Source organism: Oryza sativa, chromosome 7, assembly GCF_034140825.1.
Source record: "Oryza sativa Japonica Group chromosome 7, ASM3414082v1".
In the NCBI taxonomy this organism is placed as follows: Eukaryota; Viridiplantae; Streptophyta; class Magnoliopsida; order Poales; family Poaceae; genus Oryza; species Oryza sativa.
The window spans coordinates 23,788,289-23,927,813 of record NC_089041.1 but is presented as its reverse complement, the minus strand read 5'-3'; the positions used below and the strand labels follow the sequence as shown (position 1 = coordinate 23,927,813).

Below are 139,525 nucleotides of genomic sequence, written 5' to 3'. Positions count from 1 at the left end.
TGTGGAAAGTTACTTTAAAAAATCATACTAACCCATTTTAAAATTTTTTAGCTAATACTTAACTAATCGTGCACTAATCCATCGCTCCATTTTCCGTGCTGGAGAGAACCCTTACCTAAGAACACCGCCTAAGTCCATGAACAATATTCTAGCTATTCAACCACGTACCTTTTTAAAATTTCCCAAAATGCCCTTACATATGTTAATATGTATTATGAATAATTGATTGACCGGCTAAAAGTTCCAAAAGATTATGGACATTTTTGTGTAGTCTCTTTGCATGACATATAAGTGGTTGATTTACATTAAAAACAAGGAAAAAAATCCAAATAACCCCATAAACTTTGGATAGAAATCCGTCTAGCACCCTGAACTTTGAAACCGGATATTCAACCCCTAAACTTTGCAATGCCGTTTATACCCCTAAGGTAGTTTTGAAAATTTGTATGTAAGTTAGATGGGTTTGACCACATGACCCACACGTTAGACATATATATTAAAATTTCGACTTAAATCTATCTTTTACTCTATTAGCTTTCACTTACAAATAAGTACCAATATAATAATAGTATAATCTCACTATATAAGGATAAATTGATAAGTTATAACTGATTACAAATAAGTACCAACATAATAATAGTATAATCTCACTATATAAGGATAAATTGATAACTTATAACTGATGATTTGCAAATATGTTTTATTAGTTATTCAAAGTTGTTCGTTTAAGCTTCCAAAAAATATGCAAAACCACCATATAAAGCCACTTTAGGAATATGCAAAACCACCATCTAGGGGTGAAAACGGGTCGTGTTCGGTCAGACCTTACCCTTCCCATATCCTAACCCATATTTTATAATCGGAATCGGGTCGGACACAGATAGTGCTGAATACGGATACAAACTCAGATAATGTCGGGCAAAAATACGGAACGAATACGTACCAAAATGGATACGTACACTATCTCGGTTACAAATATTTATTCGGATATCAAGTCGAAGCAATAATCTTATATATCACATAGACAATAACTATTCAACAATTCCATATATCCATAATACGATTATATTAGGCTATTAGGACCTTTGAAAATAAATAGGGTACAATACATCATAGTAGAATCAATATATTGTACCAAAAAGTGCCTCACAAAAACATAATAGGGGTAAGAGATCCGTATAACTATCCGGGTAATACCCGGATTTTTTACCGGATAATCTAAATCCGTTGAATACTACGTTCCCGAACATGATCTTGTATCCGTCAAAAAATACCTATTCGGACCCGATATCCGTGAAAAGTCCCGGGTACCCGAATTTGTCCTGAAATAATGTGATCACGGACGGGCGGGCGGGAAATACCCGCCCCGTTTTCACCCCTACCACCATCTAAAACCACTTTAAGAGGGTAATATGGACAGTACAGTGAAGTTTTGGGGGTTGAATATCCGGTTTTAAAGTGTAGAGTGTAGACAAACTTCTATCCAAAGTTTAGCGGGGTATTTGTACTTTCCTAAAAACAACAACAAAGAATATTCTATATAGCATATGACATACACACACATATATAATATTTTATAAAAATAAGGTAGTGATCGAAAAACCTTCCAACTTACTCCCTCAGTCCCAAAAAAAGACAAACCTTGGGTTTCCGTGTCCAACGTTTGACCGTCCGTCTTATTTAAAAAAATTATGAAAAAAATAAAAAAAGACAAGTCACACAAAGTATTAATCATGTTTTATCATCTAACAATAATAAAAATACTAATTATAAAAAAATTTCATATAAGACGGAGAGTCAAAAGTTGGACACGGAAACCTAGGGTTTGTCTTTTTTTTGGACGGAGGGAGTAGGGACGTATACTCAAACTTCTATGTTGTATAAGGAGGCTACACAAAAATATTTCTAATTTTCTAAATATTCTAGTAGGATAAATAAATTGTCAACCTTATATGTTTATAAGGGCATTTCTAAAAAAACATGTTCCAATAATATATTGTAGAAACATTGATAAACTAAGACTAGGTTGACTGTAAATGACGTGTCAGATTTTAGAGCTACTAGTAGTTGGCTATATTATTAAACTTGCTCTTAGCTATTTCATTTCTCATAAGAGTTAAATTTAGAAGAGGACTATAAGTGGGTCCCATCAAATAATAAAAACAATATATTAGATATTCCCTCCGTTTCATAATGTAAGTCATTTTAGCATTTCCCACATTTGTATTGATGCTAATGAATATAGACATATATATATCTATCTAGATTCATTAGCATCAATATGAATATTGGAAATGCTACAATGACTTACATTGTGAAACGGAGGAAGTATCTCATATGCATAGAGAGAGAGCGTAAGGAGAGAAGTGAGAGATTATTATTTTATCCCTTATGGCTACCGATATGCATATGGAGAGAGAACTTACTATTTATCATCCTCTCAAATATATTTTTCATTTCCGTTTGTCAGCTGGGCCCACGTGTTAGCCCCCTTCTCATTCGTTGAGTTTGTGGACCCGTGTGGACCCAGAAAGGAGGCTAACATATAGCTATGGACTACCAATAAACTATATGCGGTTTATGCTATCTACTATTATTACATTGTGGATGTCCTAAGAGGTGATTTGTGTATTAACAGTGTAGTAGGCTATTAGATTTGTTGTAAATGATATATTAAATTTTACATAATAATTAATTATACTATTAAATATCTACTCTATAGTTCAACAAATACTTTCACTCATTCTTCCGTTCTTTCATTCATCGCTCAAGGTTCAGATCATCCGCCTAAAATCCGAACGGTCCAGATCGATCCTGCCTCCACCCCCCTCAATCAGCGCACCGCTCCCGCACCTCCGCCCTCCGCCAGAACACCGCTCCCGCACCTCCGCCATCACCGCTCCGCTCCGTATCAGCCGCCGCGCCGTCCTCTGCATCGCCTGTCCTCCGCCACCCCGCCGCACGAGGTGCTCCCGTCGCCAGGTAGCCGCCGCGCCGTCATCTGCATCGCCTGTCTCCACCGATCCCCTCCGCACGAGGTGCTCCCGTCGCCAGGTCGCCGCCGACGCCTTCCGCGGTGATCCGATCTGCCATCGAATCCCCGCCGCCGGCTCGTCCTCCAAGATCCCCATCGGCCTGTCCTCCGCCTCCTCGCCGCACGAATTCCTCACGTCGCCAGGTCGCCGCCACCGATCTGCTCCACCGATCCCCGCCGCACGAGGTGCTCCCGTCGCCAGGTCGCCGCCGACGCCTTCCGCGGTGATCCGATCCCCGTCGCCTGTCCGCGGTGATCAGAAATTTCATCGCAGCGCCTCCGCCAGGGCAGAGCAGTTGAGAAGGTATGGGCGTCTGATCCAAAATCCCAGACATATACCATGTGATGTTGCAACCCACTGAAATCCCAGATAGACCTTGAACACTCAAGATTGACATCACCACCTCTTGAATGTTACACCATTTACTTTTATGCAATATTATACAAGCAGTTGCAAACGACGGCCATTCCGTTAATCTTGTGATCATAATTGTTATGACACCCACACAGTCTTTTGTTTCTATATAAGAAGATCAATGACATATTCATCTGTCATGGCAGGTAGAATCTCCAATTCAAGGGGCTCTGCGCCTTGTTCCTCAACAAGAGAAGGTGAATTTTCCAACTGCAACTGCAAATCTTTCATCAGGCTGTCAAGTAAACATTTGTACTGGATTGAAGCTGCACCTACATTATCCTGTTGCCTGGCATATTCGTGTGTTTACATGGGGTTGAGGTAGCCAGTGTTGATATAGATATATGCAAACTAGACTCGAGGATGCTGAACATGTTTTTTTTTTTACAGTTAGTTCAGAAATATTTAGGTTTCAGCATTGAACGAGGTTGGGTTTTTCTTCCCATTGAACAAAAGGCATCTGATTACAATTTTTCTAAAAAAAATTATTTAGGAAGTTCTTTGCTTTTTTTTTCCTCAACAAGAAAAGATGGTTAGCATTGAGTCATAAACTTAGAGGTACAAGTTGCTCAACTGCTAAGGTCTGTTTTATACAGGTATAATGGCAGGAGAAATGTCACCAAAAGAAAATTCTTTCTGTTGATTCACATTATTTTCCAGTTAAATGCGTTCATCATTTACCCATTTATTTGGATCACGTGCATTGTCATTTGCTGTAATTTACTCATGTCCCCTAGGTAACTATATTAAACCTACCATCTTTCCGAATTGAACCTGTTTCATGTGTAGTTTTCAGTGGTCACCTGTTGGTTGCTTCCATTATATCACACAGATTTCCAATCTGACTGGTAATATTGTGAGATCATTTTTTTTTGTGTGTCATGTTCTTTTTATCAGATGTGTCATTGCTGTACAGAATTAATATATAATTCTCATGTGAACCCGTTGGTTGTTGTTCTTTTATTAGTTGTGAATTTACTAAAGAAAACATCCAAACTGAATGACGTTGGTTACTGCCAAACTGAGATCAAGAAATACATCTACTCCAGTAGATGATAAGTCCACCTATTGGTTCAATTTAAAAAATCTGAATTTGGCAAATTTAAGAAATTGGTTCAATGTACGAGCAGCATCATATTTCAATTACTGACATACTCGACTGCAAAACTATTTCAGGGCTAAACTGAATTGGAGAAAGATGTTCCGAAGTACTGTGATAAGAATTCAAATAGTGTGAAGTGCAGGAAACCAAGGAGGTATCGCTTACTACTAATTCGCTCTTCAACATAACCTGGTGCTTATATATTGGCATGGTTTTGTACAATATATAGTAATCAAGATTCAATAATCCGAGTATAGAAGAAACCTTGCTGCACAACCATATTGTGGTGTATTATAACATTTAAATTATAATATTGTTTGGCGACATGATAGTTAATTGTACCCATCATTCACGTGGTCGAATCTGCTCTTGAGTTATTCTTTTAGTCCTGAGTTTAAACATGGTGAGGGGAATGTAAATGCAGTGGAGGAAATCGTGTATTTAACATTGCCAAATTCAGGTGCCATTGGCGATTAACATCCTATGTTTTATTTGGTGCGACATTAATTTTGTCTAGCCACTTACGATGTGAAAAAAGAGTTAACAATGTAATTCAGCTGTCAAGGTTATTTCGGTCGTCCTAACGTGTCTTGTGATCCTAATTGTTAGAGGATAGGTCCTTTTTTTATTACTTGGTTTTAAATGACTCCGTACCGTTAGGCAGTTTGGATTCATCATTTTGCATATCAGCCATAATAAGCTTTAGGCTCCTATTTCAGAACATTTCACCTTGATTGGATAGATGTTTTGAGTTTTATATGAAATGCCACTGTTCTTCGAGAATTTGCCTCAAATTAACTGCTAAGTTTGGGTTGTACATGTACCGCTCCAAATATAACTATTTTCCTATTAGTAATTATAAAATTATTCTCTTGATTCTCTGATGCCTCGAAATATTAATTAGTATTTTGCACCCCGCAATTTCCAACAGGGATCCAGTCCCTGTTCGCTGCCGCCCCTCATCTCCGCATCCACGCCGCCAGATCGCCGTCGCTCGGATTCTGGTACATAACGTCGCCAATCTGCTCTCCGCTGCACAACTCCATTGCATCTCTCGCCAGTCTGCTCCGCCAACACGCTGTTCCACCTCCTCCGCCTCAAGCGCCACCACGACCAACACAAATCCCCTACGCCAGTTAATTTTTAAAAAACATTGAGGTACATATCAAATTAATTTTTATTATGTAGTCATGTGCTCATACTACATACTCATCAAAAATACATAAAATGTAAATTAGGTGCGCATGGACGCAAATCGGGAGGACGGTGGAGCTCGCAAATCCCTCGGAGATATAACAAACCACCGTCAAGGTGTACATATAATGGATAGTTCGTTGTGTACAACGCAGGTCTTGTCCTTTTCAGTATGACTATAGTGTTAATAAAAAAATGCAGGTCATGTGGATCAATTTGGGCTATCCAATGAGTCTCAGCGTAAAAAGGAAAGAAACTTCAAACAACGTATATATCGTGCAAATCTGGAGGCTAAGAAGAAATGTAGTACAAGTCCTATGCAAACAACGCATGTGTCAGAGTATGAAGAATGTGATAGTGCCGAGGTCAATGTTGCTGAAATTGCCACCTCAACAAAGAGGGAAAAAAATAACAGCTATCTACGTGAGTGGCGTGCAAGAAATAGAGCAAAGTCGAGTGTTGTTAATAGCACTGTAACATCCGTCAATCCAACTCAAGCAACAACTACATCTGAAATAAACCAGAGTGAAGGGGGTGTGGTAGGGACAAGTGAACTTTCTGCAAAGAAAAAGAGAGAGGATACAAACAAGTATCTTCGTGAATGGCGTGCAAGAAAGAAGGCCAAATCAACAGATGGATGCAATACTGTATCTTCTGGCACGCCAATGCAGTCAACTATTATGACCCCCGAAGAACACAATGAAGATGGTGCTGTTCAGCGATCTTCAATCTACCCTATAGTTAAACAAATACTTTCACTCATTCTTTCATTCATCACTCAACGTCCAGATTATCCCCAAGAGATCTAACGTCCGGGATAGCATCCGCCTTCCCTCACCCCTACGCCCCCGAAATCGTCGCACTTTCCTTCCAATCGCGAAATCCATCTCCTCCGCCAGTTCTCTCGCCCATCGCGCCTATGCACGTCGCCGCCCCCGTCGTCTCCCGGCGCTCGCGCCCCCACCCGCCGTCCAGACCGCATCGCCCACTCCGCCGTCGCACGCCGCACACCACACCCGCCCTCCCACCCCGCCAGTTGTCCCCTCCACTCACCACTCCGCCGTTCATCGCCCTTCTCGCTGGTCTCCTCCGCACCGCCCCCGATCTTCACCAGGAACTCCGCCTCGTCGGTCTCCTCCGTGCCGCCCCCAATCTCCGGCTCGTCGACTGTCTCCGTGCAACCACCAATCTCTGCTTTCAGAACAGTGTCGCCCCATCCTCGATCTGATTCGCCGAAATTAAGGTACAGAAATCATCCTCCCTCCTTTTTTTTAATCCACAATCCAGTACTATATATATTTCCTCTCCCCCCATCAGTCGCCGCTGATTTGATCATACGATTCTTAATATAATCCAGAATCAATCAAAAGAAAAAAAAACCGAAAGCATCGTTTTGGTATCTAAAGAATTCATGTTTTTAGATAATGATAACTAAAGTATCTATGTCTATGAACAACGCATAACTGTCTGCACATGTCTAAACATCTCCAAAGAACAATAGTATCTGGTTATTTAAGATTTTACACATTTCAGAAGTCAAACCTTAAAATTCGATTTTCACTGGCAATGACAGAATATTTAAGATGATGCACCATCTATGTCAATTATCAGTATAGTAGAGATTCATTCCTTGATTAATGAAATCACCATCACCATGCATATGTTAGGACAATCCAATTGTTTCTGGATTCTTGACAGATTTGGTCAAGATGAACTTATGACTTCAGTAAGCTTTTGACTAATTCTGTACCAAGATGGTTCATTTTTAAGCAAAGTGCAATAAGCTTCATGAAACATTGCACCACCGTAATCTTCCTCATGATTTTCTTATTTTGCTGTATAGGATTAGGGATTATTGATACAACATCCGGCAACCTCCACCTCGGGGGGCCACACCGGCGCCGCCGAAGCCCACCCTCGACATCTCCGTGCCGCCACCGACCGTCGAGGACAACACCAGTGACACCACGCCGATCTCCTCCGTGGCCACTACCCACCGGCGCTGCCACACGCACCGCCACCACCACATTGCTGCGGCGTCTCCCAACCCATGTTCGTCTCATCTCCACCGTCTATCCCCAAACTGTATGAAAGCATTGGTAAAAAGAAAAGAATATAAGATAAAATTTTACAATTTTAAAGCATGAATACAAATGGAAGGGTGGTTTTTCTTTAGTTTGAATCCTTCTTACAACTGGAAGTGTAGGACTACTTAGGGAAAACATTTTTTTCTCTATAAATGCGGTGCTGCTTCATTTACTTTGGTATTATCGGATGATTCATTTCAGGAGACTGCATAATGTTTGCATAACATTCATTATTCCAATGCAAAACAATTATGTTAATATTAAAACTCATGGTAGGTTCCTGGTCCAGGTTAGAATACCAATTTGCAAACCGGAAAAAAAACATGAACATGTTTATAAGCCATAGCCCTTATCCGTACATAGAAACTTTTCTTGAGGTCTTCTGTGTCACATATATCATTACATGCAAACAACAAAAGGTAACCTCCAGTCTTCCAGTATTATTTTGCTCCATAGCGAATTAGCCATCTACTCATATTTGCCTTGTACTTATGGATAACCGTGAGATGTTCAGGTGGATCAAACCAGAACCGTGGTTTCAAGGTCAGTTTCTAAACCTCAAGTAGCAGAAAAGTTGGTTTCTTATATTACAATGTAAATTATTTTATTTATTGTAGGATCAGTTTCCATATGCTATAACCATGGGAGCTCTCTCAGTTCGCCTAAGTTGTTTGTCTAGAAGTATGTCACTGCTTTGGTTCATCAATTCTTTTGTCAGTTCATTGGCAGTAGTACTTTGGATGACAATGAGATTGGCTTGGAAAAATTCTGCCTTTGAGTAGGCAGCCCAGAACAGATTTCCCCTGCAATGTATTAGGGATCACAAATAATCACGCACGCGGGATCACCGCTCGGTTTCCTTTCCCCTCCGTCAAATCGCCAACCACTGCAGCCTCTCTCCCGCACCTCCTCCAGATCGCAAATAATGCTTTATTTTGTTCCCGCAACAAATAATAAAATAACTTACTTTTTTAACATAATAGCGTATTATATACTGAAGTGATTATATAAACTTAATTCTTGTAAAGATTTATTGTGCCCATGCAATATCATATTATTTTATTTTACGTTAAATAAGTATATTTAATGTACGACATGAATTGAATTAAAGTTCAAATACACATATCATATAAAAAAATTTCCGCTAACATGAAATTTTAATAATTATTAAAGACAAATAGAATTGCACCGTAACGTTTAGCACGGACATATTACTAGTAATCTATTAAAATACAAATCTAACCTGCCAACTATTATAGCTCGCCGGCATAATAGTAGGTTTGCTGAATTCCACGTCTGCGCCTATCCATCTTTTTCTTCGGATTGAGACCACGTATTCAGCATCAGCAATGCTAGGAAAATTCAACGCTGGGCTTTTCTTGAGAGGGACAGCATCCGTTGCAAATTTTTGTTGTAAACTACACCCTCTCAAATATGTGCAAAATTCTGAAAGCAACTTCTAACCATCTAACCATTGTGAAATGAAAAAAAAACAAAACCAAAATATTTTAACCACGCAATGTAATTTTACTTCCAGTACATATTTTTAACATATCAAACATTCTTATTATTGTTTAGGACAACAGTACCTTTGGGATAAGGAGAGAGAAACTCCAATACCATAATGTGTGATAAATCTCTGTTTTATGGGTTCGATATACAAGTGGTACATCTCTATCGTTTGAAAGGGACATATACAAGAAGATTTTTGTATTTTCCTAGTCTTTTGCCTAATGAGTTCTTAGCAGGCCACCCTTTTGGGCCCAATATTGTAAGAGGTCCATTACAAAGAATTAGGGCAATCTTACATGGCTAACTTCTATGGTCTTCGCCACTTCTGATGGTATCATCGGAGACGGCGTTTCTCGTCACTTCCACGTAGGATCACGGGCGGGCTTGTTCACTTTGCTACTATTTACAATCTTATTTTTTTTCTTGGTAAAGTTACCTAAAATAATAGCTACATTTAATTTGTTGCTAAATTTTAATAAGTACATATGAAATCTTGCTAAAATTTGACAACCTTACCAAAATTTGGCAATGCCAAAACTTGATAAGGTTGAAAATGGTAGCAAAATGAACAAGCCCCATATTCATGTTTTTCTAAATAATCATTTGGGCGGACATCTCCTTCTTTTTTCAATGTTTCAGTCAACTTTTTTTACACTTGCATTCCTTTGTTTTTTTTTCGAATTAGTTCCCTCCCATCAGAAACAACTTTTTTGAAGGAAAATAAACCTTTTTAATACCGATGAACTATACAGATATTCAGAATTTTCGACCTAAGAAAAAGTGCTGACCAGGCCACCTGACAGTAACTACAAACTACTCTTCAATTCTTCAGCATTGCCAGCAACAGCAATATGTACAGACTACATAGTACCCTGCTCACATACTACTACCACACTACTACTCGTAGCCAAGGTTCACAGTTCATCAAACCTTTGGTATGGGTTACCGTCACCCGCAGTTTGACGGTTACCATGGTAACCACGTGGTTATCGTGAAAACCACATGGTCACGTGATAACCCAGTAACCGTACGGTTTTGTAAACATAGCAGGGTTTACAGTATGATCTGCAATTTCTTTTCCACGTGTGTAGTAAAAATGTCTCGTCATTTTTTTACCTCTCGCTCAGTCCCTCGCTGCGTGCTTCGTTCTACAGGCCACTGAGCTGAGCTGCTCTGCACTTGCCCTGCACTTGCTCTGCTTCCCCCTCGACGTCGACGACGACGACGACGACCTGCTCCCTCTCCCGAACACGGCCAGCCTCGCGAAGATGCGCAGGATCCTACTCGCGCACCGCCGCTGCGATCCCCACCGCATGGAGCCAATGCAGCTGCTGGAGGACACCGGCGCTCGCCGCCTGACCGCCGCCGCCGCCGCCGGCGTGGCCGCCGTGTCCATCCTGAAGCTCGCCTCCTTCCGGGACGAGCTCTTCTTCACGGTGTTGTGCCGCTGCAGCGTCTGCTTCAGGGAGAGGATCTCCTGCTCCAGCGCCTGGATCCTAAAGCTCGCCGTCTCGTAGCCCGACGCCGCGTCGTCGTCGTCGTCGCCGGCGCGGGCGCGGACCAGCTTCCTGCCGTCCCGCGTGGCGTGGGCGGTGTCCGTGTACGGGCTGCTGGTGCTGAGCGGCTGGCTGGTGGGGACGGCGGTGGTGCACCCGGGGCTCGGGGTGTACGCGGTGGCGGCGGCGGCGCCGCCGGAGACGGGGACGAGGAGCTCCCCCGAGTGCATGCACCGGAACGAGTCGGAGCACTCGGTGAAGGCGCGGTGCGTGTGCAGCTGCTGCACGAACAGCGCCTGCACGATCAGCCGGAGCGGCATCCGGTCGTTCTGCACCGCCTGGATGCACGCCTCGTGCGACAGCTTCCGGCATTCGAGGTGGCCGCACAGCGACGCCTTCTCGTCGCCGGACAAGCCGGGATGCTCCTGCAATGGCAGAATCAAACAGCTTCACAACGTTAGCGCGACAGCTTAACGGACTAAATAATCTCGTGCACGCACGAGTGCTCTGCTCGATCGTCTTTACCACGATGTATGTGTCGATTGCTTCGTAGAGATGGTCGTGGGATTTCCGGTCGCCGGCCGGAACGACGCCGATGAGCTCGGCCAGCCGGTCCGGCCGGAGCTTCGGGTCACCGACGATCTGGGCGATGTACCGATCCCAGAGCTCCGCGACGGCCTCCGCGCCTCTTCTTTGCATTGAGACATGGCTCGCGACGATGCTCTCCATCGCCCTCACCTCCGGGCTGCCGGCGATGGATTGGCCGCCGGCGTCTTGCTCTGGCTCCGGCAGCGGGAGGTCGTCCACGCGGGCGAATTGCAGGTTGGACGCGACCAGTTCGCGCAGCCTCGTCTGGCTCTCGTCGCTGAGCTCGAGGGTGATCGACCGCGCCAGCAGCGCGAAGTAGAACGACACCGGGATGGCGCCGCCGGTCGCCGCCGACGACTCGAGTGGGAGGAGGTCGATCACGCCCTGCAGGATCGCGGTGGCCCTCCTGTTGGCGTCGGTCTCGCCGTCGCCGGTGTCCGTGCTCGCCATGAACTTGTGCGTCTTCTTGGAGAGCACCCACTTGTTGGCGTAGAAGAGCACGACGGGGCTGACGTACTTCTCCTTCATGCCCTGACGCCGCAGCGCCAGCACGATCCGCCTGAAGAACTCGAAGGGGAGGGCGACGAGGTCCTTGATCCAGAGGTCGCGCGCGGCGAGCTCCTTGACGAGCTCGGCGTCCCACCGGCGCCCGGCGAGGCCGCGCGCCGCGGCGGCGGCGAGGAGGCCCGGCTGGTCGCGCTCGCGCCGCTGCTCGTCGCCGTCGGGGTCGAGGATCTCCATGCACGCCATGAACGCCAGCGACTCGACGCAGCGGCTGACGACGAGGAGCTCCTCGGCGACGGGGAGCAGCGGCTGGCATCGCTGCAGGACGATGAGGGCGTCGTCCCAGCTCTGCAGCACCACCTGGTTGATGTACAGGTCGCAGCGCGCGCCGAGGCCGGACACGTCGAGGAACTCCGCCGCGCACCGCACCGCCGCCACGTTGAACGGGTCGAGCGCCACCGCGTCGCCGTAGCAGTACAGCCCGATCACCTCGAACGCCTCGCTGCCGCCGGGGAAGCTCGCCGGCAGCTCGACGACCTCGCCGTCGCCGTCGCCGCACCGGAGAATCGCCTGCCTCAAGTACCCGCACCTGGACACCAGAGGATCCTGCAACGACAAGATCACACACACTCATCACCATCTTCTTCCTCCTCATCCCAACCAAGAATCCCTAATTAATCTTCACACAATCTCTCCTAACCTTGTGCAGGTTGAAGCTCCTGTCGCCGACGTGGACGCTCACCGTCGCCGGCGAACCGGTCTCCTTGGCCCTGCAATCCAATCCAATCCAGATCAACAACCAACCCAACCATCAGAACCCCCAAGGGCTCCAAAATTCCAAGCTCTAACACTCTGTACCATGAAACGACCCTCCTCTGCAGGAGCAACGCCGTGCTCGGGCTCGAGTAAGGGCTAAACACGGCGGCCTTCGCCGCCGCCGGCGACATCTCCACCTCCACCTCCACCTCCATCTCCGGCTCCATCCCTCGCAGATTACCAGTACTAGTAGCAGTAGAGACTAGAGACTAGAGAGATAGGAGGAGTATAAAACCGGAGTGGTGGAGTGAGGGAGGAAGGAACATCGGGAGGAGTGGAAAAGGGGTACAATGGCTGAGGGCGCACGAATGGGGGACGTTGGAGTTGAACCCCAGTTTTAAGGCTGGGAAATCGGATCGCCCTCCACCCCCTCGTGCAAGTTTCCTTATTCCCTGGGCGCGCGTGCGTTCTCCTCTGCACTGCACTGCTCTCTCCTCGCCACCACAGGGCACAGGGAGGCAGCCTTGTAAAGATCCGAGGGAGCCAGCACTAGTTTAAGCAAATTAAGCTCGAGCTAACCTGCCTCTAATGGCCGGAATGGCTTATGGCCTCTTCAGGCACCATCTGGCCTTTGGTATATGCACGTGTTCTGGAAAAAAATACAGTATTTTCATATGAATCAGTTCGATTATCGGAGAAATCGAGAAAAATTTCATGTGTCACAAATGGAGGCCACACTTTCCATTTGGTGTGAATGTCTAATGTGTGAAAAGATGTGTGTATATATTCTCGGTTTTGTAAGTAATTAGTGTGGTGTTTCCAGTGTACAGTTGACGTCTGATTGGGGTGTCCAAATTTCTCACCAAATGGCAGAAAACTGGATCCTTTTGCGCCTGGGGTCATACCAAGCTTTCAGAGCTCTGAACAGGCAGAACAGCCGGTCATTGTTGTGTGCTACTCCTAGGCGTAAAACGTCCAAGGTTAGCAATCTAGCATCGCCAAAGCGAAGGACTGAAAGAGTTGCTTGGAGGTAACAATCTCCATATAATAACTGCCACGAGACTAAGCATCTCCTATGATTAGACTATCTGTCCTCTGCTAATCTCTCTAGATGGGCTTCTTTTTCAGAGAAACTTATAATGACCAAATCGTACACTATCCGGTAGCATAAGTTGGGCAGATAGATGCTCTTCCACACAACTTTTAGATTAAAAGAAAACAAGCGTGCACATTGACGAACGGACGGAGCTCTGAATATCATAGTAGGAAGTATAGTATTATCAAACTATTAATCAAGGTCACTGTCAGTTCATTTCAACGGGCGTTTCATCATTCACCAGGCATGCACGCCAGAGACTCCCATTCGGACTCGGAACTGTGAAATGGTTTCTTTAAGCTTCGGTAGCAAGCAATGGCAGTGTGGTCGCCAGAAAACCTTGTTTCTCCTGAGTCCTGACAATTGCGTTGCCATGACAAATTGACACCTTTGTATTCTCCTGACGTTCAGAAGTAGCTATCAGATTAAAAAAAAAGGAACCTAAAAAATAAGAGAATATAGCATTCGTGTGATTGCTTAGCTGATTAGTGCTGTAATTTATGTGCGATCACACTACCGGCATGGTCAGCGCATTTCTGAATCTAAGTTCTGCAATGGCAAGATTGCCATTGATAAAGGAGAATGTCGGTAATAATCAAATCGTTGACGTGCATCGGACGCTGCAGAAGGTGGGGAATTTAAGGGCGTCAAATGCCAGTAATATTTTGCTCTGGAATTTGGGGGGTATCGGGAAGCCAATCCCCCACAATTCTTATTCTCATTGATGCGTTGAAAACTTGAAATCTCCCGAATTCTTTTCGTGGCTCGTGACTGCATCGAGATCGGTGGTGAGAAATTTTTACTGGCGACTCGATCGTGCTTGGGTTTCAGCTCAACGGAGAAGGAGACGCCGGGTCTGCAAGGCTTCTCACGCCCGTGACTCACATTTTGATTTTTGATCGCATTAAAGCACCCAAGGGCGTCGTTGAAACGGAGAGAAACAATGCAAGAGAGGAATGGACGAACTCTCTCCAATTGGCAAACGTTACGTATCGAACTGTCAATCTCAGAGGGTCAGAGGTTAAAGTTAAAAAAAAGAAAGGGTTACTCTAGATTGATCTGGCGAAAGGTTTCGCCCACTGTTTTCGTCGTTTCATTGTATATGTTTATAGTGATAGAATTCTATGTTTATACCATTCCCAGGCTCTCATCGGATGGCCCAATAAGCCAAAGAATAAGCTAAATTTTGAATTTTCAAACTTAATTTTAAGATTGATTTTAAGATATTTTCAACGTATTTTTTTTCAGCATTGGCTTTTAAATTACAAAGAACACATATATAAAAGTTTTACCTACAAATTTATTTTTATTCCCTAATAAACCGTTTTGGCTTATTAGAAAAAAAGCCAACCGATGGGGCCGCCAGGTGCTTGGATGAAAATAAAGTTTCACAGTAGGACATGTATGCTTATAATTGAACTACTTTTTCATTTTTCTCTCTCTGTTGTTCCATAAATTCATAGTAAAATTCGTAAAAAAAATCAAAATTTATAATGGCAAAAGAGCAAAACGCTTGGACAAACAACAATCGATATTTATTACTTGTTCAGTTAACATTTCACCTCACTTGAGAGTTCATAGCATTAAATAGCATGCCAAGTACTATAAAATTTGCACTACAATTAGTACAAAGAGATGCAAGAACAAGTAATGGTACGAAATACAACCACAAAGACTCCAACAAAACTATTTTTTCGCTGGGCTGACAAAGAATGCCGACCGAACTTGTATTAAGGAGGGAGGGGGTAAAAATTTATAGACTTTGTAAATGCTCAGCCAAAACACAGAGGATGAAGCATATCGGGCGTGAGACTGAGATGCGAAGCGAGCCCTGTCATAAAACCAAGGCAAAGTGCCTGATGACCTGGGCTCGTCGGCACAATGCTACACTTCAGGTTACCAATCTGTTGTGCTATGCTAGGCACCTAGTCCAGCCATCTTCCATGTCCTCCGCTCATCAATTGTGCAATCTGCGACCTACAGTAACTAGTGGGTGAAGGCTTCAAAGACTCTTGTGCTCCTTTCTTTCCAGATCATCCAGCAGAAGAGGCATATGACCGTGTCGAACACCTGGAGACTCCAACAAAAATTTATAGTATTGAGACATGTTTCCAATGTGTCTAGACATTAGGTGATTAATTGGGATTGGGTAATAAAATTGATTAGATAGGTTCAACTATGCACTAGGCGAACAACTTCTTTAATGGTGTCTTAGATTACATGGATTAGATACAACCTATTTTGTGTTGTATGTATTGGGACGGCTCTTATAGCCCTTCAGAAAAAGGAATGTTTTATTTTATTCTTCAGTAATACAATATATAGTCAATTACCTTATGTATTTCTCGCACTGATTGAATGAGCTCTCTCATAACTAGAAATCTTCGCAAAACATGCACTTCTCATGTAATTTATCTTTTTTCACAATTATATGGAAGACGCACATGCACACATACAACACAAAATGCAACTTATTTTATAAGGAAAAAGTCCAACTTACCCAGTCAACTATTGTGATAGTTTGGATTACCCGCGAACTGCGAAGCCATACATTTCACACCCTTCAACTTTTGACACTAGACAAATTGGTCGGTCGACCCGAGATAAAACACGCGACAATCCAATAAGAAAAAAAAATCAAGGAACCCACATGTCATCTATCTCCTTTGTGTGTGTGGAAGCAGTTGCCTCTGCAACGTAGGTAGGTGCCGCCTGGTGCAGATCCCATGCTCTTCTCGAAGCACACACTAACCCGTGCAAAAGCTTACCACCGACATTGTAGAATGTAAAGCTGCGTCCGAATGTGAAGCCACCTCCACCACTGCAAAAGCTTGTGGAGGTGACGATATAGGAACTCAAGCTAGCTCGGGGAGGCAGATCTTGCCTTCGCTAAGCACGTGCTAGAGGTCGAGAAGTGGGTGGTGGTCTGGTTGAGGCGGATATCGTCAGGGCGGAGCTTGGTATGTGGTGAGCAGGAGACAACGATGGTGAGCTCTCCTGTTGAGGTCGATGCCGTCATTGGGCGAGCTATTGAAAATTGGTGACAAGGTTGGAGAAGGAGGAAGACGAAGAGAGAAGGTCAGTGGCGTGGCGCTGAAGGTATCGATATTGACACAAGTTGCAATGGTGGTGGTCACCTAGGGGATCTGGCCACAACAGAGGGAGAGGAGGCATATCTCGTCACCGTAGGCCTCTACGTTCTAGGTCACCGGTGTCATGGTGAGGCTTCCTTCGAGTTTCAAGTACACTGTCAATGCAACAAGCCCCTACCTCCAAGTCTACTTCCATAGGCTTTTTGTGAGAGAGAAAGAGAAGGTTAGAGAGAGAGAAAGGGAAAGAGAAGAAATAGACATTGACTGACATGTGGGCCACTAGATCTTTTTTAATCTAGTTGCTGACTGGAATACCACATCAGGCAAATTATTGTCATATGTGTGTCATGTAGGGATCAAAATGCTCTGGGTTGTGTTAGGGGGTAATTTGACCAGATTAAAGAGTTTAGGGTTCATAATTTATGGTTCTTTGGTTTGATTGGTGGGGAAGGGGAAGGCGGGATAATTCAAACTGTTGCAATAGTTTATGGGGTTTGAACTTTTTTTTCCTTTTTGTAAAACCTTTGAGGACATCTACCCAAGTCAATTATCAATCCAGTCAAGGATTTTATGTCATTAGTTTCCTTGCCATTAAAATGCACTTGTATGAGTACACCTAGCGTCAATAATACTGTCTTGGTTAGTCCAACTACCCAAGTAAGGTAAAGGACTTTAGTTCCCTTAAGATTATGCCCCTCCTTAGTCTATATCAACCAAATTTCCTTATAGATACAACTCATAAAAAAAGTTGTGTATAATCTTGAAATGTTCCATGTATCCATGACAACCCAAGGCACCCTACCCTAAGATGTAGGAGGCCTATTTGGGAAGCCCAGAACCCCCGTGTTCATCCCTGTGGTTGGACTGGGAGTCTGGGAGCTTGAACCCTTGTGGATGGATCGGATTAGGATTTTAGGCCTCCCAATCGAGCCCGTAAAAATCATTTATATCTGCCTTTAGAATGCCTACAATTGACCAAAGATACTGGAAAACACATACTCCTAGGTGCGAACAAGCTGACATCCAGAAAATTGAGGATAAACAAAGATACAGCAGGATAAGTCCTTCAGAATCCATAGGTGCGAACAGGCTGAGTTCGAATGATTCTTCAGCAGATGCGATGCCCCACACACAACACCCCATCACCTAACGAACTTGACCAAGAGCACCAAAATTTGTGGAATGTGCATGGATACGGCAATGGCATTGCCACTGTATCCGATGTCCAACGGCAACATGATAACCGCAAGCTCTACCACTACTCCACACAAGCAGAACTGCAGAAGACATGTATGCGCTTTTTGGTGGAAAATGCTTTCCTTCAACTGAATTGAGCTATCCGTTTGCCAGCCGTCTCCTCTCTGTACAGGTTGTCGGACAGCCTGTTTGCAACGGACGCTACGTACCCCGTCGTGTTTCCTGAGGCTTGAAGCAAAAAAAGAGCAGCGCAAAAGAGGAAAAGGGCCCGAGATATCTCAGATATTGATTGGGTCTCACGTCTACATCCATCTGATTTTAGTATTGAACTATAAACTCCAGCATCCAGCTCATGGAAATCTCACACCTTTAATTTACAACCATCCTTTGAAAGGATTGTGACACATTTGACACGCAAAGCCAAAGCCAAATACAGCTCCTCATCTTCCATTTCTTTGAAGCTCATGAATCAAATCAGTACAAACCAAAGAACAAACAGTACAATAAATACTACAGTACTAGCCACTAATTAACCACATCCAAAGCTACAGGCTACAGCTCGAGCGCCGGTGAGACATGAACCTATAAACATTTGCTACTCGCTGGAGCTTAATTCGTTTAGAACGTTTATTTGTTTCCAATCGAATTCACATACAATAATTTCTAGTACTACCCAGCTGGTTAACAGGCTAGCCGAGCGTGCCGGTGCTATCGTCGTCGTCGATGCCGGCGAAGAAGGGGTCGCGGAGGAGCTCGGCGGCGGAGGGCCGGTTCCGGGGCTGGCCGATGCAGCGCTCGATGAAGGCGCGGAGCTCGGGGTCCCTGATGCGCTTGAGCGCGGCGGGGGGGACGCCCCGGGTGACGCTGTGGTAGATCTGCACGACGCTGTCGCACTCGGCGTAGGGCATCTCCCGCGTCACCATCTCCAGCACGCACATCCCGTACGAGTAGATGTCCACCGACTCCGTGTACGTCTCCGTGTACAGCTCCGGCGCCATGAACTCCGGCGTGCCCAGGATCGTGTGCGCCACGTGGGTCTTGTCCACGATCGCCGCCAGCCCGAGGTCCCCGATCTTGACCTGCATCCATCCATCGACCGATCCAGGCCGATCGAGCCGTCGTCGTCGTCAGCCACACGACCAATCCAAACTCGATTCGCGAGACAGCGACAAGCGAAAGCAAGCATGGCGTGCGAAAATTGCGCGACGCCCACGCGATTTGATCGATTTGAAGGGGTGGGAAAACTAGTGTGAAATTAAAGAGCGCATCAGCGTGCATCTCACTTGTGTTCCCTTCCTTTATTCGAAAGGTGCAGCTCATGCACACACCGAGAGCTACTACTACTACAGGTCATCACGGAAAAGAGGCGGAAAGGGCAAAGCCACCCGCTAATCCCCCGAATGCCGTGATGCCCCGGTCGGTGTACATTTCAACAGCCAATAAATTATACTCCCTCCAACCACCGTCTACCAATTCAAAATTTGAATACCATTTCAGTTTTCAAACATTTCATTTTGAAAAAGAAAAATGGCAGTTCAAAGGCCTAATTAAGCTATTGCTTTGCTCCTAATATAGTCTAGCAGATCGAACGTTATCATGATTTTGATTGTAATTAATTCTAGCCCTAAATTTTTGGGATAGGTGAGCTTGTCAAATCTGCTAATCTGGGAAGAAACTGGATGCAGTAATGAGGGGTGGGGGGGAACCTGGCCGGTGTTGCCGTTGATGAAGACGTTGCTGCAGTTGAGGTCGCGGTGGATGATGCAGGGGTCGTGGGTGTGGAGGTGGTCGAGTCCGAGGAGGATCTGGCGCGCCCACTTCTTGAGCGCCTTGACGGAGACGTGGCGGTGGCGGTCGCGGTACTCGCGGAGGCTGCCGGAGGTGCAGACCTCGGTGATGAAGTTGAGCACGCCGGCGTCGCGGTCGAGCCAGACCTTGTGGAAGCCGATGATGTGCTCGTGGTGGAGGGAGCGGAGGAGGCGCACCTCGGCGTGGAGGCGCTCCACCATGGCCGGGTCGCGGTCGGCGAGCGCGCGCAGCCGCACGCGGTTCCACGCCACCTCGATCCCTTCCTCCTGGTCGAACCCGCGGTACACCTTCTTCACGGAGCCGAGGCCGAGCACGTCGGCGTACCGCCCGAACCGCCCCGTCGGGTCCACCTCCTCGAACGCCTCCTCCTCCTCCCCCGCCGACGCCGACACCGCCATGCCCCCCTGCTCCTCCTCCCCCCGGCGGACGCCGCTGGTCGCCCTCGTCGTCGTCGTCGTCGCGCGCCGCGGCGGAGTCGGGTTGGGGGGCATGCGTTGCGTCGCGTCGCGGCGCGGCGGGGACGCGGCGGCGCGACCCGAGGCGGGGAAAGTGGGGCGAGGTTAGCAGCAGCGGCGAAATCGGGGGCGGCGGCTATTTATACGCGGAGACAGGCGTAGTAGGCTGACGTGGCCGTGTGAACGCGTGGTGCGTCGCGGTTGGGCCACCCGCAGGTAAGCGCCTGCACCAGGCAGAGCCGGTATAGGAGTACAAGCCTGTGACGTATTTGTACTCGTACTACGTCCGTATAGCGCTACGGTCTACGGCGGACTGGAGGGTTGACCAAGCTTGGTGGGCCCGCCTCGCCGGTAGGAGCATGCGACACGTGGCACGGATGGGCCATGGCCCATGGGAGTATGGGACTCGATCTGGAGTTAGTTAAGCCGACGGCCAGTGCTCTCTAGGAAGGCGAAGGTGAGGTAGGCCGGGTATGGTGCAGGTCAGAGGAGACTCAGAGGCGATTGTACAGATACCAAATGCTCATCCATTCTCCAGGGATTTTCGAATACTTTACGCCATACTGATATTAGATGAAAATTCAAGTAATGGAGTAAAGGCCATGTTCTTTTCTCCAACAAAAATTGGATTAAATTTTGGATACTCGTGCCACGCTTTTTAAACTGCTAAACGGTACGTTTCGTACGAAAACTTTCTATATGAAAATTGTTCTAAAATATCATATTAGTCTATTTTTTAAGTTTAGAATAATTAAAACTCAATTAATTACACATTATTATAACCTCGTTTTGTATAAAACACTTAATCTTCATCTTCATCTTCAGGATATTCAAACACTACCAAAGTACTACACCCTCATATGTCCCGATATATAACAATCTAGGATAGATTCTAGGACTATAAATCTGAACATATGAATTAGACTCGTCTTAAAACTACGAATCTGAACATAGTCACATAGGATATATCCAAATTCGTAGTCCTAATATGTGCTTGCTACATATGGGGATGGAGGGAGTAGCCTACTAGCTAGCTAAGCAGTGACATATGCACAACGTGCAGTCCGCGTTTATCAGACGGTAATCCTACAATCTTATCCGTTGGTAGCGCTGTTTGACTTACGCAGGTCGCGATCTGATCGCTGTTTCGGCGTGATTCGTCTCGGAGAATGCAGCCATTTGGATGCATCAACGTAGCAGGCGGCGCGTGCCGATTCTCCGCTCTGTTCCTTCATTTGTGCCAAGTGTTCTGCTCATGCGGTCATTCCCAGAATAGAAATGCTAGGGAACACATTAACTTTATCTCTAGTTTTCGAGCTAATCTGACCAAGCTCGCAGCTTGTTAGAAATGTAGGAATTCAATTTTAGGCAGCAAGCCTATGAGAGCGTTCGCGAAAAAAAAAATCCGTCCGACCAAACAGGCCTCAAAGAGTCAAAGGTTGCAACTCAATCCCATCCTTGGCCATTTAAGACGATTGAGATCAAAATATACAAATGTCAAGAATGGGATTGAACCGTCTCCCCATTCGCAAACTTTCATGAATGGGGTTAACCAAGCAAACTGTCAAGAAGTTTTCAGAGGTTCAGCTGAAAGAACAGTGGATTTCACATGACATTATATTTCATAAATGCAATTTAATGACGATGGTCCTCGCCAGATAATCAATTTTGGGGAGAATTGAAACCCAATATTCAGCGATATTTTACATGGTTTCATATGCCTGCATTTGCAGACTTAATAGTTCAGCGGTTTTCCAATCACTATCCTTCTTTCAGCATCATGTGCTTCTCTAATATATACTTGCCTTCTTTGTACTTCTGGTCCTCACTATAAGCTTTCTCCTGCATATTGTTCAATGAGCACAGTTACATGATGATGACTGATCCAGAAAAAATAACCAACATTCATGAGAGAAATGGCATGAACATTAAAGAGCATATTCGTTCGTTCACGCTTATGGACTCATACTTGCTGACATTTGGATCAAATGCCCAAGTGTGTATGACCCAGGATTGGTCTTATAGTCCATCTGGCAGTAGCAAGTGTTTAGAGGTATAATTAGTCATGCATGAAGGAACATCCAGCCAATGCTCCTGGAGGAAATCATCACTACAAATGCAACCAAACAATAAAAATCTCATATTAAGTTAACAATTTGCAAGATTCCTGTGGAAAGGGCAGCCTGACCATGGAACTAAGGGAGAAATGGAGGAACAAATTGATCATATGCTCCTTAGCTGAAAAGACCCACTATGGACTAGATGTTCCCAACCACATAACATAGGCAACATATTGTTTTTTCCCCAAAAAAAAATTCACCAGGAAAAAATAACTATAAACTACACAGTGGTAGAAAATGAGGTGTACTTAATTTATAAAGCTCAGAACTATAGGGTAGTGATCGACTAGTCTCGGTATATATTATTAAGATCTGGACAGTCCCAGGTTTAAGCTACGACTTGAACACTAAGCATTACTACCTACTTTGAGTGTTGCAGAAGAATGCATTCAAACGATAAAGTGCCGCATGGAAGCTCATGAAACATGATCTAACAGAAAAGCCTACGAGCATAGATGAGTTTGTAGAGGGAGTGATAGCTTGTTAGACTTCTACCGGTAATGCACCATGGAGCATGGATTCATCATGCATCTTCTCAACTGACAACATCAAATTTCGAAAATGAGGAAACAAAAAAACCAGATCATGTTTGTCTTGTGTCAGAAAGCATAGCCACATCCTGCTGCCCATTTTGCCTCACAATTAAGGCATATAGTATTAATAGAGTTTTACACATCAAAGAAATGATAACACGAAAGAGATCCAGGAAATAGAAAGTCTGACAACCAGTCGATGCCCATGAATCATAAGGTAATGCATTGGCTCTTAGCAAAAATGCAATCTATAGCCAACATAATTCTTAGTTATGTGCTCCCCAGAAATGCAGAGGTTATGCCTTGGAGATTCCCATACATTATGTAGCAAACTCTACCCTCCTATTGTTTCAAAAGACATGAATGCTATATGATCATGCTCAATAAGAAAAGTTAGTCAAATCTCTCACAGTCTTCTGTTAGGACATTAACTTATCCAGATATAGATAAAGTATCGAATATTTAACAGGTTGACCATCATGAAGGCATAGACCGTCCTACATTTGTAGTGTTCAAATGAATTCTCACTAAACAACATGGAAACTGGCAACTTACGTATCTCCAACCAAGGAGTCGTTGGCAGCAGCTACAATAGATATCATTCACTGTGTGCAATCCAGTCATGAGAAGGCGATCCTCCCTGGGACCAAGGCTCACGTTCACCCTGGATGTCATGTTCACTCCGGATCAACATGTAAACAAGAATTGGTTGAGAGTGGTTGTTCAAATTATCAATTTGAATGACCAATTATGCCTTAACTAATACTGTGATGTAAATTGATGCAACATTAACAACATTGCCCTAATTATCATGTTTGTTTGTTGGATCGGACAAAAATAAACGCCAGACAAGGATACTTCATTTAAACAAACGAAGTACATGGTATATTGCTTGCCTATTTCAGAAAACAACATATGGTTTACATGTTCAACTGATTTCACAAAACATAACCTTCGCATGCCTTTAACATCCAGTAGTAGGTCAGTTACAAAGATATGAAAAATAGACTAAGAAAAACTATATAATAGCATGTTATACTCTGATACCCTATTTTGTGAGCAGCAATACTGGACTGGATTGGGTATTGTGGCATACATAGTCCAAATAGAAGCAGGAACCAAAATCCTATTAGGATTAGTACATGAACCCTTGTCCTACTAGGTTTAAGATAAGAGCCACCTTTGCAACATATCAGATTGACATAGCTACAATGAATTAAGTTCTCAACTCACACCTTGCTCTGTTCATCTTCATTCTTTACCAAGCATGATGTTGTTTTCCATCATGTAATATCTAACAAGAGATTGTGGCTAATTAATCTCCAAACTATAGCTCTGTAGCTTAACACTAGCCATCAACATTTCGGCATTTCCTATCAGTTCCATCTGTGTCTAGATTGACAGACCAAAAAAATTAAGAACAAGACAATTTATCATGTGGAACATAATTTGCATAGCTCTTATTAGCCTCTTATGCCCTAGCCACGCAGTACTGATCAAATCCAACACAACCACATCATGAATCTACTTCCGAACGCTTGCAATCTAGCTTAATTGCACCAATATAAGATACCGCCGTTTTCCCTCCCATCCCAAAACAACAATACGCGAGAAATCCATCATTAAACAGCACTGTTACAAGACAATTCCACAATTCCCCGTCCATGGACACGCTAATCCTTTCCAGGACAGCGACATTGCCACGATCGCGTCACTGTCATGCATAGAAACGCAATAATCAAAAGAGAGGGGGAAATGGAAATAGTGGATGGATAGCCCAGCTTACACGCTGTCGAAGAGATAGGCCCGGCCATGGCGGCCGCGGAACTCCTTGGACACGATGGCGTCCGGCGACGCCGAGTCCACCCCGCAGAACTTGCACTTGAACACCTTCGGCCCCGGGAGCGACTCCACGAACAGCAAACCCATCAATCCCCCCCAAGCCCGATCGAACCACCACCGGAGGCAGGCACGGAAATCTTCCCACCCGATCGAATCAGCAAGCAAGCGCTCAAGCAAGCAAAAAGCCGTCAAATCCCGGGAACCCCAAATGAGGGGCGGGAGAGGCGGCGATTGGGCCCGATCCCCATGCGCCGGCCGGGGAGGGATCGACCGCGTCGGCGGCGGAATTCGGGGGCGGATGATTCGATGGATTTAGGTGGGGGGAGATGGTGGATTGGGAAAGCGGAGGCGACGAGGAGGACGAAGGGAATGGCCCTCTTCTTCTCTGTCGCGATTGCTTCTGTTTTCGGGCTGTTTTTTTCGTCTTTCGCTCGCCTCTTTCCGAATTTATAGGGGGTGACCGTAGATAGCTTGCCTTCGTACGCGACGGCACTTTTCTTTTTTCTTTATTTTGTCATTTCGTCGTCGCCGGTTGTTTTGGGGTTGGTTGGTGGAGGTCTGGAGGATCAGTGGGCAAAGCCACATGCGGAAATCAAACCAAAGATTGGGAATTGAATCGATCGATACCATCGCCGTTCGGCGATAGTCAAATTTGAAAATATACTGTTTATTTAATTTTTTTCTCAAAAATATTCGTGATACAATTTTTCTTAAAAATATAACATCGATATCCCATAACCGTTCTGTGAAGGCGTGACGTCGTGGACGATATCGCGCGGTGAAAATGTCTCGCGGAATGTGAGACTGAACGCTCTCACGAAATCAAACAGATACACTGACCAATATCTCCAGTAATTAATCACTCAATTAACAATTAACTAATAATAATTAATGATAAATTATCTTGATCAGTGATTTAATTAATTCGTTAATTAATGGCTAATTAAATCATCATGGCACCAGTATCGCTCCTTGCTTCAGCGATACCGAACGGTCTCTTCGCACTTTCATGGCGCGATACCGCCTGCGACGTTATTCCACGTTATTTTCGCGTAACGCGTATGCGAGACCGACGGTATATTTCTGTAGAAAATTTTGTATCCCGAATATTCCTGAGAAAAAAAATGAATGAACAATTTAATTCCATTCGGCAAGACGCTGCGGATTTTCCTGGTATATTGCCGGTTTAGAGCAGGTTTTCTGATATTTTTTCCTAAGTCAAAAAAAAAATCCAACCTAGTTAGTATGGGATGTCCAGATCTAGGTTGAGGTTTTTTTACTGGACAGAGTAGGTAATCATGTACTCCCTCTGTTTCTATATTAATTGACATTTAGAAAAAGATTGATGTTAAACTTTTATAACTTTAACCATCAATAACTTTAAAAATATTTAGTTTAAAGAAATTAGAAAAACATATATAGATATGTCTTTCAAAACACTATAATAAAAGTAAACATGCATTTATTTATTGTATATATTATAATAGAAAAATAAGATCAAAGGTATATCTTGTAAAGCGTGTCATTGTCCAAAGCGTCAATTAAAATGAAACCGGAGAGAGTACTATCTACAGCCCATAAAAAACAAACATAAAATTGGATGTGACATATATCTAGTCCAAATTCGTTGTATTAGGATATGATACATTCAATCCTAAGTATTTTTAATGGAGAGAGTAACATTAATTTACAATAGATTGTACTTGTTTACACTACTCCCAATACACTTGGAGTATGTCAATCCACTGCTCCCTCCGTCCTAAAAAAAGGCAAACCCTAGGTTTCTGTGTCCAACTTTAACTGTCCATCTTATATGAAATTTTTTTATAATTCGTATTTTCATTGTTGTTAGATGATAACACATGATTAATATTTTATGCGTGACTTGTCTTTTTTATTTTTTTTATAATTTTTTCAAATAAGATGAACGGTTAAATGTTGGGCATGGAAACCAGGGTTTGTCTTTTTTTTTTACGGAGGGAGTACTCTCTTTCTCTCTCATTTATTGAAGTATGTGTGAAAATTACCTGGCTTCTCCTCTTTCTCTCTTTTCTTTTCTCCTCCACATCATCATACGAATACGAGTTTAATAATAATAAGGGGCCGGCTTTGCTCTTAGCATAACTCAGGTACACCAAAACACTGATGGGTCCACCTCTAGAGATTTCTTTTCTTTTCTTTTTCACATTCGCGTCCTGATCACACCGTGCAATGCACATTTTTTTCCTGTTCACAGCACAGGAGATAAGGAACATATAAACCATATAAGTGGTGTCTATAAAGATAGAAATAACATGTTCCCAAATTCTACTCCATCCGTCCTAAAATATAAGAAATTTTGAGTTTCATGAGTTACATCCTCTTATCCAGATTCGTATTAGATGTATCATATCCATCCAAAATCTCTTTATATTTATATTTAGGACAGAGAGAGTAATACATAGTCCATTAATTGCTATTTTCTTTCTATAAACCAAAACACCCCTGCATATGTTTCAGATCCATATGGGCAAAAAGTAATATATGGAAGATAATGGAAGAAAAATAGTCTCCATTTGTATTCGGCCAAAAAGATCTAGACGGATATTGCAAATTAATTTGCTTCCATTTAAAAAGAGGATATTGTTTTTATGCAGTATGCGCCAAATCAAATTACAAATAGTTAAATCTAGGTAAAAATAATTAACACGGTATAAAGGGGAGGGTCCCCTTTCCCTCATGGAGAGATCGTCGTCGATGAATACCGCCTGATCTCGCCACGTTGCTTCCACAGTTGAACCTGCGCTCTGTTAGAGCAAGTTTAATAGTATAGCCAACTACTACGAAAACGCTTATAATCGGCCGTCCGATGTGAGGCGCATCGTCAGACGCACGCGCGAGCCGTTCGATCCGTTAGGACAGAACGCACGGCTGAGATTTGCTCCGTGCGTTTAGCCCGTTGCAACATCCAAAGGGAAACAGCTGGGTTTCCCTTTTTTCCACCGTAACCGCTCCAACACAATCGGATAGAGCGCGCGGAGAGGTGGCGGTGGAGTTAGGTCTAGCGGGTAGGTGATGGCGGCGGCTGAGGCGGTTCCGACCGGCAGCGGCGATGTTCGAGGCGGCGCTGGAGAAGCTAGAAGCTGTCGCAGCGGCTTCTCCAATCGTCGCATTCCCCTCTACGGCTCTACCCCCACCACACACTCACCCCGCGGCTGTGTGTTGCTGCGGTTCCGACCAGCGGCGGCGGCGGCTGTCTCCATTCCCAGCGTTGAGGTGAGGGCTTCGTTTACCCCCGTTCCCCATTCCACCCCCACCCCTTACCACCCCTCTCACACCTTGCTACCCCATGCTTTCTCCCTCAAATCCGAAATGATTTTTGACTTTTTTTTTTGTGTTTTGCATTGGTCTACTAGATGTGAATGTGTTCTAGTAATGACATTAATTTTTTTTCAGAATGTTTTTAGGTATAATCTATGAGGATGCATTTATGAGATTCCCCCTAGATGTGAATGGATTTTTTTTTTATTATTGTCTGTGTTGCATGTGGTCTCCTAGATGTGATTGTGCTCTATTAGTTACATTAATTTGTCACAGAAGGATAATCTATGATGATCTATTATGAGATATAATTGATAATCTATAATATGAGTTTGCACTGTGATTGTTTCATATGGTGGTTTTTTTGTTTTACCATTTTTGCACTGTGATAATCTATTATGCATTTTTTTTATTTTTTCATTTTTATTTGTGTTTATGTTGTTTTTTTGTGTTCCCATCCATGCATATACAATGTTGCAGTACACATTAATATTATGTTTCATAGTATTCCCTGGTTTGTTTTACATAGTAGTACACACATTTTTTTTTGTTGCAGAGCACATGTTGTATTTTTGTCTCAGACTTTGTTTCTGTGTGTTTTTTTTCAAGGATGCCTGATTGGTGTAGTGGTTCCAACTTCAAGCATAGATGGGGTGGTGTGAGGTTTAAGCGCACTATGCTTCAGTTGGAACCCGATCAAAAGCAATTCATCATAGATAATGACTTTGAATCTTTTCTATCGCTAAGCAATTTCAAGGTCCATAGTCGACTTGCAGAATGGATTATGCAAAAGATGAACCCAGAGATTTGTGAGTTTAGGTTCCGTGGCAAGGTTATCATGTTTGATAAGTTGTTAGTACAGAAGATTACTGGGCTAAATGATGGCGATCTACCTGTTAAGCTTAGTGGTGCCAACAGTGAAGTTGTGAAAGAGATCAGGACCCTGTACCATCCATATTTTGTCAGCAATAGACTTGGTACAGGCATGTGCGAGAAATTGTTGCTTTCTCTGCATGATGAAGAGAAGTTCTTGAGGACTTTCATTTTGTACCTGCTTGCCACCATCTTGTGTCCTGCCACTGGCAATTATGTGAATCTCGACTATGTGCATTCTTTGGTTGATGTCCAGATGTGGAGTCAGTATGATTGGTGCACATATGTGGCGAGCTGTTTGATGCGGGAAATCAAGAAATATCATGGATTCTCTACTAAGCAACGAGATTCCATTTTTCAGATTGGAGAGTGCCTCCCCTTGCTTGTTGTAAGTTTTTTATTGTTTCACCTTGCTATATATATTTTTTTATTGTTTCACTGTCATGTGCTTGATCCAATATTTCAGCAAAATACATCCATTTGTCTCATTTAACGTATATGTTTTGTTTCACACAACTGTTGTCATATGTTTCAGTAAATAATCAGTCTAGCATGCTAATTACCTATGTATATGTTTCAGCAAAATATATCAATTGTTTCATATTACACATATGATATGTTTCATGCACCGCTGCCATATGTTCTAGTTCATATTTTTTGGCCAATATGCTCCTGCTAACTACCTATATCAAATGCCTTTTTTTTAGATTGCTTACATGGATCATTTGCAAATGCCAACAACTGGACTGCATCTCCGCATCATTGACTACAGCACACCAAGATTTTGTCATGTCACTGATGAGGACTTTGAGTATATTGTTGTTGTAGACCGTTGTAGGATGAACCTTGGCTATGTCACATATGGGTCTCGCCCGGTATGTTTCACAACTATGAATGTTTTAGTATATATACATTTTGTGTTTCACCACTTACTAAGACTATGTTTCATCTTTTTATTTCTTCAGTTCCGTCCACAGAATGAGATCCCATATCTAGCCCAAGTTCATGTTGTTGCTGGTGGGTCTGAGGCTGAGAATGCTAGGGTTGCAAGGGCTGAAGATGTTCCAATTGGTGCTGGTCAAGATGGTGTAGGCATTGGGGCTGGTGTTGTTGTTGACAGAAAACACGAGGCCTGGGAGATCTGTTTAACTCTAGTGCAGGTCCAAAGCTCGCCTTCGAATGTATGAGCGTGCCAGTTGATTTGATCATGTAATGAACAAGAAATAGAAGCAAAGAAATCACAGTTAAATCTATAAATGATAGCCGATCGGCTAGGTGCCAATGACATATCATTTATCTTTGAGCCGATGTTATATATGCATCGATCGGCAGTCATTAATAAATAAGGAAGGACTGAATCTACTCGATCGGCTGCAGATATTACCAATATATAATCTTTATATCGATATATACTTAAATCAAGTGATTGAGATAGATCGGTCGCCATGCCGAGACAGTATAAATCACTTAGATCGAAATATATATTAATAATGAGACTATATACGTTCATAGCATAGCCGATCAGATAGATCTAGCATGTATCGGCTAATACTCCGATACCACTCTATATTAAGATATTAAAGCGAGTAGAATATACTAAACAAAAGCCTAATATACTTAAATGCAGCAAGATCTTAACGTAAAGGGCAGATTTAACATGTCAATCAAGCATATAGGATAAAAAGTAGTTAAATCAGGTAAGATCGGCTGAAACTCCGATACTACCCTAATCAGCAACCAAGAAGCGGGCTAGAGATTGAGATTCTAATCACGACTCATAAGATCAAACTTAACTGATGCAGCTATAAATATGAAAAGAAGGACAATATCTAGACAATCAAGCCGTTGGATATGTCATAGAGTGGTAGATATCCTATATTATCTAAGTCAACATCGGTATTTAACCTAATCGGCTGCCTTCTATTGACGGATGTTAGCCGATTGTAGGTTGGATATCGATATTGCCAAGGATTATGTAGGATATATGATAACTCGACGAATTACATAAACAAGATTAGAGTGTCATAAAAATGGAAGCACTAATCCCGAGAACGCAAGCCGCCATAACAAGTTTTACCTCTTGTTGAAGATCGAAACCGATGCAGCTCAATCCGAAAGCAAGAACTCGTCGAAATAAAACTAAAGCAAAAAAGGGTGGCGATGCGCCGAGATTGTATTGAACATGTGTGTTAAAAGTTACATAGGGCTCGGGCCTATTTATACCCGAAAATTACAAGATATGTCCATAACGGACACGACTACTATCTCTAACAAACTCTAAGATACCATAAGTCTTTGCGGCAGACTTTTGCCCAAGCATATCTCTAAGGAAATTACCTAAAACATCCTAATTAATATATACAATTGCCTTCTCAGGACTCTATCCATGTGCGGCAATCACCTTGAAACACCTCAACTCAACCCGATGTCATACACCAAGTTGCATTGTCGGAATCGGCTGCATCGGCTTACCTAGCCCGACTCAGACCCAGCCGATCCTAATCGTAGCCGATCTGGACTCCAGCCGATTCCTGCCCTGTTTCTGAACTCGATCTCCGCCTCCGACTTTGCTTCGATCTAATTTTCTTTCCCGATGCTGATATTACCAAATTTGGTTGTTAACAGTTGCCCAAGATGGTGTTGCTCAAGATTCTGCTTCATTGAATGAAGGGATCAGGCTATTGTTTTAGAGTCATATATGTATCTATACAAAGCTTCATGGAAGCCTTTCTTTGAAGTATACACGGGCAGGAGCTGCTGATCTGCTTCTGTTGTCACGTGCCATAAGCAACATCTATGAATTGTACCGGGGAACACCTTTTTAATCGCTGCTCTCATTGCTTTATCTCGGTCTGTCATCACTGAACCTGGCTTCTGTCCATTCATTGCTCGCATCCATGTTTTATAGACCCATATGAATGTTTCAGTTGTTTCATCACAAATCAAAGCACATCCAAGCAATATTGTTTGCAGGTGGTTATTAGTTCCAACAATGGGTGCAAATGGCATGTTGTAACGGTTAGTCATTAAGGTTGTGTCAAAGAAGACACAGTCTTTATAGCTTTGATACAGTTTCCGTGTTCTGCCATCCACCCAAAACAGCGCCTTCAACACGTTGTCCTCATCATATCTTGCAGCATAGAAGAAGGAGGGGTTATCTGCTTGAGTTTTTTTTTTTTGGAAATAATCAATAGTCATTGCAACATCTTTGAGTGAAACTTGTTGTCTCAATTTTGTCCTCAAATTTGAGACATCTTTAGCAGTGAAAGTTAGATTCCTCACACCACCGTGCAAATCTCCTAACAACGCCAAAATCTGCGATGTTGCAATGTTTCGATCATGCAAAGTCTTTAGAAAATTCATAGTCTTCATTTGAGATATGCCTGTGAGATCTGTAATATCTCCTTCTTCCAAGGCGCTTCACCATCGGATGCGTGTGTTCTGGTTGGAAAGCAATGACTCTCCACTTGTTGTCTCCATTTTCAGATACTTTACATTTCTTCGATGCTTTTTCCCCCCGATGATGCCTGGCTGTTTCTAGATGATGCAATTCTTGTTCCAAATCCTAGCTTATAAGCATAAGCGTTGTAAACATTTCTTGCCTCTTCCACTGTATCAAACTCCATTCCAATGTATGGAACAATTGGTGGGGAATAAACAACATCCTTTTCTTCTTCATCATTTTCAGATGCATCTTCATCCAATTGTTCATCAATTTCAACAGTCACAGCAGCCACATCTGTGTTGTCAACACTTTCCACATCTACAACCTAGTACACAAAAAAGTTTCACTAAGTTACATACTGTGTTTTCAAAACAAAATATTTCCCCCCTACATTTGCAATGTTTCAAATCCAAGGACAACTCACCAAGTCAGTTTCATGCCCAGTGGATTCGGATAATAGCACATCAAGGAAGCCACCAGATGAGCTTGGTGCTTGGACATCGATCTGTAACATTTTGTTTTGTTTCATTAGTTTGTACAGTTATGTTTCAGCAAGTTAAGGATTATTGTTCAAGTCAAATTCCAGTCCAAATTTATACAAAAGTTAAAATTAAAAATAAGACATGAATATAAATGTTGCATGAGGGAAGACATTGTTTCACAGATCTATGCTTCAATTTTTTATTGAAACTTTGTCAAAAAAAAAAGTAAAACAAGCAAAACCCTAGAAATTTTTTACTCACCAAATTCATTGCATTATGAATTGGGGTTGTTCCTCCATTTGCACTAGATGAGCTCGGCGGAAAATCCCTCTCAACTTGGTGTATCAGATGAGCCATGGCGGCGGTGGCGGCATGTGGTGTGGCGGCATGTCGGCGTTGTTGTAGGCTTCGTCGGCGTCGCGAGGAGGATAGGGGCGTGGGGGATAGGGTCGCCGGCGCCGGAGAGAATCGCCGGTGGCAGCACAGCGCCAGTCGCGCCACCGAAATCTCCCCTCGAGCTAGCGGTCAACGGGCAGACACATTGAATGAAACAGTTAATGTGTCCAGGTGTTGCAACGGCGGGGGCGTCGGGCGCGAGTTGTTTCTCCAATCGGACGGCTGGCGCGCGCGTGCTGCATCGGACGGTCGCGCGAGGCGTCCGATTTTTCGTCTCGCGCCGTACGTCCGACGCGTAGCGCTCTCACAACTACTAGCTCCAAATCATCTATAGCCAATGTAATAGCCAATTCATACAATAGTTGCTTACTACATTATTAATGCATGGTCCCACCTGTCATACACACATTGTGTCTTGGAGTTCATGCTGCAGCTGGCTACAGATATGTAGCCCGTTGCTCTTCTCTCTTTTTTTTATCTCTTTAAAATGTGTTTATAGCTGACTTATAGTCTGCTATTGTACCCAGTCTTAGCGTCCCCGACTTCACCGTGTCGCTGCCACCACCAGACCGCGCCCAATTACCGTCCCCCACCTCACCACGTCTAAATCTGCTTGCACCATCGTTAGACTTGTGCCTCATCGTCGTCCCCGCCACCACATGCAGGCAATGGTATGTGCTGCCATCGCTGCTTTAATAGGGTTAGGGTTGCATAATATAAAGCACAACTACTTTTTTTGATGTTTCATAATATAAGACATATATGCATGCATACAATTAATTAGAACCTCTTCTCTATTAAATTATTACTTTTTTAAATCCTCCACCCTCAAGATCTCTAATTCTATTGGATGCATGCATTATATTTATTATGATGATTCAAACTAGTAGATGATAATAATTGTTTCTTAGTCTTTGGGTTAAGGTTGGTTGTGCCTTATATTTTGGAACATAGGGAGTATAAGGAAGTGAGGTAGAGTGTTTTGGTACTTCGAATATGCGGAAGTTAAAAAACGCTTCAACATGCGTACCACACGTACTACGTGTTATAATTCATTTTTGAAAGTGTTCCAATGACACGATTAAAATTACAAATTATAATGGTATTTTGAAAATAAATAATCAATTTATAATGGCACGATCAAATTAGTCCTTAACTAAAAAGAACACATTAGACACACCCGGAAGAACAACAGCCAAACACACAGACCCATCAAGTCATCAGCCCCTTGGCCATTGGTTGCTACGGAAGACGATATGTATGGCCAAGCAACAAGGGGAGTAACAATTTCCAAACGACAATTTGGACAAATCGTGAGCGCTAGCGTCGGCCTTTTTTTTTTTTTCAATCTCATCTCGTTGACCGTGGATTATCAACTTAATTATAAACATAACTTAAATGTGTAGATGTTTTGGTAAATCAACTTTATAAAATAGCTTAAAATAAGCAGTTTGAATAATACAATTTTTTTTAGAAAAATGCAATTTTTGAACTATGGAGCAATTAATACAGTGAATAATCTAATGCCTATTTGATTTAGATTATTGAACATTTATTGTTACGGATTATCTACTGGTTATATGGGTAGATTAAATATTTTAAGAAATGAACCAAGTTGTATAGGAAATGTAATATAATGGAATTTTTTAGAAGCTGTATTTTCTAAATAAAACCATTGAGCAAATAATTCGGTGAATAACATTAAAAAAAGCATGGACTTGTAGGTTTGAGCAACCAAAAAGAATTCCGCTTTCGCAAGCTTGGATGATCGAGGTGGATTTTCTCAACCCGATACTCATAAACTAGGACTTTTTGGAGCAAAATGTCTCGTGACAAGAGAGTTTCACCATTCATGGAGGAGGCAACAAAGCCAACAAGTACTTGAACACATGGGGGCTCGGTTTAAATAGCCTCCGCACCAGTACACACTGCACAATTCGTTGGACTGTATCTAATGACCAAGCAACAACTTGCAGGCGGATCTACATCGTTTCTGGGTGTAATAACTCGTCAAATTTTCTGTGGCATGGTTAATTAGTGCACAAAAGATTCGGTACAAGACTTGATTTTATTCCTCCCGTGTTTTCAAATAGTATTTCATCCATCCTAAAACATAAACATTTTCTTTTAAAAAAAAGCATGCTATAAACTATTAGAGGACGATACTTAGTAGTCTCAAATGCATGCGGTAAATATGCGATCCAAGATGTTTCCACCCAATCGATAACCATACTATTTAGTATAGTACTAAAATCGTTCCAGTTTTATTGTACTCGTAACAATTATCTTTTTAAAGTTAGATACATGTATTAGTTACGGTTGATTAAAAAGAAAAAGTATGTGAAAAAAAATAAATGGAGATTAAAATAAGAATAGTTATAATAGGTTGAGATGAGAGAGTGGATGGATAAATATCTTTACTTGTGAAACAAAACATAAGCGGTATAGGTAGCTTTATTTTAAACTAGCCACATAAGCCACGTGTTGCGTGGCTCTTAAGACCCGTTTAAAAGATGTGTATATATAGGTCAGGCCAACGGTGCCCTGCCGTTGAGATCTTCTTGATGGGAAAAATTTTGAAAGTTTGCTCAAGAAAAAACAAACGTCATATATTATGACAATAGAGTATTATTGTATGATAAAGGAATACTAACTTGTTTCTCCATCTATTCTAAAATATATAAGGCATTTTTATTTTGAGAAAAATCAAAACATAAAAACTTGTCTAATGAATGGATTAAAAGTACAGGATTGGATATGTGATTAATGTTATGACTTTTTATTTGATTTTTATATCATTATATAATAAAGTAGTATTGTTAGATTTTTATTTAGCTATTTTTATATGGCATCGATTCTGTAGGTATTGATAATAAACAAAAGAAAACAGTAGTAGTTAAAGTATAATATTGAAAAGATTGTTTGAGAAGATAATTATATCTATATGTATCTCAATACATTTTAAAATAAAGGGAGTAATTTTTACATATGCATACCTGGTAAAAAAATTAGTACAAATACATATTAGTAATACAGATGTTCCAAAATAAGTTCATTGTTCACTCATCCTACACATACCAATACAAACATCAAAAGACTAAAATATCATTACTTTATCTCATCTTAATATAACTATTTATCACTTTATCTACTTCCAATGCAATTATTCTTTACTATTATAAACTTTGATATAATTATTACTAAAAATCAATTTATTTTGAGATAAATGGGATGAGCTAAAAATAATCTTAATATACGACAGAGGAAGTACTTAATAAAAATGCTTAAAAGAAGACTTGCTACACTGTTACATATGCATATTAACACACATAATGTAAGTAGCCTATTTGTCTGCTTAACCAACCGATCACTGATCACATACGGAAATAAATGGAGGAGGTACTACAGTATTTCTCGCCTCCGAAACAACATGTTAGTAGAAAATAGGAACCCGTCAGCTCTGTACCATCTTCCAACGGCTCGTCTGCTTGTAGACCAGCCTGCAGATCAATTCCTACGGAACAATTGAATGGGCTGGGCACGGTCGGGAGGGATGTGGGCCATGTGCTGTTAGGCAACAACGGGTATGGCCCAATGCAAGTACACGAGTGAACCTTGAGGTTGTATGGTCCAATACGATAAGTGGCTGATGGCCCAAGACTTTTGTAGATTCCTCGAAGTTTTTCTTCGATTTTTCCCTGCCAGATCATTCTCTCTCTCTCTCTCTCTCTCTCTCTCTCTCTCAGGCGTGTTCTTAGCTCATTCACTGTGCAAGTTTCATTTGAGTTTTAATCTCGGTAAATGAGATGCCATATAGACTAAACTGATGACATGCCATGAATTTTATTAAAAGAGATAAAGAATGAACATATAAACAAAACTTGGTTTATACAGTTACCTATGCTTGAAGACCGAATAAAACCCAATTGGGACTGAATTATTTTATCCTATGCCTTAAAAGATGGAAATGAAACCCCACTGTGACCAAATAGTTTCATAACACCATTCAATAATTAAATTATATGAATATAAAATCACGAAAATGAAATTATGCATTTGAGACATTTGTTTCATATTTTTAGATTATGTAGCACTATAGGAAACCACAAGATGAAACTCCCACTGAAAATGGACATAGTCAGATTTAATTTACATTGCTGCCAAATAAGGCCATGTCTGTTTCCGCTTAAAATTATTGTAATCTATATTATTGAGCTAGATTACTATAAGCTAGATTATAATAAACCGATATAGAATAAGTTGTTAACTGTTTGTTTCTCTGAATTATTAGTTGTTTGTTAGTTGTTAGCCACCCAATAATCTAAAAAAGCACCTTTAGAGTGGATTATCAGATTATAGAAATCGTGCTTATAGATTATAATAATCTATCATAATAAGCTATTTGTTTGTTTCAATTTACTTCTAACAATCCAGATTATAATAATCATAAACTGAATCAAACAGGACCTAAATCTCTTCAAATGACACGACATCTTTACAAATGAGAGACGTCTAAAATTGTTCAATTGCATGGAAGGCACATACACATATCCCACTATAGATATAAATCACGCCCCTCTAAAAAATGGAAGCCATATATACTATTTCTTTTATTCTTACACTAAACTATGGTCGTAATTTTAAAATATGAATAAAATCTTATCATAAATGACAAAATATCTATGACAGGGAGTATTAGGCACCAGCATTCAAATATTTCCCTTCTATATGACGAAACAAATTTAACCGCATGTAGAAAGTAAAAAACATTCGCAATATGGCCTCTTGCATTCAATTTAGATTCACCACTCCTCAGGTTCTCATTCAATTTCAAGGAGATCATGGGGTACTCTGACAGGCATCCCACGCCGAATTAAAAACCCACCACATTTATCTTGTTTCACCATATTTCCCAGCCACACCCACCACCCCCTACACAAACAACGCAAACACCTCACTGACAGCTGGGACCACCACCACGTGGGGGCCCACACTCCAGTGACGCATGAAGCCAAACCACTCGGTGCCCCGAAACCGCCAGGCACCGCAGCCAGCCCGGGTCGCTGTCGTCACTCCCTGCCCCCGGATCCCACCACCGGTTTCGTGCCCCGGTTGCTCACATCACACCACGCTTGCTTCGCTTCCCCTTGTTCCAACTCGCGTACTACCCCTCCCACCCCCGTAATTACGCTCACATTGCAGGGGTGGAAGAGTAATTTCAGGGGCCGCAATTAATTAAGTCAACACGAACCGCAGCCTCCCAGCCCACGCTACCTTGGCTACAGGACGACCCCACTTTCCCCAAACTGCCCCTCCCCTCCCCACCCCGCACCATCGCCTCCAAAACCACCACCACCTCACCCTCCTTCCTCTTCACTCTCACGAGACAGCTTCCCACGCAGCGCAGCGCAACCGCAGCAATGGCCGATTCGCCAAACCCTAGCTCCGGTGACCACCCCGCGGGCGTCGGCGGGTCGCCGGAGAAGCAGCCCCCGGTGGATCGGCGCGTCGCGGCGCTCGCCGCGGGCGCGGCGGGCGCGGGGGCGAGGTACAAGGCGATGTCCCCCGCGCGGCTGCCGATCTCGCGGGAGCCCTGCCTCACCATCCCCGCGGGCTTCAGCCCCTCGGCTCTCCTCGAGTCCCCCGTCCTCCTCACCAACTTCAAGGTGAGCTGTGTACCTCGGCCGCGCGTGTAGCGTAGCTATCACCCACCCATCTCCTCGCGCCTAGTTACTGCGGGATCTACGAATTTCTTCGGCGCCCGCATCGTGCCGGGGGATTAATCTGTGTCGGGGGGGAAAGGAGGGATTCCGATGCGCGCATTAGCTTTATGCTTCTAGTTTATGAGACATTTGCACCGCGGAATTGGCTCGTGGCGTCGGAATAATGCGCTTTTGCTGCGCGCTTTCGCATTTCTGGTGGTGCCTTGCGGTTTCTGGAACTGACTTTTGGCGGGGTTCGCGCGGATATAGTTGTTTTTGCTCTGTTTCTCCTTTTGGGGCGCCCCTGCGCCGTCAATTTTCTGTGGAGTGAGGTGGGAGCTGTTGTTTGTGCGTTTCGGGGGAATTATTCTGTGCTGCACACACTTGGTGGCTCGGGGGAACAAATCATCATGTGGCATTTTTCTTGTTGCGGCCTCAAAGGGCCTTACATAAGGAAACGCCCCCTTGGCTTTGGCTGCTATTGTGCTGGTGGTGTGCATGCTAAGGAATGCTGCTGTTTCGTAAGGGAAGCACCAAGCACTGCAAGAGAGTTAGTTTATAGGCTTGGTTTAGAAATGATTGCTTCACTGATATCGAGTGCTGGGTCTGGCCTTAGGTGTTGTATTGGCGGTTCTGATTCTTCTCGGTGAAAACCCACAAATTGGAATTTACTTGCTGAGCATAGAGTGCTTGTTTGCAGCTTCATATCACTTGCTTTCTCTTGGTTCCTTCGTTACTTTGCCGACCTTCTTGATGTTTCCTTTTCCAAAACATAGGGATGCTTGGCAAACAGGTTTTAATTAAATGAAGAATTTATGAAGGTAACATTTAGTTGACAAGTGTTTCTGGATAATTTTTCATACTAGAGGCATAAGTATTGTACTAAGCATGACATAAATACTTTCTGCAAGTTACTGTTCAACATGTACACTGTAATACTGTTGCGCATTGTTGAATGTTCAAAAAATTATAGAGATTATGCTTACCTTGCTTGCAAACTAATTATCAAAATTTCCCTGTTTAGGTTGAACCCTCTCCGACAACTGGTACTCTGAGCATGGCTGCAATTATGAACAAGAGTGCAAATCCAGACATACTTCCTTCGCCTAGGGATAAAACATCTGGTAGCACCCATGAAGATGGTGGCTCTCGAGATTTTGAATTCAAGCCTCATCTGAATTCATCCTCTCAATCGACGGTATGGATCCTTTCTTTGAGTGATTACCTGGTATCGTGTAATTCTTCATTTGTGTATACTGTATTTGAGAGTTTGAAAAAATTTCCATAGAAAATAATAACATTTGTTGTTTACAAATGGTCCCGCCAAAACAGTGGAATTTATATTGGGGATGTACATAAAAGGAGTGTAAAGTTCTAATGTGCTTATGCTAACTTCCTTTCCATGATCTAAAGTTGTTACCTTACGGTATGCTATTTATTGGATCTATATTGCATTTTACTTGGTAAATCTATCTGAGGTTCCAGCTTTTGATATTTAAGTTTTCCTATGTTTAATTCAAAATATTCTCACGTGAATCGCAAACCTCACCAGGAGTACAATAAATTCGTTTTATTATTATTGTAGGCTGTGTTATTTCTAGTCCATGGTTCGGTGTCTTGAAATTTCAGTGCCAAAATTGGGATGGATCTGGTTACATCTTCAAGTCTAATAAATGATCACACCGACTTTATTGTGTGATTTGATTATAGCAGGGTCTTGCAACATAAATACAAGCTATTAATTGTGAAAGGAGAAATGAGATCTTTGGTGAGATCATGAGAATAGGGTATAACAGACACAATATTTCCTTGCTAGGTGAGACTTGAGTGGTGCTAGTCTGGCTGCAAATTTATAGAAGTATGTGAAAATTTGAGGTCAGAATACAAGTAATTGAATGGACCAATCTAATGAGTTCTGTAGCTTTAGAATAATTAATGTTAACATAAAAATATGTTCATGAAATCAGGTCCTTCTGCATTTTGTTGTTAACCGAATTCCACATTCTTCTTTAGTTCTCACAAGTACAGACAAGTATCTTGTAATGGTGGATTCTTTTTTGGAAAACAAACTTCATTACATATTTTGTGTGATCCATCTATGCCTTGTGCCCTTGTTACCTTTTTTTCCCTACACCTTGTTTTCTCTTGTACTTAGTTTTGCATTGTATAACCTTTTGCTGTACTCGTGTCTTGTACTGTAGGCTTCTGCTATCAATGATCCCAAAAAGCATGAAACTTCTATGAAAAATGAAAGCCTGAATACTGCCCTGTCATCTGACGATATGATGATCGACAATATACCTCTATGTTCTCGTGAGTCAACTCTCGCAGTCAATATTTCAAGTGCCCCGAGCCAACTGGTTGGAATGGTTGGTTTAACTGACAGCTCACCTGCTGAAGTTGGTACATCTGAGTTGCATCAGATGAATAGCTCTGGAAATGCTATGCAGGAGTCACAGCCTGAAAGTGTGGCTGAAAAGTCTGCAGAGGATGGTTATAACTGGCGCAAATATGGGCAAAAGCATGTTAAGGGAAGTGAGAACCCGAGAAGCTATTACAAGTGCACACATCCTAACTGTGATGTAAAAAAGCTATTGGAGCGTTCGCTTGATGGTCAGATTACTGAAGTGGTTTATAAAGGGCGTCACAATCACCCTAAGCCCCAACCCAATAGGAGGCTGTCTGCCGGTGCAGTTCCTCCAATCCAGGGTGAAGAAAGATATGATGGTGTGGCAACTACTGATGGTGAGGGTTTTATCCTTTGTTTTAAAAACTGATGCTGGATCCCTCTGGTTTGGCAGCTTGACCTCCTGCTTCTTGGATCTGATTCCCCCCCTTTTTTTTGTGAATTCTCTTGCTATTTATGTCATCTCTGAACTTCTTATTGCTTCTCAAGAATTTCTTGCAGAATTATGATTCATATTCCTTTAGATTCTTAAAAAAATGAATGATTTGACATATAAAACAGCGAATGAACGTATAGCGTGGTGGTAGAGCCTCCAATAGTGGGGACGCCGAGTCACCGACCTAAGCTCGAACCCAGGTTTTGCACCAAAAAACTCCCCTGCATGAGGTTGAGTGCAGCCTGGCTGTGCACTGCGTTTGGGTGGTTTTTTTTCTCAACTTAGTTGAATTCCACGGGCCATTTTAACCTGCCAATCATTTTTTTTTGTAACATACAAAACAAAATTTGATAAGAGTTTTCTGAGCTGTATTTGCACTCCAGTACATCACTGCTGGTATATTTTTGCCAGTCCATACACCGAAGGAAAAGTCGTGTGATATGGATGAATGTTTTTGTTGTGTTCTTTTATGCGATTTTTAAATGTTATGTTTTTATATGCAGACAAATCTTCAAATGTTCTTAGCATTCTTGGTAATGCAGTACATACAGCTGGTATGATTGAGCCTGTTCCAGGCTCAGCTAGTGATGATGACAATGATGCCGGAGGAGGGAGACCTTACCCTGGAGATGATGCTGTTGAGGATGATGATTTAGAGTCAAAACGAAGGTGCAGTTCATTTGAACTTGTTACACACTAGGGCGAGAATCACCCATTTATACTACTGAATGTGTTGTTTACAACTGTTCAAACAGGAAAATGGAATCTGCTGCTATTGATGCTGCTTTGATGGGCAAGCCTAACCGTGAGCCTCGTGTTGTAGTACAAACGGTTAGTGAGGTTGACATCTTGGATGATGGGTACCGCTGGCGCAAGTATGGCCAGAAAGTAGTTAAAGGAAACCCCAATCCACGGTTAGTTGTTATTTTCTTCATCTATTGCTCCTAGTAAATTCTCCTCTTTTTTTCTCTGACATGTCAACAGATTTTTAACAGTAACAACAAAATGTTCAATAATCTTCTGGTCATGTTATTTTAAATCAGAAAGATAAGATTTTTTTGCCTTATACATATTTGTAAAACATGTGTGTCGGATTGTCCGGTGATACTGCTGGGGAGTAAGGCTGTAGGGGCTTAATGCTAAGACTGGGATGCCGGGCATCACTTAATTGGAAATTAGGCCTTCTCTTAAGGCTCTAATGGTTCAATATAATCAGATATTTTCCATCACTTATTGAATAGGTGTATGTGTCCATAACCCATATATATACAGGATGCAACTTGTATATTCATTTTATTTCATGATTGCAGGAGTTACTACAAGTGCACAAATACAGGATGCCCAGTCAGGAAGCATGTTGAGAGAGCATCACATGATCCAAAATCAGTCATAACAACATATGAAGGAAAACATAACCATGAAGTCCCTGCGTCGAGGAATGCGAGCCATGAGATGTCCACTCCCCCCATGAAGCCTGTTGTCCATCCAATTAACAGCAATATGCAGGGCCTTGGTGGCATGATGAGAGCATGTGAACCTAGGACATTTCCAAACCAATATTCTCAAGCAGCTGAAAGTGACACCATCAGCCTTGATCTTGGTGTTGGAATCAGCCCGAACCACAGCGATGCCACAAACCAATTGCAGTCCTCAGTTTCTGATCAGATGCAGTATCAAATGCAGCCCATGGGTTCAGTATACAGTAATATGGGACTTCCAGCAATGGCAATGCCGACTATGGCTGGCAATGCAGCTAGCAATATATATGGTTCGAGAGAAGAAAAACCTAGTGAAGGTTTTACTTTCAAAGCCACACCGATGGACCATTCGGCTAACTTATGCTACAGTACCGCCGGCAATTTAGTCATGGGTCCGTGAGAGTCTATACTAATGCTTATAGCTCGAGAATCATATATTACCAATGCTTCGTATTGACATTCTCTTCAGAAAGATGCTCCTATCATTGACACATCAGTTGAACCGGAGGCGAGAGCTGTACCTGTGGGCTGCAGCAAAATACACCACATGGGTCTTCTGGAGCGGCAAAGGCCTTGTTGTATACTTGTATGTGGCACTGGCCCTATATTCGTTGTACAGTGAACCCGTTAAGATTAATTAGATCATCAGAATTTGGTTTTCTTTAACTATCTTCGCCTTCAGTGGAATGTGGATAGAACATGGATTATGGTTGATTTGGTTTTGTGAGCTTGTCTAATTCTCTTTTGTGACAAAGCTTTGTATCTCACTGCATATGTACAATGCCGTTGGCAGTAAAGATATGCAAATGTGATACCTGTAACACGTACGAATGCTCGGACCGTTGGATTCGTCCCGGTTGAAACATGATGCTACATTTTCAGCTCTACTTGCCAGCATTCCAATGGATATTTTAGCTTATAGTGGATGATAATTCTGATCATAGACATTAGTGTGCCACAACATTACTACAAGACATTTAAAAGAAAAACTGAAACATATACTCTCAAACATGTACTACACTTCTACACCTCATCAGCATTTTGCCCATTTTCGAGTTTGACCCTAGCCGCTACCTTACCATTACAACACCATTGTTACAGCTACCCTTACCAGTCCATGATCACTATAGCTTTCTAAAGCCCCCAGCCAAGATGGTTACAAGGGAAGTTCGTCGTCAGATCACCTCACAAAGTCACAACGCTAGTGCCACGCCGACGAGACCACCAGGGGCCTGCTCTTCCACCCGAGGTAGAGCGCCCCATCCCTCTCGGCGAGCTTGTAGTTGTCCGAGTAGCTCTGCAGCAGCGTCCTGATGGTGGCGTTCACCAGCGAGCTGAGCGGCGACGGCCTGAACCCGGCCATGGTGAGGCGCGCCTTCCACTTGCCGAAGGGCTCGTACCGCTCCGCCCTCTCCTCCCCCTCGCACGCGATGAGGTTGACGATCTCCCTCGCGAGGCAGTGCTGCTCCATGTTGATCCTCTCCCTGTCGTCCCTCGGCAGCGTCAGGTCGATGGACTCGAAGATGGCGGTGTAGTAGTCCAGCGTCTCCGCGAACCTCTGCGGGAATGGCGCCGTGTTCGTGTTGGACTCCATCTCCACCAGGGTGAGTACCTTCGGCGACAGGCTCTTCACCATCCTTAGGAGGCGGTCACGGTGGTTCGCCGTGCTCACCGACTCGTCTGGAATGTGGTGCAGCTCCAGGGTGAAGTTCACGGCGAGGGCTTCCCCGGGGATGACTCCGAGATGTGCTGCCTCCACCTTGCTGCCGGAGATAGCAAGTGGGTGGAATTCAAAGGGCACCTTGCACAGGCTGGCGATGTGCGACAGCCTCCTTCCGACCAGCTCTAGCCCGCCGCCTCGTGCGTAAGCTGACACTGAGTCATCAATACCAGTGATCCTTACAGTTGGTGGTCCACCAGGCCTGGCTGCAAGGGCCTGAAGGAGAGAGATCCACTGAGCCCCTTGAGAGATATGGAAGTCGATGATATGAATCCTGTCTTCTCCCTTGACAGCCTCTGCAATAGCACCATTTGCCGACATATACCCAAACTTGAAGTAGGGACAGGCCTCATACAGGAAGTGCATGTAAGACAGAAGGTCAGAGCTCTTTGGTTCCTTGCATTTCAAAGCTTTGTAGATTGAAATGCCAGAGGAGGCAAGCCTGGCAACAAGCCCTTCTACCATGTAGGCTCCCAACCTCTCAAGTGGCTCACCAGATACCGAAACTATTTTTCTCAGCTCTGGAATCATCATATCAATAGCAAAGCTATTCTTCTCTTCCACAGCTCTAGCACAGGCAATCAGTAGCTCTTTCAAGTTGCCTCTAGGAATGCCCATCATGCGCACCCACTTCTCCGGCTCCAAGGAAAGTTGGTTTGCCACCGAATTCTCAAGGCTGTTGACTATTTCCGAGTCTGGCCCAAGCATAACGGCCTCGAGATCCTTCAGTTTTTGCTTCAGATCATTAGGATCCTCAGTGACACAGGAGGCGCCTACAGGAGATCCATCAGTCGAGTCAGAGTGGCTGTCTTCCTGAGATAGAGGGCTACCACTTCTGGTTGTGAAACTTTGACTGGAAGGAGAATCATGTCTCATACAACCAGCACCTTCAGAGGAGTCCAATGTGTACTTGTTAGGAGTAGCCTGGCTTTCATAACCAGCATCCGGTGAATGTGACTTTAGGCCATAATGATGTGGCACAACGTGGGTGTCTGAAGGTGCCCTATAAGGGTGGCAAGGGTGCTGTGGATTATCAGAATACTGGAACTGCTTCAGGTTTTGGCTCGGTATATTGCTGAAGGGATGAATCATTCGGGAAGTTGGAGTATCAGCCATTATGGTTCAGTAAAGACCTCCTAACCAATTACTGCATAGTATCCACTGCTTCGCGTATGGCAAGGAGATCCAGGAACAGATTAACTGGAAGGAAAACTTTGTACTAGTTTGTTGTTGGTGTCTTGATATCTCTAGTCCTCCAGTAAAATTTCAGAAATCCAGCAGGAACAAAATCTGCAATGAACCAGTAGATATCAGAAGTCAGAACATAAACAAACTGAGCTACCAACTCAAGTAAATCTGGCACTGAACTACTGGAAGCAATTATTTTAAGTAGTATCAGAACCAAACAAGGCAATATCGGTAATTGAAATGGATTTTCTGACGTTGTTTCATTGAAGAAACCACCCACTATGAATTCTCAAACATTTAATGTTGAGAAAACCACAATATCTCAAATCTCAGATACCTGAGATAATCTACTGTATCTAACGAAAGAAGATCGCCAGAAAACTACATAGAATCTATCCTACAACAATACTGAGTATCTGATCAGAACTGAAGAAAGCGGGCATGCCAAAGTACATGTTGGACTGTGGCAACTTAACTTGGGATCAAATGTCATACATGCATTCTTTTCTGCCAAATAAAACTAAGACGAGCAGAAACCTTAGCTCTTCTAAACAAGCATCATTATGATGTGAAAACATGTTAATTCCGCTAATAAAAGACGAAACAAAAAAGAAACAACTAAGAAATTAGGTTGTGCAATACCACCAACTATTTTGGCATCCTAGTCCTACCGACAAGTGAACAAAATCAAGCAGCATGCCGTAACGCTGACCGTAGAACAACGTCATGAATGGATGGGTACCGTACACCCATCGTACAAGAAGGTTCGACCAATCCGTGTGCCAACAAAACAGAGGGCTGTAGATCAAGTCGTAAAGTATCCCCCTCTCCCATAATTTTCCGACACCAAAACAGAGGGCAAAGTTTGACACTTTGACCCGTTTAGCGCAACTACCCCCGGGTCCCGGCACAAGATTATTACGAACACCCACCTTAAAAAAATTCACTCCAAGTCAGCGGTCAAAAGCTTCAAGATCTACCTTGCTCAGCTACCACTCGTGCGCTGCTATGACGCGGTCCGTCTCTCTCGGTGATTAACTTCACGGCTTCAACCAAACCACGATTCAACGGGGACTAAGCCGCTGCATGCGTCGCTAAACACGCTCACGAATGCGTAGATGAACAACGATATGCCTAGAAGAATCGCCAAGCTACCGAAAGAAGCAAAGCAAAGTGCTGGATTTGAGCCATGCGAGGAACTTCCACAGAGCAGAGCAGCCTCGCATGTCGCACCCGCGCGCTCCGATCCAGCCTCGCATGCGCACTACACGAAGAACCCGGCCTAGCTAGCATACAGCATACTATAGTACTACCACCAGCTGCTACAAGAAAGGACGGCGATTACCTCAGCGAGCTCCGCTCCGGCGCGTCGGATCTCAGCGGCGGCCGGCGGGGAGGACGAAGGGTTGGGGAGGCGGCGCACGCAGCCGCGGAGGAAGCAGGTGGTGGTGGTGGTGGTGGTAGTGAGGAGGAGGTGAGCTGGGGAATTTTTCGGGTGGGCGCGGGTATTTCTACCCGGTGGCCCGTGCGCGTCGTCCGCGGTTTGTCGTGAGGCATGACGGATGCGCGGGGGGGGGGGGGGGGGGGGGGGGGGGGGGGGTGTGGGGGGCCCACCGTGCGCCCCGTGTTCAAACGAACGTGGGGCCCAGCAGAAAAGGGTATCTATCCCTCTCGAGTGTCCTGTGACTCCTGTCCAGCTAACCAGCCACTCATCTGCTGCTGATCTGCTTGCTATTCGAGGGGGAAGAAAAAACTCAGCTGCTGCTGCTGCTAGCCTACGGATGATTGGATGAAGTATCCTCTCAGTAGTAGTAGTAGTAGTAATAGATTACGGCATTCGCATGTCCAAATTGGTAGTTTTAAATATTGTCTCATCTAATTTTAGGTTGGTTCTTTCTAGAATGGAATGATTCGTTATACTGGGTAGGATCCCATCTATTTTTAGATTTGTTTTTTCGAAACGGAGGGGTATGTCGTAGGTCACTTATACGTGGGTCAGTAAAAATATGATTTTTATATACCAGTTATCTCTCTACTATTATAAAAATTAAAGATATTTTTACCGTTACTTTGGTAGATCATTCGTATTTGAGTCGGTTGTTAAGTTCGTTCGTTTTTGGAAATATAGATCCGTGTTTGAGTCCGCTTTTAAGTCTGATCACTTTTGAAAATACAAAAGGAGTCATATAAGAAATCTCTTTAAAAAAAACTCGCACACTAACTTGGGATGCTTTTGGAAATACAGAAGGAGTCGTATAAGAAATACTTTAAAAAAAAACTCGCATGCTAACTTGAGATGAGAGATAGACTCCTAATTGTAGCTCATAGTTTTCTAAAAGAAATATCCAAGCAAATTCCCACAATAATTTTCACTCTAACTGAACCGTATAATAATAATAATAATAATAATAATAATAATAATAATAATAATAATAATAATAATAATAATAATAATAATAATAAGACTAAAATAGCCTTCATCTGTTGCAACACATGGGCATTTTTTCTAGTAAAATAAAAAAAAGTATCATCTAGTTGTTGTTACCGCTGGTTTTTCAGTAAATTTTAAGTTTTAGTAGTAGGTTAATAGGATTAAAAGTATACTTTTCACTTTTCTTTACTTAGAAAAATGGCAACTAATTGACTCTTCAAGTTTGTCTAGGCCAAATATTACTAGCAAGTAGGAGTATAGGATATATTCTTGGAAGATGACGCTACCTAAAGAGAAGCAAACTAGCTAGGCGCTAAATAATTATCTCACGGAATCAGGAATTTCATACCGAACATGCTTATCATGAACCACTAAGGTTTTAGTATTTTGACTTCTTGTAATATTTATGTGACGCTCGTGTAGAGAAAAATATTGACGATTAAGGTTTTAGTATTAAGTTATGTACTCCCTCCGTTTCAAAATGTTTGACACCGTTGACTTTTTAATTCGTGTTTGACCATTCGCCTTATTCAAAAATTTTAAGTAATTATTTATTCTTTTCATATCATTTGATTTATCGTTAAATATACTTTCATGTACACATATAGTTTTACATATTTCATAATTTTTTTTTGAATAAGACGAATGGTCAAACATGTGCTAAAAAGTTAACGGTGTCAAATATTTTGAAACGGAGGGAGTATGACATAGGACCTAGAACCTAAAGGAGATATGGAGGCTTCCGAAGATAGTGAATACTAGTATTTAGTATTTGTCGCTCTCATGTAACTGTACTAGAAAACACGTGTTTGAGATTTTTTTTTCCTTGGAACAGCCCAGTCAAAGCTTCTCGAGGCATTTTGTTCTGGTTAATATTATCCCACAGTACATTACTAGCGGAATTTTCCCATCTATTTTTACACCGAGATATTCTTTTTTTTTGAATTTGATACATGCAATTTTGCACTGGACACAATTATCCTAGATTATGTTTCTATACATATATACATTTGTATTGGCGCTGTTCTACTTAATTTCACTCTTGTGCAGTCAACACACAGTGTGTTGTGTCTGCCAGGGGCGGATCCAATATGGGTGCAGGGGGGCCTCGAGTCCCCCCTACACCCACAAGACCTATGGATACCCTCGGAGCACCCCCTTCAATTTTTTCACCATGAATAATAAACTAAAGGTCTCTAAATGGCTGGAGGTTGAAGAAACTGTATAATTGAGCCTCTCAATTTTTTGTTCCTAGATCCGCCCCCGGTGTCTGCATCTATAGCAGCTAGGGTTGTGTTTAGCTGTAGCGGCTGTAATGGTTAGCCGAACATGCTCATTTATATAACTATATCAATTGATCTAAACCATCATAATCTGAACCCACCATATATAATTTAATGGTCCAAACCTTTTTTCTTTTTTATAATTAATGTGAGAATTTATAGTACTTGTTCAGAGCGAACATGGTTAGTTTTTCAAGCTACCTTCATAATATATTAGATTAACGAGTTATAATAGACTAGCCTATATGCTATGAGGACTTTTACGGTACAATATACTGCTAGTATATACTGCAAGTATATATGATCTAACAGTGTAGATTAATTTGATTTTTTATTAATTAGATTGCAGTATAAAGTTTGAAAGGGTAATTTTGTCTTTTCTTCGTTATTCTTTCATCAAATCGTGTTATCGTCACGTGATTCGTCATCAAATAGCGCTCACGATGCTCCTCTCTTAGCGCATGATAAGATCCAGGACCGGGTACTCCAATTAGATTTAATCTGAAACAAAAATTACTAGAGTGTTGTTTTATTTTCTATCAAATTCTTAACATGCCCTTCTATATACTACCAGTATATACTGGTAGTATATTTTACCGTAAAAGTTCTTATATACCATATGTGCAACAGCCCAATATTAAGCATTATATGAACTTCTTATGTAAAATATTATTTACCACGAAACCATTCAGAGGTCCTTTGGAATATACTGATATATAGAGGATTAATTATTTTTTTCCAGAAAAACTAATCTTGTTCCATAAAAATGCTGCGAATTCATGGTTTTTTTCTTAAAGAAAAACATGACTTTAGGTTGAGGGCCGGGAAGAGATCAGTACATATAGTATAATTCTATCCAGCTGTAAGAGCATCTCCATTTGTTCTTAGATCTAACTTTTCCAGCACATAATCAGTAAGATTTTTCTGTCTACACTGATAAAAGGTGAGATGTCCTGATCATCTTTACTCCTCTCTCCTACTCATTTCTTCTCTCTAGTGGCATGGTCTATTGATTTTCTTATCTGTCCCTGGAATGTCATCCACATTCCGGCCAGTGCCTTTTGGCTAATATTTTGGCTCACAACACACCATGCATGCGTCGAATGGTGGGCCCACCGAGCGCGGAAATGCTGCTAGTGTGGTTTATGACTAAGATGATGACCCCGGTAATAGGACACCGGTGCACTTATGTTCAGAGAACGACATGGCTATTCCGCATCTTTGTGACCACAACCTGACGAGACACTGCAGCCTTGTATCTTGTTCCGTCATCATAGCAAAAAGCCGGACGGATGCATAAAAGAGTGTTGATTTATTGCATATATATCTGATCTATTCACTGGAGTGGGGAGTGTAAACATCAATGGCTGTGGATAATATTTATGTTTGGCCGATCTCATAGTGGTACCATCCTACCAGCTGGTTCTAACTAGAAGAAAACTTGGAGGCTCATGGGAATTTCAGGTTTGTTGGTTTTTATCGAATGTTTTGTGTTTACACCCAAATTTGGCACCTAAAATTAAGATAGGAAAGATCGCCAAGATTTGGAAGTATACCGGTTTTCTCCGAGTGGGCCGGTCTGACCGCCGTGTGTCGGGCGGTCAGACCTCCTGTTGAAGGCCGGTCAGACCGGCGGTGTGTGGCTGGTCTGACCGGCAGTGTCCGAGTCCGACTGTGTTTCATCGGGTTTCGGGATTTCCTTGCTTGGGAAGGTATGTTTCGAGTTTCCTTTGGTTTTTATCCCGAGTTGAACGTGGAGGAGGGCCTGTAAAGGGCAAGACCAACCCCTATATAAGGGACATGGCCGGTTCTATTGTAAAAAACCAATCTACAATCAATCAATTGAATCGTTTTTCATATTGCTTTTAGTTTCTCTTAGTTTGTCCATCTTTGTCGGTTTGCGCCGTAAACCGTCCGCCGCCGCTGCGAGAGTGCGACATCTCTTTGTAGGTTTGTCCTGAAAACCTTCCGTTTTGCCCACGAGACGGGTAGTTATCTAAAATCGGCTCCGCTAGCCGGTTTATTCGTCAAAACCCATCTAAGTTTAGCTCTTTGCTAGATTGAGGTGGTTGGCGACTCTAGGATCACTGCAAGGCATAAGGTGCTATGATCGTGCTTGTCAACTTGTCACAAAAAGTTGCCAACACGTTTTGAACAAAATGTTTAAGTGGATTTTGAATTTGGACATAATAATTGACATTTTTGGTGAAATTTAAGGGAAAAGGGACTAGTGCAGATTGAGAAGCCATCACATTGGTAGGTTGGTTAAGACTTAAGAGTATCGTTCTTAGGGTGAATGGAGGAGTCAGCGGTAAGGATAAAGATGCTGCTGTAATGTCATGAGTGCCACCTAGAGGGTGGGGCTGAAAGCCGAAGGGATGCATACAGGGTTCGACATTGATGAAAAACCACGAAATTTGAGGTTTGGGCACGGGAAAGAATATATTTTGAGGCAACTTTTGAATGTTTTTGAGAAATTCAAATTTGAAACAGTAAATTCAAGCAAAATGTAATCAAAATTTATGGAAATTCGTTGAGAAAATGGTATACTACCAGGAGTTAGGTCCAGCAGTCCATCGAAAATGTAAACCCTAGATGCACTACCTAATTAGCTGTTGATTGAGCTCTTAGCCATCCCATACTACAACTTAAGTGTCGCACTGATTAATAGGATTCTTTGTGACTTATCAAGTTATCATTTAAACTCATAATTTTGATCTCATGCGTCGGATTGCAAACCTGATCAGCAAAACTCAATCCATTTATATATACCTTTAATCTCAGTGATGATTCAGTTTTATTTATCATGATTGAATTAAATGTACATCATAACTAAAAACTAATTGACAGTGGACCAACAGTACACGTGGTTGGAAGAAGCCCTGGACAAGTTAACTCGCGAGTAGGTTGGAGCATGATGGTAACTGTCAACTTCGCAATTTGGTCAATAAATAATTTGATCCTGAGATAATTTATGCGCAATTCGAAGAAAAACATGGCCCTCTTCCTTTTATAAAGTGTATCCAGGTTCGCTCACGAAATCGTCATGCGTCTATCTGTTTACGTAGCGTAGAAGCGCATAAACATTTGGATATAATATGACAGTGGATTTGCCCACTCCTGCACAGGAGTAGTCGTCTCAAACTCAAAGAAATAACATAACATGGCCATATGCCCATAGCTCAGTCAGGCAGCAGACAAAAAACGGGGGCTGAAAACCGTGTGGCAGAGAGAAAAGTTGCCGAGTTGTTGAGCTGATACTGGTCAACCTTTCTTTGGTCAATGTTGTGGTCAACATGAATGTACAAATGAACAGCTTCGGTAGATTAGTATAGAACACGTCGTGGAGCAGTTGCTAGTTGCTACTGCAAGTCTTTGGTTAAATAAATGCAGACCTCGCCATCAAAACATAAGTTACTATATATACAGTCGCTTATATTAGCTTCAGAGCAAAGTCGCAGCAATACCACTTACCCTCCTTGCTTTTCCTCGAGTCTGACTGACTTTAACCTAATAAAAATTGAAGCTAAGATCGATCTCGATTCTCCGTGTCAACATGCGTGTTGCGTTATTCCTCCCGGCTGCATGCCCTGCATTGTATATAATTCACTAGGCTCCGTGTCCACGAGGACCACGACCTTTCCCGGCCTGATGCAATATCATATCAAAAGCCTCTTCTTAAACAGCAGAATATATCGAAGTGGCCGTGACGAAAAGCGAGTGCCATACGAGTCACGCAGCAATCAGCATGATTCGATTCGACGCCGCTCCACTACTGTAGCTCTGCTGCTGCTGCTTCCCGCAGGTCGTGAAGCGGACGGCTAAAAGACCAAGCGAAGCGATGATTTTGTTTGTTCCTCGCGTGATCGGATCGGATCGCGTCGACGCGCTTTCGATCGGGCGATGCGAGGCGGGGCCTTGGGCAGTACATGTTGTTGGCTTGTCCCCTGGAGAGATTCCACAGCCGGTCGGGCAATCGGCCGCGGCGGGCTGCGGGCGGCGGCGCCCAGGGTGGTTCGCAGTTCACACGTGTCCGGCGCCGGGCGCTGCATGCCGACCACGCCGGGCGCCGCTGCGGACGGGGACGTGCGAGTGGGAGCGTGTTGTGTGGGACGGGTTTAGATTTTTATGTTGCTGCCTTTGGGAGAGGTTCTAAGATCCTGGCGTGCGGCGTGCCCCTTCCCAGTTGCCCGCGGCGAAACCGATAGGCTGCCTCCTGTGGAGGGGGTGTGCGTGTGCGTGTGCGTGTGCGTGTGTGGCTGTGTGCGGTTGCATCGGCATCTCGTGACTTGTGGCGAAACAGCGTCCAAGATCTCCTTCCTTCCACGCAGACGCAGCCTCGTCGAACGGCGGAATAGGCGGGTGTTCCGACTTCCGCGCGGCGCTTGCTGACCGCGGGCGGACGAGTGTGCGTTCTGGGTTCTATATGCTTCTCTGCTGCTCTGCAACTTTGATCGGAAAAAAAGGTTAACGCGACGCGCACGAGCACACGGGCAGAGGCTGTCTGTCCCTTTTTGTAGGTTTGTGTAGTCGTGTATCGTCGCCGTCGTAGGGAGACTGGTCGTGCTTGGTGCGCGTCGTTCTGTTCATGTCCAGGGGCGCCGGAAACGGCGTCACAGATAATACAATGGACCGTCAAAGTTTGGCTCACGCTGTCACGTACTACATCCATATCTATATTTTAAGGTAGGATGCCGTTTATTTTTTACCCAACGTTTGACCATTCGTCTTATTAAAAAATTTTTATGTAATTATTATTTATTTTATTGTGACTTAATTCATCATCAAATATTCTTTAAGCATGATATAAATATTTTCATATTTGCACAAAATTTTTGAATAAAACGAATGGTCAAACGTTGGTCGAAAAGTCAACGGTGACATACATTAAAATACGGAGGGAGTACTCGTCTGCGAGGTACTTGTAAAAAAAAACACGAACGATAATACAAGAACGAGAGGACCGTCGCAAATTTCCCCCGAAACTATCGGCTTGTTTGGTAACTCGAGGGAAGGGGATTGAGAGTTTACACGAGGAAATTGATGATGAGATTAAGATGGGAATTTGATTTTTAATCCTAATATCTTGTTTGGTAGAGGTGATGGAAATTGATAGGAAGTTTAGTTGGAGATTAGGTCATTAATAAAAATGGATGGCTGAGATTTGCTTAGAAAAACTAAAGGAGAAATTACTTCCCAATTACCTGCCCCTACCAAGGTATTGAAAAGAAGGGAGTTTCTTACTCAATTCCCCATCCCCATCCCACCAAAATTATCATGTCTCCTAACCAAACAAAACACTTAATAGCCTCATCCCTCTAAACTCCCAATCCCTCTTAAAAACTCCCCCAACCAAACAGGCCTTATAACTATTGTCGATCTGGACCTATTTACAGCGGTTGACTTGATCTACCAATGGTAGGCTAGCGATCCATGACACGGTGGCCCGAGCAGAGGCCCAAGTCAGGACACGGGTGGGCAAAAAGCTTCCAAAGCCCAACAAGCAGAGCGTTCGATTGGACCCGCCTCGGCCTGTAGGCATACTCAGGCCCATCGAAGCCGATGGATTTATGCCTAATCCGTATATAGGGAAAATCCAGGTACTGCATTTTTCTTTGCCAAATAAACCAGCAAAATTTGATGTTTTCGCAAATTTTTTTCTTTTTTGACACCTTTCCCAAAAGTCTTCGGAGAACTATTTCAGATGATTTTGTTTTTGTGTAATTCTAAATGTGAAGATAGAGCAAATCAATCTGATGGGCCGAACTAGAGGCCCAAATCCGTGCAAACCGAGGGGAACAATATTTTCAGCCCAATATTGAACACGACCTCTTCCTTCTCCAAACGAACGACCATGCTCCCAAATCTCTTTCTTGTTCGAGGTCGGCGAAGCGCGCGGGCGGCGGCGATCGGCTAGGTCTCAATGAGCGGCGGCGGGTCTCCGACGGACGGCCGGGGACCGCCGCCGCTTGGCACCTGGCTCCGGCCGCCGGCGCAACGGGTATTCTCATCCTCATTCTCTCCGATCCCATTTCCCCCCTCCTAAAACCACACCTCCACTGGGTTTCAATCGCTGCTTATAAATACACTCTTCCCCCTCCAATCCCACATCCATTGGGTTTCAATCGCCGGGGTTTATACAAATTCCCCCTCTAATCCCACCTCCGACTGGTTTCAGTCGCTGCGATTTATCCAATTTTCTCCTCTGCTAATCCCTCCCCAACTGGGTTCAAAATCCAGTTCTTTCCCAATGTATGGCATTCCCGGGTGGCATTTCGATTCCCGACATCCAAACGGGAATCGACTCGCCGTTGCTGAGCTCGGTTTAGCGAACCGCCTTCTCCCCCCCGCGCGCATGGCGCTATATAAACCCTCCTCCTCCTCCCAAGAATTAGGAGAGGGACACCAAGTAGCGAAATCCACAGCCTTTTTGATCGAATTGCCATCCGCGGCGGAATCCATTTCGGTACCAAGCAAGCAAGCCGGTGCGAGAGGCGTCGCGGCATTAGCGTCAGCGGCCGCTTCGTCGTCTTCGTCTCCCTTCTCCCCCCTGCCCCCCCTTCGCCGCTCGGTGTCGCAGGGTGGTGCGCTTCCTGGACGACAATGTATGTACTAGTAAATTGGGGAGCTAGCGCGGCGTTGCATTTGCTCTTTTCTGTCGTTTGCTTGATCCTTGTGCGTTCTTGAGGTGTTTTGTGGAGCATCTGGTACAATCAAGAGCGGTTTTGGTTGAATTCCGGGGACGGGTGGGTTCTTGGCTAGAACGATCCTTCGCTTCTTGTCTTTTCTTTACGCGGGTGAATTCATGTAGCGGTTCGTGGATTATCTGGTACAATCTTGGTGGTTCTAGTTGAACTCTGGATACTGATTCTTGGCCGGGACGGTGCCTTTTACTCTTGTGATTCTTTGCGGGTTCAGCTGTTCTAGGGGTTCGTGGATTATCAGGTACAATCTTGGCGGTTTTAGTTGCACTCTGGATACTGATTCTTGGCCAGAACGATGTTTTGTACTCTTGTGATTCTTTGCGGGGTGAGCTCTTCTAGGGGTTCGTGGAGTATCTAGTACAATCTGAGTGGTATTGGTTTAATTCCGAGATTATGTTCTTGGCTGGAATAGTTCTTGTTTGTAGATATACAACTTCTCTTTTCTTCTTTTGGTGTGTTCTTGTGGAGGCAGGTCTATGGATTACAGGAGGAGTAGCGTTCGGCTAGTTTTGGTTGGATTCTGAGAAGGGTTATTGGAAAGAACAGTTCTTGCTCATTGGGTTCGTTCTCTTACTATGGATATTTTGGCTGGGTTGGTGGGTATAGAGTTTCTGTTTTGCATCCAACAGATAACTTTGCACTTTGTTCTTCAGATTTGGAACCAGGAAAACATAATTTTGGGTCAATGTGGAAAAACACGAGTTGGTGCAAATGTTTCCTCTTTTGTGGGTGCAAACAGAGATAGATGCAAGGTTTCCGGTTTTGCTTGCACTAATTTTCTCTACTGCCAAATTTTGGTTTAATTGTTATCCTTGTAATCTTTTAGAAATAACTGCTGATTTTTCCAATCAGAAATATTGGCTTGCAGTGGGTTTTTATATTTTGTCCCTTGTGTTGCAGGAACGGGGGGCATATGCTCCAATGTCAACTGGTTTTGCGGCACAAGCCAAGTTGGATCAGTTGGAGCCATCATGTGCAAATGCTATTGTTCAGTACGCCAACATATCAAAGCCAAGTTGGATCAGTTGGTATGCATTTTCAGCCCGGGATGAGGCAATACAAGCCTTGATTAATGAGGCGAAGTCATACTACATGAGGTTCCCCCCAATACAACACCTCCAGCAGCTACCCTTACTGCAGTCACCTTCAACGCGGTATGATTATGAATCCCCATCGCTCTATTTGGAGCCTCAGTTTCAGGTAGGTAGTTGTTATCATGGAGTTAAGTTTCCATGCCTCCCCGTTGGTCAAAGTGGAGGTTTTGACATCCCATTTTCTGCGCATTTGCAGTCTTTGAACATTCCAGGTGATGGCTTGCCAAGGGATTATCTAAATGCACAAGTTAATGTTCTCGGGTCTGATGTCCATGAGATGCACAATCAGAGGCAATCTCATCCTCGTGGCCGACATAGGGATTTCTTTGGTGAAGGTTCCGATTTTACGATTTATATTACCATCAACTTTGATGGCGGCAGATTAACTAAGGAAAATATTTGGGACTACTTCAAGTATTTTCTTCTAACCTTTGTATTATGTTTACTAGTTTGGAGGACAATACTAGGTGTAATATGATTTAAAGTTTCAAATTATACCACTACATTCAATTCAATAATTTTACGATGGTATTTCTTCCAGGAAGTTCGGGCCTGTGATCAATGTCTACCTTAGCTGTAAGCCAGGGAATGAAAAGTACACTTTCGGTTTTGTGACATTTGAAAATGCTGATACGGTGAGCCTTCTCTTATCAAAGAGCACACCTCATTTCATCTTTGGAGTAAAAGTTAGAGTCAAGCGTTACCTGGAATGGACCAAACAAGAGCAAAGGTCTGTTATCTAACTTTGCTGTTTCTTTTGTTGATTGCTTCTCGCAGTTTTTTTAATTAACCTACAATGTAAACCTACTGTTGTTTTCATCCAAACGATATCTGAGTTATGGTTTACAAACTATACTGTTGAGCGCCTGTTAGGAGGAGTACATGTTAACAATTCCCAAATCGATCCCTATGTCCTGGCAAGCAGCTTGGTGTGCCTCTTTTTCAGTGGGGTTATGTAACTTACGTCACAGTATCCTGCTGCTAATTGCAGGCTTTGAGTTTGATGTGTTCTGTTTGTTCTGAGGTCCAAATGGCAGTCTTTCCACAATGTACTCTCCCTTTTCTGATCTTCATTTATTTGGCCGGCAAAAGATCAATCCCTCTCATCCAAGGACTTGCACAAAATCTTCCATAAGTGCATTCTTTAGGATTCTAAAATTAGTTATTAGTTGAAGATTCTTTCTGGAGGTCAATTTGAGAGTTCCTGAAATATGGTTGTTAATAAAAGTATGATCTATTATCGGGGCCTCCTTTTGCATGGCAATGGTTGGTGGGGACTAATTTGATTTTAATATTCATTCAGTCTATAGGACAGAGTTCATGCTTTTATGTTATCATGCACTCATGCATGTGCAGGTGTGCTTCATAAATCATATTGACAGTTTATTCATTTGGTTACTTATTTTAAATGTGTAGTCAAATCGTCCATTTTGTTCCACATGTACCGTCTTTGTGAAAAAATAATAACTAGCTTTTCTGGCTGTACTTAAGTTGCAGATTGAATTTTTCAGTAATTATATAATTACGTACATCTTAAACAAGTACCTGCAAGGTATCCGTTTAATTTTTGGGCACATGGAAATAGTTTGTTTTCACTGTACATTTAAGTTCCACGAGACATTTATTTACTGATTTAATGGTTGGAAATTAGTTTGCTTTTATTGAACTAATATTTTTAGCTTGTTCAATCGTTTTTGCTCTCTTATTTACACATTCAAACCTAACATGCTTACTGATACAGGAAGCTTCCTCAAGAAAACGACCATTTTGACAATGTTGCACACAGGACATCATGTGCCAATGCCTTCGATGGCATGCCAAGGGATTACCTAAATGCACAAGTTCTCGGGTCTGGTGTCCCTGAGTTGCACAATCAGAGGCTATCTCATCCTCGTGGCTCACAGAGGGATTTCTTTGGTCACAATCAGAGGCAATCCCATCCTCATGGCTCACAGAGGGATTTCTTCGGTCAAAGTACCGAGTTTACGATTTATATTACCATCGCTAAGAACATATTGACTTGGAAAAATATTCGGGACTACTTCAAGTATTTTCTTCTAAACTTAGTACTATGTTTACTTTGTTTTGAGGACAAGACTAGGTGCAATATGATTTGAAGTTTCAAATTATACCACTATGTTCAATTCAATAATATTATGATGGTATTTCTTCTAGGAAGTTCGGACCTGTGATCAATGTCTACATCCCCTTTAAGCCAGACAATGAGAAGCACACTTTCGGTTTTGTGACATTCGAAAATGATGACACAGTGGGGCTTCTCTTATCAAAGAGCACATCGCATTCCATCAGTGGAGTAGAAGTTAGAGTCAAAGCCTTACCTGGATAGGACCAAACAAGAGCAAAGGTACTTTATCTAACTTCACTGTTTCTTTTGTTGATTGCTTCTCAGATTGTCTTTAATTAACCAGCATTTTAAACCTGCTGTTGTTTTTGTTCAAACAATATCTGATTCGTGATTTACAAACTATACTGTTAAGAACCTGTTTGGATAAAGGGGTTAGACTCAAATCTATAGTAAGTACATTTTAACCATTCCCAAATCAATCCTTCTCTGTCCTGGCAAGCAGCTGGGTGCACCTCTTTTTCAGAGGGGTTATGTCACGGTATTCTGCTAATTACAGGATTAGAGTTTGATGTGTTCTTGTTTGTTCTGAGGTCCAAATGGCAGTCTTGCCACAGTGTCCTCTCCCTTTTCTGATCTTCATATATATAGCTTGCAAAAGATCAAATCTCTCTCATCTAAGGACTTGCACGAAATCTTCCATAAGTGCTTTCTTGAGGATTTTAAAACTAGTTATTAGCTGAAGATTAATTCTGGAAGTCAATTTGAGAGTTCTTGAAATGTGGTTGTTAGTTGAAATATGATCTTGACCAGGGACTTCTTTTTCATGGCAGTGGTTAGTGGGGACTAATTTGATTTTAGAAATAATTATTGGTCTATGGGACATCAGTTTCACGCTTTTTTGTTATCATGCACTCATGCGTGCTTCATAAATCATACTGACATATTACTCATTTGGTTAATTATTTTAAGTGTATGGTCAATTTGTCCATTCTGTTCCACATGTACCGTCTTTGTGAAAAAATAATAACTAGCTTTTCTGTCTGTACTTAAGTTGCAGATTGAATTTTTCAGTAATTATAATTTATACGTACATCTTAAACAAGTCCCTGCAAGGTAGCCGTTTAATACATGGAAATAGTTTGTTTTTGCTGCACATTTAAGTTCCACGAGACAGTTATTTACTGATTTAATGGTTGGAAATTAGTTTGCTTTTGTTGAACTAATATTTTATGCTTATACATTGTGCAATTGTTTATTCTCTCTGTATTTACATGTTCAAACATAATAACATGTTTACCGATACAGGCAGCTTCCTCAGAGAAACGACCGTTTTGACAATGTTGCACACAGGACATCATGTGACAATGCCATTGAGGGTCACTCTGGTGAGTAAATCTGTAAATGCCCTTCCTTGGCTTTGTGCTGTGCCACTTCTGATTTAGTTCTAGACTTATGGTTGTGATTCTATATTTTGACTTATTAAGCCATTTCTTTTGTCATTTCTGATAGGACAAAAAATGCCGAATTTCATTGAACTTTCCCAGGAGACACTGACACATCAATTTGGAGATTTTGATTCACCTCTAACACATAACCTCTCTGAGAAGAAAACAGAATCTCCAGAAGGTATTCATGTGGAATTTCCCTACTCCATATTCATCCTTGTTTTTCATTAAACTGTTATAGTTTTTATATTAGTAAGTCTTAGGGCCTGTTTGGCACAGCTCCAGCTCCAACTCCACCCCTCCTGGAGCTGGAGCTCAGCCAAACAGTTTTAGCTCCACCAAAACTAGGAGTGGAGTTGGGTGGAGCTCTCTCACAAAATGTAATAGAGTTGTGGAGCTGGGTTTAGGCAGCTCCACAACTCCACTCCAGACTCAACTTCTGGAGTTATATTTAGGAGTTGGAGCTGTGCCAAACAGGCCCTTACTTGATTCTGTGATGTTTTAGATGATCATGCGACAAAAGAGTCTAATGTGGATGAATCTTCAGAATTCTCAGCTATGTGAGTAATGAGTACTCCTGTTTCTATTTGCAGATTAAACAGTCTTATTTCAACCTGTACGATGCATTATTGCTTCTGAGAACATTATTCTTTAAGCAACACGGAAACAAATTAATGAAATTAAGAGTTAATACTTTTCATAATTTATTCATGAGAAAGATCAAGATATGTTGGAAAATTGGAGCACTTCTGATGCTGCTGCACAGTTGTACATCTGTAACGTTGAAGTGGCATTTTTCATTCTTTATGCAGCATAGAAACTTTTTTGAGTAAAGTTCACAGCCGGTCCTTAAAGTTGTAGCGAGGTGTCACTTAGGTCTATGATCTAGGAAAATTGTCAATACGGTCCGCGATCTTGTTTAAGTGAATCATTTAGGTCCAAAGCGCCTCTGACCGGGTTGACTGGCTTACGTGGCCGTCCACGGTGGCAGCATTTTTGCATTTTAGCCCCGCCGCATCTTGCCTCCCCTATTTCCGATCCAGGCAGTCTCCCCCAAATCCTCCTCCTTCTACACGCGACCAAAATTGACCCCCATTCTCTCGTTCTGGCCGAGCTAGGAGCACTCCGAGGAGGGGCGGCGATTAGGGCGGAGTCGGCGATCGGGGTCAGGGTGGCCGGAGACGCGTTCTGGGTGGCGCGTTTGGCCGCCAACCGATTGGGCGCCGTCATCGGAGGCGTCGGAGGCGCGAGATGGACCTGACCTTGCGAGATGAAGGCGCACCTGCGCCTGTTTATAGTGAGTGTCGTCGTCATCTTTTAATCCCTTTCATTTGGTAAGTTTAATCTGTGATTGAGAGGTTTGGAAGTTTGTTTCTTCAAGAAATTTGGGACTTTTGGTCGGTGGCAATTTTTTCTAGGGTTTCATCTAGAATGCAATTAGTTGATTTTGTGTTGGTAAATGTGTGTTTTTTTAGCTATTGTGATGTAATGTAGGGTTTAGTATGTTGTCTCATCCCGAATGTGTGCACTATATAGGTCCTGGATCAAAGTACTTTTCAATTGAGTTTCATCATGGGGGGTTTTTCTGTGGTATGGGAGTGAACCGCACATATATGGATGGCAAAGTAGACTGGTTTGACAATATTGATTCTCGAGATTGGGGTAGATGTCTACATTTAGCAGACTTTGTTGCCATGCTTGGATATGACTCTGATGGAAAGTTGAAAACTTATTGGTTATTGCCTGGAAAGAACATGTCTGATGGATTGAGGATCATAGACAGTGAAGTTGAGATCAATGTCATGAAATCAGTGTCAAATAAAATCAAGAATTTTGTCATCTATTTTGATCATACTAATCATGTCTCAGGAAGAAATATAGATGACATTGTTCTGAGCCCAGAAGCTGAGTTGCCAGAGGTGTTCAACCCTAGTAGACAGTGCCAGCAGACAGAGGAGGCAGAAAGCGAGGATAGAAACCCTAGGAATGCACCTGATGGACATGTAGTGCATGAAGAATTGGATGTTGGTGAAGAAATAGTTGAGCTTTCATATAAACTCAGATGACAGTGAGTCTGATTCTGATTTTGTTGATAGTGATTATGAGTGGGAGGATGATGATGATGACCTCTTTGAGGAAAATGTGGATGGTGATGTGGAAGAGGGGGATAGGAAGAAATTCAACCATAAGAAGGCTGCAGGTAGTGTGTTGAAGGGCAAGAAAGTTGTGGCAGATTTGTCAGAAGGTGACACAAGTGATGATGAACAACTGCACTTGCCAAGTGATGATGATGATGATGAGTTCAACTTGAAGTTTAAGTCTTTTAATCCTGAAGACATTAACAACCCAATCTTCAAAGTAGGCATGGTATTCTCTTCAGTTGAATTAGTTAGAAAGGCTATCTCTGAATATAGCATGAAGAACAGGGTGGACATAAAGATGCCCAGGAATGATAGAACTAGGATCAAGGCACATTGTGCAGAAGGATGCCCCTGGAACTTTTATGCTTCAATGGACAGCAGGGCAAAGGCCTTCATTGTTAAGACATATGAGCCCCATCACAAATGCAAGAAGGAGTGGATTCTAAAAAGGTGTACTGCAAAATGGTTAGCTGAAAAGTACACTGAGTCATTTAGGGCTGATGGGAAGATGACCATTCCTAGCTTTGCAAAGACAGTACAAAAAGAGTGGAACTTGACTCCTTCAAGAAGCAAGCTTGCAAGAGCTAGGAGGCTGGCCCTAAAAGAGATATATGGTGATGAAATAGCCCAATACAACTTGTTGTGGGATTATGGCAATGAACTAAGGAGGTCCAATCCTGGGAGTTCTTTCTATCTTAGGTTAGATGAGGGCAAATTTAGTAGCTTGTACTTCTCACTAGATGTATGCAAGAGAGGATTCCTCAGTGGTTGCAGGCCAATCATTTGTCTGGATGGTTGCCACATCAAGACCAAATTTGGAGGTCAATTGTTGACAGCAGTTGGAATTGATCCCAATGACTGCATATACCCCATTGCAATGGCTGTGGTAGAAGTTGAGTCTTTCAGCACATGGACATGGTTTCTTGATACCTTGAAGACTGAACTTGGGATAGTGAACACCTCTCCATGGACCATTATGACAGACAAACAAAAGGTAACCATTTGAAAATTTTTAACTGGGATTGTATTTTGTTGCTTGAACTTGCTTGGATGCAAACAAGTTATGCCAATGCAAACTTAATGGGTTCAAATCTATGGTTTCTCCAACTGAAATTGTGATTTTCAACTTGCAGACCTGTGATTTTATTCATTCTTGTATGGATCATTGCCAATTTTTATTTGCTACTGAATTCATGAGTTGAAATGCAATCATACAAGCCAACATTATAGTACCCAATTTGCATTGATTCCAGAGTAAATTAAGCCCATTGCCATTACATCTTAAAACTGCATTTGTTTTGCCACCTACATTCAGACAACACCACTACAACCAGTCAATCCAGTTTGCATATATAAACTGCATACACTTATGGCCATTGATTCTAGAGTGAATTATGGCCATTGCCATTACATGTTAAAACTGCATAATCCTCAACTGACAACTACTACATAATCCACCCATAATCATCATCTTATTTCAGCCATACAGCAAGCACCAAACACACTAAAGCAACAACAAGTAAAATAAAACCAACTAGCATGCCCTTCAAGATCTGAACTATCTCCAACCCAATGGAAACTAGAGATAACATTAGCTTCTTCACTTCATCTTCCCCACCATCTTCATTGTTCACAGCCTTCTTCCTCTCTGACATGTGCTTCACATCTCTTAGCTCCTTGTCAGCAATGTAGCCTTTCCTCTCAAGATACTTCACATACCCTTCTTTCCTGTACCAGAAATTGCATCCAGAACCATCCTTCTACACACATTCATCAATTGCAAGCACTGTCATGTTCATGAAAATAAAGGAACTCAAAAAACCCAAAACCAAATCAATCGGACCATTACCTCGTGGTCAGGACATGTGAAAAAAATGCGCCCGCGATTAGCATCTGTCGTTGCAGTGAGCTCCACGATGTTCTTCACGCAGCAGCAAGGGCACTTTATCAGGGGAAGGTCGGACCTTCTCCTCTGGGCACTTGAAGAAGACCCACTACTTCGAGTACCCATGGCCTCCCCTACCAGCGCACTTCACGAACCCGAGGCCGCCTCCCATGCCGTTGCCTCTGTGCGCGCCACCCTCCTCGTCGTGGGTCTCGTCCTCACGGCCGCCGCCCCTATTGCCGCTGCAATCACTAACCCTAGAAATCGCGTGTAGAAGGAGGAGGATTTGGGGGAGACTGCCTGGATCGGACATGGGGGAGGCAAGATGCCGGGGGGGGGGGGGGGGGGGCAAAAATGCAAAAATGCTGCCACCGTGGACGGCCACGTAAGCCAGTCAACCCGATCAGAGGTGCTTTGGACCTAAATGATTCACTTAAACAAGATCGCGGACCGTATTGACGATTTTCCTAGATCATTGACCTAAGTGACACCTCGCTACAACTTTAAAGACCGGCTGTGAACTTTACTCAAACTTTTTTAGTCAATGCAAATGAACACTCCCATCTTATTGTTCTCGCGAGAGGTCAAAATATGTTGGCAACGCACTTCAGATGCTTTGTGCTTTTGAATGTACAATAGCAACAGCCATTGTATTTCATATCTTACTCATATACTGTATTGTGTTTCGCCCCCAACTAATTAATCTGGTTGTAACATCCGACATATGCCAACTGCTTTGCAGGGAGCGCTGTCTTCCAGATGACCTATTTAGTGAGGAACAGTGAAGGTGAAGCAGCACTTGTATGACTTTGCTAGTTCCAAGCCACCTAAGCCAGTCAAACAAAAGGGAAAGTTTGTGTACAGTGGCCCGGAGGAATGTTTCTTAGTTGATTGATTTTGGCGTCACACTGAAGTCGTTAGGATATACTACTACACGTAAACATGGTTAAGTAGCAGTTGATGTTAATGCTGAAACAGCTTAGTGCACTTAAGAGTGTAGCCATACAATACATGTTAATCTTTCTGTGACAAGAATGAAACTGTGTTAATCTTGTGACAGTTTCATTCTTGAGTGTACATTCTTTGGGGGGCTGATTACCTATTTTTTGACAAGGTGGTTGAATGCCTATCGAGTGTAGATTTGCTCAGATATGTGGGTTAAACCGGTTGCATCTTATTAACATTGTATATAATTGTTATTATAATTGGAGAAGTGTTTAGACCTATCTATCCTTCTATTAATGAAATGGCAGGCTGCCCGTTCCCTCGAAAAAAAGAAGTGTTTAGACCAGTTCCTTCACAAAAAGAATGTATTTTGTGTTTCAGTGAAGCATCTAAATTTACAGGAGTATTTTATAGGAGGGGAGTGACTGAATTTGCACGGTGGAGTTTTGTTCTTGAAATGCTAGAATGAGTCCAGATGCAGCATGCCATAGCTGATGATGTCGTTCTGAAATGTATGCTGGAAGATAAACGAGAGGGAACATATTCTGATTCTTTTTTTCATTTGAGGGGAAAATGTCATTGTTGGGAAGAGTAACGTTATACTCCATTGCAGAAGATCTACGGTAGAAAATATATACTAAATCAACTTTAAAATTTAGTTGTAAAATTTAAAATTTAAATTTTAGCTATAGGGCAAAAGATAGAAAAAGCAACGATAACTGGTTATAGCTGCATCTATCGACCCTGGATTTTTTCTTCTTCTCGATTCGCATCAAAATATAGGCATTTTATAAAGTTTTAGTAGAAATTAAGGATAACTTGTGATTGATAGGAAATATCTATATAAACATTTATATTGTATAAATTTTGAGTAATTTGGAACGGGACGAGTATATTACGTCAACATATGGTACTAAATCTTCAGCGTCGTGCGGTCGACTACTCGACTCCATCTCCGCACAGCGCAGGGCGCAGCCTATTGGCCTTCCTGTCTCCGGACTCCGGTAATGTACTTGCATAGTTGCATCTTCTCTCAGCCTTCCTAACCCACGGGCTGAAAGAACTGTGACACATTATGCAAACATTTGCAAATACTAAGATTAAGTTTAAGATATTTTTACGTTCTTTAGTAAAATTAAGATTAAGAGAAAAAATATCTTTCAATTATCTCAGCAATTAATTTTTTGAATTGCTTAGATTTTCCTATAAAGAACCTGATTTGCTGAAAATGTTATTCCCACATATTGAAATCAATGCTCTAGGGTTGGTGATATGGGCCCGGGGTATCATGTTTAGAGGGAGGAGGCCGCCCCCGAACCCACGTGGCGCCCCCCCTGAGGGGGGCCGGGCCTGGGCTGGAGCGACGGCTGCCCCCTCCCAGCTTAGGGTACCGAGTTTGAAAGGAGGAGACTGCCCCTAGACCCACATGACACTTCCCCGAAGAGGGTCAGGCCCGGGGTGGAGTGGCGGCTGCCCCCTCCTCGCTTGGGGGTCGGGCCACCTCGACCCCCTCCACGTGGCGCCACGTGTGCCGTGCTAGACGGGCGTTCCTAGCGCCCACCTAACCGCGTTTAAGGCGGTCTGAGCGAGCGCTCCACGTGCAACATTTATTGTGGCGTGGTGCGTCAGACCGGTCCGTGACCGATCTGTGACCGATGATTGACATGGCTGGGGTAGTGTGCCTGCGCTCTGGTTGCATGTCAGGCGGCCGCCTGACACCCCCCCCCCCCCGTCATGTCGCAATTGTGAGGGGCAGCTCAGCCTCTCACGTCTGCCGGAGACGGTTTGCCTAACCCGGTTAGGGCAGGGTTCCCACTTCCCGGTGCAAATGAGGACCCAAAAGTCCTCACTCTTTAAATGCTGAATGACATGCGTGTTGACACTGTCAGCCGGATGGATTTGACAGGCCCTACGTCGCAGCAAGGTGTGCAACAGACTTCCAAGACAAGCAATAAGAAATACATTTAATGTGATTATCCTCCCTGAATAGGCTCGGCGGGCCCATGTGGTAACTCCTTGAGATATAAAAGAAGGTCCAAGCCTACTTAGGGAGGGGGGATCAACTCTTTGTCTAACTGGCGCTTGGGGGCTCACGCGCTTAAGCATATGTATTCCACATATAGTCAGCTAAGCACATGAGTAGGGTGTTACGCTTCTCAGCGGCCCGAACCTGTATAAATCCCTTTTGTCTCTGTCTTCGAGGGCCCCGCCCCCCTCTCTTTCTCTCATCCACCACAGGAATCTCGAATCTCACTCGCTGCCCCTGGTCGAACTAACAAAGAGGGGGCCTCGCGGTACCCCGATAGAGGAGCTCACACTTCGACATCTAGGATTTAAAATTTGTCTCAAAACACAACTACTTGTGTTATTTAAATTTTTCAAAAAATACAGCTACTTCTCTACCTATCTCCTCATCTCAACCAAGCATAATCTTTCTCATATATTTTCTCATCTGAACCCATCACAGTCATTTTCCACACACCCAGCCTTAATCTCTTATTAAAAAGGGCACAAGTACATTTTGAAATAGAGGGAGTATAAATTAGTATCCTAAAAATAGAAAGTTTTAGCAATTCAAATCTAGTCTCTACTACTCCCTCCGTCCCATAAAAAACGAATCTAGCATCAGATATGATATATTCTAGTACTACGAATCTAGATTCGTAATGCTAAGATGTGTCATATCCGGTACTAGCCATAGCCATCTTTCTGGTTCCCACCTTATCCCACATATAAAAATATTCTGAAAAACCATTAAAAAAAAGAGAGAAACCGCTCAAAAATCCGCGATCTAAAATAGCATATGAAAAAAGGTTAAATGAGAGAAAAATACCGGATAGGAGAAAATGTTGAACCGCTTTAATAAAAAAAAATCAAGAGAGAAAATTGAACCACCTTCACCTCTGATCCAAATAGGAGAGAAAATATGGAAGAAGAGAATAAGGCCGTGTTTAGTTACAAAGTTTTTTTTCAAACTTTCAACTTTTCCATCACATCAAAACTTTCCTTCACACATAAACTTTCAACTTTTCCGTCACATCGTTCCAATATCAACCAAACTTCTAACACACCGTGTGAACTAAACACAGCCTAAGTTAAACCATTTACGGATACCGTCTCTTTGCCAGTGGCATGCCACTAACGGAAAAAAAAAAGAAAAAAATTTACAAAAGCTACCTCATTTAGAGATACTAAATTTTGAAATGAAAGAAATATTGAAAGGATATATCATCTAGAATATTACATGGGATTAATTAAAATTCGAAATATATAATAAAATAAATTCAGAAATAAAAATAAGATAAAATTGAGTGTTTAAGTAGGAATATAATTTAGAAAAAACTAAAATTCAGAATGGAAATAAGGAATATTAAAAAATAGTCCGCGTAGAACGCAACACGATATTAATTAAAGTTATAAATAAAAATAAATTCTAAAAATAGATAAAAATGAGTTATCAAGTAGAAATACAATATAGAAATAATAAAAAAGGAATATAAAAAACAATACATCTAGAACACAACAGTGGCAAATGCCAAAAAAGAATGGGGTAGCGGATAAGCTATACATGGTTAGTGTCGTGGCGGTTGATGAAAAATCTAAAAACTATAAATAAAATCCTTCAATGATGAGCAGGTTTGATTTTTAGAATCCAATGACGATTAAGAGAAAGGCAACGGACAGGCCGTGAAGCACTAAGGTTATGGCGATTGACGGGACTTATAAAAAGTAAAAATAACTAGGTTCAGTTTTAAATTCCAATAACAATAAAGAGTAAGAGCGGGCTGGCTATAAAAAAGTACAGTAACAACATTTGACAAGACTTCTAAAAACAATAAAAAGAAAAATTAACGAGACAATGAACTCTAAAAATTATAAGATATGATTTTTAAATGTCTTAAGGATGAAATAAGTCGTGACATGTCGGACAAGTAAATAGAGGCAGAATAAAAGTAACAGGTGATGGCTGGTGTAACTTTGAAGAGCTATAAAACTGAAAAACAAATATTCAATTTCTTTTAATATGCTAAGACAACGAGATGACTATTTAACAAATTTTGAGAAAATCACGTGAAAAAAGCTTAAATAATTTTGTACGGGAGCTATGGCCACGTAAATACACGGCCCACCAGGTAGTTTTTATAATTTCAAAAAAAAAAAAGGGACACGTTTGTGTTCGCACTTGGCACACGAAGAACAACCGCAGGTCGGCGCAGGGCCTCCTCTCTCGTCGTCAGTCGGTTCCGCAAACCGCTCTCCCTTCCGGCGAAAATGGCACTATAAACCCTCAGTCCCAAGATTTAGGGAACACCAACTGGCGAAAGCTACAATCTTTCCAACCTCTGGACCGATTCCCATCTGCTAAATCCCACCTACGCGGCAAGCCCCGCGGCCTGCACACGCGGCGACGTACGGCATTCGCGCAATCGCGCCCGCTTGGGGGTTTCACATGGTGGCGTTCTTTCTTCCTGGACCAAGAAGGGATCCGCGCATTAGGAGAACTGCGAGACAAGGTGGGTTCTTGGGAGGGTTTGTGGGGGGTATCTGGTGCAATCTGAGTGGTTTTGGTTGAATTCTGGGGGACAGGTTCTTGGCCAGAAGCCCAGAACGATTCTTGGTTGCATATATGTTAAATTTATTGAAATTTCGCCTTTTCTTTTTGGCGTGTTCATGCGAAGGATCGTGGTCTTCGGTCGGTTTTGGTTATATTATAGGGATGGGTTTTTTGGTACGGCATTTCTTGATCTTGGATTCGTTCGGTTTTGTTATATTATAGGGATGGGTTTTTTGGTACAGCATTTGTTAATCATGGGTTCTTCTCGTATTCTGAAGAGGTTTGGTGGTTTAGTTAAGGTAGAGTTGTAATTTGTTATCCAGAATTGTTTCTGCATTTTTGTCGTTTGATTTTTGGAAGCAGCAACTGGGAGAACACGAACTCGGTGTTGTTTGTGGTGGAAACAGTGGAATGTGCAATTTTTCGTTTTTGCTTGGACTAAAGTTCTATATTGTCACAGTATTTGCATCTTAACCTTTTAATTAATCATAAAACAATCTCACTCTTGTTTTGCATTGCAGTGAAATTATCAGAAAACAATCTCCTACTTTTTCTAGGTGGAACTTTTTTTTATAGAATGAAAATCCCATCATTTCGTTTCTGTTGCAGGAATCAAGAAATGGCTATGAACAAATGTTCAGTGCTGCTGAATAGAGCTCGGGAATTCGAGCCATCGCGTGCAAACGGTGGTTACATCCTCTCAACAAGTTCATACCCGCAGATCAGACAGTATGCAGCTAGTCCTGACGAGCATCTACGTTCCTTACCCTCACTGCTGCCTCCTCCACCGGGGCAAGAACTCCCACTGGCTTACTTGAGGGCTCAGCGTCAATCAAGCGGCAATTATCGTGGAATCCAAGCTCAACGTCGCCCATTAATTGATCAAACTGGAGCATTGCAGAGCTCATTTCCTGAATCCATCTGCTTAAAGGAAGAGTTGCAGTCTTTGAGCATGCCAAGGAATTCTCCAAATGCTGGTCGAAATCTCGTCGGACATCCTCATAGTAGCTCGAAGTCGAGTTCCAAGCCTTGCCATTTCCATTTCTTCAGGGGTTACTGCAAGAAAGGTGTCAACTGTCAGTTCTTCCATGGGTCCGTCCCTGAGCTGCATAATCCCAGGCAAGTTCACCCCTTTGCGTCGCTGAGCAAGCTGGATATGGAGATCAGAGAACTCCTGATCGGAATACCACCACCAGTCGCAGTCGATCGTTTGCCGTCGATGTACTTTGAGAAGTACGGTAAGCCCCTGCGGCCTGATGGATGGCTCACTGAGAGCCAGCAGCATGGAAGGACTGGTTGCAGTCTTACAAGTCTGCTCATGGGGCTTAACACCATCAGAGTGGTCGAGAGGTTTTCTTCTATGAATTTCTGATATGGCTCTATCATGATTGATTATTTTTCTTTTTTCTTCACATCCTGATCATGGCTCTTTCCGTTTTCAACTTCAGAGAACATGGACAGTATCATGTAGTCCTGGTGGAAGATGCTCGGAAGAAGTACATGGATTGCTTGGGCTTGGCTCACAGTTGCAACTTGATGGATACTGGCACTGGGTCTAACCAGATTTATATGACCTTCCCTGTTCACAGCAAATTCACTGATGATGATGTCGAGAATTACTTCAAGTATTGCCTTAACTTTATTGTTACTAGGTGTGAATTGTCAATTTGTCATGTTATTATGTTACTGTGATGACAATATTGTCTTGATAATGCCAGGCAATTTGGGCCTGTCTCCGGTGTGCGAATTCCCTATCAGGAGAAGCGGATGTTTGGTTTTGTGAGCTTCCTATACACTGAGACAGTGAGGCTTATCTTATCAAAGGGGACAGCTCACTTCATCTGTGGATTGCGAGTTCTTGTCAAGCGCTACATGGAAAAGTCTGAACTAAGGTAACACTCTACTGTTCAATAGGGCTGTTTTATGTCGCTTGCTGTTTCTGACATTATTACTACCACGCATTGGAAACCACTATCGATTTCATTAAAATGATTCCTTGCTTTCATGCGTGGCAGACCAAGACGTTAAAGATGAAAAATGATATTTGCTTCCCCTTTATGGTTTACCCAATTTAAGCCTATAGTTTTTACTATTAAGGATCTGATTATGTAATGCGGGTTTACAACATACAGAACAATACCCCTCATCCATACACACATGAAAATTCCATAAATGCAATAATATTTATTTTATTTGAAGAATGACATGGCTGAAGAGTGTTTCTGGAAGTCAAGTTGATAGTTGTTTGAAGGTTACCATTGGCCACACTATAGCAAAGGCACCATCCAAAAAAAAGAAAGAAGTCAAAGAACAGTGTAGCAAAGACCAAGGCCCCATGTTACATTACAGTAATCAGTGGGGCTAATTTGATCTCACAATCAGGACAGATCTAGAATATCATTTTTGCAGAGATTGATTCCATGCTTATACTTCATATTTACAGCACTACATCAGATTAGGGGTTCAATTTGCATTTTTATCACTGTTCTACACATACCATCGTTTGTAAAATCATTAGCCTATCTTGCTCAGTTATAATTGTTGACTGAATTTTGTCTATCAGTGAAGACTTTATTGGTGTAGTTTCTTTATAACTATTCTTTTTAGAGAAATGGTGAACTAATATTTCATATTTGCTGGTTATACCTTGTGTAATTTTCTTTTGCTCTTTATATCTTCAACTTGAGGAATAACCAACATTCTATTCCCATTTACTGATACAGAAAAATTTATCGGAAAAATAAGCAATTTGACTATCGTGAACACAGGACATCAGGTTTCGGTGTCACTAATGAGCATTATATAGGTTAGCAAATTCTTACACTTAGATTTGTACTGTGTCACTTCTGAGGGAATGATTACGATTCAGTCGTTTTCCTTGTCATGTCTGATTTTGTCTCATGTAAATCTTCCAGGTAACAACATGAAAAAAAAATCACACAGGTCGGATGATTTGGATGAAGCTTCAGCATATGAAGATAGGTAACTGTTCCTACTTATGTTATTTCAGTTCTCTTTAATTCTTTTTTGTTTTCCAAGATAATTCATCTGGCATTTCTAGTTATAACATCCGAGTCGTCTGAACTGTTTTGCAGTGATGAGATCATTCTTCCAGATAGCCTTGGTCTCTACTGAGCGCTATTATTTCTTCACCAATACTACAAACACACTGACAAGAGATTATACATTGGTACACAAATTATTATTATTATTATTAATTATTTACTTGCCATAGATTATAAATAGGTACACAGACGCAGTGAGGTCAAGTAGGTTTCCACAGATTATTATTAATAGTAGTAGTAGGATGGTTTTTGGGTTATACTTATAATACAGAACTTAGGATTCACAAGTAAGCATGGTCAAGTAGGTTGTTATAGAAAGGGTTATTTTGCAGTTAGCAGTAAAGCAGAAACAGCTTGACGTACATAAGCATAGCCCTGAGATCCAGTCTATTTTTTTGTCATGTTGCTTACTACCTAGACATGTAATACGTGCTTTTTCCTGATAAGTTGACAACATTTGAGGCTTTCTTTACTTGTGATGCGTCGATTTTTCCCTTTTGGGGATTTCTCCCCGGAATAGCACCTGACCACCAGTTCCAGTTGCTCAAAATGCAAACAATTGGCCACTATGTTTTCGAAAAATCATACTCCCTCCATCCCTAAATATTTGACGCCGTTGACTTTTTTTACCTAAATATTTGACGCCGTTGACCCTAAATATTTGACGCCGTTGACTTTTTTTACCTAAATATTTGACGCCGTTGACTTTTTAAAACATGTTTGACCGTTCGTCTTGTTAAAAAAAAGTAATTATTATTTCTTTTTCTATCATTTGATTCATTGTTAAATATACTTTTATTTATACATATAGTTTTACATATTTCACAAAAATTTTTGAATAAAATGAACGGTTAAACATGTTTAAAAAAGTCAACGGCGTCAAATATTTAAGGAATGAGGGAGTATATCTTTATCAGTCTTTAGATAGCTTTTCCCAACGTTCGTTCCTTTTCCAGAATCAGAAGTTACTTCCTCCGTTTCACAATATAAATCATTCTAACATTTCTCATATTCATATTGATGTTAATGAATCTAGATAGATATATATATCTATATTCATTAATATTAATATGAATATAGAAAATGTTAGAATGACTTACATTATAAAACGGAGGGAGTATTTGCTAAATTCTACCTTTCAATCACCAGTGACTTATCTAGATCAGTTATATCGTAAATGCTGTGTTGCAGCATAACGTTATACACGAAAAATATGATTTCTTCTATATGACTAGTAAACCAAACACAACACAGATAGAAGCCACAGCAACAGGAATAATTTTCCAACATAACAAACCAGAAAAGCGCACAAAGTACAGATCGAACTGGTGATAGAATTTCTATCATTTACAACCGTGGAAAATAAAATATCGTGCTTAACGACGCTACAGACTTACGGCAACGTAGGATGCTGCCTAATACATCCCTAATAGATGGTTAGTTTGTTGTGCTAGACATATTTAACATTAGCTAATGGTCAAGGTGATGTCACCGTGGCAGTAGACAACAAAATGCCACATCAACCATTCTGGTGCATCCCTTTTCATCCTTAGATTGACTCCTGGAACATCCATTTGTTTTTCGACTGGAGGAATCAGATGAAGAATTTACACCTTGTTGTAATAGGAGTAAAAAAAAAAGGAAGTCTAAACTGTAGTTAGTGATGTATCTGTGATATTGATATATGTGTGCCGAATGCTGATGATTGAATACCAGCACAGCAACCCAGGCCTTTTCCTGCAAACAGTAAATCAATCAGCATTGCTATGAAAAGCAACTTCTGTAAAATAAACTCAAAATATTTGAGGTACTGCGTGAAATGATCATCTTACAGCGTGGCATAGGTTCAAAAACAACCTACTTCTCAATCATGAAGTATCTACCGCCTCGATGTTAATGTTTTCCTTCCAGTCTTCTCTGAAAAACCTTTGAGCAGCATGCTCTGACGAAATGTATGATACTTTTCTAAGCTAGTCCCAGCCCACCTCTTGCAAAATCGCTCATCTGTAGGCACAAAGGAGCTAAGAGGGAATGGACCCTTAGGAGCTTTCTTCAATGAAACAAGAAAACGGTGACGGGGACGGATTCTCTGGTCAAGGGACAAGCTCAAGTACATAGGATACTTTGTCAAGGATTGAACATCGTTTTTAAGGTCATTGACCAAGTAAAGATACTTTGGTTTGAGATTTTCCTCCAAGGACAAAGACAACACCTGAAAAGAAACAAATATTAGAGGGTATTATAATGGCATCTGTCTACATTGAACAATGAAGATACTTGTAAAAACAAAACAAAAATGAAAAGGATAGGGAACTTGAATGTGGTAATACCTGAGTCAGACTCGTCAATACCTTGAGAACATCAGTATCTCTCATGCCAATGCTTCTAAGGAAATTGATTCGAGGCAATATTCCATCCTCAATACTGTAATGAAGCAGCTGTGGGTGTTTTGTGACCATTTTAACAATGTTATCTTTTGGAGCCCCTAATTCTTTTGATAGAAAAAGAAATCGAGATTTCCATGCACTATCGATTCGCTGGACCAGAATCTGTGGGCTTAGTTGCACTACTTTGCCCACATCACTCTCCTCAATGCCCACTTCCTCAATCAGATACCTTATGGTTGGCTTCAGAGACTGCTCAACACTGTAAGAGAAAAATGATGGAGCAGCAGAAATAATTTGACCTATCCGTGCACTAGGAACACCTATGCCCACCAGAAATGCAACATGAGACTTCAGGTTGCTGAGAGTGTATTCCAAAATTTGTGGTTGTCTAACAAGCATCCTCTTCATATCCTTGCTTTTAACACCAACACTTAGCAGGAACTCCAACCTTTCTTCTGCAGAAGCTTGACTGATTTGAAAGCAGGCCATGTGTCTCTCATACATGTTTGTAAAATGAGATTCCTTCAGTCCAAATGTGCACAAGTAATCGATTAGTGGTAACCATTTATCATCAAAGTCATATTCTTCTTGAAGTTTCTGAAACAAGCTTCTAGAGATACTTTCATTTTTCAACTGCGAAAATAAATCAATCATTTATCCTGCATACGTTAAATATTGAACATAAACAAGAACATGGACACACTGAATCAACCTTAGTAGTCTACCTCTACTTCATTATCTATGTCCACAAGACCAGTTGATCTGCTAGCTTTACTCTTGGCATGCAGAGCATCGACTTTTTTTGAAGTGTCACATCTGTCTCGTGTTTTAGGTTGTCTTCCTTCCCAGTTTTGTTTCAGCGCTGGTTTTTCCCGGCCTGGAGAATAAAGTATTAATACAAAGTAACCACTGGATATCAGGGATTTTCACAGCCTTTCATACCTGGTTTCTTGATTGGAGCACGAGGATTGTTTGAATAAAGTACACCAGGATACTCCAAACCTGATAGATCATCCTGAAAAGAGTAAGAGAATATATTAGAATGCTGGAAATGTAGAATATTGCCAATGGTAAGTTTCTCATATTTCATTCTATGAGAAATGAATGAAAGTTAGCATCACAAAACTTTATCCTTTTGAATCCAATAATCTGCAATTCTGCCTGGTTTGGCATGTGGACTAAACACCCAGTGATGCAGTATACTATATATTGAAAACTCAATGCAGAACAGATCATATAGTCAGGGTGGCAGAAGAAACATAACTGATTCTCTCTCCCTCTCTCTTTTAAGTCTTCACTAATCAGCAGAAAAGCGAGTTTCGCTGTTTCTATTGGTCCCCGTATGTTGGATATGGTTTACCCAAGGCAGAAATCAAATTAGTCTCTCACCCTAATGCCCACCTCTACCTACTGTTACCCAGCTAGCCTAAGTTTAAGAGCATACCATTGAGTATTTAAGCACATAAATATGCATGGAACAAATAAACCATATAAATAAGAATTGTTTAACTGTGGCAGCCAGGCAGAAAACTTTTAAAACAGTTTATCATATGAGCGGTTAAGGTGTTATACCATTAAATACAGGAACGATGATTTACCACTAGTGCGCTCTTCACAAACTTATGCCTCTTTTAACTCAATGTGCATACAACATTACATCCTACAATGTTTGTTGATTCCTTTGACAAACTTATGCCTCTTTAACTCAATGTGCATACAACATTACATCCTACAACCTAATGAGATGTTGGTTAGTTCAATTTCTGAAACTCTCTAGCCTGACGCAATAAAATGGTATCACATCTCTAATGTACTCCAAAACAAAAGGAATACCGGAGCTCTAGTTACATAATGAGCAGCAGTTGAATGATATTCCTTCCGGAGCTCTAATTACATAATGAGCAGCAATTGGATGATGATATCATGTGATAGCACAGCCTTGCACTTATCCCATGGCACGAGCTTGAGTACGCAAGCAATTTTAGCTAAGGACCCAGCCACTCAGGCAACCTCTCACGACAGTAGCAAAGCTAGAAGCGGCTACTGCCAAACGAGGGAACTTACATCGGTCTCGTAGCCGTCTTCCTCCTCCTCCTCCCCTTCCTCAAACTCGAACTCCGCCTCATCGTCGTCCTCGTCCTCGTCGTGGTCGTAGTAGGGGTACCGGGATCGCCGGGAGCGGCGGTTGGGCTTGAGGAGCCGCACGTTGGTCTGCAGCGAGAAGGCGACGGCGCCGCGGCGGGCGGCGGCGGAGGCGGGGCAGGGGAGGAGGCGAGGGAGAGGGAATGGCGCGGGGCGGAGCGCGGCGAGCGGCGGAGGCGGCGCCATGGGAGGGGGCGCGTAGGCGTAGTACTACACGTTGGGGCCTTCGATTCCTTGGATTTTTATCCGCGGCGGCGGTGGGGGATGGATGAGGACGAGGAGGAGAATCTTTCGGGGATACGTGGAGCGGTGGAGGCAGCGGAATCAGGCAGGGCACGAGAAGAGGAGAGGGGTTTAGCCGACTTGGGCTGGGCCGCTTCATCACAGGTTGGGCCGAATTTTGGCCCGTGGTAATCTGGGGATAGTGGGTTCCTCCATTTTGACCTTGGAAGATTTTGCCTTATTTGATTTATCGTTCACTTAATTACGTTGAGACAGGCGAGCTACGCGCACATACACGGACTGGTTTGAGTGTAAAAAAAAATAGCTTTTACTACTCCCGCCGCCCAAAATTATAGGGCGCCCTGTTTTTTTTTAAAAAATAAACTTGGTAGCTTTTGAGTAATAATCATACTAAAGGGTATTTAGATTTAGGGCTGTAAAATTTTGGTGTGTCACATTGAATATACGGACACACATTTGAAATATTAAACGTAGTATAATAATGAAACAAATTACAGAATCCGTATGTAAACTGCGAAACGAATTTATTACGCCTAATTAATCCGTCATTAGCAAATGTTTACTATAGCACTACATTGTCAAATCATGAATCAATTAGGTTTAAAAAATTCGTCTCGCAAATTAGTCGCAATATGTGTAATTAGTTATTTTTTTAGCCTATATGTGTAATTAGTTATTGTCAGGGTTATGGATACCACATACCTAATAGTAGTTGACTAAATCTCGGCAGGACCCACCACATACCATGTCTTATACGGAAACAACCTTCGGATATAGGGGGAGTTCCGGATAAGGAAAGATAACTAGAGTTCTATATGAAAACGACAAGGACTACTCGGATTGTATCCATACTGATTTTCCTAGTTCTACTTGGACAAGGGGACACCTATGGGTATAAATACAAGACCGCCTAGGAGGAGAGGGACACAGACAACATAGACGCCACAAAGCCACAGGCCAATACAAGCCTACATACGCCAAGACAAACTGCCAGATATCGACATCAGAGATAAGCCTGGGAAAACCCAATATGGTACCTACGGGAACCAAAGAGAGGAATCTAGCGCTATCTCTGACCTCGTCGGGCACAGATTCGAGGAGGAAGACTACCCTGTTGTCGACTACGAGTCAGCACTTCAGACCGCCAAGTCGACAACAGATAGATAGGCTACCCCAAATATTGTACTGGTGTGATTATGGTGAATAAGAGCAACGACCGGTTTCGGCCAACAGGATGTAGGGCTATTACCTGACAATTCAGGGGCCCGAACCTGTATAAAAATCCTCTCCTCCGTCTCTTTTACCTAAGTCTCGCGTATATCCTAGTACCAACGATCCCCATACTATGCAAATACCGGAATCGCGACATCCAACGTCGACAGTTATTTAATACTTCATGCAGGTGTTCAAACGTTCGATGTGACATGGTGAAAAATTTTGGGGTGGGATTTAAACAGGGCCTAACTATATCTATACTAAGTATTATGCATGTTATATTACTAGATTCATATTTTGAATTACTTTCATGTGATGCTAATTTTATATTTGTTGAGATTATAGAATGAAATAAAATACTAGTCAAACTATGTTATTGAAGACCATGTAAAAAAAATATAGGCGTTATAATTATATTCATGGACTTTTTTACTTTAAAAATCACTCGAGTGATATATATTAGTTTATGGACACATGTTACATATAACTTATAAGAAACACATGATCGAACCGGATAAGAGGGTTGGGTAAATCCGAACCCAAAATCCTGCTCTGCTTCTCTATCCTCACCCTTCATCTTGCCATTGATCTAACCCTACACATTAATTAATGCCACCTCAGTGATTGTTTAGATGGGATTTGAGTAAGGGGCCAAATATCTTTTTATTAGTGGGGATTTAATAGTATCCTTGAGAAGGAATAGCGTTTAATGTTATGCTTATTTGAACAATCTCTTAGATTTCTCCAGTACTCCCTAATAATAATGGAATTAATAAGGGTATATTTTTCAACGAGCAAGGTGTTAGTGAAAAAAAAATGACGAACCGAGTGAAAGGTCGTTCTCAAGACTCGAGAGATTGGACATTTGGACTGTTGACAAGAGGGTGACTGGTGCCATGTACCCATGTGGCCATTCATTATGACATACTAATAAGAGCAAGGTTAATAGCGCAGCCGCTGCAAAATAATCCACCTCAGCAAAAGTAAATAAAAAGAAGAAATACTACTTAAGCTAGTCATAGTTACTTTTAATATTTTATTCAACTAACTTTACGTATCACTCGGCTTAGCTCCATCCAATTGGCTGGCCATGCCCTCCCACTTATGGGCCCCACCACTTTGCGTTGGAGGCTGTGCTAGAGCTAGCGCTAACTGAAGCGCTCGCCTTTGCGTTTCCTAACCTTTTCTCCCTTCCATGTCAGCACAGATATAATATTTAAAGTCTTACCACCTACTATTATACCTGCTCTAAGTTGATACTACTCCATTGATCAGTGTTTGCATGTCTAGAGACTTTTGGTGTAGGCCAGTGTGGTGCATTGCATCTGCACATCCTATCCATTTTGTTTTCTGTGATGTCAACATAAGAAGCAGCTGATGATTATGGGTACTTTTGTATGCAATTTGGGTGTCTTTGTTGATTATAATGATGCCATGCTAGTTTGGTTCGTTGGCCTTTTTTCCCCTTTGATCTACCTTTTTATGCAATATTATATTTTCACTTAGAAAAAGAAACACATAGCACCTCACAAAACCTAATGGCTATTATATTATTCTGGCCTAGAAATTTATCATTGAAATTGTCTTAAATAAGTGTAATTTGAAAGTAATATCTTCCTCTCCAACCACCCTCGTTTAAATTTCTTCATGCTTTACCCCCAACCACCTCTCATTTAATGAGGGGTATTTAGATTATTTCCCTTTTTCTCCTAATATTAAAACTTTAGTCATTTTGAAATGGAGTAAGTAAAATACTCACAACCACATTTCATGCCAAAAGTAGATTATGCCTGACTACTTACCACTACAACGATGGATTCTACCACTCAATTACATGACGCGGGAGCCGGCGAGAGAATAAAAGTATCCAACAAAGCTAATGCCATTTGTGAAAACAATAAAAAAAAGGTACATTTATTGTCTCCCCTTTCTTGGCAGTATATCCATCAGTCTACATATATTTTTAACTAACCCATGCAAACCCTAAAAAACATGTTATCGGACTAAGAACCTATTGCTGCTCAGAGAGGGAGTCAGAAATTACCAAAACCTAGAACTCACATAGGGCTCAACTACTAGATTTTAAGTTCTTTTTTTTCAAAAAAAAACTTTCAATAGTGATTTAAAAGGACCTAATTGTGATTATGTAGGCAAAAGCCCTGGTTGCTTTAAGCTTGCTTACGTCTCTCCCTATGGTCAACATAGTCACATTCAATCTCCCTCACCAAAAATCACCACGAAAATGAATGTAAATAATAATAGCAATTTAATCGTTAGGGTTTCACAATGTTTCATATAATAAATTACATCGGGATATTTTATCACAATTGATTATTTTGACTATTCTTCATTACAGAAATTGTTTACGCCTTGCCTACATAGCAGCCAAAGCAAGAAGTTAGCAATGGCAATAAAGCTACCATGGCGTGCCATTATGGCATTATCTATCAGCCACAAAGTCACGATTCACAAAAGCTCAGAAGCAAGCACCGAAGCGCGTCACCGGCTCACCGCTCGGACGAACCACTGTGCAGCCAGCCAGATAGCACACGGGAAGCACGAGAGGAGCTCGCCGCTTGCTTGGGTCTCTCTCCATGAACCCAAATAAAGGCGGACCGGTTTCGACCACCCCACTTCGCATTCACACCATTTCGTCATCTCCCCAATTCGCGGCGACGCCAGTGAGGGCCGTGTTTTTTCGTGTTAGTTGATCTGGTGATTAGAGGATTTATATATATCATTTTTCGTGTTAGTTGATCCGGTGATTAGAGGGTTTATTTATATCGTGCATTCGTGCTTCTTTGGCGAGCAGTGTCTGATTTTTATCTCTAGATCCCACTTTAATGCATACACATGTAACTAGTAAGGCTTTGTTTGCAAATAGGATAGGGAAATAATATTCCACCCTCCAAAGGGTAGTATTGTATCCTAACTATCCATTCATCACACCTCATTTAATCCTAATCATTCATCCATTTCCCTTTCTCAATCCCACCTCTCATAACCCATTTGTCAAACACATCCTAAATAGAATATCATAACTCACTTAAACAATATATATAGTGCATTATGATCATTGGATTCTTAACAAGAGTCGATCTCTAATTCATTTATAAAAAAATTATATGGTTATATATCGTTCAATATTATTAATCTTTATAGCATTCTAGATTATGTTTAACAAAAATATCTTTCCAGTTCTTAGAAAACTAGTTAGGTACCTTATATAATTACAATATCATTAAGAAATATAATAATTGTTGTTTACTCATGTAAAAACATAGATAATATATATTACGGAGCACACACATATGAGTTAGCTGCTAGTATTCATGTGCAAGTACTAGTGTTGATTGTAGCAATATTATTATCAAAAATAAATAAGAATGAGAAAGCGAGAAGAAGATGGAATAACAGAAGAATATAAGGTTAAAGTTTTAGTTTTACACCGTATTAAGACGAAGAATAATTTTAATAATATTAGTATATTATCGATTAATGTGAGTATATACCATACCATGGATGTGAGTAGCTTTTCCCCACGTGTGTTTGAGCTAATGACTAAACCTCCTTTTTTTTCTTATCTTCTTTCGAAGTTCTCCTAACGTGTTTGGTAGAAAAAATGTTTTGTTTTGAATAAAATAAAGAAACTTTTTTGACTAGATTATTTTTTAAGAGAATCCACTGTGTGCCGCTGACTTTGTCCCTGTTCTATAATATGGCACTGAGTTTGTTAAGTTATACAATATGCTATCGTATTTTGCTTATCCTCTGTAATATACCGTCGCCGTCCATTTAGACTTCGTTAGTACTGTATAATTTTGTTCTAATGACCGAAATATCCCCGGGACAGAAATTCCAAAATTTGACAGAATATTCCAAAATATAATATTATAAACAAGGCAGAGAAGATATCCATCTCAAACTTTGGAAGTTTACAATGAGATATTTGAAATTTTTCGTCCCATGGCTATTTCGGTCATTATGATAAAATTATACAATACTAACAGAAGCTAACTAGACGACGATGGTATGTTATAGAAGTTAAGCAAAATGCGATGGCATATTAGAACTTGACAAACCTAGTGACATATTGTAGAATAAGGACAAAATCAATAACACACAATGGATTCACTATATATTTTATGGTTGTTTAGTTCATTACCTATCTACTATCATGCAGCATTTTTATAAAAAGTTAAATCTTATACTATAAGTTCATATCTTACACATTAAATTACATACACTTATAATATAATTTTCAAATTATACAATGCCCTCTTCACATTTTATAGTAGAAATATGAAAAATGATTTATTAAATATTTAATTATGAGAAAAAATATTAGTCCAAATTAACGTATATGTAGAAAAAAATAATATGAAAGAATTACGGTAATACCTACAATCGTATATCATGCAGTGAGAAAAGGAGACCACAGTCGAATGCTTTATTGTTGAGAAAAATTGATGGCATTAATTTTATCTTTTTTTAGCTGAATCTATATAACCATAATTAATTATCTCGTGTTAGTAGAAGTATGCATCTTCATGCATCAACATATCATGAGACTATTAGTAATAGCCAAGTACACTGACCCAACAATACTTAATATATCACAAGACTATTGAGTAATGGACAACTCATCTTTAATTGTACTAATGACTTAGTATATCACAAGAGTACCAGGTAATAGACAACTCATCTTTAATTGTGCTAAACCAAAAAAGTAAATTACAGTTCGTACTATGTATTCTTAAAAGTTTTCATATTATGTCATCCTTTAACCATTCTTTTCATTTACAGAACAACTAACTTTACATTTCAATTTGGACCACCCTATTTCAATGGCTTAGCTTGACTACCCATTTAGCAATACGGCCGACGACATCTTTATTCCTGATGACTTCTCCCAAAGGGGAGGAGGAGATCACTATGACCTTATGGGCTTGGAAGTTGTGGTGTAGCTTTCTGGATGTCATGATCACAGCGTAGAATAGTTTTTGGATCTGTGGATATTTAGTTTTTGCATCGTGGAGGGCCTTGCTGACATAGACACTGGGTATTGTACTCTTTCCCTCTCTACAACGATAAACGTACTCATAGAATAAGGTGTGGCAGTAATATAAATGAATAATTCTTCATTATTTTGTGGGGCAACTAGTCCGGGGGGTTTGACAAGTAGCGTTTGAGCGCAATGAACGCGCTCTCAGCTTCTTGGGTCCACTCGAATTTGTCCTGCTTCTTGAGCAGGGCGAAGAAAGCTTGTCCTCGTTCTCCCATCCTTGCGATGAAACGACTTAACGAAGCCATGCATCCTGTCAATCGTTGGACCTCCTTGAGTCTTGTGGGCGACTTCATGTTCTCGATTGCCTTGAACTTCTCAGGGTTGGCCTCGATTCCCCGCCCGGAGACCAGGAAGCCGAGTAGTTTCCCTAACGGTACTCTGAACGTACACTTCTCCGGGTTGAGCTTCGTTTGATATCGTCGGAGGTTGTCGAACGTTTTCCTTAGGTCGTCGATCAATGAGTCGCCCGTCTTGGTTTTGACGACGATGTCGTCCACGTAAGCTTCGGCGTTTCGTCCGAGCTGATCACCTAGTGCTCCCTGGATCCCGCACTGATATGTGTTGCCTGCGCTTATTAATCCAAACGGCATCTTGGTGTAGCAGAATACACCGAAGGACGTGACGAACGCTGTCTTCTCCACATCCTCTTTTGCCATGTTGATCTGGTGGTAGCCGGAGTAAGCATCGAGAAAGCTTAAGAACTAGCAGCCGGCTGTTGAATCCACCAGTTGATCTATTCGAGGGAGAGGGAAATGGTCCTTGGGGCATGCCTTATTGAGGTCGGTGAAGTCGACACACATCCTCCACTTCCCGTTGGCTTCATGTATCATTACTGGATTAGCGAGCCACTCTGGATGGAGGGCTTCTTTGATGAAGCCAATTTTGAGAAGTTTGTCGAATTCGTATGACTTGTGTTCGATCAGGTGCAAATCTCCATAGTTTTTGCTTAACTGGCTTGGCGTCGGGTTGCACCATCAGTTTGTGCTCAATCGCCTCCCTGGGAACTCCCGACATGTCTGACGGCTGCTGTCACGCCCAGAAATTTCACCCAAATTTCCAGACTATTTTGCGTATTAAATCCCTGTCCAGGACCAGCCAGGGTACACAAAACGACAAGTAATATACAGTTCCAAACGTAAAATAAGCGTAAAATACTTACAGAAGAGGCACTTAGTCCTCACACCGAAACAAAAGCAGCAGCAGCGAAAAAAAAATGATCCTAGCGGGGCTTCAGCTCCACTCCACAGGCAAAACTCAACTGGGGTCTGAGCCTTGGTCCTCTAACTCCATCTTCAGCTCAGAAGCACTACACTTCTGAAAAGGGGGAATAATAGCAAGGCTGAGTACAACCACCGTACTCAGCAAGCCACACCAACGATGCAGACGTGCAAGGGGATACAAGGATGGTTTGTGGCTATTTGCATAAAGGCGGTTGTAAAACATTTTATTGAGCAACACAGTAAAACTGTTGAGTAATTAAAGTAACCTTAAATCTCCACTGATCAACGCTACACCACGTTGAACAGGCCCAACCAACCCACCTAAACTACAGTGTATTGGGTCGATTTATTAAGTGTGAGACTAATCACGGTGAATCTGGTCGACCGCCCATAACCGCGGGCACGGCTATTCGAATAGTTTTACTCTGATCAGAGGTGTACAACTGTACCCACAAGACACAGCCCCACGACACGTTTCCGTGCGCCGACATGCCACCACGACATACCGGAAAGAGGCCGTGACAGGACCCTTCGCATAACCCCCTCTAGCCAAGCACACCACACCTCAGGTTTCACCCCCGTCCCCAGCGGGCAACGGGCAGTCCCCTCTCGTGCCTAGGTGAATCCGGAAGCGACAGAGACCGTCGCAGGGCCCGCCCCGCTCCATCACGCCCACCCTTGCCTGGATGCGTCGACTAGAGGAAAGCTACACTACAAGCCCAGCCGTTGCCCACGCTGGCTTGTGGTAAGTACGATAAGTTCTTCCAGGGCATCCCGCGAACCGGTCCTTAACTGCCATGGGTGCGACCAGCAAAACCATGCACCCACAGCCCACCATTCAGTCGCATTTTAGTTGGATAATTACGACCCTGAAGAATGGCCAGATGTCTCGAGCACGCAGCTCAACAAGATACTAGAATGTCTAATACTGCAATTATCCCATCGACTGAGCTAGTGGTAATTAAGCATGGCTAAGCATATAGTTCTAGCTAGGTCATCAAAGTAACACCAGCTAGGCGATTTATTACCCATGGTTGACAAAGGACAGATATCAAGTAAACATGGCACAAGCGAGCAGATAGGTAAAACCCTGACCCCATGTAATTAGCAAAACATGCATATTTATTTGCAAACAGTAAAACATTTGTAAATTGGGATCAACATGCTCAAGGGGAATGTGTGACTTGCCTTGCTTCTTCACTTGGATCTTCTGAACTCTTATCCTTGCGAACGCGATCTTCCGAAACGACGGGAACTACACGCTGGCACGCAAAACGAGGAAAAACTCTAATAAAAACCAAGAAAACAGTACATAAAAACTAAACAAACATGTAGAGCTCAATTTTAGATGAATTTTGCAAGTTGAATGGCTCAATTCGGAGTTCGAATGAATTAGGTATGAATTTTAGAAGTTTTAAGCCATTTAAATGAATTTCTAGAATTAAACTCGATTTATTGCGCAATTATTATTTATTTTTACAAAGGAAATGGTCCTCGCTGACGTCAGCAAGGGGTGAGGCGCGGACCACGTCCACAAAGGGGGCAGGCCCCACACGTCAGCGGCACGGCCCACCGTGGACCGAGTCCACGGTGGCGATCGGCCACGCGGCCGCGCACCCGACGGTCTAGATCGGCCAAGGCCGATCGGACGGCTGGGGACGGCCGGGCGGCGCGGCCTGGCCAGCGCGCACACAAGGCTGGCGGCGGCGGCGGCCGGGACCAAAGCGACGGCGGCACACGGGCCGGGCGTCGCAGGGAGCGGCGGCGCGCAGCGCAGGAAGCGGCGAGAGGAAACGGGGGCAGTGAGGGAGAGGGATGTGGCGGAGCTCACCGAGGGGCACGGCGACGGCGAGAGCAGCCGGCGGAGGGAGGCGGCGGCGCTCCATAGGTCGACAATGAGGAGGGGCTCCCGGCGGCGGAAGGCGGTGACCGGGCGGCGGACGGGGAAGAGCGGGACGCGGCGAAGGAGGCGATGCGGCCGGCGCGTCGCGGCGGCAGCCGGGGTGATGGCGAACGGCGACCGGAGACGGAAAAAAAATGGCCGGTAGGGTGGCGTGGTAGGGAGGTGGTTCTGGTGGTGGAGGGGAAAAAGGGATGGACGGCCGGGCTTGCCCTTGCGGTGGTGGATCTAACCGAGGCAGTGGCGCGGCTTGAGGTGGTTGAGGATGGCGGCTAGAGGCGGCCGGAGGCGGTAGGTGGTGGTGCACGAGGCGGCGGTGTTCTGGAGGCGGAGAGGGGAAATGGAGTAGAGGCCGGGCTGCGGCACGGTGCCGCGAAGCCGACGGTGGTGGCGGATTGGCGCGGCGGTGGGTGGAGCAGCGGTGGCGGGCGGCCGGAGCTCGCCGGAAAGCGGCGGTGCGCGGGAGCGGCGTGGGGAGGGGGAGAGAGAGCGCGGCTGGCTCGGGTGAGGAGGGGAAAAGAGAGAGGATGCTCCGGGTTCGTTTTTATAGGGTCGGAGCGGCGGAAACGGGGCCGAGAGGGGCGGCAACCGGCGGGAAAGTGGGGCGCCGACGGGGGGTGGTGGTGGCTCGGCCGGCGCCGGTTTTTGTGGGACGAGCGGGGAAAATGGTGGAGGACGTGGAGGGGATCGTGCCCACGTCGTTGGATGCGAGCTCGGGTGCGGGAGGGCGCCGGATTTTGCGGCGACGTGGGCGGCAATGGCGGTTGGGGTTGGCCGGCGAGAGGTAGGAGCTGACAGGTGGGGCCCACGGTCCCACCTGTCGGCCGGATGGAGAGAGAGGAGGGAAACCGGGGGACGTAAAGCAGACTTTCGCAAGGCGCGGGCCGGCCGAGAGAGAGAGGAGGCGCGCGGCCCGCGGGAGAGGAGGGGAAGGCTTGGGCCAAGCCCAAAAGGGAAGGAAGGAGATTTTTATTTGTTTTCTTTTTATTTAATTGGTTAAATGATCTTTGTGACTTTAAAATTATTTCTTGAGCTTCGAAAATTTGCGGAAAAATCCGGAGAGTATTTTAGGGCACAAAGAATATTACAAAATATTCTCGGCCAATGATTTTTAAAGGAAATTTTTAATTCCCTCAATAATTCACTTGATTAAGTTGATTTAAATTTTATTTAATTTCTAGAAAATGTATTATTAATTGATTTTTATTCCCGAACGAAAATCGGGGCGTTACAGTTGCCAAGCGAACACGTTTGCATTGTTGCGGAGGAAGGTGATGAACGCGAGTTCCTATTTGTCATCCAGCTTTGCCCCGATCTTGATGGTCTTGTCGGGGTTGGAGTTGGACAACGGAATAATCTTGATGGCGCCGTCTAACTTCGGTTTCTTGTTGGGCTTGCTCACTTTCTTGGGGTGCTCAATTGTGGCGGGCGGGTTGGGAGTATGCTCGACCATGTCGAGGCTCCGCTTGTTGCACTGCACCGCTAACTTGGCGTTTCCCTGGATAGTAATTGTCCCTTTTGGTCCTGGCATTTTGAGAACTTGGTAAGTGTAGTGGGATGCTGCCATGAACTTCGCGAGTGCAGTTCTTCCAATGATGGTATTGTAAGTGGTATCGAACTCTGCGACATTAAAGGTGATCTGCTCTGTTCGGAAGTTGTCGGCTTGTCCGAAGGTGACGGGCAATGTAATCTTACCCAGCGGCTTAGATGATGATTCTGGAGTGATTTCATGGAAGGGCTGATCTGTGGGCGTCAGCTCGCTTCGCGGTATCCCCATGGCATCTAAGGTGCTGGCGAAGAGTAGATTAATGGAACTTCTGCCATCGATGAGAGCCCGTGCTACCTTGACATTCCGAATAGTGGGTTCGATCACGATCAGATATCTACCAGGTGTGGTCGCGATCTTCGGGTGGTCCGTCTCCGAGAACTCGATCTTGTGTTGGGACCATCTCATCTTAGCGGTAGGCCCCTGCGACGTGGAGCAGACTTCGTGTTCTATCTTTTTGTACTCCCTTTTTGAGGTGTACGATGTAGAACCGCCGAATATGTGCAAGACATGGAGGTCGTACTCTGGGAACGCGGAGTTGGAGTCGGGAGTGGCCGCCTCTTCGGCCGTTTCGACAACACGTACTCGCTTCCCTCTCTAGAGTGCTAGTTGTCGCGCGAGCTCCTTTTTGAAGACATAACAATCCTCCATGGAGTGATTGTTAGTCTTGTGTATAGGGCACCATTACTTCTTCGAGTCGTCGTTTTGGGGGTTCGAGCGCTTGGGTGGGTCCGTTTGCTTAGCGGCGAGGACCTCTCCCGAGGGTTTGCGCTTCCCACTTTTACGACTTCTTTTCTTGCTTGATTCCGGCGCGTCTTTGTTGGCTGACTTCTTCTCCTCACCTACACTGCTCTTTCCTTCCTTTCATCTCAAGGCGTCATCTGCATGAGCGCATCTGTCAATGATCTCAAATAGTTTGCAAGCAGATGTGATTCTTCGAGTTGCCAGTTCCTGGTTGGTGTATCAATCTCGGACGCCTGACTTGAATGTGCGGATGACAGAAGCGTCAGTGATCTCGGGGATCGTATTCCTGCACTCATTGAAGTGCCGAATATAGTCCCTCTATGATTCATCTGGGTTTTGAGTTAGGGCATGAAGGTCGTCCTCAATCGCGTGACACTTGTATGTTCCCTGGAAGTTGACAACAAACTGTTACCACAAGTCTTCCCATGAAGAGATTGAGTAGGGTGGGAGGTGAACCAGTCATGAACGAGCGGAATCTTTCAACGCGTCTGGTAAATAGTTTGCCAGCGCATTGTCGTATGCACTAGCAGCGTAGAGAATTGTGGAGTAGACTTGCAGAAATTCTTCTATGTCTGTGCTTCCGTCATACTTCTCGATCGCCCCTGTCCGGAACTTTTCGGGCCATCGCACATCTCGCAATGTGCGCGCAAACGCTCTGCACACGCCTCCTTGGGCGAAAGGTGGCCCGCGGTTGTGATGTCGTCGAGGAGGCTTGTCCGATGAAGAAGATGACCAAGACGAAGACGAGGGATCACTAGGGTTAGGAGCCCAGCTTCTCGAACGGTGGTCCACTAGGGTTAGGAGCCCAGCTTCTCGAACGGTGGTCACGTCTTCGATCTCGCCTAGAGGCGGGAGACCGGGAGCTACGTTCTCGTCCGTTGTTGCTGCCTCGCCTCCGTTCTCAATTGTTATCTCCATTGTCTTGGTGGTCGCTACGGGCCTGCCGATCTCGGTCACCGTTGGGATGGCCTCCTCGATCCGCGTTCCCACCTCGGCGTGAAAGGGAACGGTGACGGTGTTGACGTGAGCGATGTTCTCTCCTCGTCTGGAGGGAGAGCGATGCTGATGACGATCATTGTCATTCCAATCTCGCCTGTCCCTCCGCCGGTCATCTAGATGTTCATGAAGGTCACGATTTTCACGACGCGATGGAGTCGGGTCTCGAGCCGGTGGTTCCCTAGTAGGGTTTTGCGCTTCCGCGTTCCCGTTAGCTGGTTCACCGTTCCCTCCCGGTGGATCTTGGGGTGGAGGCTCGACTGCTGCATCCACGAATGCGCTGTTGAGGTTGGTCACAGTCTCTCGTAGTCGTGCCGCCCACTGATCGACATCGGGGTTTAGGACAGGGTCAAAGGGGCTCTCTCTTAATATTGCGTCGAGGTTCCGCAGTTGTTGTGGAGGTGTTCTCGCGGCCGCGGAAGCACTTGTCTCGACACCATTGATCACGTTCACGTCTCGTGGTGAGTCTGAAGAAGACTCGTAATCTTTCAGTAGGTGCAGCATGGATGGCTCGCTAGGGTTGACACCGATAAAGCCTACGAACCGATCTAAAGTCGCTGCGTCTCGTTCCTCGACAACGCACTGAGATTGATCTCGTGGTTGTGGGATGTGAGGATGCGACGACTTGAATGTCCTAAGGAAGATTATGCAACTTGTGAGATCGTGGGATCTCGATCTATGAATCGGGCAATAAGTGGTGCCCGTTGGTGAAGTGCGTTGAATCCCACGTTTCCAGCAGGCGTAGAGTTCAGCCTTTGCGTGAAGTATCACGAGGCAATCTTCCAGAGTATGCTTGGATGTCTTATGGACGGGACACCAAGACCTCGGTTTCTGGATGGGTATCCTTGTCGGCTCTGGTCTCTTGTTCAGAGGACAGAACTCGGCCGCTTGAGGATTCCTTCCAGGTACTAAGGCCGTCGATGTTCCATTCTCCACTTGCGTGGGAGGAATTGTCAGCGAAGCGTCATTTCTCGAAGTCATAGCCGTGCCGTTCTCGTTCCCAATAGTGATTGGGCTTGTCGAGATCGGCATGACGGTGTAGACCGGAAAGACAATAGTCCCGACTTGAGTCCAAACCAGCGATGTCGAGGTAGAGGCTCCTTGATTGACGCCGGTGTTGGTACTGTTGTCGGGATGGCTTGAAGTCATATTTGTAGAACCTTGAGCACCAAGTTCCCCTACCTGGCGTGCCACTGTCAATGAGTGGTACTCGTAGACCGGATGATTTGGGTATTGGGATACGTTGGAACAAGGATTTACGTAATATGACATCAAGCAAATAGAAGACAAGGATTATACTGGTTCAGGCCCCTTATCAGGTAATAGCCCTACTCCAGTTTATATGGGATTGATGATGGAAAACCACAGATTACAAAGAAAGTAGTCGAAACTGACGATACTGACGAGATCGTAGTCGATGTTCCCGACGAGATCTCCCGGTGACCTAGCTCCGAGTACTCTGGCTTCGTAAACTATGGTGGGTGTGTTGGTGATGAATTTTGATGCCTTGCACCCCTCCTTGGGCCCCTTAATACCGTGGATCATCTTGATCTCCAAGTAAAACTCAGAGACATCGGATCTTGTACGATATAACATAAACTTTATCCCCACCAAGCAGGACTTTGGAAATCACTTGACTCGTAGAGATATTTTCCATAATTCGAAATAAATTCCTTCGGCGTACACGAGAACAATCCGCATACGTGAAGATATGCCATATCTGTGGGAAATTTAACTATTTGCCACTTTTAGGTTTGCCAAATATCCAAATTCCCTTCTTATATTTGCCCTTATTTTCTTGCCCTTCTAAGGTTGTGCCCTTTTAACTATTTGCCACTTTTGCCTATGTGGTATGCCAACATGGCAGCGTAGTGCAAAAATCGCCGTGGGACCCACTCGTCAGTCACACAACTCTCCCTTTCCCCTCTCTCCGGTCAGCCCCATCGTCCTCTCCTTCATTCCCGACTGGAGGTCGTGGTTGCGGCGGAGTGCGGCAAGGCGGAAGTTGAACTCGCGACGGCGCTCGGCTTCTCCTCCGGTGCCTCCCTCTCCTCCTCCCATGGCTCCCTGTCGAGGGAGGTTGTGTTGCGTCGCTCCGTCTCGATGGCAGCGTCCCCCGCTAGCTCATAGCCGTAGAGGCACTCGGCGAGGAGGCCGACCCCCGTCGGTGCAACCCGAGAGGAGGAGTAGAGCGCCGCCACGAGTCCGACCTCCGCCTCGCCGCGCTTCGTCATCCACCGCGAGCCGGTACACCGGAGGAGGAGCCGAGCATCGACGTGAATCCGACATCCGCCTCGCCGTGCTCCGCCGTCCACCGTGAGCCGGCGCGCCGCCGCCGCTACCGCCGGGAGGATTCGTTGCCAGGAAAGAGAGGGTCGCCGGCGATGAAGGGGACGGCGGGGTTGACCGGAGAGAAGGGAGGCTGACCGGAGAAAGAGGGCTTCGTCATCCACCGCGAGCCAGTGCACCGGAGGAGGAACCGAGCGTCGCCGTGAATCCAACCTCCGCCTCGCCGCACTCCGCCGTCCACTGCGAGCCGGCGCGCCGCCGCCGCTACCACCGAGAGGATTCGCTGCCACCTGCCAGGAAAGAGAGGGTCACCGGCAATGAAGGGGACGGCGGGGCTGATCGGAGAGAGAGGGTAAGGGGAGAGTTGTGCTACTGACTAGTGGGTCCCACGGCGAATTTTGCACCGCGCTGCCACGTTGGCATGCCACATGGGCAAAAGTGGCAAATAAGTAATTAAGAAGCTACAAGCTAAGAGGGGCAAGAAAATAAGGGCAAATATAAGAGGGGTATTTGGATAATTGGTAAACCTAAAAGTGGCAAATAGTTAAATTTCCCCTTTTCTCCGAGTGTCTTCCCCTTCCCTTTGTGGCGTAACAGAAAGAAAACCTCTCGTCTCCTCCTCCTTGCGCCGCCAAGACGAGTCGCGGCTGAACAGGGGAGTGGCGGCGATCTCCATCTGGCGAGCAGAGCAGGGGAGAGGATCATGGTGAGCATCACATCCTTTTTCTGATTCATCTCTCTCTCCCATCGGTTCTGGAATTTGCTTGTGTTCGTTCGTTAACCCTAGCTTCTCTTCTAGATCTGGAAGAAGCTCTTCCCTTAATTTCAGTGCCTTAACCTTAATACAAGTAACAGTTTGTTTGTTCCCCGAAAAGTTTGGGTGTCCCAAGTTGGATCCGCCCCTGTCCTGGCGATGATTTTGTGAAATAGAACCGACGAAATGTTGATTTCTGGTTTACTTGTTTCTGTTCCTCTTCTTCTGAATCTTCGCAGGAAGATCCGTGGCTGTGCACATCTGTTTGCTTTTGAATTCATATTTCTCCTGTATGTAGATAGTGTAGTGTACTTCTATGATGATCGTGCCTACCTGTAGTTTAAACCGTTCATTTCGTAACAAAAGATATGTTTATTTTTAGGCTATGCTTCAATATTATCCTTTGGCAAGATTTAGAGGATCTGGTAACAAGTTTATCAAGTTTTGTTGCTGACTAACTAATGTCAGGTTTAGAATAACAGTGACGCAGAGATTGATTTTCCTGATCCGAGAGCGAACATTCACTAGTTGTCTTGCATTACATCACTTCATGTAACCGCATATTCTGGATTGGCCTATCAAAGACCTAGAAAACCTGGTTATGCATTTACGTGGGCTAGCCATCATATTTGGTAGTATATAGATTACTTTATAACGCATTTGAAATGTCGACGAAGAGTATTAATTGACCCATGCAATTTTGCATTTGTCGTCTAGCACACTACAACGCTTCCGATCCTGCGTAACTTCAATTTAGCATATATTTTAATGTATGGTTTTATTGTTTTCGACTCCTATGCTTTGATTCGAAAATGTGTTCCAGGATAAGATGTGAAGATTAGGGATTACTCCCTCTGTGGCTCTGTCCCGAAAAAAACGAATCTAGGACTGGATGTGACATATTCTAGTACGATGAATCTGGATAGAGGTATGTCCAGATTCGTAGTACTAGGATGACATCCAGTACTAGGTTGGTTTTTTTATGGGACAGAGAGAGTAGTTTGGAATCAGGGTCCACCAAATCGAGCAGAGGATATTACTATTTTTATGATATAGTAAAGCATTTCTAATTTTCTTGTCAGCATTATCACGTGCCATTGAGTATCATCTAATACATATAATAAAGGCACAAAAACATATAACTCACCCAATACGCTTGATTTTATAATTTCGATGGATTTAGTTATGATCAACTTTCAAACCCTGCTTACTGGTTCTAGGGGGTAATGTAAAAATTACTCCCTTAACATGCAAGTCGGACAGATCAACATGTTGTCAGAAATATTTGGTAGCAGGCATCAGTTAGCTGGTGATGGCACCATTGTGCTTTGCATCTTGAGTAACATTTTTTTTCCTGAATAGATGAAAGTTTCTGTATGAATTTACTGGCATCATGAATGTCATTTCCTTGGGATTCTGTCCAAATACACTGCATATTTCTTTCCTTTCTTCAAACAAGTTCTTTTATGATATCTTCTGATATTATTTGCTGATGATGAAACAGACTACCTCAAGGCGTCTCTCAGATAGGAAAGTGGCACGGTTTGAGAAGAACGTCACCAAGAGGGGTTCTGTTCCTGAGACAGTCAAGAAAGGAAATGATTATCCTGTTGGACCCATTGTGCTTGGATTTTTCGTCTTTGTGGTTGTTGGTTCATGTAAGTTACATTCTTTTTTTATATATTTGTGGTGAATGGTTGAGCTATTTATCTTCACTCATACTCTTCATAACTCAGAATGCCTTTACCAACCTAAATAGATTTTAACTATTTTCACCCTTAGTTCTTGTTTTTATGGGTATTGCTTCTGTGCTCTCTCCAGGACTAAACTGTGCTAAATTGCGAAAGTGCTAATCTAGTACTATTATCAGTAGTCGTGTATGGGGGTAGCTGTAGTACACATCATTAGTTTTGCTTTAGGATGTTATCACTTTGTGGGAAAGTATCTATGTGTTTCCTGTTTTGATCTTAGATTAGTCAAATCCTTTTCAAAGAATAAGAAGCTAGATTCCTGCTCTGATTAATTCCAAAAATAGTCTCATGGTTTACTCCAGATATGGTTGTTAACTGCTGCAGCTACCACACCCATGGACATCAGCTACTAATCTGTTGCCAGGCAATAAATCCTTATATGCTTATAAACTTCTCAAAAAAATATATGCTTCTCCTTAAGACTTTGGAAAATAGAAGAGGAAGGTTTGATGTTACCCTAGTTAAGGATTCAAATGGAACAGACAGTCTAATGTTGGTAAAATAGAACTCCTTGCATGAAAAATCCTGCAACTATTTCAGTCTTCATTACAGCCTTGGCAGTAGTTTCCATCTTTTTCATCATAACTTTATGAACATCTTACCAAGTCATTGTGTTTTCTACTCTTTTCTTTGTGCAGCTCTCTTTCAGATCATCAGGACAGCCCAAAATGCTGGATACTTCTGAGAACTGTAGTGGCCGCTTATATATATAGTCTCGGTTACCTTCAGGAACATGGTTGATATATGTAGCTGTTCGTCACTCCAAAAGGAGAAACTTATGGCATAGCTAGTTCGCTATGATGTTACCTTGTCGTTGTACCGTGCCTTAAGTCATACAGATAACAGATCGATATATACCCAGTTATACTTGGTGCTTAATCTGGATGTTCATGTTTGTTCCAGTCTTGACGTGCTCTGTATTTATGTTCCTCAACTACATGTTTTGGGAGCTAGAGATTCTTAGAAGATGGTGACAATCCGGAGAAACTCGTTTTTCTAGTTTTTGGCTACTAGTTTATTTCTTGGATTTCTTTAGGCTGAAGCTTGTAGGTTTTTAAATCAGGTAAGAATCTGAACTATTCCCGCCCGGGGGGGTGGGGTGGGGGTGGGGGGTCTGAACTGTTTGAATTTGGATAAAAATCAAGATTGTTTGGGGAGCTAAGATTCTAGGAGTAACCTTTCAAGAGTTAGATGTAGTTCAATACTACCCCAGTAGTTCATTCGTACTAAAATTATAGCGACGGATAAAAAAATAACAATCTAATACTACATGAGAACTAATTTAGTAGTATGGATCTATGTTGTCTTATTTAGTACTGTGTTACTATATTTTGAGAAACGGAAGAAGTAGCAAAACTTATGTTTGTGTGTTTAATCCAACATCGTACAACGCTCATAGGGTGTGGCGGATGCAGGATTCAGGATGGGTATTCAGATTTATCAAATGATGTTTCGGTGGAAATCTGTCTATCTATTGCTCCTGTAGGATGTAAAATGTTATATATATCTTCTACTATTATTATCTTCGGAAAGTATGGCTTTGACTGGCATTTTCAAGCCTAACTACTTGCTCCCTAGTAAATCGGTTAGCTGTTGCTACTAATGAACTACCTGGAGAGAGTTTTTCGGCCGTGGACTACTTGGTTTCAGGAGTTTGTTACGTCGTCGCTGCAACAGCAGCTGCGTCTTTCAAAAGGGAGATCACAACACATGGATGAGAGTTGAGGAAACTCCAATATTTCAACGAGAAGAAGGAAGCCTTGGAATGATTCTGAAGGTGGATTAGTGTTATGAGAAGAGATTTACCTTTGAAAAAAAAAATCAGGTGTTGGGAAGATCGTTGTGTTTAAGACGGGTATGATTCAGAGCCATCTTCGTCTTGAGACCGTTCGTGCTCTTATGATTTACAGATCCACTCAAATCGCTTCCTCTCATCTGCATCAGTATTCTTTTTATCAGATTTGCAGAGAATTTCATCAGCATTCACCACTCGAAATTTGTTGGTAGGATTAGTGAATAGAGACGGTGTTCTTTTCTTGCCGGAGATGAGGCGTCCTAAGAACAAATATGGCTTTGTCACCGCCGTGCTCTCGTCGGCGACGCCTCTCCTCCTGGGCTACGGTAAGAACCAGCGATCCCATCCATGCGCGCGCGCAGATGCATCGATCTGTCCATCAAGCACGGCGTGATCTTGCGAGCGCATTGGTGATCGATGCAGACCTCGTCATGGTGTGCGGCTCGGCCACGCTGCCGGAGCCGCCCGGCGTGAAGCTCCTGGCGTGCGTCGCCGTCGCGTCCTGCGTCCTCGGCGCGCTCGCCGCCGTGGGAGCCCAGTGCGTCGTCGGCGACCGCTGCACCGTGCTGCTCTCGGCGGCGGTGCTCTGCGCGGGCGCGCTTGCCCGCGGGCTCGCCACCAGCTTCGCGGCGTTCGAGGCCGGCGTCTTCGTCAACGGCGTCGGCATGGGCCTGGCGCTCATGAGCGTCCCGGCCTACGCCGGCGAGCTCAGCCCGTCGTCGCTGCACCGCGGCCTCACCTCGCACCCTGACGGCTTCGTGTGCCTCGGTTGCATCCTCGGCGGCCTCTGCTTCTCCCCGAGATTCTTGAACCTCCCCGTGCGCGTCGCCTGGCGGCTGACCGTAGCCACCGGCACGGCCATCCCGGCGTTGCTCGGCTTCGCCGTCCTCCTCATGCCGGAGTTGCCACAGTGGCTCTTGACCAAGGACCACGCACGTCGCGTCCTCTCCAGGACGTTGTCACTGGAGGATGCCGAGCTCCGTCTGCTCGAGACAAAAACGGAGCTCGGCGAGCCGCACGACGTCGGCTGCGACGACACGGTGGCAACGCCGGCGTGGCGAACCCGGTGGAGGGAGGAGCGCGCGCTCTGGCTGGAGCTGCTGGCGAGGCCGACGGAGCCGGTCCGGCGCAACATCGTCAGCGCGCTGGTCGCCAAGGCATTCCAGCAGGCGTCGGGCATCGGGTCCATGTTCCTGTACGTGCAGCGCGCGTTCCGCGACGCCGGCGTCCCGTCCGACACGCGCATGACGAGGGCGCTCGTGGCGTTCGGCCTCGTCGTGTTCGCCTTCTTCGCCGTCTCCACGGTGCTGCTCGAGCTCGCCTGGCTGCTGGTGAAAGCGCTCGCCGGCGGCTGCTGCCCGAGGCGCGCGCCGGCGCCGGCCGACCACCCGTCGTCGCCTCACGCCCACCGTGGCGGCGTTGCCATGGGCATGAAGCGGCGGCGGGAGCAGCTGAAGTGGGCGAGGAGCCTGTCCGCGACCATGCTGATGTCGCTGATGGCGCTGGTGTGGCTCTTGCTCGGCCCCGTGCAGATGGCGGACGCGTCGTCGTCCAGTGGCTGGCCGCGGTGGCTGCGGACCGCGGTGGCCGCCGTGAACCGGGCCGTCAGGGCGGCGATCCTGTGGAGCTTCGCGTGGGTTTACGAGGTTACAGCCGTGTACGGCAACTTGCTCGCGTGCTCCGCGATCATCGTGTTCGCGTGGTTCCTCGTGTATTTCGGCGTCCTTGGCGCCAAGGAGAGGTGAGGATTCTTTCTCGTTGAAAAAGAAAAACGAGGACAGATCCATGTTATCGTGAGCAATTTTACAGTTTTTGTGAGGTACTATAAGATAAAAAAAATTTTAGTACCTCAGAAACTAAATTTACTCTAGACCGACAAAGACGACCACAAGCGGCTTAAGTACTCTGGCAGGTCCACGCTCAGGCTCTACAGCCCATATGACTGGGAATGTATTTACCATCATTGAGATTAATTAATTAATCGTATTTTCTCTATATTTAGTTCTTTATTTTTTATATATTAATTAAGGTGCACTAGCCTCCCATGGCTGACAAATTTCCACCCATTTCTCTTCAAATTAAAACAGTTATTCAAATACCACTTTTTTTGAAACAACCAGCACAAGATATTGCGACGTTTCTATTGATATAGAAGAAAAAAAATACAAGATTACGATCCTGGGAGACTGCAGTCAGGAAAAAGAAAATACAACCACACCACGCGTCTACGTCTGATCCCACTGCAGAAACCCAACAAGCACACAACACGAATGGAACTTCTAAACGACGCCTCCAAGGAGGAAGCGACGCCAAAGAGCACCGCCGTCGCCCGTCCTAGAACAGGATGTGGTTTTCACCTAAAGGACCAAAGGAGGAAAGCGCAACAACGCCCCGCAGGCGTCGCCGTTGCCGGCCCGAAGGCTAGGCTTTCACCCATTGCTTTCCTCCTCCCCCGCGTCAACGAGTGCTCGTCAGAATCAACAGCCACCACCAGCTAATCCTCTTCAACGCGTGGCCACCGCGCCGACGCCTCGCCGCCGGTCGGCCATCAGAAAGGATCTCAAACTTCGGCTCGCTCCGGCTCCATCCACGCGGGCGGGTTGGAAAGGGAAAGGGTGAGAGAGAAGGATGAATCCTCTCTCCCCCACACTGGCCCGTCCAACGTGGTCATCTTGCAGCGGCAAGCCGCCACCGCAAGAGGACTGACGCCTGGAGAAAAGATCGCCGCAGCCTTCAACTCCCACCTCATGGCGTTACCGCCGTCGCCGCCTCAACCAAGCTGCCCTTGAGGGGCCACTTGGTCGCATCGCCACCGCCTCTGACCACCCGACCTCCCAATGCGGTAGGCTCGCCGCCGCACCGTGCCGTGCTCGCCGTGCACCTCGCCGGTCGCCGCCTCTGGAGGACTCGCCACGACGGCCTCCATGCCGTCGTCCGCGCCGGCCTCTCAGCGAAGCCACCGCGCCCACGCTGGCCTCACAGCCTCCAAGCCTCCGCCAACGGCCCGTTCCTTCCGCTGGCCTCACCTCCCTCCGTGCCGGCCGCGCCAGCCTCCACAGCCGCCGTCTGCGCCTCCTCGCCAGCCTACGTTGCCGCCGGGCGTGTCCCCTCTCACCGCACGTGCCTCCTCGCGCGCGCCATGCCGCCCTCCGCCGCCGCCAGCCGTGCCGGCCACTTGCTGCCTTCTCCCGCGCCTCCCGCCGCCAGCCAGCTGCTACCATCTCCGTCGCTGCGAGCTCCGCCGGTCAGAGACGTGCTTGGCGATGACGTCAGCCTCCTCTGCCAGTCGACGCACCGCCCCGCGAGTTCCGCCGCCACCGGAGTCGCCAGCTCCCGATCCGGCCACGGGGAGGCCAGATCAGCCGCCGAGGGGGCCGAATCCGCCTCCGGCGTGGCCGGATTCGCCCTGTGGACCTCTTCGGACGCCGTCTTCCGCCTGACGCTCGCCACTCCACCTCCCACGCCGAGGGGGAGGATCGTCGCCGGCTGGTTTTCCCCGCCGCCGCCTTCCTGGCCGGCCGCGCGGTTTCCGGCGGCGGGCTCCGGCGGCGGCGAGGGCGGCTAGAGCGGGTGGGGAAGGTGGCGGCGCGGGCGGCTAGGGTTTCGCCCCGAGCCACCCGCGTGAGAGCGACGCGGAGGCTGGCTTATACATAGGGATAAACAATCAACAGCTGTATGTGGAAATGCCACGTTGGATCCATCCAAGCCACCACCAACTTGCTGCGAGCTCGGTTTATCATCGCAATCAAAGCCTGGGTAGACGGTGTCCGGGCTGATACCGGGGAACGCCTCTGGATTAACCGAAATCGCACGGTACGCGCCGATGAACAGGGCTTGCCGGCGAAAGCGAGTCACGACCATGGACACCGTCCTCTTCGAATCGAAATACACCCAGTGCACGCTGTACTTGCTGCTCCTGCGGCCGCCGCCGTGCGAGTGCGAGACCTAGCTGCGGCTACGGTGGACAACCATCAGCCTGCCGCCATTGCCGACCAGGTGCAGGTCGTGCGGCGTACGGTAGAAATTGGGGTCGGGCATCAGGTTCCTGTTGGAAATATAGTCATTAATCGGTATATTTTAATCTAAGAAAATGAAACAATGATCATGGCATAAGCAGTGTAGGGTGATCTTAACATAACCAGTAGCATACTATGCGCATCATGAATGTCAGGAACAGGAACATACCAGTAACGCGATAACATGCTAGAGGCATCATGTAGAACAGGAACAAGAACATAGCGCACATAGTATAGCGCTAACAATGGGAACAGGAATAGCGCTAACAGCAGTAGCAGGAGGAGAAGATTATACCCCGAGAATGGCCTTCCGCTGGATGGTGAGGCAGAATTGCCTCCGCTGTTGTAGTCGTTCACGGCACCTCCTCCTGGCGCACCAGCTCCGGATCCAGATCCAGCTCCTGTCGGCGGTGGCGTACCACCTCCGCCAGCAGTGGCGGCAGCAACTCCAGACATGGCGATGAGCAGTCGTGCGGGAGGCACTCCCCAAAAACCTGATCACCCGCCTACCCGGTGCAGATCTCAGGCGAAGGTGTGGTTTCGGAGGCACTGCTCCTTCCAATCTCTCGTGCGCGCAAGAGATCAGAAGCGGGGAAGCGAGAGCAACTCAGGCGCGGAGAAGGAGAAACTAACACCGGGAAAGAAGCGAAGAAGTCGGATCGGACTCGCGGCCTCCTTATCTATCAGGAGAAAGAACGTGGACGCGCTGTTGCGGAGGGAATCGTGGGAACATGGGTTAGTGGCTGCAAAAGGATAGCGACGTGACGTGACGCACGCCGCCAGCCACGCCACGCCACGCCTCGCCCTCGCCCACGCCCACGCCCCAGCCCGGCGCGCGCGCACGCGCGTGGCATTCCGACCCCCACCTCAACTGGTCAACAGGGAGCCTCTAATAACTCCCTATTTAGGTTGAGATATTTCTCGCTTAAATCCTGAGGTGGTATTATTATCCTCAACATTTATTATGGGCCTTTGAGATTTAATATTATAAATTGGGCCTAGCCCAATTATTCTAACAATCCCCACCAAATTTCAAGGCTCATAAGAAATGTTCCCAATGTTGTGCCTGTTTGATATACCAGGGTTTTGGTGGAGACTGTTAAGTTGAACTTCCACCTAGGAAATGAGCTACATCAGACCACAACTGAACAATGGACTATGCCTTGAATTGTAAGTTTTGTGTGATCAGGTTTCACTCAGAACCTTGACTGGTACTGGGCTGCCGTTCGCATCCCCTCTGTTTGGAGCATATAAGTCAAACTCCAGGCCTTTCATGAGTATCTAGAGATTGCCCAAACCTCATAGACTGTGACTAGCAGTCGAACTCATATAGGTGTGTTCCTTCTGAGATGTTCTGCAGGTCAACATCTCTGCTTGGAAAAGCCACTCGGATCACATTAAGACATAAGCCATCCTACCATGCAGGAAAGAAGAGAAGCACATCATGAAAATGAGCCCTTTTCAAGGGTCTCTTCTCTCAGTCACACAATAGTTTGTTTCACCATCCAAATTCACGGGATCTCCGATCACAATGGACAGGTTTCCACTATTATGCAACCTTAGGTGGGTATCAAGCCCATTTCCCTCGATGCACTGTCTATCACATTACGTGGTAGCCCCTTGGTAAACTGATCTGCCAGATTTCTAGCCGTTTGGACATAGTCCAATGCTATCACTCCGGAGTTTTTCTGCTTTCTGACATATTTCAGTCTTCTCTTGATGTGTCTAGATGACTTCATGTTGTCCTTTGAACTGTTCACTTTAATAATCACTGTTTGATTATCGCAGTTCATTAGGATAGCTGGCACTGGTTTTTCAACCACCGGCAAATCCATCAGGAGTTCACGAAGCCACTCGGCCTCAACTGTCGCAGTATCTAGTGCTGTAAGTTCTGCTTCCATTGTTGACCTCGTTAAGATGGTCTGCTTGCAAGACTTCCAGGAAACAGCGCCACCTCCAAGTGTGAACGCATATCCACTTGTGGCTTTTATCTCATCAGCATCAGATATCCAGTTTGAGTCACTATACCCTTCTAGTACTTTTGGATACCCGGTATAGTGAATTCCATAGCTCATAGTGCCCTTTAGATAGCGCATTACTCTTTCCAGAGCCTGCCAATGATCATCTCCCGGATTTGAGACAAACCGGCTCAGCTTGCTTACAGCAAATGAGATGTCAGGCCTCGTTGCGCTAGCCAAGTACATCAATGAACCAATGATTTGAGAGTATCTCAGTTGATCCCTTGCTATTCTTCGGTTTTTCCTTAATAGCACGCTGGGATCATAAGGAGTAGGAGCTGGCTTGCAGTCACTATATCCAAAGCGACTCAAAACCTTGTCCACATAGTGGGATTGCACAAGTGTAATCCCACCCTCATCTCCTCTTTGTAGTTTGATGTTAAGAATAACATCAGCCTCTCCCAAATCCTTCATTTCAAAACTCTTGGACAGATAGTCTTTGACCTCCTCAATCACATTAAGGCTGGTCCCAAAGATCAGTATGTCATCGACATATAAGCACAAGATCACCCCTTCTCCCCCACCATAGCGATAGTATACACATTTGTCAGCTTCGTTCACAACAAAGCCTGCAGAGGTAAGCGTGGTGTCAAACTTCTTATGCCATTGCTTAGGTGCTTGCTTGAGGCCATACAAGGATTTCAATAGTTTACACACCATTCCCTCCTGACCTTCTAGTACATACCCGTCTGGTTGATCCATATAGATCTCCTCCTCCAGCTCTCCGTTTAGGAAAGCTGTCTTAACGTCCATCTGATGGACGAGAAGACCATGAGAGGCTGCCAGAGCAAGTAGTACTCGAATCGTGGTCAAGCGAGCAACTGGTGAGTATGTGTCGAAGAAGTCCTCGCCTTCCTTTTGGGTATAACCCTTGGCTACAAGCCTTGCCTTGTACTTTTCGATTGTACCATCAGGCCTAAGCTTTTTCTTGAAAACCCATTTGCATCCTACGGGCTTGCACCCATATGGACGCTCAACGACTTCCCAAGTACCATTAGACATAATCGAGTTCATTTCACTGCGTACTGCTTCCTTCCAGTAGTCAGCGTCAGGAGATGAATATGCCTCTTCTATGGTTCTTGGGGTGTCATCCACGAGGTATACAATGTAGTCATCTCCAAAAGATTTTGCAACCCTTTGTCTCTTACTCTTGCGAGTATCTACAATGTTGTCCTCCTCAGGATTTTCCTCAGGCGTTTGATCATCGTGTTCTATCGGTGCAAAGTGCTCATGGGGCATGACAGTTTCTTTACTAGAAGTGCTAGGTGTATATTTCATAGGAAATTCATTCTCAAAGAATGTAGCATCTCTGGACTCAAGAATTGTACCAGCATGCATGTCGGGTACTCCAGAGTTTACTATTAAGAATCTATAACCCACACTGTGGATAGCATAACCAAGAAACACACAATCAACAGTTTTTGGTCCAAGTTTCTGCTTTTTGGCTATAGGTACATTTACCTTGGCCAAACAGCCCCATGTTCGTAGGTATGAGAGATTTAATTTCTTCCTTTCCCATTCCTCGAATGGTGTTACTTCCTTATGCTTCATTGGAATTTTATTCAGGACATGACACGCAGTCAAAACTGCCTCACCCCACCATTCCTTGGAAAGCCCCGCAGTATCTAACATGGCATTCACCATCTCAGTTAGAGTACGGTTCTTTCTTTCGGCCACCCCATTTGATTGGGGTGAATAGGGAGGCGTCATCTCATGAATAATTTCAAACTCTTCGCAAAAGGATGCAAACTCATTGGAAAAATACTCCCCACCTCTATCAGACCTCAACCGTTTGATTTTCCTTTCAAGTTGGTTTTCTACCTCAGCTTTATAGATTTTAAAGTAATGCAATGCCTCATCCTTTGTTTTCAATAGATACACATAGCAAAATCTAGTGCAATCATCTATCAGTGTCATGAAATATTTCTTTCCCCCTTTAGTCAACACGCCGTTCATTTCGCACAAATCGGAATGAACAAGTTCTAGAGGTGCCAAATTCCTCGCCTCAGATGCCTTGTGAGGCTTGCGAGGTTGTTTTGATTGAACACAAGTATGGCACTTGGAACCTTTGACCAAAGTGAATTTTGGAATTAAACTCATGTTAGCTAAGCGCGTCATACAACCGAAATTCACATGACAGAGTCGCGAATGCCACACATTAGACTCATCATTCTCGCTAATATGGTTCACAGCATTATGATTATTACACATGTCATTCAAAGAAAAGCGGAACAAGCCTCCGCTGTCATAACCTTTTCCAACAAAAGTCCCATATTTAGATACGACACATTTATTGGACTCAAACACAAGTCTAAAACCTTCTCTACACAATAGAGAGCCGTTAACTAGATTCTTCTTTATTGAAGGGACATGCTGCACGTTCTTCAGCTGCACGGTCTTTCCCGAAGTAAACTTCAGATCGACCATACCAACACTATGAACAGCCGCAAGCGACCCGTTTCCCATCAACAAGGAGGAACCTCTCCCGACTTGATAAGAAGAAAACAGAGAAATGTCAGCACATACATGAATATTAGCACCAGTATCCACCCACCAATCAGGTGAATGAAAAACAGAGAGAACTGTAGGTAATATTTTACCATACCCCGATGTTCCTCCGCCCTCGCTAATGATCATGTTGGCAGACTTCCTGTCTTTGCGCTCAGGACAGTCCTTGGCCCAATGCCCAGACTTGCCACACACAAAGCAGTCTCCCTTTGCCTTTCCCTTGCCTTTCTTCTTAAAATTGGTTGCAGCCTTGGGTTAGACATCAGGCTTGACTTTCTTGTTGTTGTGGGATGCATGAGGGTTCTTCTTCTGTACCATATTGGCACTAGAACCTCCCTCAACCTTTTTGCCCCGGACGTCCTTTGCCCTCGCCTTCTCCTCAACACCCAAAGAGCCAATGAGATCAGGAACACTGAACTCTTGTCTCTTGTGCTTTAGAGAAGTGGCAAAGTCCGACCAAGAAGGTGGTAGTTTGGCAATAATGCCACCCGCCACAAACTTGTCCGGCAACTCACAGTTGTTGTTCTCAAGTTCCTTAGCCAGCATCTGAATCTCATGAGATTGTTCTACTACAGAACGGTCATCGACCATCTTGTAGTCATAGAACTGCTCCATGACATACAGCTCACTGCCGGCGTCAGAAACTCCGAACTTGGCCTCAAGTGCATCCCACATGTCCTTCCCAGAAGGCATGTGCATGTACACGTCCACTATTTTGTCAGCGAGTACACTGATCAATGCTCCACGGAACAGGCAATCCGAAGCCTCGAACTTAGCCTCTTCCTCAGGAGAAAGAGGTGGTTCACTTCGTTTGCCCCGTGAAACATAGAAGCACTGCATCGCTGTCAACCACAATAGTGCACGTGCTTTCCATCTCTTATAGTTTGAACCATCAAAAGCATGTGGTTTCAGTGCAGCAGCAAAGCCAACTACCGAAAATGACCTATCAGGTTTTTGGATTGTTGGAAATATAGTCATTAATCGACATATTTTAATCCAAGAAAATGAAACAATGATCATGGCATAAGCAGTGTAGGGTGATCTTAACATAACCAGTAGCATACTATGCGCATCATGAATGTCAGGAACAGGAACATACCAGTAACGCGATAACATGCTAGAGGCATCATGTAGAACAGGAACAAGAACATAGCGCACATAGTATAGCGCTAACAATGGGAACATGAATAGCGCTAACAGCAGTAGCAGGAGGAGAAGATTATACCCCGAGAATGGCTCTCCGCTGGATGGTGAGGCAGAATTGCCTCCGTTGTTGTAGTCGTTCACGGCACCTCCTCCTGGCGCACCAGCTCCGGATCCAGATCCAGCTCCTGTCGGCGGCGGCGTACCACCTCCGCCAGCAGTGGCGGCAGCAACTCCAGACATGGCGATGAGCAGTCGTGCGGGAGGCACTCCCCAAAAACCTGATCACCCGCCTACCCGGTGCAGATCTCAGGCGAAGGTGTGGTTTCGGAGGCATTGCTCCTTCCAATCTCTCGTGCGCGCAAGAGATCAGAAGCGGGGAAGCGAGAGCAACTCAGGCGCGGAGAAGAAGAAACTAACACCGGGAAAGAAGCGAAGAAGTCGGATCGGACTCGTGGCCTCCTTATTTATCAGGAGAAAGAACGTGGATGCGCTGTTGCGGAGGGAATCGTGGGAACGTGGGTTAGTGGCTGCAAAAGGATAGCGACGTGACGCACGCCGCGCCGCGCCACGCCTCGCCCTCGGGTTAGTGGCTACAAAAGGATAGCGACGTGACGCCGCAACCTCGCCCACGCCCCGCGCGCGCGCGCGTGTGGCATTCCGACCCTCACCTCAACTGGTCAACAGGGAGCCTCTAATAACTCCCTATTTAGGTTGAGATATTTCTCGCTTAAATCCTGAAGTGGTATTATTATCCTCAACATTTATTATGGGCCTTTGAGATTTAATATTATAAATTGGGCCTAGCCCAATTATTCTAACAGTTCCGCGGGAAGGAAGGCACCCCGGCCAGCTTGGCGACCACCACCAGCTGCGGCGGCAGCCGGTGGTCTGTCGTCCTCACCTCCACGATCACCGGGCGGATGGCGTGGCGGGTGGCGCAGTAGAAGCGGCCCGCGAACGACGAGACGGAGGCGAAGCTGGCGTCGGGTTCGACCACCGTCCACCGCTCGTCGCCGGGCTTGGCGGCGGCGAGCTTACGTGCGTTCTCGAAGTAGACCACCACCGTCGCGGAGCCGTCGGCGAGGCCGGCGCCGTGCACCGTGAGAACGTGGAGGAGGTAGTGTACGGGGGAAATCATTAGGCTGGTCGGGTCCAGAACCGTGGTCGCCGGCGGGAGGTCGGTGAGCTGCCGGGTGAGTGGGTTCAGCAGGCGGACGGCGAAGGTGGCCTCGTCGAGCAGGACGAGGAGGCCCTCCGCGGTGGGCCCGAACACGCGGTGGCCCCGGAGCTCCGGGAGGTCCGCCTGGATGCAGCGGCCGGAGGAGACGTTCAGGAAGCGGCGGCGATCGGGGACGGCGAGCTAGTCGCGGAGCATGACCCATTGCCGCGGGTGGAAGCGGCTGTCGAGCGGGCCGTGCGCGCGAGGGCTGGTCATCCACTGCCGCCACGAGCGTCACACGGCGCGGAAGCTCACGTAGTCCGCGACATCGTCGCCGGCGAGCACGCGCTCGGAGATCAGCCACGCCGGGCCATTCCCAATGCTCGACCAGTCTCTCCTGCTCCCGCCATAAATCGAATCGGATCAAATTGAGGGAAGAAAAAAAAAAGAGCAAACCTGTCGAAGAGAAGCTTCGACACGTACGTGACGTACCACTCTGAATCGGGAAGCGACCGATCACGGAGAGCGCTGCCGCTGCGTGCTCGCTTAGCACCCCAAGAGGGGGCTTGGTTGGAGGAGGAGGAGGAGCGGAGGTGATCGCCGGTGAGCGTCCTGGCTCGCTTTGCCATCTGATGGCGCCGGTACACGGTTGTTTTGGTGAAGTTAGCTGGGGGTCGTGTTTACCGTGTTGTGTCAGATTTATTCTTGGGATGTACAGTACAGGAGTCCAGTTCCAATTCGGCGCCTGTTTCTGTGAAGAGCCACGACTCGGACTCCAACTTGGAGCACACGGCCCGGCCGGCTGGGTTTACTGACTCTGCTACGTGGGCTTATAGCGTTGGGATCCCAGGCCGGAGTTGAGCTGGGCTCACTCTTGGCCCAACTGTATCTAACTTTAGAAGTACTCCAAAGTGACTTCAAAAAAACTCATACTTTTAAAATCGATAGTCATTTGGGGGGGGGGGGGGGGGGAGTCGGAGCTGCTTGTCAAGTGGCAAGCTCGGCAACGATAACCCTCTTCCGCTTTCGTCTTGTCTTCGCTGTGGTAGCGTGGGTTGTTGTAGTTGGCAGGGAGAGAGAGAGAGCCAGGGCGAAGGCCCTACTCCATCTTGGGTTGAGCCTACGATGTCGACGCATGTGGGCGCCGATTTCCTTCTTGAAGGCGTCGTTTCCTTGCTTACCCATTTCTTCGGGTGAAAACCTTCTTCCGGTGTTCGGACAGACGTTGTTTGGCGTTGATCGCTACCTTCCTCCTTGGAGGCTTTGTCTTGAAGATCCTGCCCTACATGGTCTGTGGTGTATAGTTAGGAAGTCGGAGCTGCTCTTTTGAGCTCGGCAACGATGTCCTTTGTCCTTGAGTTGTGTTGTCGCAAGTTTTTTGGTTTGTTCTTTGTGTGGGTTTCGCTCGGTTTTCCCCTTAAACCGTGCCTATATGAGATTTTTGGGACTGGTTTTCCCTCAAAAACTGGACCAAGTCTCTTCTTCTTAAATGAAAACAGGCACTCCCTATCCTCTCTGAGGTTATCATTTCAAAAAAAAAATCAATAGTCAAAGTTTTTTATTTTATTTTAGATAATGTGGTGTCTACTATATGATGTGTTAGAATTAATATGATTTTGAGACATTTTTTTAAGTTGAACCTTTTCTAGAGAGAGTTGGGAGTTTGTCACATTGTCTTAAGTTTATATTATAGATACCAAAACTTAGTGGTTGTGCAGAGGTCGAAGATATAAACCATTTTCATTATTAAAAAGTATCTAACTTCTTAAACTTGAAAATAGAGCAACTGATCAAGATATTCTTGTTGTGGCAGAATAATCGGAGAAAACAAAAGAGTAAAATTTACTAAAATATAGATATTTTGATAAAATTATCACAAAACTACAGATTTAAGCCACAGTACCATAAAACTAAAGATTTACAAATGATTTTATCACAAAACTATATGTTTAAGCTATTATATCTCAAAAGTATAAATTTAGTATTGTCTTTTTTTTTCACAAAACTACATATTTTAGATGTGTTATCCATACACCTATTACCATGGTAAATTTTAAAATGTGTAGTTTTATCCTCGCAAAAAAAAATGTAGTTTTATGAGAAAATGGATGCATCTGTAGTTTTGTGAAAAAAAAATCCACTAAGTTTGTAGTTTTGAGATACAATGGCTAAAATATATAGTTTTATGATAAATTCGTTCCTAAATCTATAAGTTTGTGATACTATGGCTTGAATTTGTAGTTTTGTGGAAATTTATTAAAGTATATGTAGTTTTGTGAAATTTTACTAAAAAGAAATTCTGAGCAATGCGTTAAGTTCTATATGGGAAACTATTCTAATCCCTCGAGGGGATGTTCCCTCGTTTGCTTAAAAACCATTTAAACTGTTATGAAAAATTCTGGAAAAATTTGACAACATTCATACAACACATATATACAACTCCACAAAATCTTAAGTCCAAACTCAAATCACACGTCGAGATATAAAAAAGACAAATTCAGCGTATGAATAGTAGCGTACTATTTATATCTAAATTTATCTTTTTTGTTTCTCGATGTGTAGATCAAAATTGAACATTAATTTTGGTGGACTACTAGGTATCATTATACTCTATATTGTCGATTTTTTTTCAAAATTTTTCACAATTATTTGCATCGAATTTGAAGAAAAAGATATACGAGGGGATATCCCCCTCGAGGGATTAGAATCCACTCCCATTCTATACTTCTATCTACATGCTACTTCAAGTTGTATTAATCAATTAATGTTCCATGGAGATACTGAGCTCAGCGTTCCTTGGAGATAGGATAATCTGAGCACATTCAGTTGGTTAATATAGGTTTTAAAATGGCTGCAAATATTGTGGACTCCAGGAGTCAAATAAGCCTAGGATTTTTGAAGTTGCTTGCACGCAGACGCTTACAAAATTTAAAAAGTCAGTTTTCGTGTTCAATGTGTTGTGTTTAATTTCCACATGCATGCGTAGATCAGCCAACGTTTCAATCGCTTGTTCGATCAGATTAACGGCGTTTGCTTTTTCCTTAAAAGCTGCACGAACTAAATGCCGGAATCCACCAAGCTCACGGCCATGGCTGTCGACCCCAAGAAGAAGAACGCCAGCTATGCATTCACCTGCGCCATCCTCGCCTCCATGGCCTCCATCATTCTCGGCTATGGTACTCGTAGTACAATCGTATTCACATCATCTCAAAAAAAAAAAAAAAGAAAAATCTTCAGATGTGGTCTGAATTTGTTTTCAGAAGTGTAGTGTACTGTCAGCGAGCACTGACTGTTCAAGTTCGCGCCAAAATTTTGCAGACATCGGGGTGATGAGCGGCGCATCGCTGTACATCAAGAAAGACCTGAAGATCACTGACGTGCAGGTGGAGATCCTGATGGGCATCCTGAACATCTACTCGCTCGTCGGCTCCTTCGCCGCGGGGAGGACGGCGGACTGGATCGGCCGGCGGTTCACCGTCGTCTTCGCTGCCGCCTTCTTCTTCGCCAGAGCTCTACTCATGGGGTTCTCCGGTGACTACGCCACTCTCATGGTCGGCCGCTTCGTGGCGGGCGTCGGCGTGGGGTACGCGATCATGATCGCGCCCGTGTACACGGCCGAGATCTCGCCGGCGTCGTCGCGTGGCTTCCTCACGTCGTTCCCGGAGGTCTCCATCAACCTCGGTATCCTCCTCGGCTACGTCTCCAACTATGCTTTCGCGCGCCTGCCGCTCTCCCTCGGGTGGCGCGTCATGCTCGGCGTCGGCGCGGCGCCATCCGTGCTGCTCGCGCTCATGGTGCTCGGCATGCCGGAGTCGCCACGGTGGCTTGTCATGAAGGGTCGCCTCGCCGACGCCAAGGCTGTGCTGGAGAAGATCGCTGACACGCCGGAGGAGGCGTCGGAGCGGCTCGCTGACATCAAGGCGGCGGCTGGCATCCCAGATGACCTCGACGGCGACGTGGTCACCGTGTCCAAGAAGAGAGGCGGCGAGGAGGGGCAGGTTTGGAGGGAGCTCGTCGTGTCCCCGACCCCGGCCATGCGGCGAATCGTGCTCGCGGCGGTCGGCCTCCACTTCTTCCAGCAGGCGTCGGGCGTCGACTCCGTCGTGCTCTACAGCCCGCGCGTGTTCCAGAGCGCGGGCATCACCGGCGACGACCAGCTCCTGGGCACCACCTGCGCCGTCGGCTTCGCCAAGACGGTCTTCATCCTGGTCGCCGCGTTCCTGCTCGACCGCGCCGGCCGGCGGCCGCTGCTGCTGACCAGCACGGGCGGGATGGTCTTCTCCCTCGTCGGCCTCGCGACGGGGCTCACCGTCGTGGGCGGCAGCCCGGACGCCCAGGTGCCCAGCTGGGCCGTCGGCCTGTGCGTCGCGTCCATCCTGGCCTACGTCGCCTTCTTCTCCGTCGGCCTCGGGCCCATGTCCGGCGTGTACACCTCGGAGATCTTCCCGCTGCGGGCGCGCGCGCTGGGCTTCGCGGTCGCCGTGGCGTGCAACCGCGTCACCAGCGGCGTCATCTCCATGACCTTCCTGTCGCTCTCCAGCGCCATCACCATCGGCGGCAGCTTCTTCCTCTACGCCGCCATCTCGTCGCTCGCGTGGGTGTTCTTCTTCACTCGCCTCCCGGAGACGCGCGGCCAGACGCTGGAGGAGATCGGCAAGGTGTTCGGCATGGACGACACGGCCATGGAAGCAGAGGACTCCGCCGCGTACAGGGAAAGACTCTTGGCAACTTCTCCATGAAACAAAAATTCAAAGCTGGAATTATCAATTATCAGTATTTATCATTGTGCATTCTTGTTAACTTCTTCATGAAACAAAAAAAATATCAATTGGAATTGTCACTTGTGCAGCGTGCATGCTCACTAGCATAATGACACATTCGTAAACCATTAGGTAGTCTAATCAGTGAGACCGTGAGAGCGCTAATAATAAACTTCGTATCAGGCGTTGGCTGCTTTATGCATCGTCACAAGATTCCGATCCCGTGATTGAGTCGAACAACTTAATTTAAAACTTCATTATTTCTCCGTGGCAACCAGCCGTGACAACATTTTAAAAGGGACAGATAGTTTTTTTTTTCTTCACACTTTACTGTCTCTTGCTTGACTCACTCGGCAGAATCCTCGAACCACCGCCAATTTTTCTAACCTCATGCAGTCATGCTTGACCCCTTGCAGCGATCGAGGAATAACTGGCTAAGGTTGTTGATTACTGCAACAATACTGCTTAATTAACAGTTAAACATTTCTTACAAGAACAACGTGACTGACACTTCTAGTAGCTACACACAACCTCAGCCTTGCTACATACTGGTATTCTTCATCGCATAGTACAACTTTTACGGACAAAGCAAAGAGCAAAATAAAATCCATGTACTTGAAGATGATTTTAAGAAGTCTCGAGCTGGAGCTCAGCTTTGTCGTCGCCGGCCGTCGCTCTCCAGCAACGCCGGATCAGCGAATCTTCCCACGTTGCTGCTACTACTTGCTAGCTAGCCAGTACAGCACACGTTTTTGCAAGAAAACCCTTAGGATTTGGTGATTTTGCGGTTAGTTTGATCAGTTAGTGGCGGCCATTTCCACCTTCTTCTTCTCCTTGGCTGGCTCGTCTGATTCCGAGGCGGCGGCCGTGTCGCCGAACAGCTTGCTCATCTCCTCCAGCGTCCGGCCGCGGGTCTCCGGGAGGTAGGTGTAGAAGAACACCCAGGCGAGCGCGGCGATGCCGGAGTAGAGGAAGAAGCTGCCGCCGATGGTGATGGCCTTGGACAGCGACAGGAAGGTCATGGAGATGACGCCGCTGGTGACGCGGTTGGCGGCGACGCCGAGCGAGCAGCCCAGCGCGCGCACCTGGAGCGGGAAGATCTCCGAGCTGTACACCCACGTGATGGGGCCAAGGCCGATGGAGAAGAAGGCGACGTAGGCGAGGGTGGAGGCGATGCTTAGGCCGATGGCCCAAGGTATCTTGGCGTCGGGGTGCTGGCCGACGACGGTGAGCCCGGCGCCGAGGCCGATGAGGGAGAGGATCATCCCGCCCGTGCTGCTCAGCAGCAGCGGCCGCCGCCCGACGCGGTCGAGGAAGAAGGTCGCCACGAGGATGAAGAGCGTCTTGGTGACACCGACGGCGCAGGTGGTGCCGAGGAGGTGTTTGTCGTCGGTGATGCCGGCGCTCTTGAACACGCGCGGGCTGTAGAGCACGACGGAGTCGATGCCCGACGCCTGCTGGAAGAAGTGGATGCCGATGCCCGACAGCAGGATGCGCCGCATGGCCGGGGTCGGGGACAGGATGAGCTCCTTCCACACCCGCTTCTCGTTTCCGCTCCCTCTCTTGGGGACGGTCACCACGTCGCCGTCGAGCTCCTCGGGGATGCCGGCGGCGGCCTTGATGTCGGCCAGGCGCTCCGCGGCCTCCTCCGCCGTGTCGGAGGTCTTCTCCAGCACCACCTTGGCGTCCGCGAGGCGTCCCTTCATGACCAGCCACCGCGGCGACTCCGGCATGCCGAGCACCATGAGCGCGAGCAGCACGGACGGCGCCGCGCCGATGCCGAGCATGATGCGCCACCCGAGGTTCAGCGGCAAGCGGGAGAAAGCATAGTTCGAGACGTACCCGAGCAGGATGCCGAAGTTGATGAACACCTCCGGGAACGACGTCAGGAAGCCACGCGCCGACGCCGGCGACACCTCGGCGGTGTACACCGGCGCGATCATGAGCGCGTAGCCCACGCCGATGCCGGCCACGAAGCGGCCGAACATGAGCATGGCGTAGTTGACGGCGAACCCCATGAGGAACGCCCCCGCGAAGAATATGACGGCGGCGAACACGATGGTGTACCGCCGGCCGATCCAGTCCGACGTCCGCCCCGCCGCGAAGGAGCCGATGAGCGAGTAGAGGTTCAGTATGCCCATGAGAACCTCCACCTTCCCGTCACTGATGTTGAAGTCCTTCTTGATGTACAGCGACGCCCCGCTCATCACCCCGATATCTGCAAGGTCACATGCACATCGCCATGAGCGCCCATGCTGGGGAGAAGCAGCAGCTCGTGCTGTGCTGGGCGGGAAGTGAATGCGCTTTGATTAGTTACCGTAGCCGAGGAGGATGGAGGTCATGGAGGCGAGGATGGCGCAGGCGAAGGCGAACCGGACGTTGCCCTTCTTCTTCGGCGCGACGGCCTCCGGCAGCGCGGCGGAAGCCATCTCCGGTGGTGCAGAGGAGGAGGAGGCTCGCTCTGGGCCGTGTACAGTAGTGGCGGTCGAGAGCTCGCCTTCTGTGTGGCAGAGGAGTCAGTGGAAATCGGCCAGCATTTATAGACGGCGCGAGGCGAGGAGGCAGCAGGGTCGGATCACCTCCGAGCCCTCCGACTACAATCCGAATGGCGTGTGGGCCCATCTTGACAGCCTCTGGTAAGGTGGGCCCAGGTATGACCTGTCCCCGGCCGTTGCATAGCCGCCGGGAATTGGACGTGGTGGCCGACATGTGGGCTCAATAGTTATGGGTCCCATATAACAGTGATCACCTTACTTCATCACCTTTCATTTTAGTTTCATTTCATCAAATCGTACCCTAAATTAGAATGTGTTGACAAATTACATTACTACCGTCATTAACTCTATTCTAATTAGCTCTTTTAGAGTAAGTATTACATTTTATTATAAGAGTATTAGTACTAGTATAACCGCTGGATGAATGGTGAGAAGGGGAAGATATATCTCATATGTTTTAGAAGGTAGTAAGAAGATACTCCATCAATCCGTATCAAAATATAACAACTTCTAGTATTTATAATTTGTCTCAAAATATAATAAGTTATCTACCAATATTCTCTTCTTAACCAATCACAACCCTCCATCATTTAATTTTCCTATCTACCTTTACTTCTACTCCAATCACAACACTTCCCCATTTAATTATACCAACTTTCTTAATAATTATGTCTAATTCTAAAAATATTTATATTCTGTGACGAAGGGAGTAAGTATCTTAACTGAGTGCTGGTATAATAAACAAATTAAACGGAGGGAGTACTTGCTTAGCCACCTCCTGCCTTATAAAATTATCGGTACTACATGATTAAGCTTCCTAGGCCAAGACAAAATAAAGTACTAGTGATTCCTTCGGGTCACTCACACGTCGCTGGACCCCCCCCCCCCCCCCCTTTTTTTTCCGAGAGTAGGTGGATGTGATTATCAACTTCTGGCGCCGATATGGCTGAAATGGGACAACGGCTCTTTTTGACAAGCTGCATTTGGTAATGCAGCAACCATTAACAAATCATAAAGCTCTATCATTGTTTGATCAATCTGCTTGCTTTTTCATAGAGCAAGTACTGCACAATCTTTTTTCTGGGATTAGTGTCCAAGAAGAGTGGAAAAAGTCTCCCCCCAAAAGTGCATACTGCAAAGACTTTTATATGCCCACGCATGGATTAGCAAAAAGCTGAATCTTATCCTTAACCCGTATATACTTGTTACAGTATCTCATAGCACATCTCGACTCTCGAGTGCTGTACCTCACCTTTTTTTTAACGAACTGGCGCTTGAAGTGTGACAATTTTATTGTACTGTACTAATGTATATACATTAGTATATGTATTTGTCTTCTTATAACATGCGGTAGGTCAGTTAAGCACAGTACAAATTGTGAAAGTGTAGTAGTACTAAATTCAGATGCAGCTGAATTTCTTGATGCACACAGCAACAGTACCTGTAATCCTTCATACATTGCTAGCTTCTCATGTCGGCCCTGGAGCTAGATAGATTAGTCAAGAGATTGCAACTTGCAACTACGTTCACATGTTAGATGCCTACTTGACAAGCAATGCTTGATAATTTAAAACCTTAGCCGGGCCATCACTAAAATTTGACCTACTATTTTTTTAATTAAACTGAAACTCTGCCTGCTGATTGAATTCATGCCCAGGCCGGGCAATGCAAGAAGGAAAGGAGAAGACATGTGACAACGGGTATGGAGTGATTAAAATTCTGCTATAATCCACATATAATTAGTAAACTCTTCTATGCTACACAGAAGGGAATTAACAGAGAGTATTATTCTCTTTTCATATCACCGGGGGGGGGGGGGGGGGGAATGTAAGGTCAACTGGGCAAAAACATGCTTGCCGACCAGACAGGGGGGCCTGGGTGTCCTAAGCTTGGACAAGTTCACAAGAGCTCTCAGATTGCGATGGTTGTGGAATGAATGGAGAGATCCTGAGCAAGCCTTGGGTGGGATTGGAAACGCCTTGTGATGGTGTGGATAGGGACCTCTTCGCCGCCTCAACAAAGATAACGGTGGGCAATGGGAATACGACGCGCTTCTGGGACTCCGCATGGATTGACGGCCAAAGACCAAAAGACCTAATGCCGTTGGTCTATGAGATCTCCAAAAATAGGAAGAAATCCCTACGCCAAAGGAAAGAAGACGACTCCTAGGTGCATGACCTGACCCTCGATGCGGATTCATCTATCACAATCAACCTTCTCAATCAGCTAGTCTGCCTGTGGGAGGCGGTATGGAATGTGCACTTAGACAGCGAAGAGCCGGATCAGATTGTTTGGAAATTCACAAGCAGCGGCCACTATACAGCTTCCTCGGCTTATCATGCCCAATGTTTGGGGGCGCCAAACACAAACTTCAACTCCCTAATCTGGAAAGTTTGGGCGTCGGGGAAATGTAAATTTCATGCCTGGCTCATCATTCAAAATAGAGTCTGGACGTCGGACCGACTCGCGACAAGGGGTTGGCGGAATAACGGACATTGCCCCCTATGTCGTTGTGACGCCGAGACGGCCTTGCACCTCGTCGCCATGTGTAGATACACGAAGAGAATCTAGCACCTTATTGCTACATGGGCGGGATATCAGCAGTTGGAACCGGCCCAATGGGAGGAAGCCCGGTCAGTCCATCAGTGGTGGGAGAGCCTAGCTAATACACCCGGCATTCCAAAAAAGGGCCTTCGGTCCCTTATTCTTCTAGTAGTTTGGGAAATTTGGAAGGAGTGAAATCGGCGAATCTTTGATCACAAAGAGATGGCAACAGGTGTTCTCCTAGCAAAAATCAAAGAGGAGGCCAGCTTGTGGACTTTAGATGGGGCTAAAAGATTGCGCGAACTCATCCCGCACTCTGTATAGTGTATAGTCTAAAGATCTTTTTGTTTTACCCCTAGGGGTTGTATTTTCTCCTTCTATTCAATGAAAAAGCATTGCTGTGCTGTTTTTTCCGTTAAAAAAAAATCTCTTTTCAGGGTTTGCTGAGAATGTTTACATAGTTGTAAATCTTGTTTGGAGTACTACTTCTGTTTACTTTTGTAAGGTTTGATCATAGCATTTTGCTTCCGTTTTTATTTTTCTGATGCAGCTCCATCATACATCGATTGCATTATTGAAGTGTGATGAAAATTATAGTTATCATGTGGAGAATTTTCTATCATATATCTTTGAATGATCAAGGAATCATTGAAAATGGGTGTAAAATAGTTGTCCTATGAGCCACTCTCAGCCAGCTTTGGGTCAACTGAACTGAGTGTTTTCAATACGGAAAACCCGCTGGATTTATTAAACCTTGATGCCATGCCCACTATTTTAGGACTTCAGATAGCATGCATGATTTCTTTAGAAAAACAGTTCAACACCTGGAATGGCTTGCTATTCTTCTCGAGATTATGAGCAACTTGGGATATCTGGCAGCAAGACATGACAGGCTGATGAACTGATGACATGTTGCAAACCTAACAAGCAGTACAGTGAAGTTTGTTTGTACTAGTAGACTTACTAAAACTATTACCTGCCCTCGAGGACATATATAAATCTAAATCAAACCATTATTAATTACTGAAATCGAAACAATTTAAAAGTACAGCTGGAGTCGTGTCGTATGAATATAAGCAGATCAGCTCTGCTAAATCTCCTTTCAGTGGCGGTCAATGACCGCAGCAAACGCTTACTGCACGTGTATGTACAATCTGAAGACTCGTTTATCACTTATCACTTCATCAGTCCATTTTTTTTCTACACCAACCATAGAATTGAAGGAGGTGGCATAACTATTTGAAACTTTAATGACTCAGAGCGCAGTAAATTAATTACACCGTTGATGGATCGATCGATCGACTGCTCGATCATCAGATTCGTCAAACTTCCCAGGAGTAGAGGTAACGATCGCTCGTTCCTCCCGGCCTGTACTTGCACGCCACCGGCAATCTCTGTCAGCTGTTCAACCATTTTTATGTGACAGCTAGTTCAAGTACACGAGATTACGAGCTGAACAATTGTAAATTGTGCGGATTTTCGCTTAACTGAATCGGAAACTGCCGTGGAAATCGACTGCTGCCGATGACCCATCATCACACGCAGCAGTGGTCCAGTCCGCCGAGAGCCGGATCAGCTGACAGCAACAAGCAGGCAGGAGCTAGCCAAAAGTGGTCCACTGGCTTGGCTCGCAGTCGCAGCCTCACAGTGCAAATGCGTGCAGAAGCTGGCCTGCATGGATAGCCGCAGCCTGCAGGGTTGCCGTCTCGCGCGAAGACTTTCTTCCCCTTGCCGAGTTGCCTGCAGGAGCTAGCCAAAAAAACCGTCGCGCTCGATCGCCCTCGGCGCTGTGCGCGTTCCCGGTACATGGCCGCCGTTGCTCCAGCGATCAAACGCGACTACTCTGCTACGCTCTCCCGGGGCTCTCGGTGCAGGATGCACACGTCGCCGTCTCCACAGCAAGAGGGGCATTGATTGATTGATCAACTAGGGGGACTCGCTCGTTTTTCTTTTTCTACGAAGGCTTTTGACCGTTCGGCCCGATGGTGATCACGCGCACACTGCCGCGCCCGGCCGGCGTCCCGTACGTCTCGTCTTCCTCCGCCGACCGCGCGCTGCCGTACGCGTCGCGCTGCAGTGGTGAGGTGATACTCTCTCGCGCGCACACGTATATATACACATGTGCCGAGTTTACTTCTAAACTATTTCTTCGAACTTCTAACTTTTTCATCACATTAAAATTTTTCTACACACATAAATTTTTAATTTTTTCATCACATCGTTTCAATTTTACCCAAACTTCTAATTTTAGCTGAGCTAAACACACGCATGGTGGATTGGTGATACGTACGTCGTTTTGATGGGAGAAACGCCAAGAAATCTCTCCCTGTCGCGGCAGATCGGCGAATCAAAACTAGCAGCTCACTGCTGCTGCCGTGTTCTGACTTTCGACCGGGAGATTCAACGGGGGAGGGAGTCGCTGGGTCGACATGCACACAGACGCAACGCACGCCTGACACGCCCGGTGACCCGAGTGACAAGTCTACGGCATGGGCTGTCTGTGCAAGGACTGCATTTCACCACTCAGACTTTGGAGTCGATTGCAACAGAAGTAACCATATATACGCCCATACCGAAATGCTGTATAGTATCTCTACAACAACATACTAATAGAGTAATAGTAAGTATCCCCATTACGCGACAGATACCGTATTGCGTGCATACTGTGACGAAATTGTCGGCAAGCGACAATATATATATACTACTGCATGATCGTGGCTGCAACAACAAGAGTACACGTACGATACGCATGCGGGCAGGCATACGTACAAAAGAAACTGTTGAACTGCTCGACCGGCTTTACTGATGCGTGCATTACGTCGGCTATACAATACAGCATCAAATAGGTCCCATGTTACTTTCATGTGCAAAATTAATTCGTCCGTAGTTTGATTGAGCGAATCTACAACTTGTTTAGAAAAATATCGTTTTCAACTGCTACAGTGGTCTAGCTACGTGTTGTGTTAAGTCAACAAGTCAACCCAAAAGGGCTACTATTAAACGTGTAAACTGATTGATAAGATGATGCGGCTGTGGATGGAACACCGTTGTGATGGACTGATAGCATTGCCATGTACTCAACCATGGAACGAAATGGAAATATTATTTCAGGCCGCAAAAGAAAGCATTTCAATTTTCCTGCTTATTTGGAGCTCAGGTATCCAATAACTTTTTTTTAAAAAAAATAATTTTTTTGTGTATGTTATCAGATGCCGAGTAGATTAATTCTGATGCGGGACTCAGCATATAACCCATTTTTCTCATGTAGCAGTCCTTTTCATCCTCTTTCGCTCTCTGTAAATATGATCTTCTAAGATGCCTGAATATGAAGAAGAACACCGCGGTACTCAAGCCAATCCAACAGTGACACACACCATGTCGTAAGTGTAGTGGCACTAACCAGTAGTCAAGATTCACCGTGGAAAACTGAAGGCATCGGGGTCCCTGAAAGAAACGAGCCAGGGCTAACCCACTGTGTGCTCGAATGGCCAGTCAGGCAATGGGCCAATGACCTCGGGGGCACAGGTCAAAAAAGATGCTCCAATCAAGCTAGTATTGCTATTATTCCCTCTATTATAAAATATGTATGACATAACTATAACTATATTTCATAATATAAGGTGTGCATGCATATATGCAATTGACTAGCATCTCTTCTCCACTATATTATTGTTTTTCTTAACTATGCATATCACTCTCAAATATATAATTTTATTATGTGCACTTATTGTATTTATTAGGATGATTCAAACAATAATATGATAATAATTATTTTTTGATCCTTAAATTAAGAATAATTATGCCTTATATTTTAAAATGCAGATAGTAATACTTTTGGCCTGTCGCTAGGGCAAAGGAGAGAGTACGGCTCAAGCTGGCTTGTTCGCGAGTCAAAGGCACGCGCTGGACAAAATAATACGTTTAGCAGGCCCAATGTTCAGTTGGTTTCCCACTCGATCGAGACCTCGTACTGAACTGCTCAAGGCTCTCAAGCATGGGTGCTTGGATGATCCGAATAATCTTGATTCTGTAAATTTCACAACTACAGATAATACTTTGATAAAAACTATCACAACTCTACAGATTTAGCATCAATTTTATACCATCAAAATATAGATTTAAAATCAGATCATAAAAAAACTACATATTTATGAATTTATCCTTCTAGCTAGGCCGACCTTGCTCCTTCACGTGGCTGCTCACTTCAATACTTGTGGCCGACTTCAAGGACCTGTCTTCCTGAGCCTCTTCGCAAGGGCTTCGTCTTCTTAATCCTCCTGGTCTCCTAGCAATTGTGGAAGAAGCGGAACTTTAGGGTGTTCGATTCCACTCTCTCGTTGGTTTTTGTGGTCCTGAGAGCCCATTCTTCAGGAAGGTCATCCGTGGTCAAGTGCTGGCACCACGGTTTTTAGGGGTATGTTGGGAGTTTAGGGGGGGCTTCGCCTCCCCCTCCCTCATTTTTAGAGTTTTATTTTTTCCTTAGCAGTCTTTTCTTCTTTATTTTCCTTTGACCCCTGACAATAGCCTTCTGGCTGGTTGCGTCGTGTAACTGAAATTTTGTTTTCTTCCAATATATTAACGTGCAATCCTTTTGTATGTTCGCAATAAATAATTATTGAATTTGTCATAAAACTATAGAATTTGTGTTCAAATCCTTAAAATATATGATTTGTGATGATCTAGTTAAAGCATGCGTAGTTTTGTTATTTCTGATTAAGATATGGATTTTACATTGGTTTCCGCTAAACACGTTTTTCAAACTACTAAACAGTATATTTCATGCGGAAACTTTATATAAAAGTTGTTTTAAATATCAAATAAAGTTATTTTTTAAATTAAAAATAATTAAAACTCAATCAATCATTTGCTAATGTCTTTCTTGTTATATATGCTCTTGCTTAATCTTGATTTGCTATGTTCTCGACTGGGGCCTTACTCTTCTTTTCTTTTTGGAGGAAAAGATTGCAAAATACGTTGATCTGCATGTTTGACCAAATTCATATATAAAAATAGAATAACATTTCAAACCCAAAACAAATATACTATAGAACTATATTTTATGGTGGATTAATTTGGTGTTATAGATTATGTTGCTACGTTTTCTTATAAACTTAATCATTCAAAACGTCTTTTAATATGGAACAATATATGGAACGGAGAAAGCAACCGCTTTTACGAAGAACAGATACTATAGCATGAGACAAGCAAGTCACCGTTTGCTCAACCACTGCTTTGTAAATTAGTGATGTGATTGCAAGAGATGAAAAATCGGTCGCATTCCTAATTCACCTGTGATAGTCTGATGCCGAGGGTGTTGAATTTTTCGTCACATCTTGTCCAACAGACGAGTTAAAATGGCTATGCTATCTGAGGACAGATCCGTTCCTTAATAAATCAACGTCTCACTACTAATAATTTATAAGTAACAACATGTTCTAACCAAAACGTGCGAGAGGAAGCTAATAATTGTGGAATACATGGCATAATCTACACATAAGGTTCGTTTCAAGCAATTCAAAATTTAAGTTCGGTTGAAGACAGTGACAAAAACAAGGACCCGAACCCAGAAATGACGGTCAAAATAAATCCTATGTATGAACCGTACAAAATTGACTGCCCAAATGCCAATCAGGGTAGTAAATGAAATCACCACTCACCAGCAAATGAGAAAACCTGAATACCTGATAATGACATGCTCGATCAGTTTGTACTTAACTAGTACGTAGCTTAATTAATACGTCCATTTCAGATCATGAAATTTATATCCTACACGGCTGCGCCAGCGCTAGATGTTAAAGTTGACGTATGTGTGCGACAATTTAGACATCAAACGATACAGTGACGGCCGCAGCTTTAAAATTTAGATGGGATGAAGATTAAAATTTAGATGGGATGAAGATCAGAGATGTTCACTTGATAAGAGCAATCGAACAAAACACGTATCATATTTATAGTTTAATAGCATAGCCGCCTCGACCATTATTTGCGGCGTGCTCGCGCGGCGAAGAGATGGAATAATTTGTTTGACGTTACACCTTGTTATACCTAATTTTGATGGCCTATGACTATTTTAAGGAGGCATGGGAGTCTTAGAAGTGTGGGGCGACACTGGTCGTAGCTAGGTCAATCAATCCACCCTGCCTAATGGGTAGATCCGCCCTTGAAACGGTAACCATATGTGAACAAAGAATTGGTGAAATAATAATGTGTATAGAGTTTGTGTCGGATATGTGTAAATCGGTTATAATTTTAGGGATTGGAGTTGAACTAGGTGTTAGGAATAGTGTAAGAGCCGAACTCTATCCTAGACTCTCTTAAATAGAGGGACGAACCTATTGTAATAGTATGGCAACTTAGCATAGCGAGAGGGAGCGGCTGTTGGCGGTGTAACTTTGATACCCGCACTATAATATGCTGGATCGGGGAGGAGCGCCTGTAATCAGTGTCCGGCTAAGGGTTGTTGTAATTCTGATACGCTGTAATACGCTAGATCGGGGTGAGGAGCGTCTATTAACAAGGGACAATTGCATTCGTGCCCCTACTTTCAACTGCAATTATGATTTTTCCCTTACTTTTTAGGGTTTGCAATTTTACCCCTATTTTTTTGAAAGCGAAGCAACATGTTACCCTTGGTTTGGATGGTCAGTTTGACGGTGTTAAATCAGTGGTGAAATGACATATATACCCTTGTTTGGTATTGCATATTTGCCCTACGTCTCTATATTGAAATGTGTATCTCCCCCTGTTTGGATAAGATGGAGTTTGACATGAAATTTGCCCCCGTTTTGTACTGATATTTGACGAACTTCTAGCAACCTTGATAATATGACAAAGACAAAATGGCACAAATATTCATGCAAAAGAAGCCTCACAAAATGCCACAAAGTAAAAGCAGCATTCGGAATTAATGTTTTCATCAAGAAGCTAAACAAGCATTCCAAATTTGTTGCTGAGCACTAACAGTGCTGCCCTGCTTGCCTTCATCGGCTCGCCACGCGGAGCCGCCGGTGCCTCCTGCAGTCCTGCCTCGCTACGCAGGCTCAAAGGAGTCGCCACCTCCCGTTTCCCTCGCGGAGCCACGCCGCTACCGGTGCTACCTGCTCGCCTTGCAACTGGTTGCTCCGGCGTGCCCGCCTGCTCGCCTCACCTTGCCTGCTTGCCCAACCGCCTTTTCGCCCTGCAGGTTGCAGCTAGCTGCTCCCATTGCCACCGGCTCGCCACGAGGACTTGCCCCGCCGCCGCCCGTTTGCCTCGCCGCACTGGCTTGCTAGAGCCTCCGCCGCTGCCGCCTGTCATGGATTGGGGAATGGGGAATGGATAGGGAACGGTAGAGCTTTAGGTCAGTTCATGCTTCCAAGGGTAAACCGGTAATCTAATATATCAAAAATCATTTTTTTTTCTTTTCATTTCTAATTCTTTACCTCACAATTGTGGGTCCCATATAACTGCCATCCATTCTAGGGGCAAACGGCGATTTCGTTTTAAAAAAATAGGGGTAAAATTGTAAACCCTAAAAAGTGAGGGCAAAATCATAATTACAATTGAAAGTAGGGGTACGAACGCAATTGCCCCTAACAAATATTATGTCTTGATGTCGTTACTGTGTATGGATATTCTATAGTATTTTTTCAGTGTTTGGTTCTTGATATTACTTGCTTGCAATAGAAAGTCTTCGCGTAAAACATATATAAAGAAGTTGCTATTTATCCGAGAAAGGCACTAAGGCCCCATTCATTTTAAATTAATTATAAGGGGATGGATATTATGTTTGGATTATTTGTACCATACTGATTCGAAAAGTTCGATTATTTTTTTTTAAAAAAAATCTAATTTATCCATCCAATCGTCCATTTCAAACCAGCCGTTAGCGAGAATACTAAACGGCCCAGACAAATTCAAGCCCATCAATTGGACGTTCGAAGGTTAAAAGTGGGCCCTTTATTATCTCCAGGCTCTGTATTTGGTAGCCCATATAAAGGAGCTAATCCATTTAGCTAGTTGGGCCAAACGCCCAGAATCCATTATGTTAGCAGGCATGATAATAGTAGATGAATTATGCATCATTTTTTAGCTTTTACAACTTTCTGAACATATGTTCTCTTTATGTTTAAGTGGTTTAAGCCATGCAGTGAATCATGTTCAGACTTTCCATACCTTCAGAAACCATATGCATTTTTTCTGTGAGTACAAGTTGAACGTCAGAAATATACAATTTTTCCGTGGGCTGTGTGCGGGACCGACAGAAAATATACTGACCTACAGGCTTGCTCCAAAGTGTGGTAGTGAGTATATTAGTATATATGTCACACACTTTGGCAGTGCTGTTAAGTTGTTTAGTGAGATCAGGAAACAATAATGCGCACCCTTCTGGTTGACAAAAGTTTCACATAGCTTCGAGCTCTCACAATGGGAAAAAAAAAACATAATCCATTCGAAAGCCCTTTGCAAAAGAATGGTAGGAGGGTTTCTCAGAGAAACCAGACATCACATCTCATCTCCCCTTGGTCATCGGTCAAGATGATTTATTAAGCATCTACTTCGAATGATATCTGATCAATCAATCCCAAATCTTCTCTCCAAGCATATCTCAATCCCTGTTAATGACTGAGAAGCATATGCTGTCCAAGCCGATGGTTCGTAAGTAACCAAGATTATTCCACTGCTTACATGGGTAAAAAAATCATGCGACGCATCCTTCTTCCTTGTCAAGCTGTCATCACATTGTCAATGCAAATCCTCCTAATCAGGAGTAAGAATATTTGGGCTATCATTAATCGCTAGTATACCTTCTTGCAACCGAAAGAGAAGCATGAGCCCTCCAGTTAACTTCTGTCGTTTGTAAGGCCGACAAATGGTATCGTATTAGTCATCATAAGAGGCCATGTTCAAAAACCTCACCAGAGGTGCTCTATAGTCTGTAGTACAGCGTATGATCGCGGTACCATCAGCCAATCACAGAGCAACAGGTTGTGAGCTATTGTTGGTGCATCGTGGCGCCGCCTGTTAGTACTACTCCTACGTAATGTAGCCGTAGGCATGCCCATTACCCTGGCAAAATGGCAGCCCTAGCTATATCTTTGTTGTACACTTGTGATAGAGAGAGATACTAGTGCAGTGTGCACACACATCTATCCCAGCAAAGCCCTCAACTAGTGTAGTACCGTCACAAGCTTCACAAACTTACTCTAATTCACAATGTGTTTTTGATGACCTGCGACGGTTTCTGGCAGTGTACGTACGCTTCGATGATCGATCATATCAGTGCATCTCCCGATCCGATGAAGGCTCAGACACCAAGGAAACCGGCTTGATTCATGTGTCATTGGCGCCGCAGCCGCGGGGGCGTGCTCACCAGCAAAAGTGAAGTCTCGTCGTGGGGCAAAAGCAGGCAAGGGGCAGGCAGGCAGTATAGCTTAGCTCCTGTATAAATCGATCGGCAGCTGAGGGCGGCGAAAGCGTCGTCTCCCAATGGTGGGGGTGGGTCTCCCCGTGCGGCCGGCCGACAGCGCGCACTGCTTGGATAAGGTGCCGGACACAACGGCCGGACGAAAGGCGCGCCGCGGGGCTCGATTCCAGCCCACCACCTGATGATGGATGGATGCAACCTGCAGATGGCGTACGTCACGTCGCTGAGCGCAGCAGCAGGAGATACCGGAGGGTTTGGACTTTGGACTGCACCGCGTGTTCCACGCGGCCCACGCTGGGAGGCAGGGCCCCCCCCCCGCCGGTTGGTGTCGCCCCCGTGCCCTGGTCTCGACACGAGTCGATCGATCGATCGATCGAAGAAAGGCTATAGCTCAACCTCTAGCGCAAGATGCCGGCAGCGCGGATGGGGATTGAGACGGGCGCTCGACAACTTGGCCCCCTCGGATATGCTTTGCTAGGTAGGAGTAGGACGCAGGACGACCACGATATATCTCGGCGACGTCGCTGGCTGCCGGTGGTGCGCGCGCGGGCGCGGAGGCGAAGGCGAAGGCTTTTTCCGCGGGCGCGCTGGGCTGGCTGGCCGCTTTCTGTCGCTTCGTGGCCTTATCTTGCACTCCGTCTTTGCAGGAATGGGCCGCGCGCGCGCGCTCATGATGAGATCGATCGTTTGGCTTTGGTTGGATCAGCGCGGGCGGTGCGTCGCTAGGCGGTTTAGGCTTTAGCCCTGCCGCGCGCACGTTCATGAGCGCTCGTAGCGGTACGTGGTTTTTGTCGATGGATCGGTCGGTTTCATCGTAAATCTGGTGGACGTGGCCGTAGGGGTTGGTTTCTTTCTCGTAAGCTGGGTGGGGGCCGCGGCGCCCGGTCCAGTCGAAAGTCGAAACCGTCAAATCGGCCGAGAGCAGTCGCAATCGGCACACGTCGATCGCTTTCGCGTGCGAGCGTTGTTTCATGCCTCGTCAAGATGACGTCGTCCCGTGTATAGTTGGCCATATGGGTCGCCCGGCACGGCACGGCCCAGGCACGACCGGGCCTGGGCCGAGGTCAGTCGGGCCGGCACGGCACGACAAACATGCCGGCCCGACAAACAAGCCGTGCCAGCCCACGGGCTACAACCACGGCCCCAGTAGCCTCGGGCCGTGCCGGGCTGGCCCGACGGCCCGGCCAGCCCATCGTGCCCGTGCCGGCCCAGGCACGCCCTGGCAAAAAACCCCTTCAAAAGTTCAATTCAACACAACAAATTGACATAACACCTCAAATTCAAGAAATTCACATGTAATTCATCAAATAAGTCAAAGAATCACAAACAATTCATCAAGTCACCAGTTCATCAAATCATGCATATATCAAGTCACAGATTTACAATCACAGATTTACAAACAAATGAACAATTATTCAAGTCACCAATTCATCAAGTCACAGTCTCACAGATTTACAATCAGTTCAAATCAATTCATCAAATGCATACATCAAGTCATCTACTATTTTCCATCAAGTCCATCTCAGAGTCTCAGACAATCAGACTTACAGAAATCACATAATCATAAACAAACCTCAGAAAGTTAGAATATAAAAGGGGTTTATATAAGCTGTGATTGTGCAATGGCTGCCTCGTTAAAAACCTTTATAGGTAAAAACTCACACCTCGTGAGAAAACCCTAGAAAGGAAAAGAGTACAACCCACAGCTAAAATGTTCACATCAATTACAATCATCTAGTTCAAGGGTTTACATCAATTTCATCATCAAGATACATATTCTCATAAGCATTTTGAAGCTCCACATTCTCAGTAGTATGCTGACCTTTTGCATCTGCTAGCTCCCAGTCCTTGATCACTGCTAGAATTTCCACCAGCCTAGGGTTTAGACGCCGCCGACGGTCCTCGATGATCCTGCCAGTTAAGCTAAAAGTAGACTCGGACGATATAGTAGAAATAGGAACAGTCATAACATCTTTAGCTAAGATTGAAAGAACAGGATAAGTTAGTTTGTGTTGTTGCCACCAGCTAAGGATATTGAAGTCATCATCATATTGGTTGACAGTGTCACTGTCAAGATATGCAGACAGTTCAGAAGAATTGAGATTAGCAGTTGAAGAAGCTGCCTGAAGCAAAGCAGTAGCAGATGTCATCCTAAATAATGAACCAGCACCAAGCCCAGCACCTGGACTGACACCAGCATTACCAGCACCAAGCCCAGCACCTGGACTAGCACCTGCATTACCAGCACCAAGCCCAGCACCTAGACTGGCACCTGCATTACCAGAACCAAAAATCTTCCCCCATGCAGTCCTTTTCTTACTAGTGGAAGGGCCTAGAATAGTGGAACTACGCAATCCAACAGAACCAAACTTTCTTTCATACTTAGCAAAAGTATCAGACAATGAAGCCCTAACAGTTGTTAAATAAGCAGAGTAATCATCACCAATGAGTTGAGCCATAATCTGAAGCACTTTACTAAACCCCCTAATCTTGGCCCTAGGGTCCAAGATAAATGCAAATGAATAAAGAATTGGAATTTTAGACCAGTAGTTCATAAACTTAGTTTTCATGGGACCAACAACATTTGCAAGGTTTTGAACATTGCCATATGTGTTTAGATGTCCAGCAATCTTTAAAATGTGATACATGATTAATGGAGATGTTGGATAATAAACACCAGACAAAACAACAGTTGAATCATAAAATTGTTCAAGGAAACACAAAACAGATTCAGCACATGCCCAATGTAAGTCTGTGAGTAATGGATGGCCATTAACAAAAGGATGTTGTGTACTAATAAATACTATGAATGGTTCCCTATGTGGTATGAGATGCTTAAGCATTAGATAAGTTGAATTCCATCTAACATCCATGTCCAAACCAAACATACGAGGACGATAACCCGCAGCAATGCAAACATTTTTATATGTAGCAATACGCTGATTAGATGCATTCAAGAATGAAATGGCAGCTCTAATGTCATTTAGCATGGGCTTGAACTTGTCAAGTCCAGCCTTAACAATCAAATTGATGATATGACATGCACAGCGTTGATGCAAAAATAAATGGGTAATTTGGAACCATGCCATTATAATTTTTCAAAGTTTGAGATATGCCATCGGTATCTCAATGACATGTAGGACCCACACGAGTCAATGACATGTGGGTCAGGATGACATATCTTAAATTTTACAAAATTATAATGGCATGGTTACAATTTTTCCAAAATAAATCACCAACATAACCAGACAGAGCAAGAGTAAGGGTTTCCATAGCTTTAGAATGAGCAAAAGCATTGTCTAATGTAATAGAGAAAACCTTATCAGTAATACCATATTCTTCAGCAACAGCAATCACACGCTCAGCAATATTAGCACCAGTATGTGACTCATCAATGAGCCTAAGACCCAAGACCCTCTTTTCTAATTGCCAATCAGAATTAACAAAGTGAGCTACAACACTCAAATAATCTTCCTTAGCATGACCAGACCATATATCAGATGTCAAAGCAATAGAGCTAGCAGAATTGAGACGATCGATAATAACAGAACGACGATCCTTAAGCATCTTGTAAAAATCTCTGGTAGATCTCTGGTAGTAGTTTGTCTAGAGACAAGAACAAATCTAGGGTTATGAGCAGCCTTAATATAGTTCACAAAAGCAGGAGATTGACCAAAACTGATTGGAAGATCCTCTCTAGCAATCAATCTACACAATTCAAACCTAGCAACTTCAGGACTATATTCCCATGGAATAACAGAACCATCTGCACTAAATCTAAGCATGGACTGAGGCAAAGCATTAGACCCAAGCTTTCTAGGTTTGCATGACTTAATATGCCTAAGCAAATGTCCAGTGCCAGCAGAAGAACGAGCACTCAAAGTTTTATGATAGTAATTGCATTTAGCAGAGACTTGAACCCTATTTCCAATGGTCGTTTCATAAAGTTCCTCAAAGTCATCCCATACCTTGGAGGTTTTGGTCTTCTTGTTGGTACAAGTCGCACTAGAGCCAGTCGGCATCCCATTGCCACTGTCGTCGACCGGCGGGTCGTCATCATCGACATTCACATGGATCGGGATGTCGGAGGTATTGCCGAACACCTCCACACGATCCTCCTCCACATCATCATCGTCATCACTGTGCATCCCCATAGTCCTCAACTCGTAGTTGACGGAGGTAGGATTGTCGTCCATCGCAGGCACTCCGGTCCCTCAACGGCGGCTGCCGCTAAGCAATGGGCTTGCAACCTGCAAGCAGCCAAGAACACTCAAGGTTAGGGCTGGAAATGGAGAAAAAAAAAGAAAAACAATGGGTTCCATGCTTGTACCTACGCAGCCGGAGCACCGGAGTTGCCGTTGAAGATGATAGGCTCATGGATCTACGAGAAGACCAAGGGATCTGGCGAAGAAGAACAAAAGGGAAAGAGACGAAGAGGAAGGCTGGATCTGGAAGAGTGGAAGGACGATGACTCAGGCGACCATGCGTGGCCGGTGGCCCTCATCCTCATGCGCCCCTCATGCGAGTCAGGCGAGGCATCGATCGGAGACGAAGAGGAAGGCTGGATCTGGAAGAGTGGAAGGGATGCGACTCGGTGAGTCTCACCGGTGCGCGCCTGAGGCCCTGAGCGAGTGAGCGGCAGATGCGGAGCGGCGGACGGTGGAGGAGGAGATCTGGTGGGCGGTGGAACGGCGAAGGCGGATCGGCGGAGGCGGTTGAGCGGTGGCGGCTAGGGTTAGGGTTAGGCGGAGAGGCGGAGAGCGAGAGCCGAGAGGGGACTGGGAATGGGAGGGGCAGCGCTCGCTGGCTTATATATGCGGGCGCACGCGGCGCGGCCTAGCTGTCTGTTCGGCTGGGCCATGCTCGTGCCTACCGTTGGTACGGGCCGTGGTCGTGCCGACCGTTGGGCCGTGCCGTGTCGGGCCGGCCCATCGTGCCGACCTCGGTCCGTGCCGTGACGGGCTGGCCCACCGTGCCCAGCCATAGGCCTAGGCACGGCCCAACAGTCGTGCCGGGCCAGCACGGGCCCGACTGCTACCGGGCCGTGCCGTGCTTGGGCCGGGCCAAATTCCCGTGCCGTGGGCCGGGCCATCAGGCCTTGGGCCATATGGCCAACTATAGTCCCATGCTAAGGCGCCCTTTATGGTTTTCGGCATTTTCCGACTCGTTTTGTTGGAGAGAAAATGTTCTATCACTCTTGACAAAATGTTTCATCGATTGGATAAAAGTTTTAATAGATGCAACACTCGAAAACTACTCCAATAAAAACATAATGAAACATCCAAACACAACCAAGTGCAACAAAAGCAAATTATGGATTGAAACATCGTCAAGCTCTAGAAAAAAAAACAAAACTAACTCTACCTTCTTCTACCCAGCCATCTCTCGAAACTCACGTACATTCCTCGTCGATGAGCTTCTCGACTGTAGCTAGTTGTTGCATCACTTTGACCTCCTTTATCCCTCCGAATCTCCTCTCATTGATGGCGGTGCCGGTGGCCAGGATTTGCCGCCTCCATTCTCTCCGCGTCGCCCTGCTGCCGTCGCCGCCGCCACCACCGTGGCTGCCGGTGATGATGACTCCACCATCTCTTCTCGCCGCCATTGTCATGGTCGCCGGTGACCAAGTCTGGCACCTCCGTCCTCTCCCCGTCACCCTGCCACCGCCACTGCTATGGCCGTCGGTGATGATTGCTCCGCCATGTCATCTCGTCATCGCTGCTATGGTCGACGGCAACAATGGCTAGCTCCGTTCGTGTGTTCTCTACCATTGAAGAAAATGTGAGAACAGGATGAGAGGATAGGATGGGCAATACTTAAATCGATAGTGGATCTCGCCTTAATTAAGTGTCGTCTGACGTTTCATCTCCTCTCAAACGTTCGGGTACAAGCATTTCCGTGATGATGCACATTCATCAGTCCAATTGACCGCATGAATTAATTTCATATGATGGACAGTTGGACATCCGATCATCGGCAAATTATCGGAAAGTATTTAGTAACTTGGCAAGAATTGTTCAATGTTTTACCATTCGATAAAATAAATATTTCAATGAGATGTAGAGCATGTTTGGTAGGACTCCAACTCCTAAATTTAACATCAGGAGTTGGGTCTGGAGTGGACTTGCGGAGCTACCTAAACCCAACTCCATCTATCTACTTTATTTTATGAGAGCACTCCAACCAGCTCCACTCCCATTTTTAGTGAAGTTGAAACTGTTTGGTTGGACTTCATATCATGGTGAGGTGGAGCTGGAGCTAGAGCATGCCAAAACAGGGTCGTAACAGTTATAAAAAATTAATTGCAACACCAATAACCAACATGTGAAATATATAAAAGAAAACTAGCTATACAGTCGTTGATAGAAAAAATTAGCATTATGATCAAATTATAGCAACTTAAAGCCAAATTTGGTCGAGCCTTTCCCGCGAAGGCCTGTCTGGACACCGTTGTGTAGCTGGTCATACTGTACAATGAACCACAGTCAGATCGCGGTTGTCCGGACAGTCGGACCGGCAGCACAAAGTCCAATTAGAGTTTTGTTGTGTTTTTTTCTTTGGTCCCGGGATTTCCTTGATTATAAAGCTTCATAAAATATAGGGGGCCCAAGGCCGATTGAAACAACAATCAATCAATTATCAAAATCAATCTAGTACCTCTATCATTTGTATTATACACCTCCCTCCCTATTGCTATCTATCTCCAAGTCTATTCACCACTCAATCCCTCAATTGCTTGTCATTCTTGTTTCTACAGCGATAGAGGACATCCTAGTTGGCATGTCGAGCTTAGGACAAACCGCTGCGTGTTACCCTGACAGGGCCCCTTCTAGGTGTTCGTTCGGTGGCATCTGCTCTCTCCTATGGCAACACGTGTCCGATGCCGTTGCGAGTTGTATATAACATGCTCAAGGTGTGGTGGCACTATTCGGTGCCAACAACAACAAAAAAAATATATATTGCTGAGTACCTTCAAGATGGTGGCCGGAGGGCACGAGATACGCCTTTAATGAAGCAGTTCACATCATATGCAAGTGTAGCATTCAGTCGAATAGAATTGCACTCGAACACAATAAAGTGCAATGTAGATAAACAACGGATCGCAACAAAAATTACCCAACTCCAACAAGAGCTACCATATGTTTTCTTCCTCTGCTCCATGATCGGCTTTGCCTTCTTCCTTGCTCCTTTGACTAGATTTGGGCTTCCCATGCCCATAGAGCCGAAGCGTGTGCTAGAGGCATACTTGAGGTCGAGCATGGTATTGTCCGGGTCCATGCACACGGGGCTTCACCTTGGCCCCGAGCCAACAGTTGACATGGTCTGAGTTGAAAAGCAATGTGAAAGTAGATGAAGCATGTATGCTTCATCAAAGCGCTCCAGGCATACGGTCACTTCTTAGGACAGCATGCAGAGGGAGGCTATTGGCCGAGGCAGCTGGTGGGGCAACCGATTTTTTCTATTTGGCTCGGATACCTAGTGGAGAGCATTCTTGTAATTTGATCGACACTATAGTACAAGATAGTGATAGAAATTTGAGAGATCCCGAGGAAAATAATTAGGTTTCCATCTAGCATAAACAATATAATGATGATTCTAGTAAACTAAAACTACCTTTGTTTAAGCTACTTGGATTTCTTTTCCTTTTCTTTAACAAAACAAGATTTAGTTACGATTGAAAATAATTTTCTTTATCTTCTTCCATAGATCCTTTACTCATATTTTTAAAATTGGATACTTAATACAATGCAAAATTATGCTTCCTGACTCTTGTACTCATAATCCAAATCCGATTTATTTTAAGGATGCAATTTCCATTAGTCTTTGAATACAGACTTCTACAATTATCTTATCAATCAGCCGTGCAACGTAGCCAGGTGCATGCAAATTATGCTGGACTTGGTAGCTACACAACAAAAAAAAAGTGTGCAATCAAGCTAGAATACATGTGTAGAACTATAACAGCGCAAAGTGCTATATACCAGCTTCGGAGTCTAGAGTGCCGGACTTATTTGGACCACTCACACTCACACTTGAGACGGATATGGCTATCGGGTGACAAAATCGATAACCATCTTCCCTTGCCACCTTCTCTTGCTGTCGACATACATCCAAGTCATGATCCCACACCTGCACCACTATTAGTGGTGGAGCCGCCATGGTCCTCTTCCCAAAAGCTCGGGAGGTGGTTCCACCGTTGACTACTATCACTTCCCTACAGTCCACTCATCACAATCTACATCAATTTGCTTAAAACCCTAACTTCTCTGTTGTGCACTGCTAAAAGACAACCTCTTCCCATATTAATTATATTTATTTACTAGAAACTATAAATATTTTATTAATTAAACCATCAAAATGAAGTGCATAGCCTTCCTTTTCCTCATATACTTGATTTTGTATTGCAGTAAATAGTTTCAAGCGCCTAATTTTCGTACTTTTGAATAGAATATTAAATCATTCATATTCATTTTAGTTCTCAGTAAAATTTCCAATGGATCAAACTAATTAAGAATTATGCAGTGGCAAACTAGAGAACTCGATCACAGCATAGTGGATATATCACAATGATGCACCAGTGACTGATCAAACTGGCATGTTTGCAAATATGAACTTAATCTGGAGTTGAAATTTCAAATTTCAAAGCTTCTGTTTGAAATTTAATTAATACTCACTCCAGTCCCCCCCCCCCCCCGGGCACACACCCCCCCCCCCTTTGTTTTGCCTGTAATTACGATATTGACACAATCTCCAATTCAGTTGTTCGATTACTGTTTTTTTCTTATTGTATGTTTACAAAGAATTAATAACATAACCAAATGAAAGAATTTTCACAAATTAATCTACTAATTAATGTCATTTAAAACATCATCTTTCTTAAATAGAAGAAACATCTTAGCATGATGCATGCATGTTTGCCACGCTTGCCAGCTAGCCATAATACCACACTATATTTTCACAGACCTTCACAATCAATAAATAATATATATGTGCACCAAACACCCATTTGGTCGAGTGACGAAAATGACGAACAAACTAGCTAGGCTATTAAAATTAACTTCCAAAATTCAAATTTTCTGAAACAAGCATGCCCAATAGTTGGTCGAGTGACGAAAATGACGAACAAACTATCTAGGCTATCATAAGGGTAAGGATTGAGATTGCCCATGTGGAGTTACTGAAAAGCTAATGACACTATGCATTGTGTTTTTTTAAGTAAAATGCATGAGATTATTGTGTGGAATGCAGTTAATATTCTCTTGTTAGAAAAGGCAAGTTAACTATTTGGAACTTCATCTCGAAAGTCGAAATGCATGTGCCTCCTTCCCATCTACTACTCCCCATCTACATCTCGGAGTAACTAAGATTATCGCCGAGTAGTACATGCATATACAGTACTCTTCGCATCAAGAATCAGGACTACATACTAATTAACACTAAATTCTGAAGCAGGACACAAAATGATATGAACACACATCTGATCTTTTTTAAGCGAACTACTAATATTAATACATTACTAGCTAGCTGGCCAGGTTTTGCCATTAATCACTTTATGTACATAATTAAACACACACACTTAGAGCTGACCATATCAGTTCGATCGATCACCATACAGCTTAATTAACACTATGACTAACTAAATTCCCCGCACATGCCATCATCAACTTGATCTTCGTTAGATCAATCCATACAGGCTGAACCACTCAACCACACTGTTATCAGCGTAGCCGCCGTACTCCGGGACATACACCAGGTCATCGTCTCCGAGGTGATCTCCGCCGCCGAAGCTCGGCGGCTGGCAGGTACCCGTCGAGAACGACGAGCTCGGGCTCCCGGCGACGCAGGCGCCGCTGCCGCCTAAGCCCATGATGTCTCCGCCTTCTCCGGAGGCCGTGTGGCTCCCCGCCGCTGATCTGAGCCGCCTCACTTCCTCCTCGGCGACCACCAGCCTCTCCTTCAGCCTCAGCACCTGCATGCCGCCATGGATGGATCAGAGGAATTGAGGCAGCAATAAGTATACATGTGTGTACATGCAAGGACGGACGATGTGTTGTTACCTCGTTCTCGAGGTGGCATTTGTGGAGGATGGCGGCGTCGTGGGCGTGCTTGAGCTTGGAGAACTCCTCCTCGAGCAGCTTGCTCTTGTGGCGGGCGCGGCGGTTCTGGAACCAGACGGCCACCTGCTTGGGGTCGAGCCCGAGCTCGGAGGCAAGGTGCACCTTCCGCCCGGTCTCCAGCTTCCGCTCCTCCCGGAAGCTCAGCTCCAGCATCTCCACCTGCTCGTCGCTCAGCCGCCGCTTCTTCGGGTCCCCTCCGTCCACCTCGCCACCACCGCCGCCGCCGCCAACGCACCTCGCCCCACGCCTCCTCCTCCTCCGCGCTCTCGGCCTCTCGCCCTGCACCTCACCTGAAAAAAAGATCGATCGATCGTGGCAGCATGATCAGTACACAGTTGACACTTGCCATGAGATGGAGAGGCAAGAAAATGGCGGGAGCTAGCAAGCAAAAGCTAAGTAGCACGAACCGCTGGCTGCTAGGAGGGAGGCGTCCACGTAGGAGGCAAACATCTGCTGCTGCTGCTGCTTCTCGCCGTATCGGTCCATGCCGTCTCGCACACTAGCTCGATCAGCTCAGCTCAGTTCAGCCTTTCTCTCTCTCTCTCTCTCTCTCTCTCTCTCTCTCTCTCTCTCTCTCTCTCTCTCTCTCTCTTGTCAAGCGTGAGGTGAGGACAGGAGGGAGAGAGGAAACTGAACTGAACTGGATTGTCTCTGGATGGAGAAGAGGACCACGCACCACCACCACCACAGCCACTGCAAAGGCACACACCAGTTGATGTTTAAGTAAGGCCGGGTGCGTGTCTCGAGAGAGAGACCTACGAGTAATATATATAGATAGGAGCGGTACACACGCAGCCGCTGCTGTGTGCATGCCTCCCCCGTTTGTTGCTTTCTCATCCAGATCGATCACCCAAAAGCTAGCAACGACTCACGATCAAATTCTGATCCATCGATCGCTAAAAAAGACGTTATGTTCATTGCTGAACGTAGTATATAACGCAAGGCCAGTTGATGACTGGGCATTGCTGTTTATCTGGTTGTGATCATGAGCACTAGTGCTGCTAGTGTTACCGTAGTCATGCCGACCGACAAAAAGTTAGCTTGTTATCCCCTTGGAATGGATACTCTGTCTGACACTGTCACACGCACACTTACTTTGGTGAAGTAGGGGCCGGATGGGTGCACGCATGAATGCATGTGTCAGTGCATAATTTTGGGATTAGTGGGGGTAGAGAATGCACGACGATCTAGGCCAGCAAGAGCACAGCACAAAGAGCGGCCGGCCGGCTCGACAAGGTGGCACTTGCCCCTGGAAAGGGCTCTCGCTTTCTTTGAAAAGATCGGGGAGAGGAGGAGCTTTGGCTATAGCTAGATGAGATTCTCGCCTGAGTCGGTAGCATGTTAATTGTTCGATCCATGGCTGACTGTACTAGTACTACCACTAGCTAACTAGCCAACTATTTATCCTCTTT

At 44.7% G+C, this 139,525-nt stretch overlaps 15 protein-coding genes, 2 long non-coding RNA genes and 1 other non-coding gene across 24 annotated transcripts; 10 read left to right on the top strand and 8 right to left on the bottom strand.

Annotated features, from left to right (window-relative positions):
• Positions 1-2,822: 2,822 nt before the first annotated feature.
• Positions 2,823-5,058, top strand: LOC107277646 (uncharacterized). Its single transcript, XR_001547327.3, has 3 exons — positions 2,823-3,338; positions 3,596-3,646; positions 4,626-5,058. It is a non-coding gene; the product is annotated as an uncharacterized lncRNA (long non-coding RNA).
• Positions 5,059-5,570: 512 nt separating this feature from the next.
• LOC136357512 (uncharacterized) lies at positions 5,571-6,062 on the top strand. Its single transcript, XR_010742835.1, has 3 exons — positions 5,571-5,709; positions 5,790-5,862; positions 5,947-6,062. It is a non-coding gene; the product is annotated as an uncharacterized lncRNA (long non-coding RNA).
• A 3,988-nt stretch (positions 6,063-10,050) lies between these two features.
• Positions 10,051-13,054, bottom strand: LOC4343739 (BTB/POZ domain-containing protein At5g48130). The gene is made up of 4 exons (XM_015789614.3): positions 12,791-13,054; positions 12,633-12,702; positions 11,366-12,538; positions 10,051-11,265 (listed from the first exon to the last, which is right to left on the bottom strand). The coding sequence occupies exons 1-4, from the start codon at positions 12,913-12,915 to the stop codon at positions 10,468-10,470; spliced, it is 2,166 nt and encodes a 721-aa protein (XP_015645100.1). The 5' UTR covers positions 12,916-13,054; the 3' UTR covers positions 10,051-10,467.
• Positions 13,055-18,364: 5,310 nt separating this feature from the next.
• Positions 18,365-20,450, bottom strand: LOC4343738 (probable serine/threonine-protein kinase WNK5). Its single transcript, NM_001403129.1, has 2 exons — positions 19,780-20,450; positions 18,365-19,152 (listed from the first exon to the last, which is right to left on the bottom strand). The coding sequence occupies exons 1-2, from the start codon at positions 20,371-20,373 to the stop codon at positions 18,763-18,765; spliced, it is 984 nt and encodes a 327-aa protein (NP_001390058.1). The 5' UTR covers positions 20,374-20,450; the 3' UTR covers positions 18,365-18,762.
• A 1,475-nt stretch (positions 20,451-21,925) lies between these two features.
• On the bottom strand, positions 21,926-25,254 carry LOC4343737 (putative yippee-like protein Os10g0369500). Of its 2 annotated transcripts, none has more exons than NM_001403127.1 (3): positions 24,777-25,254; positions 23,546-23,654; positions 21,926-22,179 (listed from the first exon to the last, which is right to left on the bottom strand). In NM_001403127.1, exons 1-3 carry the CDS (start codon positions 24,917-24,919, stop codon positions 22,099-22,101), a joined length of 333 nt encoding a protein of 110 aa, NP_001390056.1. In that variant the 5' UTR covers positions 24,920-25,254; the 3' UTR covers positions 21,926-22,098. The 2 variants fall into 2 exon arrangements, 1 of the variants encoding a protein (NP_001390056.1); NR_175352.1 differs by having other exon boundaries at positions 21,929-22,179; positions 23,546-24,704; positions 24,777-25,183.
• A 13,420-nt stretch (positions 25,255-38,674) lies between these two features.
• On the top strand, positions 38,675-44,012 carry LOC4343736 (WRKY transcription factor SUSIBA2). Of its 2 annotated transcripts, none has more exons than NM_001403125.1 (6): positions 38,675-38,994; positions 40,055-40,228; positions 41,232-41,775; positions 42,416-42,542; positions 42,629-42,787; positions 43,184-44,012. In NM_001403125.1, exons 1-6 carry the CDS (start codon positions 38,749-38,751, stop codon positions 43,749-43,751), a joined length of 1,818 nt encoding a protein of 605 aa, NP_001390054.1. In that variant the 5' UTR covers positions 38,675-38,748; the 3' UTR covers positions 43,752-44,012. The 2 variants fall into 2 exon arrangements, with proteins under 2 accessions (NP_001390054.1, NP_001390053.1); NM_001403124.1 differs by having other exon boundaries at positions 42,377-42,542.
• A 227-nt stretch (positions 44,013-44,239) lies between these two features.
• Positions 44,240-47,788, bottom strand: LOC4343735 (chitin-inducible gibberellin-responsive protein 2-like). Its single transcript, NM_001403126.1, has 2 exons — positions 47,605-47,788; positions 44,240-46,361 (listed from the first exon to the last, which is right to left on the bottom strand). The coding sequence occupies exon 2, from the start codon at positions 46,185-46,187 to the stop codon at positions 44,553-44,555; it is 1,635 nt and encodes a 544-aa protein (NP_001390055.1). The 5' UTR covers positions 46,188-46,361; positions 47,605-47,788; the 3' UTR covers positions 44,240-44,552.
• An 8,060-nt stretch (positions 47,789-55,848) lies between these two features.
• LOC9266081 (uncharacterized) lies at positions 55,849-66,556 on the top strand. 3 transcript variants are annotated; one of them, XR_010742285.1, is made up of 10 exons: positions 55,849-55,974; positions 57,578-57,877; positions 57,968-58,185; positions 58,313-58,501; positions 59,513-59,818; positions 59,947-60,136; positions 61,163-61,242; positions 61,367-61,483; positions 62,839-64,437; positions 66,071-66,556. XR_010742285.1 is itself a non-coding variant. In XM_026026665.2 (7 exons), exons 1-6 carry the CDS (start codon positions 55,897-55,899, stop codon positions 60,116-60,118), a joined length of 1,263 nt encoding a protein of 420 aa, XP_025882450.1. In that variant the 5' UTR covers positions 55,849-55,896; the 3' UTR covers positions 60,119-60,136; positions 61,163-61,243. The 3 variants fall into 3 exon arrangements, 1 of the variants encoding a protein (XP_025882450.1); XR_010742286.1 differs by lacking the exon at positions 62,839-64,437 and adding an exon at positions 61,808-61,862; XM_026026665.2 differs by lacking the exons at positions 61,367-61,483; positions 62,839-64,437; positions 66,071-66,556 and having other exon boundaries at positions 61,163-61,243.
• On the top strand, positions 62,997-64,449 carry LOC112939683 (uncharacterized). Its single transcript, XM_026027207.1, has 3 exons — positions 62,997-63,084; positions 63,172-63,241; positions 63,399-64,449. Exons 1-3 carry the CDS (start codon positions 62,997-62,999, stop codon positions 64,447-64,449), a joined length of 1,209 nt encoding a protein of 402 aa, XP_025882992.1.
• On the bottom strand, positions 64,793-65,644 carry LOC112939547 (uncharacterized). Its single transcript, XR_010742287.1, has 2 exons — positions 65,293-65,644; positions 64,793-65,203 (listed from the first exon to the last, which is right to left on the bottom strand). It is a non-coding gene; the product is annotated as an uncharacterized protein (transcript).
• A 4,087-nt stretch (positions 66,557-70,643) lies between the features above and the next one.
• On the top strand, positions 70,644-74,360 carry LOC112939700 (putative zinc finger CCCH domain-containing protein 51). Its single transcript, XM_026027258.2, has 7 exons — positions 70,644-70,787; positions 71,438-72,178; positions 72,277-72,453; positions 72,547-72,720; positions 73,552-73,634; positions 73,744-73,810; positions 73,924-74,360. The coding sequence occupies exons 2-7, from the start codon at positions 71,448-71,450 to the stop codon at positions 73,961-73,963; spliced, it is 1,272 nt and encodes a 423-aa protein (XP_025883043.1). The 5' UTR covers positions 70,644-70,787; positions 71,438-71,447; the 3' UTR covers positions 73,964-74,360.
• A 788-nt stretch (positions 74,361-75,148) lies between these two features.
• On the bottom strand, positions 75,149-78,716 carry LOC4343734 (transcription termination factor MTERF9, chloroplastic). 2 transcript variants are annotated; one of them, NM_001426617.1, is made up of 6 exons: positions 78,345-78,716; positions 77,223-77,295; positions 77,006-77,157; positions 76,224-76,913; positions 75,726-76,105; positions 75,149-75,630 (listed from the first exon to the last, which is right to left on the bottom strand). In NM_001426617.1, the coding sequence occupies exons 1-5, from the start codon at positions 78,606-78,608 to the stop codon at positions 75,773-75,775; spliced, it is 1,512 nt and encodes a 503-aa protein (NP_001413546.1). In that variant the 5' UTR covers positions 78,609-78,716; the 3' UTR covers positions 75,149-75,630; positions 75,726-75,772. The 2 variants fall into 2 exon arrangements, with proteins under 2 accessions (NP_001413546.1, XP_066168087.1); XM_066311990.1 differs by having other exon boundaries at positions 75,151-75,630; positions 75,755-76,105; positions 78,345-78,658.
• Positions 78,717-94,228: 15,512 nt separating this feature from the next.
• On the top strand, positions 94,229-97,027 carry LOC112939710 (uncharacterized). Its single transcript, XM_026027271.2, has 3 exons — positions 94,229-94,349; positions 95,902-96,055; positions 96,787-97,027. The coding sequence occupies exons 1-3, from the start codon at positions 94,347-94,349 to the stop codon at positions 96,831-96,833; spliced, it is 204 nt and encodes a 67-aa protein (XP_025883056.1). The 5' UTR covers positions 94,229-94,346; the 3' UTR covers positions 96,834-97,027.
• An 846-nt stretch (positions 97,028-97,873) lies between these two features.
• LOC9266807 (polyol transporter 5) lies at positions 97,874-99,932 on the top strand. Of its 2 annotated transcripts, XM_066312497.1 has the most exons (3): positions 97,874-98,003; positions 98,108-98,269; positions 98,367-99,932. In XM_066312497.1, exons 2-3 carry the CDS (start codon positions 98,194-98,196, stop codon positions 99,686-99,688), a joined length of 1,398 nt encoding a protein of 465 aa, XP_066168594.1. In that variant the 5' UTR covers positions 97,874-98,003; positions 98,108-98,193; the 3' UTR covers positions 99,689-99,932. The 2 variants fall into 2 exon arrangements, with proteins under 2 accessions (XP_066168594.1, XP_025882886.1); XM_026027101.2 differs by having other exon boundaries at positions 97,921-98,269.
• An 82-nt stretch (positions 99,933-100,014) lies between these two features.
• LOC4343730 (vegetative cell wall protein gp1) lies at positions 100,015-101,424 on the top strand. The gene has a single exon (XM_015792452.3). It carries the CDS (start codon positions 100,868-100,870, stop codon positions 101,381-101,383), a length of 516 nt encoding a protein of 171 aa, XP_015647938.1. The 5' UTR covers positions 100,015-100,867; the 3' UTR covers positions 101,384-101,424.
• Positions 101,425-111,783: 10,359 nt separating this feature from the next.
• Positions 111,784-113,652, top strand: LOC4343729 (polyol transporter 5). The gene is made up of 2 exons (XM_015791624.3): positions 111,784-111,966; positions 112,109-113,652. The coding sequence occupies exons 1-2, from the start codon at positions 111,852-111,854 to the stop codon at positions 113,527-113,529; spliced, it is 1,536 nt and encodes a 511-aa protein (XP_015647110.1). The 5' UTR covers positions 111,784-111,851; the 3' UTR covers positions 113,530-113,652.
• A 345-nt stretch (positions 113,653-113,997) lies between these two features.
• On the bottom strand, positions 113,998-116,059 carry LOC4343728 (polyol transporter 5). The gene is made up of 2 exons (XM_015791625.2): positions 115,868-116,059; positions 113,998-115,768 (listed from the first exon to the last, which is right to left on the bottom strand). The coding sequence occupies exons 1-2, from the start codon at positions 115,977-115,979 to the stop codon at positions 114,348-114,350; spliced, it is 1,533 nt and encodes a 510-aa protein (XP_015647111.1). The 5' UTR covers positions 115,980-116,059; the 3' UTR covers positions 113,998-114,347.
• Positions 116,060-137,457: 21,398 nt separating this feature from the next.
• Positions 137,458-138,801, bottom strand: LOC4343726 (homeobox-leucine zipper protein HOX14-like). The gene is given in 3 exon segments (NM_001422247.1): positions 137,458-137,965; positions 138,054-138,403; positions 138,521-138,801. Coding segments are annotated over 3 exon segments (723 nt in total). The 5' UTR covers positions 138,600-138,801; the 3' UTR covers positions 137,458-137,671.
• Positions 138,802-139,525: the final 724 nt, after the last annotated feature.

Coding starts and splice junctions, on each gene's coding strand:
- LOC4343729 (XM_015791624.3), top strand. CDS start 111,852: ATGCCGGAATCCACCAAGCTCACGGCCATGGCTGTCGACCCCAAGAAG. Junction 111,967..112,108: donor CTCCATCATTCTCGGCTATG/GTACTCGTAGTA, acceptor AAAATTTTGCAG/ACATCGGGGTGATGAGCGGC.
- LOC9266081 (XM_026026665.2), top strand. CDS start 55,897: ATGAGCGGCGGCGGGTCTCCGACGGACGGCCGGGGACCGCCGCCGCTT. Junction 55,975..57,577: donor TCCGGCCGCCGGCGCAACGG/GTATTCTCATCC, acceptor CTTGTGTTGCAG/GAACGGGGGGCATATGCTCC. Junction 59,819..59,946: donor AATATTCGGGACTACTTCAA/GTATTTTCTTCT, acceptor TATTTCTTCTAG/GAAGTTCGGACCTGTGATCA.
- LOC4343730 (XM_015792452.3), top strand. CDS start 100,868: ATGCCGTCGTCCGCGCCGGCCTCTCAGCGAAGCCACCGCGCCCACGCT.
- LOC4343734 (NM_001426617.1), bottom strand. CDS start 78,608: ATGGCGCCGCCTCCGCCGCTCGCCGCGCTCCGCCCCGCGCCATTCCCT. Junction 76,914..77,005: donor ACATAGATAATGAAGTAGAG/GTAGACTACTAA, acceptor TTATTTTCGCAG/TTGAAAAATGAAAGTATCTC. Junction 76,106..76,223: donor TATTGACGAGTCTGACTCAG/GTATTACCACAT, acceptor GTTTCTTTTCAG/GTGTTGTCTTTGTCCTTGGA.
- LOC9266807 (XM_066312497.1), top strand. CDS start 98,194: ATGAGGCGTCCTAAGAACAAATATGGCTTTGTCACCGCCGTGCTCTCG. Junction 98,270..98,366: donor GCCTCTCCTCCTGGGCTACG/GTAAGAACCAGC, acceptor TGATCGATGCAG/ACCTCGTCATGGTGTGCGGC.
- LOC112939700 (XM_026027258.2), top strand. CDS start 71,448: ATGGCTATGAACAAATGTTCAGTGCTGCTGAATAGAGCTCGGGAATTC. Junction 72,454..72,546: donor GATGTCGAGAATTACTTCAA/GTATTGCCTTAA, acceptor TGATAATGCCAG/GCAATTTGGGCCTGTCTCCG. Junction 73,635..73,743: donor CACTAATGAGCATTATATAG/GTTAGCAAATTC, acceptor TAAATCTTCCAG/GTAACAACATGAAAAAAAAA.
- LOC4343739 (XM_015789614.3), bottom strand. CDS start 12,915: ATGGAGCCGGAGATGGAGGTGGAGGTGGAGGTGGAGATGTCGCCGGCG. Junction 12,703..12,790: donor CAGAGGAGGGTCGTTTCATG/GTACAGAGTGTT, acceptor ATTGGATTGCAG/GGCCAAGGAGACCGGTTCGC. Junction 11,266..11,365: donor CAATCGACACATACATCGTG/GTAAAGACGATC, acceptor CTGCCATTGCAG/GAGCATCCCGGCTTGTCCGG.
- LOC4343738 (NM_001403129.1), bottom strand. CDS start 20,373: ATGCCCCCCAACCCGACTCCGCCGCGGCGCGCGACGACGACGACGACG. Junction 19,153..19,779: donor TCAACGGCAACACCGGCCAG/GTTCCCCCCCAC, acceptor GGATGGATGCAG/GTCAAGATCGGGGACCTCGG.
- LOC4343737 (NM_001403127.1), bottom strand. CDS start 24,919: ATGGGTTTGCTGTTCGTGGAGTCGCTCCCGGGGCCGAAGGTGTTCAAG. Junction 23,655..24,776: donor GCCTATCTCTTCGACAGCGT/GTAAGCTGGGCT, acceptor CATGACATCCAG/GGTGAACGTGAGCCTTGGTC. Junction 22,180..23,545: donor GACTCCTTGGTTGGAGATAC/GTAAGTTGCCAG, acceptor AACAATATGCAG/GAGAAAGCTTATAGTGAGGA.
- LOC4343728 (XM_015791625.2), bottom strand. CDS start 115,979: ATGGCTTCCGCCGCGCTGCCGGAGGCCGTCGCGCCGAAGAAGAAGGGC. Junction 115,769..115,867: donor CTCCATCCTCCTCGGCTACG/GTAACTAATCAA, acceptor GTGACCTTGCAG/ATATCGGGGTGATGAGCGGG.
- LOC112939710 (XM_026027271.2), top strand. Junction 96,056..96,786: donor CTTTGTGGTTGTTGGTTCAT/GTAAGTTACATT, acceptor TTCTTTGTGCAG/CTCTCTTTCAGATCATCAGG.
- LOC4343736 (NM_001403124.1), top strand. CDS start 38,749: ATGGCCGATTCGCCAAACCCTAGCTCCGGTGACCACCCCGCGGGCGTC. Junction 41,776..42,376: donor TGGTGTGGCAACTACTGATG/GTGAGGGTTTTA, acceptor TTTTATATGCAG/ACAAATCTTCAAATGTTCTT. Junction 42,788..43,183: donor AAAGGAAACCCCAATCCACG/GTTAGTTGTTAT, acceptor TCATGATTGCAG/GAGTTACTACAAGTGCACAA.
- LOC112939683 (XM_026027207.1), top strand. CDS start 62,997: ATGCTTGGATATGACTCTGATGGAAAGTTGAAAACTTATTGGTTATTG. Junction 63,085..63,171: donor TGGATTGAGGATCATAGACA/GTGAAGTTGAGA, acceptor ATCATGTCTCAG/GAAGAAATATAGATGACATT. Junction 63,242..63,398: donor GTGTTCAACCCTAGTAGACA/GTGCCAGCAGAC, acceptor TTTTGTTGATAG/TGATTATGAGTGGGAGGATG.
- LOC4343735 (NM_001403126.1), bottom strand. CDS start 46,187: ATGGCTGATACTCCAACTTCCCGAATGATTCATCCCTTCAGCAATATA.